This window comes from Sceloporus occidentalis, unplaced genomic scaffold, assembly GCF_023333645.1.
Source record: "Sceloporus occidentalis isolate IW3139 unplaced genomic scaffold, rSceOcc1.0.p SCAF_1, whole genome shotgun sequence".
In the NCBI taxonomy this organism is placed as follows: Eukaryota; Metazoa; Chordata; class Lepidosauria; order Squamata; family Phrynosomatidae; genus Sceloporus; species Sceloporus occidentalis.
Genome location: NW_028316981.1, coordinates 123,356,192 through 123,500,370, shown reverse-complemented (window position 1 = coordinate 123,500,370; position 144,179 = coordinate 123,356,192). Strand labels below are relative to the sequence as shown.

Sequence of the window (144,179 nt, the reverse complement as noted above, 5' to 3'; positions counted from 1 at the left end):
CGTTGTCTGCCTCCTTTAAATCCTACCCAGATAATGTCCATTGGCCTGTGCTCATTTCACTGCAAACTGAGCTTTAATTAAGAGGTAAAAATTTTTAAAGCCACAAATTATTATAGCCTGAGGATGCTCCAGGCCTAGTGATACCAAGCAGATGGTCTGGGGCAAGCAAGAGCCCTTTAATAAAGGGGTGTTTGCAATTCATGAGCATTAATTATGTTCACTCCTCTCATTTTCAAGTGTTATGGTTGTCAGGTCTGGCATTGTGTGGCAAGGAAGCATGATGAATGAGGCAAACCCCTTCTGGTTCAGGACATGGCCTTTGTGAGACAAAAATTAAAAGTATTATGTCCCAGAAGACATGTGATTGGAATGTTTTTGGCTTTGGTTTTCACTGTTCTTTTATTTTAAAAATCTCTTCCAACTATCAGCCTTCCCCATCCTTTCCCTTCTGGCTCCTCCCTTTCTTTTTGTCTTTATTTGTTCTTTTTGAATCCAAATATTATTGAAACCTCTGTCTGTCCTTCCTTATACTTCTATTTAAGCGTTAGGCTTACTATGTTAAAAAGTGACATATAAAAACAAGATAATTAAAATATCCAAATGGGTGAGTGTGATAAAAACAACCACATTTCAAATTGACAATAAGTCATACTGAGTACCATGCTGACACATCAAGACAAGCCATGACATGGTTTACTGAAATCTGGCTTATTGCTGAGGTGCAAACTCAGCTGAGCTGAGAAGCCTTGGTTTGTTAATCACCCACAAACCCCAAGCTGAACCCATGATTTCTTGCTGGCTTACAAATGGCCTTGTTTAAAACATAAATTGAAACATTATTTTCTGGAATGGAGGGTTCTGACAGTTGTAGCCCAACAAGTAACCTTTCCAACTTCCAATTTAAACCTTGACTTGTAAGGATTCCGGATCCTGAAGCTTCTGCTGTTGTATCAACTATGAGTTTGATTAGGAAGCAATGTCATCCTCCTAAGGAGATACTTTAGCAGGGGGGAATCTGGAATTACACTGAGAGGGGAATTATACAGCCCTCCAAATGTTGTTGAACTGCAATTCCTAGCATTCCTCAGTGCTGGTTATGCTGGCTAGGGCTGCTAGGAGCTGCAGTTTGACAAACTTGCAGAGCTGAACAATTTTTACCACTGAATTACCATAAGGACTTGTTGTGGAGGCCAATAGAGCTTAGGTTTGTACTATTTAAGAGACTGTGGGGCCGCCCCTAAGAGGTGACTGCAGCTGCCTCTTTCTTTTCTGTATCGGGGCCGTGGCAGCTACATGCCATGGCCCCAGTCTGGCCTTTCCGTGGCTACAGCCGCCAGTGCCACTGCTTTTCGGCACTCCTTTGGCACTGCATCATCTAGATGCAGCACCAGAGGAGCTCTGTGACACCGCCCACCGTGTGGTGGAGCATGCGACATCACACTGGCATGGGGGCAGAGTTGGGGTGTGCATCATGTGGATGCTATGCCCCTGTTCCACCCTGATGCCGGTCTTTGATGCCAGTCTGTACAGCCTCTGTATTTCCCTATACAAACCACCTAGAGCCCTAAGACCTTCTGGAGAAGGCTTTTTCTTGGTCCCACCACCATCCCAGGTTCCTTTGGTGAGGACACAAGAGAGAGCCTTCTCAGTGCCTGCTCCCACCCTCTGGGACTCCCTTCCATGAGAGGCTAGGCTGGCCACCTCCCTGCTGGCCTTTCACCAGCAAGCAAAAACATTTTTATTTCATTAAGCTTTTTAAAATCATGCAGACCTGGTTTTATTGGGGGGGGGGGGGGGGGATTGGTTTAGATTATTTTTTTTAACCTTTGTATGTTTAAAATTTTGTATGTTTAAATATTTTACCTTTTTACTGTTTTAATTAGGCTATTTTAATTGTTTTTTTAATGTTGTTTTAATGTGTTTTTATATTATGAGTAGGGATACCATATCCCGCCGGTAGGTGGGACAAACCCGCTTTTGGCGCTCCAGGCCCGGTCCCAGTCCGGTTTTGCGCCAAAGGCGGGACTGCCCCGCCCACGGCCACCCACCTCCTCCTCCTCCTCCGCCTCCTTCTCTTGTTCTGGCCACGTGCGGCTGCTCATGCAGCCGGTGGGCCCTCAGCCACCGCCTCCTCCTCCTCCTCTGGCCCCGCCTCCACCTCCCGGGCCCAAGGAAGTGCCTAGCGTGGTTGCGTGGAGGCGCGCGAGGTGGAGGAGGCAGTGGGTGGCTGCCTGCCTGCTGCCTTGGCACGCGGGTGGGAGGGGAGTGCGCCAAGCCAGGCAGGCACCTCCGCCTCCGCCCAAGGAAGTGCCCAGCGCAGTTGCGCAGAATCGCGCGAGGCGGAGGCAGAGGAGGAGGCAGAGGTGCCTGCCTGGCTTGGCGCACTCCCCTCCCACCCGCGTGCCAAGGCAGCAGGCAGGCAGCCACCCACCGCCTCCTCCGCGCGACCACGCTAGGCACTTCCTTGGGCCCGGGAGGTGGAGGCAGAGGAGGAGGCTGAGGTGGAGGTGGGTGGCTGCCTGCCTGCTGCCTTGGCGCGCGGGCGGGCAGGGAGCGCGCCAAGCCAGGCAGGCACCTCTGCCTCCTCCTCTGGCTCCGCCTCCAACTGCCGGGGCCAAGCCAAGCACCTAGCGCGGTCACGCGGAGGCACGCGAGGTGGAGGAGGTGGTGGGTGGCTGCCTGCCTGCTGCCATGGCGCGCGGGTGGGGGTTAGCGCGCCAAGGCAGCCACCCACCTCCTCCTCCACTTGGGCCCAGGAGGCAGAGGAGGAGGAGGAGGGAGGGAGGAAGGAAGGAGGAAGGAGGGAGAGAGGAAGGAAGGAGGGAGGAAGGACGAGGAGGAGGAGGAAGAGGATAGTGATGATGATGATGATGATGATGAAATGAGCCAGCTTCTGAGGCACGACCAATGTAAGTTGCTCTGATTTTTACAAACTCATGCGCAGTGAAAAAATACCAAAGTCCCTTGGCCAAGTACACACTTCTGAGAAGTACAGTTGAACTCAAGGGCAAATCACTTCTTGTGAAACCACCTTGACATGTTCAATATGCATAGCTATGTGAATCCATGTTCAGGGTGAAACCCAAAGAGTTTGGTTATACAATAAGCCTCTGAAATATGCAAGAGATTGCCATGTTAAGTAAAACCATGTTCAATGCCCAAATGTGCTGTTTGGAATGGGGGGAGGGGGGTGACCAGAAAGGGAAGTACATTTCTGGCCTCTGTCTAGGAATAATGCCCAAATGCCCTCCATTTTGATCATGCCTAAGAAACATGCATTTATAGTAACATTTTAAAAAAAAAACATTTTTTTCACATGTCCTCCATTTTTAAAAAATGTGTCATTTGTCCCGGTTTGGAGGTCCAGACTTATGGCAACCCTAATTATGAGACGCCTTGGGTCCCTTTCTGGGAGAAAGGCAGGATACACATAAAATAAATAAAATCATATAAATAATACTGAGCTTTATGGCTTCATGAAGGGTAAGAATCCAAGTCTTCCAGGTCTACATCCAATATTGTACCCCCAAACCTGTCTCAAGGTCCTATCAATGGACTGATAAATGCGACTTCTCCTTTGACTTCAGCTGGTATCAGCTCTGTAGTCTCTAATTTGAACAAAAGGCAACCATCATTTGTTTAGTGAGACCTTCTGGTCATTCAGGTTCACATCAGAGCTGTTCCAGTTATAAGGCACAACGAGGGACTGCTTGAAGAAGAAGGGCAAGAATACAGCTGTGAGTGACAAGTGCCAGCCTTCTCTATGTGGAATTGTGTGGGAAGGCTTAGTGTCTTGGCTTTTGCCTCTGGCAATAAAGTATCTTGGACTAAATCTTGATTTATATCCTTCAGGTTCTCTAAGACCAAACACTTAACCAGGACAGACACACTGCAACAACAAGTCGGAATTTAATTTAATGTGGGTTTTGTGGCTTTGTGGCTTTAATAATTTTATCTCTTGTGTAAGGGAATGTGGCTTAAGGAAAGGCCCTAGCTTACTAGGCTATTCATTCTGTATTCTGGGAAATAACTTTATCTGAGTGCTTAAAGAGACACACAGTAACATGTGAAAGACTGGGGTGGGCATTGTGCAGTCTGTGGGCCACATTTGGCTCCTGGCCTCCACATTTGTGACCTTCCACCAGTCCCACAAAATGCCCACCCTATTTTTTTTAAAAAAATAGTATGATTTTTTAGCAATTTTTGTCCCCAATCCATGCAGAAAGCCCTCTAAACTTATTAAAATATACCCAAATACTCCACAAATGCCACAAGCACCACAGGATCCTGTATTAACCACTAGCTAGCCTTTTGGTCTGACCTGGTACCTAGCCAATCCTGTGTCCTCACCTTTAAAGCTTGACTGCTATAAATTCCACTGTTCAGGGGTGTTTTTTGAAACACTGTCATGGGAAGTGTAGAATGAGATTGTGAACTTCCAGAAAAGGAAGGCAAAACTGGTTGGTCCATCCTTGCCAGCAATGCTGGTGGGAAAGAATAAGGGGAGGGTGCTATCTGATAATTTCTGGGTTCCCCATTCTTTTCAATATTCATCTTTTGGATCATCTGTTCACTCTCTCCTTTTTAACCCACCTTCTGCAGCAGAACCCAGGCTAAACAACTGCCCTCCATCCATCTTCTGCAGGCTGTGCTTCTGTGAGTTGCTCAGTGATATATATATATATATACACACACACACACACACACACACACACACACACACACACACGGGCCTCTTTTGTAAATATATATCTCACAAATAACACAGTAGCATGTCTGGGGGCATTACATTTTGAGGGAGGGGGAGGGGGGAATCTATGAAGATATGAACCTAAATTGCTAGAGATCCGTGGCTGACCAGACCTGAAGAAAGTAGCCTGAAGAAAGGGTTAAGCCTTTTCCACTCCCCACCCATCCCAGCAACAACTGAGGCTACTGCCACATTACAAAACTGATGCAGTTTGACATCGCTTTACCTATCATGGCTCAATGCTATAGAATCCTGGGATTTGTAATTTGTTGTGGCACCTGAGCTCTCTGGGAGAGAAGGCTGAATATCTCACAAAACTGCACATCTCAGAATTCCACAGCATTGAACCATGGCAGTTAATACGCCATCAAACTGTGTTAATTCTGCAGCGAGGCAGCAGCTTGCCTCTCTGCTTTCCACCACTGTAAATATTAGCTTCCTTGCTAATCTTGTTAAAAGGGAGCATGCTACCACCTTGTTCAGTTACAGTCATTTTCAGAAACATGCTGCCCCATCCGCTCAATTCCCTTCCATTTTCCATTCAGCCCCACCCCCCTGCCTTTTCCATTCCCAGTTGATCTCGTCCTACACAAAGGCCCAAAGAATAGCTGACCCACTGGGGAAATGTAACCTTCTGAGCATTAATGATCCACTGCTGAGCTTTTCTTCCTGAAACCCACAGCCTGCCCCCACCTGCCTCTGTGCTGCTAAGGGTCAGGTGCAGCTCCAGGCTTGTCCCAGACAGACAGGGACACCAGCGCTGGAGGCGTGGGTCATGGCAGGAGTAGGCAGGGAGGGGACGAGGGGAGTTGTCTCTCATTAAAGGGGAGGAAGGGCACACAAACACACCAAAAAGATTAGACCCAGGAAAGTAATTCATTATCTGGATTCATTCTGCATACTATTAAAGACTCCCTTTGCTCTGGCAGGGGAATAGGTGACTGGGGGGCACTGGGGTGCCAGGGCAGATGGGATCACATCCAAATCACCCCCCAGGTGGTTCGCACTGCATTAGTGGCAGCCACAAAAGCCAGGGAAAGAGGTGGCGGACTCCTGAAAGACCCAGGCCTAGGCCACAGCAGGAGGCTGTGAAGTCCATCCATATCACAGACACTAATTTAGTTTAATTTACTTCAAAGGCCCCCTTGAATGCTGAGGGGAACAGGTCAGTTTCTCTCTCTCTCTCTCTCTCTCTCTCTCTCTCTCTCTCTCTCTCTCTGGCAATGGCCAGAGGGAAGGGGAGGGAAAGAAGCCCTTCTCCTCAACCCTGAAAAGCCCAGCATCCCATTCAAAGGAGAAAATAAAAACCATTGGGAGAAAAACCCAGATAGCAACAACACTGCCATCACTATAAGGACAGTACAAAATTCATACCAAATTAGTGCCAACATGGAATCAATTTTTGAAAGCATTTATAGAACTCAGGATGAATGATACTTAAAGAAGGCTGTCTGCCTGAAATAGGGTATTGCCTATCAGAAGCAAATATGATCTGTGATGTATTTCATTTGCAGCGTGTTGTTGTATGCCTTCAAGTCATTCCCAATTTATACCATAAATTCCCAATTTATGGTAATCCTAAGGCTTTTGGGTTTTTTATCATGTTCTTTTTTCTTGGCAAGATTGGTTCAGAGGTGGTCCTGTCTTCCAACAGTAATATGACATTGTGAATTATAATTATTTGTAATTATGCTGCTGATACATAATCCTAAAATACCTTACAATCCAGCCCATCTTTGTGGTCTCCTATGCCTCTAAAGAACACGGAATGATCTCTTATATTGAATCTGACCAGTAACCTATCTAGTTTAGCATTGTCCATCCCAGTGAAGGGGAATTGGTCACCTTTCAAATGTTGGTATGCAAATCCCATTATCCTTCATCACTGGTTCTGTTGGTTAGGATTGGGAGACACTGTAGTCTAGCAATATCTGGAGGATCATACATTTTCTACTCTTTGATTACACTGATGAATAGCAGCTTTCCAAGGCTTCAGACAGAAGCCTCCCTATTCCAGCCTTACCCAGATATGGAGATTGAATCTGGGACCTTTTGCAAGCAAAGCACATGCTTTACCGTTCTGAGCTGTAATCCATTCTCACAAGAAGTAGTCAGCTAATTCCTAAATGGCAGGTTGAAAACATTTTCACTCCATAAACTGCCACATCTTAGGTCAGAGTTGTTGTCTCTGAGATATACTCTCTCTGACATAGTAAGGGAATCAAGGGTGCACTTTTTGGATTGCACTCTATTCTATAGGTTCCTACAAAAGGCTATTGCCCTCCAAATGATTGCTTTGTGTTTTTCCTACAGCTGTACCAGCCCAATATGTATTTCCGTGCTTCCTTTGTAAAAGAAAAAAATATTTAAAATTATATCTTCTGACAGTCCTTTAAGATACTCAGAATCAAGACAGTGGTGTGGATGTGGCAAAATAATTATATTCCTAGGTTGCAGTACACAAACACAGTGCACAACTGTGGTGTGCAATGTTGCTGTATGCACAACTCTGTTTCCACCACTGTCAGCAGAATGCACTCATTACACTACGGTGAATAATTTGCCTGACAGGCATAGGGCAACATACACATATGTATATCATTAGCAGGTTACCAGCCCTAAAAAAGGAAACTTGTCACAACCTGGGCTTTTTGTATTGGTTCAGCACCTAGAAACACATTGAATTCACTTTATCAAAAGGCCATGAGCCATTTCCTCCTCCACCACCTTTTAAAACATTGCCCAAACATGCTGTTTTGATGAGAAGGCCGAGGAAGCAAATATGTTAAGTTACCAGAGTGTGAGCAGCCTTGAGTGGGGATAATACGTTTTGGGGTGGTCTGAAATCCTTTTAAGCTTCCTAAGATTCTCTCCATTTTAACCCTGTTTTTAAAGACGAAAACTCTCTTTTGATGGATGAAGCTGTGAAAATGAGTGAATTTCAGAGGTTGCTGGGGGGGGGGGGGGGGGGACAGTGGATGACAGGCCAGGGTCTCTGACCAGTTTTCTGTAGATATTATTTCCTACTTTTGTGGAAATTGAGTCATCTTTAGGTGCAAGGCTTGTCTTCTTTCTTCCACCTGGCTTCTGCTCATTCCTATTCCTGCAAGACTGAAATCAGGTCTTTGCTGATAGGAAGGTTTTTGAGCTGGGGGGAGGGAAGGAAAGGGAAAGGGCAAATGCAGCCATAGACAGCAAGAGACATTGATGAATGTAAAATGGGAAGCAGAGATCAAAGCCAAGAGGGTTGTATGACCTCCTGCTGGTGGGATGTAACAACTAAAGCAGCATGGACCAGCCCTATGAAAGAGCAACCGGGCTTAGATCTTTGCTGCTGTTAGTTCTGATGGTTGGATGGACAGCTCTTTGGCCCAGAGGCTTGAACATATGGTCCCACTGTGCATATATGATCTGTGCCTCTCTGTATTTGTTTTTCTTCCAGTTAGTGTAAGATCACAAAAAAAGTATGGGATGCACTCAAGGGCATGAGAGTACCACTACATTTTATCATCCTGATGAGAAATCTGTACCAAGGACACTACTGTAAGCACTGAATTTGGAGAAACAGAGTGGTTCCGAACTGGTAAAGGGGTCAGGCAAGGCTGCACACTATCACTCTATCTGTTCAATTTCTATGCTGAAAACATCATAAGAAAAGCAGTTAGACTCAGAAGAAGGAGGAGTGAAGATAAGAGGAAGGAACATCAACAACCTAAGATATGTAGATGACACAATAATACTGGCAGAAGACATCACAGACCTGAAGCAGTTACTGAGGAAGGTCAAAGATGAAAGTGCAAAGGCAAGATTAATGCTGAACATAAAGAAAACAAAAATAATGACCACAGAATAAATACATAAATTCAATCTAGACTATGAGGACATTGAAATAGTCAAAGAATTCCCATACATTGGCTCAAACATCAACCAAAGTGGAGACTTTGGTGGGGCCAATTTCTCCCCCAGATTCCACCCTCCATGAGCCACACTCCACCACTGCAAGCCTAATAACCCCACTTTCCTCTTCCATCCCTCTCAAAATGGTGATCTGATGTGTCATTTTAGGCCATGACTGTCAGGATTTGAAGGGTTAAAACACAGCACACAGGGAAATGCTTGATGTGTGCGTGTGTGTGTTTGGCCATGAGCATTCAGCACAGTGGCAAGGCTGATCATCCACAGCTGATGCTCATTGGGCCAAGGACACTTCAATGTCCAAGTGCATGTAGCCATGGATGATGAAACATGTCTAGATTGCAGAGGAGACACATGGCATGGCTACACACCTGAACTCACTGGGTTTGGGAGACCACATGGTCTGGAGTCTATATAAACCCAGGGGTTGCAAGGGTGTGGTGTGGGTTTGAAGTTGGAGTTTGGATTGGTATGTTGTGGAGTTTGAGAGATCTAGTTTTGTATAATAGCACTGTGAATAAAGAGTACTTTGGGGACTTTTGTTTCTCTGGTGGTTTATCAGAAGAAGCTACAGCATTGGTTTGCTGTGTGTCCCTGGAGGTTCCTGCATTGCTGCAGTTCCTGGAAGACATCCAGTTGCTGTCATCCCATTTGGACTCTGGGAGCCATGCTTCGGCTTCTGGAAATTTGCCAGCTCTGCTCCAAGGGTCTGATTTAACCCCAGGACTCGTTTGAGTTGCTGACAAGGGTTGTTGGACCCCAGCAGTTGCGCTGACAATGACTGGATGCTATCCTCCTAGAATCTTCTGAGGACTTTCTGCTTGAAGGAGACTCAACATCACAGTCTTAAAGGAGTAACGAAAGATGGAACTCTAGAAAATGTGGACAAAAATGTTTTGTTCTTGCAGGATAAGAATTTTTTTCACATTTTAAAGAAATTTTAACATTTTGGGATATTTAAAACAAAACTCTCGTGAAGGGTTTTGTCTGTGCATGCAAAATACAGCATTTCTGCACAAAATTGCAGAATATACAATATACAATTTTTGTGCAAAATTGAATTTTGGGCCAAAACCACCAACAATGGAACTTACCATTTACCTACAAACTTTTTTCACTCTTTTACAGAATGAAAAATTGCTAGGCAGTTGACTTTTTTTTTTCCACTTTCACTTTTTACTTTTCCCCACACATTTCTCTCTCCTTTCTTATGTCCTATCATAGATCAGATAGCTCCCAAATCATACATAGCATATCTTGCATTGATCCTCCATATAGCTGTTTTGCGATCCCATTCAGGTCAAGCTAAACAACACTATTTTTACCTTTCCCTTGTACAGTACCTCTTGTGCTGTTGTCAATTTTCCCTGGCAATAAATACCAGTAAAAGTGGCATGATAAAATTTTATTCCACATGAAACAACAAGGGCAAAGAAAAAATCCTGCTTAAATAAAGTGATTTTAAAATAGCAACTTTGCATCGTCGTAGCTTATTTTATTTTGCCTAATAAAAGCTTGGATAAGTTTGGACCAAATGTATCATACACAATGTAGAGACTGTTGACCTGGAGCACTTGACTATTCTGGTTTTGTTTGTGTGATTAATTATGCATGGCTAACCAACTTTGTAGCTTTGCTAATTGTGTGTAATAAATCCTGTGTAATGCTGCTTGGGCAGCAAAAAAACCATGACAAGGTATGTTAGCTTAGGATGGAGTATAGAATTAGCCATTGCTAAATGTTTTTCAGAAACAAGGAGAAAAGAAGAGGAGGAGGAAGGAGGAGGGGGACCCTCGTCCCAACTATGAAAGAGAAAAAGGTGGGAGCCTGGGGCCCAGTATGAGGAGGAGGAGGAAGGAATCATAGAATCATAGAATCGTAGAGTTGGAAGAGACCACAAGGGCCATCCAGTCCAACCCCCTGCCATGCAGGAACTCTCAATCAAAGCATCCCCGACAGATGGCCATCCAGCCTCTGCTTAAAGACCTCCAAAGAAGGAGTCTCCACTACACTCCGAGGGAGTGTGTTCCACTGTCGAACAGCCCTTACTGTCAGGAAGTTCCTCCTAATGTTGAGGTGGAATCTCTTTTCCTGCAGCTTGCATCCATTACTCCGGGTCCTAGTCTCTAGAGCTACAGAAAACAAGCTTGCTCCCTCCTCAATATGACATCACTTCAAATATTTAAACAGGGCTATCATGTCACCTCTAACCCTTCTTTTTTCCAGGCTAAACATCCCCAGCTCCTTAAGTCGTTCCTCATAGGGCATGGTTTCCAGACCCTTCACCATTTTAGTCACCCTCCTTTGGACACATTCCAGTTTCCCAATGTCCTTTTTGAATTGTGGTGCTCAGAACTGGACACAATATTCCAGGTGGGGCCTGACCAAAGCAGAATATAGTGGCACTGTTACTTCTCTTGATCTAGACACTATACTTTTATTGATGCAGCCTAAAATTGCATTGGCCTTTTTAGCTGCTGCATCACACTGTTGACTCATGTTCAACTTGTAGTCTACTTGGACTCCTAGATCCCTTTCACATGTAGTCTCGTTCAGCCAGGAAGAGGGGGATGAAGGCTCTGGCCGGGGGAGGAAAAGATGGGTGCCTGGGGCCCAGCATGAGGAGGAGGAGGAGGGGAGGAGACTTTTTTTTAAAAAAAAATCAATATTAATCGCAAAATCGGAAGGTTTAGCAGTTACTTGCCTTTGCAAGTAGCTACTTTGCCAATCTATCAACTTTCCGATTAATTTTATTTATTTATTTATTTTAAAAAAGGGACCCAAAATGGCGGCACTGGGGGTGTGTGACATCTCTGGGGATGGATTGCACACACCCCTCTGCCCTTTGTCCCTCCCCTCTGAAAGAATTGATTCCATTCTGGCGTTCCACTTATTGGACACACATTGGAATTAATTCTTCAGGGGAAAAAACCAAAATAACTGCTACCAACCCCCAACACCCCCCCCCCCCCAATTTTTTGCATTTGCTCCACATTATCCCCACTAGAATCGATCCAATGAGGATTGAAATCAATTTACAGTGGGAACTAGGAGCATATAGCTCAAATCAGTATTCGGAGCTTTTGGTAGTGAGAATGACCTACTAGAGACAGGTTATATATCAACCTACTAGAGACAGGTTATGCTCAAAACTTGTCATACAAGAGGACATATTTTCCTGTTTGGAAATTAAGGCAGAATTCTTAGCTAAGGGGGCTATATCCAGAACAAAGTGAAATGAGATGATTATTCTTTCTCATTTACTTGGGAAGACAGGAAAAGGGACATTTCATCTAGCCTTCTTGTTTCTAGCCAGAAGGTGGATGTAAAGTAGAGTGTGAGTCCTGGCACCATAACAAGTGGGAAGGAAGGATGAAGTAAATATACATTATCTTCCCTTCAGGAGAGTATTTGCAAGTTGCAGCAACACATTATGGTTAGCAAATTGTAGCAAGTTCCTATTCTATTAGCTTATTGGGAGATTTACAGGTAAATGCCTGTACTGCAGCCATTCACTCGAAACCACAAGGTTGCGAGTTCAAGACCAGCAAAAGGGCCCAAGCTCGACTCAGGCTTGCATCCTTCCGAGGTCGCTAAAATGAGTACCCAGACTGTTGGGGGCAAATTAGCTTACTTGCTAATTAGCTTACTTGCTGTTCACCGCTATGATCTTTGGAATAGCGGTATATAAATAAAACAAGTTAGTTTAGTTAGTTATTTACCTTCAGCCCTTTCCTCTTGCCTGGAGGTGAAACCCAACAAAACACTTCTCTCCTGTCTGGAGATGGCTCACAAAAAATGGAGATGCAGGGTAAGGTTATGGCATCTGGCAACCCTATTCAAAAAGGGGAGTGGGTTTCCTGAACCCACAATTTTATGGTTAGCTTCCCCCGCCATTTAGTTATGCCTGATGTCAAGAAAAGAAATAGGGAGGAAGGATACCATTCCTTATTGATTTATGTTGATCTTTTTTCATTACAAAACTTGCTGTTAATGGGTTTAGCAGTGTTCAGTGTGTGAAATTTTGAAGATGAGACATTAACAGAAAACATCCTCATCTGTCTACCTCATTTAGGCATAAGGAACACTGAATCAAAGGCCATGGAACCATAAGATTATGGGATCTTTGAAGAATCGCATGGATTTTATGTAGCAGCTACAGGACCAGATTATCAATGGTTCACATGGTGCCATTGCTCCAAGCCCCTCACTTGAGGTCTAGGGACTTCTTTTCCATCTCAAATTAGGACAATAGATTCCAGAATAATGGAATATACTGATGGATAAAGTCCAAATGTGATTACAATATGATAAAACAAGCACTATATAAATAAAGCATAATAATAATAATAATAATAATAATAATAATAATAATAATAATCAAGATGGTGATTATGTTCATTCCTTGAACTGTACTGAATGTGAAAGGGATCCGATTCGCAGAGGATCCATTCTGGCACAAACACACCCAAATCCGCTGCGTATGCACCTTAATCATATGAACCATTTTGTCTCTCCCTGCTTGCTGTCCATGAAAGAACAAGACCACAGACTCCATGTTAGTGAATGTGGAGGGAATAGTGACAAGGACTGCTTAGTAACAGACATCTACATTGATAAATTTTTAAAAACCTAACAGGTATTGTGGGCGGGGCATTAACTCCCTGAGACATGGCCTTGGCACACATGTGACTAATTGGGTCTTCTATTGTAAAACAAAAACAAAAACACAGCAGTCATAGTTAAATGCTTCAAACTTTACTTTAACTCAAACTTTTACAAGTTTTCCTCAATATCCAGCCCAACACCCGGTCCTCAGTTGCGCCATTGAAGACACTCATATACAACTCCCCATCAGTTCAGTTACTTCACTGGTCTTTGGGTTCTTTTCCCACACAGCTTCCCACCATGCACTTTTCCAGTCACTCCAACTCAGCCTTCTCTTCCAATTTCGGCCTGGGTCGCTGTTCCCACTGGTCACTTCAGGGGTCCCACCACTTTCCATCTAGGGTTTCCGGCAACTGTCTCTGCCAATTCCCTTCCTCCAGATATCAGAAGTCTCCCTCTCTCCTAGGGTCCAGCAGGGTTACTTCGGTGTGGGGCCCTACCCTCAACAGACTATGTTTTCCTTGTAGGTAACTGGACAGCCTACCCGTCCTGGGCTCCTGATGACTTGGCTTCTCCCTGCCGCGACCGCCTCCACGCGCCCTCATCTTCCTTGTTCACCACCTCTCCTCTCATCCACCTGTCCCTCATCTTTTATATCCCGCACCTGGGTCGGAAGCCCTCTTCCTCTGGTCTCCTCTGGGTCCTCTCATCCCTCACTTCCCTGCTCTGCCCGACCAACCCTCACTTCCTCCTCCTCTGCCTGGCTACAGGTATACAGAAGGATACATTTAATATGTGCAGAAATCTAAAAGTATAAAGAAGTTTGTTTACTCTTGAATAACCTGTAAGTAATTTCATTAGGTGTTGTGTGCTTGAAGTCATTTTTGACTTATGGTGACCCTAAGGCTACGCTACCATTGGCCTTTCTTGGCAATATTTCTTCAGAGGATGTTTACCATTGCCTTCCCCTGAGGCTGATAGCATGTGGTTTCATAGCCAAGCTGGGAATGTCTTATGGTTTCAGTTTTAAAAATGTATTCCTATTAGTTGGTGTATGCGTGTGTATGTGTGTGTTTATCATTGTAGGTGTTAGTTACTATGCAGCCCCTGTGAATGAAAAAGAAAGGATACTACTATACTGATTGAACATAATGATCTGAAGGAGACTATCAGGTCAAAACGTCCAGTTCAAGATCCCAGGAATGGATGTTGTCATTATCTTGTTTCATTTACTGTAGCATATTATAATCACATTACATATTCAGTTATTCTGGAATCTGTTGTCCTAATTTGTCTTTGCATACCACATTGTGTTTTGCATGCCTCTTTTGAAACACCCAATTGGTCATTTTGAGGTTTCATAAATAGTCTTGAATATTGCACAAATACATTTTGCTGTCTCTTTATAGTTTCATAGTACCATTCAAGTTTATTGTGTTCTGACTGTAGAAGGATGAGTGCTGGAGTTTTCCCTGATTGTTGCTTCTTTTTCTACTCGAGCTACTTCCTCAGTTTCCTGATGTTTCGCCTATCCTCAGATGATGTTTTCTCCTATCCTCAACTCCTATCCTCTGCATGTTTCTCCTATCTTTGTGTGTTATTTGAGAAACTGAAGAAAAATGCATGTGAAGTTGTTAGTCTGAACACACAAGGATGAAAATGGGTTCACATATGGCAATTTTCATACTCCCTTGAGTTTTGTTCATACACGTGCACAAAGGGGGCCTAATTTTGGAACAACTCCAGAGCTCCAACCACTTTGACCCAGCCTTGAGCATCAATAAAAGTTTGAAGGAAGAAAAATGAAAAGGTGAGGCTGTATACAGGTGACCAATGCCATGTACTGTGCCTAGAATTATGCCTACAAATCATGTGTTTGAATTGCAAAGTGGCCATTACCAAACACTACTAAAACAAAAGCCCCTTTAAGATGGGTCCTGCATTGGTGTACTCTATGTTAGAAATGGGGAACCTTTGGATCTCTGGATGTTTTTGGGTTTTAACTCTCAGAAATCTCAGCTAGCATGGGTAACAGCAAAGCATAGTGGCAGTTGTCCAAAATATCCAAAGGACCAGAGGTTTCCCTGTGTATTGAGGAGGCAGTGGGGATTCACATGCTGTCCTACCCTGATGATGTAGCTGCCTGTGCATAGGCTATCAATGTGCCTGGAAGCAAGTGTTATGCACTTGCATTCCCAATTGCACTGGGGATTATCAAACACATACAACCATCTATGGTAGGCTTTCCCAGTGGCATTCCTACTAGAGTCACCCCAGTGTACTAACTCATGCTGTCACCCTCAAGCTGCCTGGACACCCCCAGCCAGAACAATGGTCCCTCAGGAGTAGTGAGAAAGAGAGGCCAGCCTTCTTGCCGCTGACAGGGAGGTAGACTGAGGCACCTGAAGGGACCATCCATGACCCAGACCATTCTGGTCTACTTGCCTTGCTTGAAACTCCAAAGGGGTCCAGGCACCATTTGGTGACGAAAGAGTCCTCCAGGGGTTCACCATGCCATGCTGACAGCATCCCAGCTGTCTTCTTTGCAGCCTCCAGTCAGATGGTCCAGGTCCTTCCCAGGACTTTCTATCTCTGGGAGAGGTACAGCAGTTCACACTGAAAGGCAATCCCTTCGCACAAGTGCACCAGGAGAAACCCCTTCTGAGGTGTCACCCGGTGTGGTCCACATCCCCTGCACTCCCTATGGATATCATGCTGAATGCACAGGAGCTTGGAGAGCATCGCCAGCAGGGGCATGTGATGTTACATCATGCTTTGAATGTGGAACCCTTCACACATAGAGTGGGTGTGAGAAAAGAGAAGAGAAGTTTCATTGGGTGACCTTGGTCCAGTCACAGCCTTTCAACCAACTTACTTCACCATTTGGGGGGGGGGGGGGGAGAAAAAGGATAAGTGGGGAGACAGAGAGAGATAGTTACCCCCATATACTTCTACTCTGAGCTCCCTGGAGGAAGGGAAAGCAGGATTAAAATACAACAGATGAACATTATAATGTTCTTCCTCAAGGACACTGGCTTATATGTAATGGACATTAAATTTAAGATATTGACATGCTAAGAGACACCTCTGGCTTCCAACGGAAGATATGTGTAGGGATATCATATCCCAGCGGCCCCCAGGACAATCCCGCTTTTGGGGGCTCCCTGCCCGCCCCGGCCCGGTTCCCCCCCCAATCCCGGCCTTTGTCCTGGCCTCTGGGCCGGGCCTGCTCAGGCGGCCATTGCCGCAGCTGCTAATGCGGCTGGCCGCCCACCCACCTCTTCCTCGTCTTCCTGGGCAGCGCCGCCCTCCTCTTCCTGGGCAGCGCCACCTTCCTCCTCCTCACCAGTGCTGCTGCCACCGCCGCTGCACCACCCGAGGTGGGGCTTTTCTGCCCATGCGTGGGGCTAGAACGGAGGAGCTCATCCCCTTTGGCCAGCCAGCCATTGGCCAGCTGGCCAAAGGGGACGGGCTCCTCTTTCTTTGCGTGCGCCCCCCGGGCCACAGCATGGGCCAGCGGCAGCGCGCGCACATGCCCCACTTGCACGCCCGCGCATGGGGCGTCCCAAGGAGCCTTTGTGCGGAGGAGGAGGAGGAGGAGGAGGAGGAGGAGGAGGTGGAAAGGTGAGTCAGTGGCCATTTCAGGTCTGCCTTGGGGTTTTTTAATTAATTTTTAAAAATATAAAATACTTATTTTTTGTTTATTTCATTAATTTTTATTATTGCTTGTTTTTTATTTTATTTCATTAATTTTTATTATTGCTTGTTTTTTATTTTATTTCATTAATTTTTATTATTAAATATATGCAAGTGCATTTTCTGTGTATTTATGGTGCTTTGAATGCTAACAAGTCTGCCTTTCTTGGACAATTATAGTGATGATGATGGGGTGGTGGTGGTGATATTGATATCAGCAAGCCTCTGAGGCACAGCCAATGTAAATTGCTGTGATTTTTACAAACTCATGCGCAGTGAAGAAAAACCACAGTCCCTTGACCAAGTACACACTTCTGAGAAGTACAGTTGAACTCAAGGGCAAATCACTTCTTGTGAAACCACCTTGACATGTTCAATATGCGTAGCTATGTGAATCCATGTTCAGTGTGAAACCCAAAGAGTTTGGTTATGCAATAAGCCTCTGAAATATGCAAGAGATTGCCATGTTAAGTAAAGCCATGTTCAATGCCGAAATGTGCTGTTTGGAATGGGGGAGGGGGATTGGCCAGAAAGGGAAGTACATTTCTGCCATCTGTCTAGGAATAATGCCAAAATGTCCTCCATTTTGATCATGCCTAAAAAACATGCATTTATATTAACATTTTTTAAAAATCCTCAAATTTTTTGTGTGTCCTCCATTTTTAAAATGTGTCCTACATTTGAAAACGTTGCCCTACATTTGTCACGGTTTGGAGGTCCTGACTTATGGCAACCCTAGATATGTGTGATGTGCTAGGTCATTCCATATGTCTTATTTCAGACATTATTTGCTTATAGTGTCCCTAAGGAAGATTGTTATGAAAATAACATGTAACAATACATTACGTCTTTGAGCACAAGTCTAAGATTCCAGCTAGGATGGTGTTACTGTGGTTTTAGTACTGTCTTTCTTTCTGTTTGCTGGAGGTAAGGATAAATAGGGTTCCCTCTTACTGATATTTTCTGTTTTTCTAATAAAATGTCCACAAGCTGTTAGAACAACCCTGCTTTTAAAACAACACTCAGTTCTTCTACTCTAAATTGAAATAGTGTGTGTGGGTGGGTGTGATTAGATTATTTAAAAGGGAGTTAAAGAATAACATTTATACATCCACAATACTGTAATTGCTGTTATACAAAATGCGTTTCAAGAGGAATGCAAATGCATCGATTTGTACCTACTGTAGAAATCATGAATTTGTTCTACACTAGCATGCTGTTTTATTGTTACAAATTAGCTATCTCCTGCCTTTTCTCCAAGGAGCTCAAGGAACATGCATGACTCCCTCCCTCTCCACTTTATTCTCAAAAGAACCCCGATAGATGCTCATTTCAGGTGTCTTTGTGCAAAGAGATACATGGAGCTCTGTGCCTCCTACTGTGTGTTTATATATGTTGCCTGTCAACTCCATTAATTTTATAGGATTTTCTTAGGCAAGGAATACTCAGAGGATTTTTTTCCAGTTCCTTCCTCTGAAACATAACCTATAGTCCCTGGTATGTGCTGGGAGTCTCCTGTCCAAGTGCTAACCAGGGCTGACCCTGCTTAGCTTTCCAAAAGGGATATTGTATCTTTAGGGCATTTAGGCCAGATTAAAACACTGAGCTGACATCTCAATCCACATCTCTATATGCTGCTCCCCACTCCAATTGGGATGCTAAACAGTATGGAAAGAGAAGCTTTCATTATATCCCTGAACCCTGACTGGGGCTAAAAGTGGGATTCCATTGCATACTTCCAATGTTGGAAGATGATGGGTGCCCAGGAAAATGTCCTCACATCAAGGGATGGGTCTGTGATGAAGGGAGAAGTTCCCACAGCACTAATTCTGGGCCAAATTGGAAACCAAATTGGAATGCGGGCTGCATTCAGGCTAAAGGCTAGACATTCCCCTCCACTAGCTTACAACTACTCCTGAACTCTGGATGCACTGTTGGAAGAAACAGGCCTATAGATGGCTCATCATTGAAGTTTTGCTGTCATTTCTTTAACAGCAACAAAATGCATGGTCAAGAGTGCCCCCTATTGGAAACAATGTCTTTTTTGGCAATTCAAAAAACTTCAGAACCAGTCCTATGATAAGTGCAATGCTTCTCAATCTGAACCTTTGTGGATGTGTGAAACTAAATCATTCCACCCGCTAGGCAAGTAAGCACATCTTGAATCTAGGAATAAATGAAAGTTTAAAAATCATTCATCCACTGCCTTCTGCAGGCCTTTGACATGCCAACAGGTGAAAGAGAAAGATGTTTTCTTAAAATAGTTTGCAAAAGAGTTTGTTTCTGAATGTAGGAAGGAGTATTGTAGAAAGCTTCTTCAGTGCATATGGCATCATAAATGTCAGTAGTTCTTGATGCAATCTTCATTACTGAGATCTTTCCCAAAAGAGAGTTTGCTTCTGTCTGTATAGCTGTGTATAGTTGTGGCTGTTTTTCTCTCCAGCTGTTATATTAAGCAATTTTGTTCTGATTTACCATATTTTCTGGCGTATAAGATGACTGGGCATATAAGACGACCCCCAACTTGCATGCAGGCAGTGCCCTGGCCTACTATAGGCTTAATTAAGGGGGTCTGGCACCCACATGCACCGGCTTGAGGGAGCCTCTGTGGAAGCCTGGAAGGAGGGTGACAGAAGTGGCAGTAGGGCCTCCCACAGTCCGGCCCAAAAGAGCACTTGATGCCACTGAAGAAGCCGCTGGAGCGGAGCATCCCGGGCGGTGGCGGCGAGGCATAAGGAGCCGGCTCTTTCCCTCGGCCTGACCACCCCTTTCCCACCGGACCGGCTCTGGAGCCGCTTCTCCACCACCTTTTCCGCCTTCCAGCTCCCAAAACCAGTCCCCCCATTCCCTCACCTCAGCTGTAATGGCAGCGAGAGCCTGGCTGCAGTGCCTGCTGGGATAGGAACCCGCAAGTATCCCCCCTTCCAGAGATGGAAAGGTGGCTACGCCATTCGCCTGTCTCTGTGGAGGCCAGCGAACACTTAACCCAGCATATAAAGTAGGGCTAAAAGGTTGTCTTATACGCCGGAAAATATGGTAGCAGTCAAAGAATTGTGCTGAGATCCTAGTGACTCTATGGGTTCAAAATACATTTTAATTATATTTTAATTATATTTGTTTAACAGCTATATCTACTTCATTATATCTTTGTGCACTGCCAAGACCCATTCTAATGCCAGAGCACATCCACCAGGAAATGAAGTCTATTCCTCTAAGATTGTTACGTTTTGTGGAAAGACAAGTCTACATGTAATAATGGCAGAACTATGTCTTCACTCTTGGAGATGCTGCTCCTGTTGCAATGGTAATGCCAAAGAAAAAAGAATGATTTCCTTCTGCTGAGGTAAGGAAACTTTGGCCCTCCAAATATTTTATGGCCTTCCAGTCCCACAACCCCTTACCAATGACCATAATGAGAGATGCAAATGAAAACATCTGGAGGGCCAAATACTTTCCCCCTGTGATCTACTGCTGGCTGATGCCACAACAGCCATTGACAACCTGTGAAGAACTGTGCCTCTTTAGAGAGATTAAATATATTTGTGTCTAGGTCCTCTAACTGTGCATCTACAATGTAGAAATGATGCAGTTTGACACGACTTTACTATGGCTCCATCCTACAGAATCCTGGGATTTGTAGCTTTGTGAGACACCGGCCCTCTTTGGCAGAGAAAGCTAAACACCTTGTAAAACTACAAATCCCAGGATTCCATACGATGGAGCTACAGCATTTAAACTGGTCTCAAACTGCATTATTTCTATATTGTAGATGCACCCTAAGACATACAAGGCAAATGATACCATCCTACCTGTCCCCACAATGCTCCTTCTTTGTTTTTCCACAGAGCATGTCTACGAAACTAATACCTTCCAGACATTGCTGGATTGCAGTTCCCATCAGTCAACCTGCCAAATGATGTATAATAAGAGTAGTAGTTGTTCAGCATCTGAAAGTTGAAGGTTCCCCACTCCACTTAAACAGTTTGTATGCAGAAATATACTTGGAATTGTGCCAGATCCACCGGATCCTCATCCAGTCTGCCCAACACCAGCCTGTTCCTGGCCTGCATTGTCCAAACAGTGTAGCATTCAAATAGTGGTCTATGTGGACAGTCCCTCACTCCCATCACCATCACAGACCTGTCTGATGAGGACATGAGACAGAGCCTTCTTGGTGACTGCTCCCAAGTTGTGCAATTTGCTTCCATTGCAGGCTAGCCTGGCCCCCTCTCTGCTCTCTTTTCATTGGCAGGCAAATTCATTTCTATTCTAACAGGTATTTAATGATTAAACTGGTTGCAGGAAGTCATTTCAGGGAGTGCAGGTTGTGCTGTATTTTTAACTTTATTGTTGTGTTGTTTTTAAATTATATTTTTATTCAATTACTTTTTTGGTTGTATTTAACTTATTTTTAAATTATGAGATGTTTAGCTTTTTCTTGCATTAACATGATTGTAAGCCACCTTGGGTTCTATATTGCATGAAAGGCAGAATAATACTAAAGTAAGTAAATAGAACAAGAAGTAAATGAATAGGCTAGATCCTTCATCAGTGTTTTCCTCAACCCATACAGTTCTGTGTTCTTCCCCTCCTCGCCTGGGGGTTGTCAAGCCTCAGGTAGGGCTGCTGCTGTGGCTTACTAGAGATAAAGAGAGACAATTCAGAACATGAAGTAGCAACTGGACTCCATTCAGTGGCAAGGAGTAGCTAGGCTAGAGATGAGGAACACTGTTGTTATTGTGTGCCTTCAACTAATTTTTCATTTATGGTGACCTTAACACGACGACCCTCTTATAGGGTTTTCCTGGCAACTTTGATTCAGGAGAAGTTTGCCATTGCTTTCCTGTGAGGCTGAGAGAGTGTGACCAGCCTCCCAACACAGTGGATTCCCATGGTCTCCCAGAGAGTTCAACCTTGGTCTCCCAGAGTCCTAGTCCAACACTCAGATCACTACATCACATTCCAGATGTTGTTGGACTGCAGCTCCTACAATCCTTCCTCGCTGGCTCTGCTGTTGAGAGCTGACAGGAGTTGCAGTCCACCAATAAATATTGGTGGGCCATGTGTTCCCCATCCGCACTCTAGGTATATAACACTGCTGCCATCCAATCAGTCTGCATGTTTCAGTATCAATCAGTATGTTTTAGATGGCAATGGGCAGATGAGTTTGCACAACAGAATTTCTGTTAAAAACTTGGGAGCTATGAAAGTCCTTAAAATCAGCTATTACTAGACCAGTTTTACATGGAACAGATGAAGGTTTTGCCGTTTGGGTGCTCAACCTCACTACAGGGGAATTTGTTGGTGGTATGTGCCTTCAAGTCATTTTCAATTTATGACAACCCTAAGACAACCCTGTTATAAAGGTTTTGGTTTTTTTTTGGGGGGGGGGGGGAGATTTGTTCGGAGAAAGTTTGCCATTGCCTTCTCCTGAGGCTGAGAAAGTGACTTGCCCAAGTTCATCCAGTGGGTTTCATGGCCAAGTGGGGAATCAAAACCTGGTCTCCAGTCGTAGTCTAGCTCTCAAACCATTATGCGACTCTGGCGCACTGTGAGGCAATTGAAAGTGGTAACTCTGACTTCATTTCAAACCAGTTCATAAAGTCATCATCCCTTCCAGCATCTGAGGAGATTAGCAGTTGTAGAAAGTTTTGAAAAATCACTTAAGAAAGTTCCTAAGAAACAAGTCTTTCCTACAATGTTATTTTAAAGGCAGAAATGATTTTTAGCCTTTCCCTTTCAAACTACAACAGGAAAGCTGTGTGTACTGTATTTATTCAGGATATTTACAAACCACTTTTCAAAATGGAAACTTTCTCAAGAACAATTGTGAGCTTTGACCACAAGAGGGCAGACATCCACCATCTTTCTCATTGCTTTCCATAACAAAACTAGAGTCACTAGCCAGCTCAGTTCCAGTATAAAATTCACTTTTGCTGAGTGGTTGCTGCTGTTGTGTGCCTTCAAGTCATTTCTGGCTTATGGCAACCCTAAAGTGAACCTATCATGGGATTTTCTTGGCAAGATTTATTCAGAGAGGGTTGCTTTGCCTTCCTTCGAAGTTGAGTGTGACTTGTCTAAGGTCACTCAGTTGTTTTCCATGGTTTAGCAGGGATTCAAACCTTGGTCTCCAGAGGCATAGTCCAACACTCAAACCACTACACCACTCTGGCACTCTGTGGTACTAGACACCATTTTCTTCAGTGCAGAAATGTGTAATCCTGTTGAGTTCATGGAAATACAGCACAACATGTTTTTGAAAAGCTTTATATTAAGGCCCTAATAATAAAGGGATTTCTGCAAAATATGCAATATTGCATTTTTCAGGTCATGTAGTTCTGTATAAAGGACAGAAATCTGAAGAGTGAAAGTTTCTGCAAGATATTCAACATCTTTATCAATGACTTGGAGGACAGAATTGGGAGCATACTTATGAAATTTGCAGATGACACCAAATTAGAAGGAGTAGCTAATACCCCAGAGGACAGGATCAAAATTCAAAGCGACCTGAATAGACTAGAAAGCTGGGCCAAAGCCGACAAAATGAACTTCAACAGGAAGAAATGTAAGGTGGAAAATTTTCCACTTAGGGTAGAAAAGTGAAATGCACAGATATAGGATGGGGGACACCTGGCTGAAAGAAACGATGTGTGAAAGGGATCTAGGTTTCCAAGTAGACCACAAGTTGAACATGAGTCAACAGTGCAATGCGGCAACTAAAAAGGCCAATGCGATTTTAGGTTGCATCAATAAAAGAATAGGGTCTAGATCAAGGGATGTAATAGTGCCACTATATTCTGCTTTGGTCAGGCCCCCCCTGGAATACTATGTCCAGGTCTGGGCACCACAATTCAAAAAGGATGTGGAGAAGGCAGGCAGAAGCCAGGCAGAGTCAGACACGCATCCTAGACTTTAGGAGAGCGGATTTCAGTACATTTAGAGAAGTATTGAGGGCGATTCCATGGTCAGAAATACTAAAAGATAAAGGAGTTCAGGACGGATGGGAGTTTCTCAAAAGGGAGATACTGAAGGCACAATTTCAAACAGTTCCAGTGAGAAAGAAAAACGGGAGGTGTCTCAAGAAACCAGGATGGATGACTAAGGAACTTTCAACCGAGCTAAGTTTGAAACGGAACATGTATAAGAAATGGAAAAAGGGGGAAATCACGAAAAAGGAATTCAAAGAAATAGAAGGCATGTGTAGGGGTAAAGTCAGAAAAGCTAAAGCACAGAATGAACTCAGGCTTGCTAGAGAGGTTAAGAACAATAAAAAGGGCTTTTTTGGATATGTCCGCAGCAAGAGGAAGAAGAAGGAAACGGTAGGGCCACTGCGTGGAGAAGATGGCAAAATGCTAACAGGAGATAGAGAAAAGGCAGAATTACTCAACACCTTCTTTGCCTCAGTCTTCTCAGAAAAGGCAAAGGGTGCTCAACCTGAGGATAATGGAGCAGAGGACAGAATAGGGGAATTTCAGCACAGAATAAGTAAAGAGATAGTAGAGGAACACCTTGTTAATCTAAATGAATTTAAGTCTCCGGGACCAGATGAACTCCATCCAAGGGTATTAAAAGAACTGGCAAAAGTAATATCGGAGCCATTGGCAATCATCTTTGAAAACTCCTGGAGAACAGGAGAGATCCCAGCAGACTGGAGGAGGGCAAACGTTGTCCCCATCTTCAAAAAGGGGAAAAAAGAGGATCCCAACAATTATCATCCAGTTAGTCTGACATCAATACCAGGAAAGATTCTGGAGCAGATCATTAAACAGAGAGTCTGTGAACATCTAGAAGGCAATGCCATAATCACAAAAAGTCAACATGGGTTTCAGAGAAACAAGTCATGCCAGACAAATCTAATCTCTTTCTTTGATAAAATTACCAGCTTGGTAGATGAAGGGAATGCTGTGGATATAGTATATCTTGATTTCAGTAAGGCCTTTGACAAGGTTTCCCATGACATTCTTGCAAACAAGCTTGTAAAATGTGGGCTAGACAAAGGAACTGTTAAATGGATCTGTAATTGGTTGACCGGCCGAACCCAAAGGGTGCTCAACAATGGCTCCTTTTCATCCTGGAGAGAAGTGACCAGTAGGGTCCCACAGGGCTCTGTCCTGGGCCCAGTGCTATTCAACATCTTTATCAATGACCTGGATGACAGAATTGGGAGCATACTTATCAAATTTGCAGATGACACCAAATTAGGGGGAATAGCTAATACCCCAGAGGACAGGATCAAGATTCAAAATGACCTGAATAGACTAGAAAGCTGGGCCAAAGCTAACAAAATGAAATTCAACACAGAGAAATGTAAGGTATTGCACTTAGGGCGGAAAAATAAAATGCACAGATATAGGATGGGTGACACCTGGCTGAATGAAACTACGTGTGAAAGGGATCTAGGAGTCCAAGTAGACCACAAGTTGAACATGAGTGTACAGTGTGATGCGGCAGCTAAAAAGGCCAATGCTATTTTAGGCTGCATCAATAGAAGTATAGTGTCTAGATCAAGAGAAGTAATAGTGCCACTGTATTCTGCTTTGGTCAGGCCCCACCTAGAATATTGTGTCCAGTTCTGGGCGCCACAATTCAGAAAGGACATTGAGAAACTGGAGCGTGTCCAAAGGAGGGCGACAAAAATGGTGAAGGGTCTGGAAACCATGCCCTATGAGGAACGACTTAGGGAGCTGGGGATGTTTAGCCTGGAGAAAAGAAGGTTAAGAGGTGATATGATAGCCCTGTTTAAATATTTGAAAGGATGTCATATTGAGGAGGGAGCAAGCTTGTTTTCTGCTGCTCCAGAGAACAGGACCCGGAACAATGGATGCAAGCTACAGGAAAAGAGATTCCACCTGAACATTAGGAGGAACTTCCTGACAGTAAGGGCTGTTCGGCAGTGGAATGCACTTCCTCGGAAGGTGATAGAGTCTCCTTCCTTGGAGGTCTTTAAACAGAGGCTGGATGGCCATCTGTCAGGGATGCTTTGATCTGGATTTCCTGCATGGCAGGGGGTTGGACTGGATGGCCCTAGTGGTCTCTTCCAACTCTACGATTCTATGATTCTATGATTAACTGGAGTGTGTCCAAAGGAGGGCAACTAAAATGGTGAAGGGCCTGGAAACCATGTCCTATGAGGAACGACTCAGGGAGCTGAGGATGTTTAGCCTGGAGAAGAGAAGGTTAAGAGGTGATATGATAGCCCTGTTTAAATACTGGAAGGGATGTCATATTGAAGAGGGAGCTAATTTGTTTTCTGATGCTCCAGAGAGTAGGATCCGGAGCAATGGATGCAAGCTCCAGGAAAAGAGATTCCACCTCAACATTAGTAGGAACTTCCTGACACTAAGGGCTGTTCGACAGTGGAACACATTTCCTCGGAGTGTAATGGAGTCTCCTTCCTTGAAGGTCTTTAAACAGAGGCTAGATTGCCATCTGTTGGGGATGCTTTGACTGAGATTTCCTGCATCGCAGGGGGCTGGGACTGGACAGCCCTTGTGGTCTCTTCCAACTCTACAATTCTATGATTCTGTTCTATGATTCTATATTTTCTGTACTCTCTGGCAGTCCAACATTATCAACATGATTCCTACCTCTGTCATAGGGGCTCCCACTGTTGGCATTCCACTGCAAGCAGTAGGATAAAACATGCATTCCCACAGATGTTAAATCGCAACTGCCAGCATTCCTCACCACTGACTATGCTATGTTAGCTGGGTGTGCTAGATGTTGCAGTCAAACAGCATTTGGAAGTCCCCGCATTCCTCATCAGTGCTGTAAGAGAAGTACAGGGACAAATCACACAGCCCAGTGAACAGAAAGGTTCAGGGACAAATCACAGAGCCCATCTGTTGCTTGGGTCTGCCATCACAACCCTGCTCCCCTCCTATATGCATTTTCCTCTACAGTACTTGTGACAGCTACGTGGAAGCGCTTGCATGTTGCACAGGTAAACTGATCCACCTTGTGTCACCCCAGCCTATAATGTGCATTCCATGTTTGCACCAAACATTTAAAACGTGTATCATTCACAACCCGTGTATAACTACAGCATTGCTAACCTGCAGCTGAATGATCCTCATAGTATATGCCTATTCATGCTTTACAAACAGAAGTATCTTTTGCAAAAATGCCGGCAACCAACAAAAACACTATTATAGTTTACTTGCAGACTGGAATTTGTAAATACTTTTTACACTGCAAGAGGGTGTGAGTTTAGATAATCTAGTGTATGTATTTGAAGCACATGTTTAGGGTAGCCATGCAACAAAATATAACAAAATCCACAAAACAGCGATACTTTTATTAGGGCAATTAAAATGTACAAAATACAAAGCTTCACCAGTTTCTTCATCAGGCAAAAATGTTTAAAATCATATAGAAGAAAAAATGGTGATGTTAAGAGTAATAGACCTATATTTCGTCTCAGCTGTGACTTCTGTTATCAGATAAGATGGTCTGGAGGAATATCAGTGGAAGCAGACCATGCCACTTCTTGGCCATGTGATCTTAAACATCTAAATCAGACAGATTGTGATGGAAACTGTTCAGGATTTTAGAGTGTTGTCACTTGGAAAAAAGCCATGATCTTAAAAGAGTGTGTGAAGGAAAAAAGAGGCACATAAAAATACTCCCTTATGTGGCAGACAATAAAAGATTGGCTTGAAAACAGTATTTCTCCAATATATTTTCCTCTGCTTCATAGGATAGAAGACCTACCAGAGCTGATTTCTACTTTCCAGTGCTCCAGTTCAAACAAGTGGCTACCATCCCCTCAGTTGTCCTGTGCGATATTGAACACATACCTTCTGTCCTAATAATACTAAACACAGCTGCTCAGAGCATGAAGTTAATCAGTGTTAATTATTGTGCAAATGACAGAAAATGCTGCTGGCCAGAGCTAGGACATGCTGGGCTAGCACACAAATTGTAACAGGTTCAGATATTCAGTTGCCAGTTTTGCCACAGCAGAATATGAGAGAATTGAGGCTGGGCATGCTGGCATTTTGGCAGGATAATATTCTTTCCAGGTTGAGCTATTCCTCAGTGGTTCCAAACTAAAACACAAGACAATACATGAAGTGAATGGCATTTCATTCAGAAAGTCAGACCCCGGTTGCCTTACTCACTAGGGTGGAGGTGCCAAAATCAAGACAAAGTAATGACAGATTCTCATGTCCTGTGAATGGGAATTGAATAAACATTGGTGGACCCAGGTTACTTCATTAGAAGCATCAGACAACACATGGCTACCCTGATGTGGAATACAAACTTTGGCCTCTAGCCAGTGCTTCCAAAGGAGAGCCCTGGTAGCACAGTGGTTAAATGTCTGTACTTAGAGTTGTCATAATTTGATACCACCAAACCGGGACAAAACGTAGCAAAAATGTATGACAAAATGTAGGGTAAAATGTAGGACAAAGTTTGCCTGACAATGTAGGACATCCAAGAAAAATGGAGGACACACCCAACTAAAAGCCAAAAGCATTAATTATTTAAAAAATATATTTTAAAAAATATATAAATCCTTATTTACAAAAAAAAAGCTATCAAAATGGAGATTTTGACATTCTTCTTAAACAGAAGGTACACAACAACAAACATAATACATCTCCAGAAGTAGAATTCAAAGATATTGAGATCGTACTGATCGTGTGAGACTAATGCATCTGAGGAAGCGGACTTTAGTCTAAGAAAGCTCATGCTGCCAACTTCTTTCTCCTTCCTGTGGCGGCTCCGCGCACCTCCGCTGCTGCTGGAGGAGACCTTGCCATGGCAGCCTCCTTCTTTAGGGCCCAGCTGGCCGGCTAAGCCCCTCGTAGCTCCCCAGCCACCAGAGAAGGCCGTTGCAGTGGCAGCGATCTTCACTGGGGTCTAGCTGGACGGTTAGGCCCCTTGCGGTTCTCCTGCCGCTGGAGAAGTCCGTTGCCACAGCAGCAGTCTTCTCTGAGGCCTAGCCAGCTGGCTAGACCCCTAGTGGCTCTCCTTCTGCTGGAGAAGGCCATTGCCCCAGCAGCAGTCTTTTTGAGGGCCTAGCCAGCTGGCTAGGCCCCTCGCAGCTCTCCCACTGCCAGAGAAGGCTGTTGCCACGGTAGTGGTCTTCTCTGGGGCCTCGCCAGCCAGCTAGGCCCCTCGCAGATCCCCAGCCGCCAAAGGCCGTTGCCATGGCAGTGGTCTTCTGTTGAGTCTAGCCGGCCGGCTAGGCCCCTCACAGCTCCTCAGCTGCCAAAGAAGGTGATTGCCATGGCAGCGGCCTCATTTTGGGGGGCCTAGCCGGCTGGCTAAAAACTCACAACTATTCAGCCACCGGAGAAGGCCATTATCATGGCAGTGGCCTCCTTTTTTGGGCCTAACCAGCCGGCTAGGCCTCCCGCTGCCACAGTAAAAACATGGCAAACAGCGGCGGAGGCCCCAACCTTCCCCCACACAGCCCAGATCCTCCTCCTCTGGGCCACTGCCCCTTGTGAGCAGTTGGAGAGGCTTCAGCAGGTGAGCTTTCAGCTCCTCCTGTGGCCAAGCCTAGAGGAGGAGGAGCTGCGGGCCTGAGGCAGAGGCAGGTGGGAGCTTGAGCCGGGGGGGGGGTGCGCCGCCCCAGGACATCTTGGCAAAACTGGGACGGGACAATCCCAAGGCCCCAAAACCAGGATTGTCCCAGGTAAAAGCAGGATATGTCAACTCTACCTATACTGCAGCCACTCACTCACAAATCATAAGGTTGTGAGTTCCATACCAGCCATGGGCTCAGGATCGACTCAGCCTGCACCCTTCCGAGGTTGCTAAAATGAGTACACCCAGCTTGTTGGCGGCAATTAGCTTACACACTGTAAACCGTTTAGGGAGTGCTTAAGTGCACAGATAAGGGGTATAGAAATGTACTTGCTATTGCAAAGCCAAGAGACAACCATCATCTGAAAGGCAGTGATTTGAAAGGTAGTGGGGCTTTCTTGCCGGCTGCTACTAGACATGCTGCACCTAAATGCAAACAAACACACACCTGGTTCCTTATACCTGTTCTACACACATGCTTGCATGTGGCCACTAAGAAAAAAGTTACGACAGAAGGCCAAAGCATTGGAGTTATTCTGAATTTTATTTTGTTGCTTCTTAGTCCACACAGTTGGTATAAAATCAGAAAAAGCAAAGCAAAATAATCATATAATAATGTCTGGAGTCTTAGCATCAGAAGGCCCCGCTTACACATCTAATATGCGGCTGCCAGTACGTTTCATTGCCAGACACACTTCTGGAAGCACAGAAAAGGGTTACAGAAGAGTAGAGGGGTAGGGTAGAATCCTATAAGGGTCTAGAAGGCTTACTTCCCTCCTGTTCATGAGAAGGGGTGGTTGGGATAGGGTAGAGAGAAATACCTTGGTTATAAATGCTTTATTAAAAAAATAATAGTAATAATAATATTGATAGCAACTTTCCTAAGTACAAAAGCAGTTATAGGCTGTATATATTACACAGTATTATTCATCATTCCTATTCCTTGGTTTATTTCAACATTATTATCTGACTTTCCAGTGAGTAAAGGTTAAATGGCTTAGCAATACAAGGAATGGTAGGTAAACAGATAGCACCATTTCACAGATTTGGTATTCAATTTCATGGAGGGACATGGGAGAGGGACTAGAAGTGGGGGAGGCGGGCAGGAAAGTGTAGGTCAAATGCTTAGAAGGCATCATTCATTTTTTCCACTTTAGCTTATTTTCAAGGAAAGTAGGGAGGACTACTTTTATAGAGGTCATTGGCTACCATTCCCAAACTGGCAGGACTGGAAGATGAATACTTGGCCATTTACATAAAAGCAATTAAACAAGCATACCCCCATCCCACATAGGTGTTTCTCCCTTAGCATCAGTGCTTGCCATGTCCATTTTTAAAAAATATGCAAACACTGACATGATTCATTCAGCCTATGAAAATGAGGTCAACAGCTTCCAGGTATTGCCTTTCCAGAGAGACTGGTAGCATTCATATCTGGCCCCTCCTCTAAGGAACACAAAGGGGATTTACACAGGGGATGGGTGGGACCATTATCCAGCTTCAAGAGGCACCGATGGGACTGCACTTCACATACACCACCCTGTCTTGGTCATCATCCCAAGAGAATTGGAAGCTTTATACTTTTTCCTTACATTTTGGTAGACTTCCTTCTCCTTTTCAAAATTTTGTCTCCATCATTGGGCTGAGCTAATTAATGGTAGTATACCAAGGTACTGGCTAAAATCAGTGCAACGAGTGGCACACCGTTTCTATTCCAAGGGTGCCACCCATGATTATGGACATCTGTATTTGGCTTAGGGGTTCATAATGGAAAGCTCTACAGGCAGGATCAGCTTCCATGGCAGAAGAAATGTATCTGGGGGGTGGTGGAACCCAGCACCCTAATTATACTGTTAGGCATTAAAAGAGTTCTTAGGCACTTTCTTTAGGCTTTAAACATGGCAGCAGGTCAACAAACAAAAGCAAACAGTACTATGTACATATATGTAAAAAGTGTTATAAATAGGTTTTTTAAAACCATAGATACTATATACATCTTCAATAAACACAGTAACCCTTCTTTCAGTTTGGTTTCTTTCTTTCCTTCCTTCCTTCCTTCCTCACTGGGTTTTGGGCATGTGTATATGTGGGGGTGGGTAGGTGTATGGGTGGTTGAATGGATGGATTTGTTGAGTTTGGTGTGGTGTTTTTTTTTTTTTCCTCTTTTGGTTAACATCCTTCTTGTTTTTCCTTCCACTTCCTATCTTGTCAGTGCCCCCTTGTCCCAATTGCCGCTGGTTTCAGTGGCTTCAACTTGACACTTCATTCACGCTTCCTCAAGATGACATAGATCACCCCACTAATGACAGCTAGTGGGAAGGCCACCCAAGAAAGGAAGTAAGTGAAGCCATAGGAGGTGTTCTCTAGGTGGGGATGCCATTCTGGATGTCTCACTGTGTAGATGGCAGCGCCACTCATCACACAAAGGCCTGAGAAGTGGAAGAGACAGTGAAAGTAAGCCACAATAATAATAATCATCATTATCATCACCACCACCACCCACTACTGAAAATTCTAACCAAGAAGTGCCACTTCTAAAACACTCCCACCTCACTGCTAGGCACATATCCCAGGAAGCTGCTATCAATTTAACAACCAGTTTTAAGCAGAACTTAGAAAATGTTTTGTTATGTTTGGACAACAGTTCCCAGAATCTCCCTTAACTAACATAGCAAATCATTATGCTGGCTGGGGAGTTATTATTCTGGCTGGGACATTTTAGATTTGTAATGGAAAAAAGAGGACCTGAATGCTCCTTGCATTTCTGTAGCATGAGGTCTTGGGTTCAAAAAGTCAACCAAGTAGAGGGCAAAATTTCCATCAAAGCCAACTGAGTCCATCTTTCCCAGAAACTTAATTTGCGGTGTCACTTCCAGTTCTGCACACTGAGCTGTTAGCTTTCACTCTAAAAATTCTTCTCAAATGGGAGGAAAATAGCCATCAGTTTGTATTAAGATAGAAGAATTTACATTGTCCATCAAAAGAGGAAGCTGGATAAGCACTCTCTTCATTACTGATGCACACTAAGATAGTAACATTTCAGCACGGAATCCAATTTGTCTGGAACCCTGCTCTATAATTTTTGCAAAATAATAATTAAAGCAAAGTCTGTATTCTCCCTTTTATTTCTATCTGTTCCCTGCATCCCCCCCCCCCCACCCTCAATCCTGCACTCCACTGTGTCCTAAAGCTCTGAGATCAAAGTATGAACAGGTCAAACCACCACCCCCTCCCCGCATTAATGCCACTAAGTTCAGCTTTCTTTCAGTATCGCTCCATCAGCAATACCAGTTTCTAAAACTATACCCACATGCACACACACACACACACACACACACACACACACACGAAAAGCCCAACATCAGGGACTGCCAGGATTACACAATGACTCTTCTATTCACTGCCCAGAACAAGGCTATTTCGTTGATCCCAGCATATTCCACAACCTGCTCAAATGCGCCACCAGAGTAGTCTCTGTTCCAAATCCCTGCGACGTGCCTCAGGACCACCTACACCTAACCACAGTGATATTTGAGCTGTTCTTTCCTCCTGACACTGCTGCCTTTGTTTGCTGAAAAGTGCAGGAGTGGGAATGTGTTGAATTCATCAAGCTGCTGATGCAGCTCTCATTCTCTGGGCCATGGAGAGGACACCCACGGCAACAGCAGGATCCCAAAAGTAACTGCAAGCCAAAGCAACTGTCTCTTGATTTGGGTGGGAATTGGCAGTGGCGGGGGGGGGGGGGGCAGACAGAGAAGAGTGGTCATGCCATACATCACCTACAGTCACTAGATAGGAGAACATGGATAGTATATGTGAAGATGGCTGGACAGAAGCTGAGAGACTGGTACCATTTCCTTTCTACTTACAGTTCCAGAAATGTTTTTGTAAGCCTCAATATGAGGGGATGGGCGGGGGGGAATAACAGGTTAGGATAGGAATTAATACTGATTCCTCTTGTATTCCATGTTTTGTAAAAAGAAGAAGAAAAACAAAGCAAGTGCCAAGCATAAATTACTTGCTGCACTTCACAAAAGAGTAGCTCCATAATAGCAACAGGCCACCAGGCTTGACTTCAAGCCCACACCATTAGCTGACATCCACTTCCTGTATGTGCATTGCTAGTTAAAGAGGATGCTGCAAAACTGGGAGTGTTATGACACACACATTGATTGGTTCCCATCTGAATGAGACCACTAAGCCACCTTAACTCCAGTGCTCTGGCTTTCATTGATGTCCTTCATGGAAGTCTGATAGCTCTGTGATAGACTTGGGTTCTGACTCTGCATGTATGGAAGCAACTAGAAAAGGAGCTGACCGAGACAGGAGAGTGTGCCTGGGAAAGTGTTGTTGTTGTTGTTATATCTCCCAGAATCTTTTAATCAAGGGCCATCTTGGCTGGAGGGCTCTGGGCATTGGCATCAAAAAGGTAACCTTTTCAGGCTTTGGGATGATTCAGCATGAATCTAAGGCATATAATTGACTGAAATGACACAAGGCTTCCTCATTATTTGCATGTTTCAAGATTTCCAACTCATTTCTTGCATATGTCTCATGCTTTCCTCTGTGGGTTTCGAGAACACAAGGAAAATTAATGTGATAAAAAGATGGCATGCCATAGTGGAGGGAAACATGCTGATTTCAGCCTAATTTTAAATAAAACCATTAGAGAACTGAAACAAGCTTCAAAGACATACCTGGCTATGTGTCAACAGAACAGATTATATATGCACAATTCATACTGAAACATAATCTAATAACATCTTATTTTAAGATTGAACCTTATGGTGCCAATCATCCATCAAAAAATAACCTTGTGTTGATGCTACTTTTTTTCATGACAAATGTAAGATGGAATTGTTATTTATTTTAAAAATACACACTCATGTAAATAAATGCTCAAAATTAGGGTGTGCTGTTTTCATTTTGAGATTTAGCTACCCATCAGCTATTTATCTACTGAGGAATAAATAGATCTGGCCCTCCAGATGCTGTTGGATGAAAAATTCTCCCATTCATAGCTAATGTAGTAAATGTTAAGGATTATGGGAGTTGCAACCCAACAACATATGGAGAACCATAAATTGCCCACCCCAACTGGGGGCCGGGGAGGAGAGGGGGAGAGATGCAGATTGTAAATGATAGAAGCAATTATAGGTAGACAAATGTAGATACAGATATAAACAATCCCACTCTTCCAGAGCAGTTTAAACTGAATTCTCAGTCCATCTCCCATCCAGGGCCAGATCAAACTTTCTTGAGCTATTTTAATCCATAAGGAACAGGTACCATCAGCCTATTACAGTGCATTTGGTTTTAAGTGGATTTTCCTGCTAATGGGAAACATCTTCACCAGAGAGAGGGAGGGAGGGAGAGAGGGAGAGGAGGGAGGGAGGAGAAAGAAGACCAATAATTTCCAGAGACATCCTGTTTCTGTCAGTGTTGTGGGCAGATGAGATGCAACAACAACAACACTCTTTATACCACATCTCTTCTTGGCTGGGGCCAACCAGAGTCACACAGGACAAAAGGTTGCGTTGGGACAGGGAGTGTCTTCCAAAGAAAGATGACCAATGGCTTCAGATGTTGCTGTCTCAGTGACTCCTGCAAAGGTAGGTACCTACAGGCTCCAACTAGCAGAAAAAGATATTCCATTTGCTCACACACACACACGCACACCCATCTCCTTCTGCCAAGGACATTTCTCACTGGCAAGGCATGAACAAGGGCCATCCTTATGCTGGCTTCTGAATCTCCACTGCTTTTAGCAATCATGTTCAAGGTATGGATCCATATCCACAAAAGCCCCAGGAATGTGATGAGGAAATGCAACGTTGACTTTTTCAAAAAGGAAACCTTCACACACACACATATCCACACACCACCTCCAGGAATGCATACTGATTTGAGCAAGAGCCAAACCACTCTGGAAGCTCTTAAACAGAGTCTCTTCTTATTAGGAGTTGGGGCAGGAAAGACTCACCAATGGCTAGGCTGGTGGGCAGTGACAGGTAAGAAGAAGGCGCTAAAGACACAAGGACTATTCAGGAGTCACTGGAAGTTCCCTTCACAGATACAACAGGGAAGAGTTGTGGATTGGCCAATGAATGGTGGTTGATGGTGCTCCAGTCCTGAGAGAAGGTTTGACCAGTCACTGGTAAGTGCACCACAGGCAGAGGCCAAATTATGAGCCCAGCTGCTTTTGGAGGATATGTTCCAGTACCCTAATGCCAAACTGCTTGGGGACAGTCCACCAAGCTGGTGAAAGACAAGAGGATATGCCTGATTCTGCCAGATCCACAGGGCCCTTTCTTCTCCAAGCATGCCACAGTCTCAATTGCCATCTACTACAGGTGGACAATTCAGGTCTTTGGAATACTTCCCTCAATATTTATTTGCTGCGAAGTAAATTAAACATTTCCCTTGCTAAATTCTGTGGTCCAGATCTCTGGTCTGCTGCAGCCATAGCCGGATTTCCCTCCGGTATTCTGATCAATACTGATATAAGAAGCCAGGGCTGATGATGATAATTTGTCTGCCAGATCTGGAAGACAAATTAGAATTCAGTTGGGGGGCGGAGTTGGTTTAGCAGGGGAAGCTTCACCTGCTAAATTGCTGTATACCAGGCAGCAAATGGTGTGGATACACAACAGGAGGTTCTATGGGAAGTTGTGTGTGTGTGTGTATGTGTGTGACAGAGACTTTTGATTAACAGCAACAATATTAATTCAGGGTGGCCCACTGGATTTGTATTTGCTGCTTCAATTCTGCCCATCGCAGTGTATGCATACCTCAGAGTTTGGACAGGTTTTTTTTTTTTTAATTCGTTATATTATTTGTCATCTTTCTGTTGCTCTTCTTTTTAAAAACCCTTATGGTCAGTAAGAAAAACAGCACAAAAACAAAACAAAACAAAAAATCAACTCAAGATGCCTGTGAAAATTTCTTTTTAAAGTAGCTAGAAAACTAGAAAAAGTAACTAGACAATAACTAGGACATGTTATGTGTTGCACAAAAAATCCTCAAACTCACTATCCCAACTCATTATCTTATTCCTGAAATATAACAATAACTATGTAACCAGTTGCAGACAATCAGACTTCTGATTACAGTAGTTACTTCTAAGCCTCATGTATTTATTTATTTGTGTATATATATACATAGCATCTAGGAATCCCAAAGTTCAGCATAGCTCTGAAGTATTAGGATTCACCTCAGTTCAAAGTGTTTATTCCAAAGGAAATGTCTGGGACAGGTAGCCATTCTTTAAATCTTTTGTGCTAAAGTGGGAGCTAGCAAGCAGGCTTCTTCTAGAACTTTTCACACAAACTGCTTCCTGGCCCCAGAAGTGGGTATTTGACAGACAACCTGGCTTCTTGAGCTCAAAGCAAGAATATTAATTTGTTCTGACCAGCACCACCCTGTTCCAGCAGCAAAAACATTCAAATGAAACTTTCAAGAATGTTAGCATTTGTGAGAATAATCCATGCCTATTACCCTGGTGAGAAGTGAAACAGCAGCCCTATACAGTTACCTGAGGGTAATCCCCCCAGAGCTAGTGGGATTTTCTTCTAAGTGGACCCACATAAGAGTGTACTGTTAGACAAGACTCAGCAGGGCTGTCCAGAATTAGAGTTACTGCATTTTAAGAGCTCTGTAAAAAGGGCTTGGTTTAAAATCTTTGTCCATTTAAATGGTAAGCACATTGCCATTATGCTTTTGTCCTACATTTCATCATTAGCCCTTACTCCATCTTGGAAGATCTCCCTCTGCAGTGTTCCAAGATGTACATTTCCACTCTCCTTTACTTACCAGCAAGGATCTGGAAAATGCCAGTAAGGTAGAACCGCCCACCCTTGGTGAGAGTGAACAGCTGGCAGAAAAACAGGAACAGAGACAAAACACTGAAGATAATGGCAAGAACCATCATAGCTTGGACAGACTGCAGCCATTCTGGAAAGAAAAACACAGCAAAAATGACCATTAAGTATTGAGCAGAAACCACATTTCTATATATATATTATATGCATTGTGGAGTATAGAACTGATTGTCATTTTCTTCTGAAAATGATCTGGCAAAGCAGTCCCCAACCAAAAATGGTTTGATATGAGTGGCCCAACTTCCTTCAGCTGTTTGGTATTGAATTTACAGGAGATACCTGCATTATCATAATGGTCTGTGTTACTAACAGTCAGGCACATAAGATGGATAAACTGGGAGTAGCCTCGTTTAAGCATTTTAGTTACAGGCACATGTATTTGTCCTGAAATTCCAAAAAGTTATTTCTGGATTACACCCAATTGAGAGATTCTGAGAGCTGAAATCTGCCCCACCAAAAAAAGCAACTTTCCAAGTTCCACTTCCTCCCTAATGAAGTAACCAGACATTTCCACTGATAGCATCCACAGATGTTGGTATCCACAGGGGGTCCTGTATCCAGACTCCAGCGGATAGCAAGGGCCCACTGTGTAAGTGCCATTTTTGAAAGAGGAAACCAGGCTTTGTGAAAATTTGCATAATCTCCATCAAACTCTTACTGATAACCACAGAATGTTCTTAACCACAGGAAAAATAGAGAAAATATAGCAGAGAGAGAACTGCTTACTAGCTTGAGGGTCTGAATGAAACTGAAATGAGAGAGTGTGAGGGCAAACAAAATGAAGGATTTCTCTTTATACACCACACAATATTGGGTTTGACACAAGGCAATGACAGGCATCAACTTGAACAGTTTTAAAAGGGGACTTGACAAATTTATGTAGGGTAAAAATTTCAGCTCATGTTTATATATTACCTCAAGCATTGGAAGCAGTATGTCTCTTAATTGCTGGGGCATACAAGCAGGACAATGCTACAGTGTCTGTGACCTTTCTATAGCCACCTAGTCAGCAACTGTGGCAACAGAATGCTGAACTACATAGGCCTTTAGTCTGATCCATCACAAATTCTTCTTATATTCTCTTAGAACCAGTAACGATGCCACTGCTAATTATAAACCCACTAGCAATGCCAGAGCTTGATATTTTGCATGTTAAACATTGATGTGGTAGCAGCTCACACACAAAAAATGAAACTAATTGATGCCCAACTATTGAACCTCCAGGTATTTAGGACTTAACCCCCCAGGCAGCTTGATCAACAGTTAGGAATTCTGGGAGCTGAAATCCAAAACACCTGGAGGACCAAAGTTAAGCAATCACTGCACTAGAGCAGCCTTCTCCTGGCATCTGGCACCTGCTTGAGAAAAAAGTTCTCCATGTGGACAACAATTTTATTAATATCCATATTTCTTTTCAGACTCAAATGTTTCCGAACTGAGCGATTGGTAAGGATCTCAAGTTGGAATCCTTCTGGTGCCCAGTGACCATGCTGGCTGGGAGATTTGGGGAGCTGTATTCCTAAAAGAATACTTTCCCAACCTGGTTAGATGAAAAGACATGTCTACCACAAGTCCTACTGTTCAACATGCTGGCAGATGTGGCAGAAGACAAGTGTAGATGTGGCCTCTGGCTATCCAATAAGTAAGAAATGTGGTTATCTGTCAGCTTCACTTTGATACCCCTGAACTAAGAGAAAGACCAATAATATATGTTGCGTCTCCCTTATCTGAAATGCTTGAGACCAGAAGGCGTTGGAGTTTGGATTCTTTTGGAATTTTATACAATATTTTATAGAATTTATGGAATTTTATACAATATTTTTAAATAATTTTGTGCATGAATCAAGGTTTATGTACAATGAACTATCAGAAAGCAAAAGTGTCACTGTCTCAGCAATCTATGAAAAAAGTTTTTGTTTTGGGAGTATTTTGGATTTTGGCATTCTGGGTAAGGAAGATTCAACCTGTAATATAAAAATATGAGGTAACTGAAGATTGAAAATGACAATTTAGTCAGGGAAATCCAAGCTATAATTTGTATAAATACACGGCTTTATGTTGTTTTACTGTTTGCTTTTTAAATTACTAAATTGTTCCATATGTTTCAATATGTATTAAAAAATTGACTTGTATTTAAAACCAAGCAAATTTATTTTATTGTAAACACCTAGAAAACTTATAACAAAGGGCATAATATACATATTTGAACAAATAAACAAAAGCCAAGTCCATCCCTTAAAAGCTAATTGACCAACCCATCAAAATATAATGCAAGAGCCCTCAAAAATGTCTTAAAAACACTTCCTTACATCTACTACCTTATCCAAAAGATTTCCACTGCTAATCCATCAGTACGGCTTAAAATGCAAAATGATACACCCATCCCATAAAATGAATAACGGCACTCTCACTGTGAATTTTCAGCACTACTGGAATCTGTACTCCAGCAAAGAAGTAAGGGGGAGTATGGCATTCATACAAGGAAATTATAAAATGGAGAGAGGCAATCAACAGGAGGAACACCATCTGAAAGGCCAGAGTATTTTAAATGAAGCAGCTGGGCAGAAGAAGTAACTTTTCACATGCTTATCCATGTAGATGCCCATGGCACCAGTACTACCATCACCACCACAGCATTTTACCAACAAGCAATGTATTTGCTGAGACAAAAATGGCAGTTTCCAAGAAAATGATGCTTTAGTTGGTCTGCTGTGATGGGTGAAGTGATCTCTTGCATAATGAGCTGGATCCAAACCTAAGCTGTATCCGCACTGCAGAAATAATCCAATTTGGCAACACTTTAACTGCCTTGGCTCAGTGCTATGAAATTCTGAGAATTGTAATTTGTTGTGGCATTAGAGCTCTCTGACAGAGAAGGCTAAATATTTCATCAAACTACAAATCCCAGAATTCCACAGCATTGAGCCATGTCAGTTAAAGGGATGTGATACTCTGGTTTCTCTTCAGATCGTATAAGGATTACAAACTGGATTGTTTCTGCAGTGAGGATGCAGCCTTAGTTATGCTTAGGGAAGACTCACTGGAATCAGTCTGACTTAAGTCAATCATGGTTCCATTTAGTCCCACTGTATTCAATGGTTCTACTTGAAGCATCTATGGATCTGTCCTGATGCCACAATGTGATGACAGGGTGTCTTGGGGGGGGGGGGGGGGGAATGGCCAGTGGGGAAAGAACAGTTCCTAAGGAGCACACACTACCATTGAGACTGGCTGCAAGAATCTGAACTAGCCAGATATTCTAAGCAATACCCTTGTTCCTATTTTGAACCTTAGGAGATCCACTTGACCACAGCTGTCAGGAGACTCATGATATGAGCTCAGTGAAAGCCATCCTTGATGTCTGAGTCAGCGGCTGAGCTATCTGCATGCCTTGTGGATGGCTAAGTGCCCTTGGAAAACAGACACAACAGTGAACACGCAAAATACCACAATAGCATTGCTTCAATGTAGAAATTTTTAAACAATTGGTATGGCACAGTTCACTCTTGCTGGTGGAAAAGGTTACAATGGAATTAACCTAATGAAATGGGTTAGCTCTACCTATTTATGTCTACAAGAAAACTAGTGGACCACCCAAGGAGACCACTTGATCTGCACACAAAGACATTTTTTCATTCACTACGACAATGAAGTTACTATAACTGTTACATTCAGCTACTGAACTATATCCCAGAGATGCTTAAAACTTGGAAACTAGTAATGAGACCTTCAAGGGGAGCTCTGATGAAGGCTCCATCAGAGAGTCTCAGCTTTGTTTCATTCATCGCTCTCCTCAGGGAAGGAAAGGGACCCTGAATGAGTTTACTGTTGTATAAACAAATGGGCCTTGGCTGCAGATGTATGTTGTACATTCTCTACCACCTGATTGCTCTCCTTATGATACCCAAGGCTTGCTCTCATTCTCTTTGACTAAATATTACATTACATTTCTATAGCGTTATTATTCAATTTTAACTGCTATGGCTGCCTCCTGTAAAATTATGGGATTTGTAGTTTTGTGAGTCCCAAGAGCTCTCTGCCTGAGAATTCTAAATGCCTCTCCCAAACTGCAAATCCCAGGATTCCACAAGAGGCAGCCATAGCAGTTAAAGTGAAATAACAGGACTATAACAGTGTAGTGTGATACCGTAACATGCCTCCCCCCATGTCCAGCGCTGCTCTTATTAAACATAGCACAGAAGATTTGGAGAACAGCAGAATGCAATCGGAATACACTGCTTTATCTAACATTGCACAATAGGTTTTTTTTAACTGTTTAAGATAACACACCATTTTTCTAAGCCGAAAATTAAGACCTTCTAAGTAGGGAGTTTACTGCACAACTTTTTCTCCTGATCCAGGTATGGGCTGAAACCATTTAAAAATGGATTTTATGGCACGCCACTGTGCGCAGCTCTGAGACATCCCGTACCCAATCTGGACTTCTCCTGTACTTTGCAAAGAATAGAAAAATCCCATTCTTTTCAAAGTACAGGAGAAGTCCAGATCATGTATGGGATCCCTCCTGCCTGGGCACAGAGGCATGAGATAAAATCCATTTTTAAACAGTTTCAGCCCGTGCCTGGCTCGGGAGCAAATAACATTGAAAATCCACAACACAGTGATGCCCTTATTCAGCAAACCAAAATGCACAAAATATGTAAAGCAAGCTTTTGAAGTTCCACTGGCTTCATCATCAGGCAAAGATGTTAAAAAAAAAATCATACCAGAGAAAAAAATGACAGTGTTAGTCACAGGCCTGCATTTTCTCAGTGTGTTACTGTTTTGTTCTGTGGAAGTATATCTATGCAAGCAGGCCACTCCTCATTCTGGCCATGTGGGAACAAAGCATCGCAAAGTCCAGGAGGTAAAATTTGAATTCCATTAGCAATATAAAAAAGTTACTTCTGAGATTCAAAAAGTCTCCATCCTTTGTGAGGTCACAGGTCCCTTGGTTAGGCAGAGAACACTGAATCTCCTAAGAGAAGCCTCCTTACTTTTGCATTAGAAAAACTGTAGGTGCTGTTTTGGTGAAACATGCTAAATTTACTCCTAATTTAAAAATAAATAAATAAATAAATAAATAAATAAATAAATAAATAAATAAATAAATGTTTTACCTTTGTTGTAAATAGAAACTCCAAATAGTAAAGTCTTTGTAAAATTTTAAATCATCTGAAATTTTCTAATTTTAATTTTCTGTAGCCAAGCTAGATATGAATCTTCGTTTCTCTTCAGCCTAATCATTCCAAGGACTATATTCTCCTTATTTTCTTTCCAGCCAGGGATTACAGCCCTAATCTGGTCGTACATTTTGCAAAAAAGCAAAGAGCTACAGTTATTCCAGCGTCCTAACTGGAATAGCAGCAGGACACATATCAATCTACATCTTGTGTCTCTACTAGAAATTCAGTTGAATTGTCTATAAGGGACTATCAAAGTGGGACAGTGTGTACTGAAAGCAACAGAAACCAATTCAACACATCTCTAATAACAAAATGCAGTTCAGTTTTCTAGCATTGTGCCTTTTTCTAACATCAGACTATAGACATGTAAGAGCTTAAGTGCCTTTAAGCACATTTCAAATATGAAAGTTGTATTTGATATTTTTGACACATACACGGTTATTTCAGTATTTGTGGTAAAACAGACACTGTACTAGCTGCTCCCACTTATGGCATTTGGGGGGCAGAATGCTATAACTGAATTTCTCCAATGGAATCCCAAGTCTCCCAACAGAGTTTCTCTTTAGTAAACAGGAAATGTTTTCTTTTACTCCAACACTAGACAGGTGTCATTAAAGCATAATAATAATAATAATAATAATAATAATAATAATAAGTAATGATAGTTTATCAGAGTGGGCTGTGAACAGGTAGCCCAACACAAATATACAGAAATCACTTTTCGATCAAGTTAATCCCATACAAGGCAAGGGCAGGCTCTGCTTGAATGAAGCAACAGTGTGAGTGGGTCAGGTTACATAGAGTTTTCCCTTACAGATCTCTCTCACACAATCACCAGTTGCATGGGAAAGGCCTATGTGATCTATCACACCTACAAGGCTGCAAATGAAGCTAACAGCAGAGAAGCTGAGAATTTTTTAAAGAAAAAAACCCTAGATTTTATCACTACTCAGCAACACACACAAAAATTGACACTTTTTTCCAGTGGTTCAAGTACAGTGAGTCCTTAGTATCTGTTAGGGTTTGGTTACAGGAGCCCCTGCAGATAACAAATTCTGTGGATGCTCAAGTCCCATTAAATTCAATGGTATAGTATAATAGTGTCTTTTATATAAAATTGCAAAATCAAGATTTGCTTTTGGAACTTTTTTTTAAAATCTATTTTAAAGCCATGGATGGTTGAATCTGTGGATGAGGAATTTTCTGAGATTACAGATTCTGCATCCACAGATCCAAATATCCACAGCTTGAAAATATTTTTAAAGTATTTAAAATAAAAACTCCAAAAAACAAACCTTGGCATTGCCATTTTATACTAGGGACACTATTCTACTATGCCACTGTCTATAATGGGACTTGAGTAGCCACTGATTTTAGTATCCATGGGGGTGGGTGCAGTCCTGGAACCAAACCACTACAGATACGAAGAGCCCACTGTACTATGAGGGCTGGGGGTGCATCTGCACTGCAGAAATAATGCAGTTTGAAACCACCTGCCATGGCTCAATGCTATGAAATTCTGCAATTTGTAGTTTGTTGTAGACCCAGAGCTCTCTGACAGAGGGGCTAAATATCTAATCAAACTACAAATCCCAGAATTCCATAGCACTGAGCCATGGCAGTTCAAGTGGTATCAAACTGCATTATTTATGCAGTGTAGATGAAGTCTTAGTGGGGATTTTAAATACCTTCTTATTTCAGGGAATTCTTAGAATGAGAGACAGACAGAGAAATGAACTTCGTGTGTTCCTGCAGAAGTGTTCCTTCATCACAGTCTGAGCTTTTAAGAATGCAGCCCCAGGCAGATACAAGATGTTAAAGTGTCACTAATGTAAGCAGCTAACAAATGAAGTGTTACCTCTAGAATGCCGGCTGTCAGGACAGGAGTACAGCAGCAGAACTTTATAAATGGCTTGGGCCCAGGGTACTTGGAGGACCGCCTCTCCCCATATAATCCGCCCCGCACACTCAGAACATCTGGGACAAACCTGTTGGAGGTCCCTAGGTCTAACCTTGTACGGACCTCTCAGAGGGCTTTTGCCATCGCTGCCCCTTCACCTTGGAATAAGCTCCCCGCAGAGCTTCGCTCCGCCACCTCACTAGCTATCTTCAAGAAAAATCTGAAGACGTATTTATTTCGGTTGGCCTTCCCGCCTTAGTTAGATTGTTTATTTCCCTGCCCCTTATTTTTCCCCTTTTGACCCCAGTTTGCTGTAAATTAACTCTTCTTTTCTTTGCCCTTGACATGCGTATTTTATTGATCTCCTGTTCCTGTTTTTTGTAGTAATGTTTTTAACTTTTATATTTGAATTTTCTTTTTCTATTGTACTGTTTTTAAATTTTGTAAGCCGCCCTGATCATATCTATGGAAGGGCGGGGTAGAAATAAATTTATTATTATTATTATTATTATTATTATTATTATTATTATTATTATATGCAGTCCCAATTAGTTTAACAGAAGTTCTCCAAGCAGTAAGGAGAATCATGGTGGGGAGCATGCATAGCCTCCTAAGTGAATACCGTATTTTCCAGTGTATAAGATGACTTTTTACCCCTGTCTTATACGCCGGGTTCTGACCACAGAGACAGGTGAATGGTGTAGCCACCTCTCTGTCTCCGAGGTCCTTGCGGTTCCTATCCCAGCAGGCACCATGGCCAGGCTCTCTCTCGCCGCCATTGCTGGAAAAGGCGGTGGAGAAGGGGCTCCAGAGCCGGTCGGGCCGAGGGAAAGAGCCGGCCTCTTATGCCTCGCCGCTGTCGCCCCCTGGGATACTCCGCTCCTCCAGCGGCTTCCGCAGTGTGTCAGAAGTCCGCCGCGGAAGCCGCTAGAGCCGCAGAAGCCACTGGAGGAGCGGAGTATCCTGAGCGGCAGTGAGGTATAAGGGGCCAGCTCTTTCCCTCGGCCTGACCAGGTCCGGAGCCGCTTCTCTGCCGCCTTTTCCAGCAATGGTGGCGAGAGAGAGCCCGGCCGCGGTATCCACCTTCCAGGCCTCCAGAGGGCCCCTCAAGCCAGTGCGTGTGGGTGCGAGACCCCCTTAATTCAGCCTATAGGAGGCCAGGGACGCTGCCTGCATGCGACTTGGGGGTCGTCTTATACGCCCAGTCGCCTTATATGCCGGAAAATACACTTTACATGTTAAGGAAAATGCAACATGGGATATACAGTGAAAGAAATAAAACATGTATGTGAGAGTCAGGATGACTCAGCAAAAGCAATTAGAAGCCACACAGGTGTAAAAGGTAATGTATTTAGCAAGTCCTAAATGCCAAGGACAGAAATGCAAAGTGGATAATTGAACACACTTGAGAATTGTTAAAGTGGACAAGGTGAAATGATGAAATCATTAATTATGGGATGAACCAAGAGAACCAATGAAAATTGATGTACACGCCCACTGGGTGGATACTGACAAGAGTGGGTGGTGTTTTCCAATGACTATAATAATTGCTATGAATCCCAATGTATTTTGTGGGTAGTAGTGTATAGTAGTGAGGAATATTGGAGTTGTGTTGGATAGTTTTGGAGCTGTATATAGTAGAATAAAGTAGATCTTTTATATAAGACTACTGAGTTGTCTGGTGTCTTGAGTGAAGATACAAGAGCCAGCTGGATCCTGAAGAAGTGTGAAGACTTCTGTGGAAGCAAGAGTGAGAAGGCTTGGAGAGTTTGTCAGGGTCTTCAGCCTATTCTCTGTAACTCTGCTGCTTTAGAGCAAAGCTTTAACCACTGACCAAAACTGGTCAGCGCCGGTGCGTAACAAGGTGGTGAGTTCGAGCCAGAGGTGAAGAGCTACAACTCCCATCATCCTTGACATTACATGCATTAGGTCTTCACTGTATTCCATACTACAACCTTCCCCAATCTGATTTTTTTCAGCTTCAGCACCCAGAATACCTGACTTTTAACGATGCTGACTGGGGCTGATGGGAACTGAACATCCAGAGAACAGATTTCATCAGACGGTGAAGCTTTGTAAAGAAGAACTCAGAACCAGCAATACTGGCCTAGATGGACCAGTGATCATGTTCCATATAATGTAACTGGACATCTGAAAAAAAAACTTTACAAAGCCAATTTACAATAAAGGAGATTTGAATGATAGCTAAAATTGTGTCCATTATAAATCCCATCTGTATTAAGAAACAGTGAACATGCCATTGCCTGAACTGAACCAGTCGTTACAAAAAGGGGAGAGCACAGAGCTTGGCAAAGTTACTTTTTTGGACTAGAATCCACCCAAAACCCCAGCTGTCATGTCAAACCCAGCACAGGAAATAAAAACTACACCCATGCTACCACAGTTAACACAAAACCCTGAAAAGTGTGCCAAACCATGTTGTGAATGATAAGCTGAAATAATTTTTTCTCCAAATACTGAGAGGCAGAAAGGACTGCCAGAGCAAAAGAACTGACCTTAAAATATATGTGACATGTTGATAAGATAAAAGGAAATATAACAAGGGAGTAATAGGTGGAAAGAATGTAGTACTGCTTAAATGGGTGCCAACGTCAGACAGTTCGGTTAACAATTGAAATAATGCTACATGTAGAATGAAAATAAGTAATAAAACTGGCATAAACTGCTTTTAGCAGCATAAACATAGGCTTTGGAGAAGGGCAGGAAGTATTCCTCAACTAAAAAAATAATTACAAATACACACAGTGGATCGGATCTGTATATTTGCCAATGGAGTGAGCAGAAGAGTTGTTCAACCGCTCCCTTTCTTTGCCATCCCCTGGAATCTCTTCCCACGATCCCCCATAAGAAAGCTAGAGGATCATACTGTAAGTGCTAAGGTCCTGTGATAAAGTGTCTAAACATAGAAAGTATTGAAAAAAGCATAGAAAAACTGGACTGATTTTCTGTGATCTTCTCCTTCCTATTTTGCTGCCCTATACCACATCCATCCCGCTCCACAGAGTCCTTCAGCCCACATGGGGGAACATTTCTGGCATGTGGTAGCTCTCAGCCTTTGCTCTCCTTATATCTTGTGTGCACTCAATGCAGTAAATGGCTCCAGGATCTATTCTACATCAAAATGAAAAAAGAAAGACTACAGCACAACTCCCAGCCTTACTGTGGAAGCATGAAACTATTGATAACAGCGAACCCTACTGAAATGAATGACTTCCAGCAGACATTGACATAGATGAGTCGTGCTGGAGGACTTAGACATTCCTAGAGAAAAACCTCTCTAGACATTTCTAGGTCCTGAAGTTGACTCGATGGTCAACTTCTGCTGGAAGCATACCATGGAATCACAATGGAGGACCTAGAACATGCCAAGAGAAAACATGCTTTTTCAGTTGTAAGTGAAATCATTGGTGCTGGTCCCACGAATATGGTGTCACACTGTAGTAAGTTTTTCTGACCAAATCTAAAATTTGTATAACAAGAGTGGGAAACTGAGAGCCAGTATGATACAGTGGATTGAGTGTTGAGCTCAGACTGCAGGAGACCAGAGTTCGAATTCCACTGGATGACTTTGGGCAAGTGCCATACTCTCAGCCTTAGAGGAAGACAATGGTAAACCTCCTCTGAAGAAATCTTGCCCAGAAAAATACCAGGATCAAGATGCCATAAATCTGAGTCAAACTCAGGGCACACAATGCCAACAACAACAACAGGTGGGAATGGTGTCATCCTCAAGGATGATGCTGTTAAATTACACATAATTTCTCACAACTGGCTGTGATTCCCAGGACTGCTGGGAACTGCTGTTCAAAAACATCTGTAAACATTGCATGATTTCCACCAAACAGGATTAAACAGAACTGTTTTTAATCAATCTTTTAGCAAAACTAATAGCTCACACCTCTAGACATCTTTCCCCCATTCACTCAGTACACTCATTATAAATGAGCAGTCTACACTGTGCTTCCCAAAGGAGGAACTAGTAAAATACTTTTTCTTCTCATACTCATGTTTTTCTTTAAAGAAGTCTCTTTAATGCCTGACTAACAAGATAAGTTCCTACACATGGGGATAATTCTGATGAGTAATTCCCAGGAGGGATGTAAATGGAAATTCACAGTATGAATCACTCATATTCTTGATATGTCTCCCAACTTTGAGGGTGACCTGTTCAAGATCATGGGGCAATCAATAAAAATCATACGTGTAAATTCTTCATACTGGATTGTCATATCTTTACTTAATAAACCAGGATTTTTATGAGTCCCATGCAACTGTAGAAAAGGGTTTTCAAGATAGGTCCTCCATGAAGATGGCTGGGTCCCATTTCGATGAGGAATAAAACAAGCCAGAAAACTACACATGATCAGAGTTTCCCATTCTGTGCACTGGCAGTGTAATGAATGGCTACCAAAGTAGTCAGGATGCAGAAGTCTTTTTAAATTTTGAAGTTGTGCTCTGCCTTGTTTGGAAGAATTAATCATAATTCTTAACTGTCATGGGGTAGAATGCTAGAATTAACTACTGCTGCCTGGCTTCTTAATCCATGTGAAAAGAGAAGTGAAACAGCAGCAAAGGAATTAAATCAGGAACTGATCATCTAGATGTCCCTGGGTCCCCATATGTGACTATAACTAAGGGAACGGATTTATAATTGAAATAATACTTATCAATCTCCCATTTACCCTGCCTCCACTTCTCTATCCTGACTCTATCGTCTCTCCTATGCATGCTGAATGAAAATTGTGATCCTTCTGGAACCTATACTCTGGAAAATCAGTCTATGGGCGTTATCACACGGGAGGAATGTCTCCCAATTTCGAGAGAAAAGAAAGTGGGGCCAATCAGTAAATGAACGCAAGTACATGGATGGTTATCACACCACAGAAGAACACAGTGCCCATCCTAAAGCCAAAGCAGTGCAAATGCAAAAGAAATTATCATATGAGTACGTACCCATCATAGTCTAGAATTTGAATTAGCATCCCTGCACATGCACAGTAAGGGCAGAATCTAATCGTGACCTTTTTACACTTCCGGTGGGGCTTGCTTCCATTTTTGCCTTGTTTCACATTATTTGTTCATTCACTACCCTTTATTTCACATTATTTAGGCAATTCACCAATTCAAAACCAGTCCAAAGTAACCTTGTACTTGGTTTGAGCATTGGACTATGACTCTAGAAGGCAGGGATGGAATCCCACTGGGTGACCTGGTGCAAGTCACACTCTCTCAGCCTCCTCAGAAAATGGCAATGCCAAACCCCATCTGAATAAACCTGCCAAGAAAACCCTGTGACAGGGGTGTCCTAGGGTGGCCTTAAGTTGGAAACGACTTGAACACAACAACATTGGACAAGTCACACTCTCTCAGCCTCGGAGGGTGGTCATGGCAAACCTCCTCTGAATAAGCCTTCCCAGTGAACCAGGAGGGTTGGAGAGGAAAGAAGGGCTTGTCACCACGAAGGGACCCCATGAAACTCAGCTCCTGAGGGACCCCCAGGACCCTAATCCGGCCAGGCTCCTCCTTGCACCCCGAAGGCTCAGCATCCCAAAACCTGGGGGGTGAGATCCCTGGTTCTGCTCGCTGGAGTTCCTGTGACACAATTAGCCATATATGGTCTTTGGTATCCCTAGCAATGTCAGAGGGAATCTCTTTCTCTCAGCCAGCCCCCCCCCCCCCCCGCCTTTCAAGCACCTCTGGACAGAATGGAGTAGGGAGTAGGAGGTATGCTCAGTGTTCTGTGCTTCCTCCAAAAAGAGCTCCTCAGCATTCTGTACTTCCTCCAAAAAGAGCCCCACCCCCCAGGCAGCACACTACTTATCTCCTGTGTACTTCACTCTTCCAGCCCCTTTGCTCCCAGAGGGAGGAGCCAGGGAGCACAGGAGAGAAAAATGCAGCCAGGAAAGGAGCTTGGGAATTGAAGTCTGATTCGAAGGCAATGCAAGGGCGAACAAGACATGCATTCTATACCTGGCAAATTCTAATTGAATGCAACTTTGGAGTGGAACAGGATTTGTAAATTCTCTGTTTCCTCGAATTTACCCATCTCTTGGTTAACTCTGGATTGGATTAAAATTGACTTATCATTGCCTTCAATTATTTGATAACCTCTCACGAAAAAACATAAACCCCCATGATTGCACCTGGGATCACACTGCATTAACCTTCCAATTTTCTCTGTGTGATAACATCCTATTATGTCAAGTCACAGAAATCAGAAAAGTCTTTCTTGGTAACTAATCTGACTCAGTGCAACAAATGGTACCCTACAGGTACTCTTACACACTGCAGCAACTGGCTGTGGTTTACATGTGGGTGGGTCAGTTCATAATGCACCAAAAGAAAGCAAAAATAAACAGTAACCACAACAGCCAATAAAGAGCTTTCTGCAATATGGAGGAATAAGTCTACCCTCTCCAGATCACTGCTAGCCAAATGACTTGTGCTGCCCAGTCACATGGTGACTGTATGCCTCCCCCCACCCAAGGTTTTACCATTCTGGTAAAGGATCTTAAAGCATTTCTACAAATCCCACACAAGTTGAGTTCCCGAAACTTTTTCCATGGGTGGCTGAAATGGTGGCACTTTTGCTTACTGATGGTTCAATATACACAATCTTTGTTTCATGCACAAAATTATTTTTTAAATTATATATAAAATTATCTTCATGCTATGTGTGTAAGGTGTATATGATATGAAACATAAATGAATTTTGCACTTCTGTTTAAGTTCCATCTCGAAGATCTCTCATTAGGTATGTGTATGCAAACACAGGCATTCCAAAGTCCAATAAATACATAAATCTGAATTCCAAAACACTTCTGGTTTCAAGCATTTCAGATAAGGGAGACTCATCCTGTGTAACACACTGTAGGATTAAATTTAAAGGATGTATCTAGGTTGACAGAATGTTGTGTTGTTTTTTGAAAACACTGTTTTAGTGAATCTGTACTGGGAAAAGTTTATTTTTAACCTAACCAAGGTACAACTTATACAGACTGATACAAACTGAGGAGAGATGCAGTTGATTTCACACTATACTACTGAAATGTTATGTGGACTAAATAGCATTTTACCACTTACATACCAAGAACCTCTAGTTTTATAAAGGTGCTATCATGCTCACATAATAACATTAATAGCCTGTTCTCTACCTTGAACTTCCCATCTTATGCACGTCTGATTCTAGTAGCTTATCAGGCAGAAGTAATGCAAAACCTCTGTTATCTAAACATGCTAAGAGAATAGGTGTAGACGGTACTTTTTTGATCTACATTTTAACATGGCTTATTAGATTTATATTGCTATCCTGAGTTCTAAGCCAAAAAAAGGCATGGCTTTTGATGTGGGGCGGGGGGAGAAGCAGCATGTGAAATAAGTGTTCTGTCTTCTCATTCCATGTGCTATAATACAATACCAATTTATCTAGCAGATTTCATATTTATCCTTTAACGTCAAACATACTTACTACCTACTGGCAATTCACAGACCAAAATTCATCATGAGGATAGGAGCTGTAAAGCTCTAATAAAACTTTTCTAATTAAAAAAAAATGTCAAGAATGCACTCTGGATGCCCTTCTTCATTTCCTGTGCTGCATATCATCAAGTATCAGCAAAAATCTCTACAAGATTTCAAGCAGATTGCAGCTGGATGGGATCTATCATGCTGCTGTTAAAGGAACAAGGTGTGTGTGTGGGGGGGGGGGGTTACAAGAAAGGCATAGCAATGCAACATTATGGGTGCTGCCAATCTGATGCCTTCCAAGCACCTCATTCAGCATGTCTAACAGTATCATGGAATGAGTGTTGTGACCTAAAATCATCTTCAGAGTACTCATTGACAGGGTTTCTATGGCACACATAATTTCTCTGCTGGAGAGCCCTAGCACTGTAATTCAGGGAAGTATCATAGAGCCCTCAAGTAGAGAATTCTGGGTACCTTACCAAATGGCAAATCTCTGTATCCTGGGATTTTCACAATATGGCAGTTAAAGTGCTATTGAACTGCTATAACTGTGCAGTGCAGAAACATCCCAAAAATATCACATAAATTGACCCTCACCCAGAGAGTTTTTTTTTTAAAAAATTAACAACTGTATGCTTGAATCTGACCTTATTAAACATTCCAGCATATTCTGTGGTATAAACTTACTCCATGTCTACTGCACAGGCAGAATCCACAATACCCAAAGCCAGAAAAAGAGATGCCCATGTGAGATGCAACACTTGTTCTGAATAGCTGCCAGTCCTCTTTCTTTGCAAAAAATAAAAAATAAATAAAACCAACACAAATGCAAAACATTTGTTGTGAGAATTTTTATCTCAACCCCTTTTTGTCTGTAAAAAATAAATATGTACTTGACAGGAGGCTGAAATTTACAAGGGAATGGCCAAGATCCAGTATTAGAGCCACGGTGAATAACATTATCATGACAGAGCTATATCACTGACACAATACACAACTATGCTACTGAACTGCCTTGAATCCCATTGTGGAAGAAAGGCAGGGTATAAATCCTTGGGAGTAAATAAATAAATAAACTGCAATGATGCACATCAGGACTCCACACAAGACTTCCAGTTACACAGTGGGAGCTCCCATTGTACAATGGCAGATGCTAAAGACAATGGGGTGTTGCACAATGTTCATGCTTGTGCAATGATCCCAATGGTGTAGCTATATCTCCCTCCCCTCCTAAGAATATGAATGTTGCACAACAACTCAGTTCAACTTCATATGATCTTGAGTCAGTTTACAACGACATAAAGTCCCAACATGGATGCCAGCCTTTATTTATAATTGTTTGTACAACAATGTCATAACATTTTCCTTGGTAGGTCTGGATCCATGTGAATTCTGCAATGAAATGTGTTGCTGCAAAACGAAATGTCGCAGCTGCTTGGATGAAACTCAGCTGTGGAAACCACTACTTCATGGAAGTACATGTGGAAGCCATAAAAAGACATCTGTAAACGAGGTCATGAAACAGTGTTCCCACATGGGTTCTCTTTAAACCATCCTTTTGTGGTCTTCTTTGCCCCAGGAAAAAAGTAAAATTCATGCAGGCCCTTTAAATAACTCCACCAGCCTGGGCCTTTTGCTTTTGAACAAACGGTTCTTTAGTTCTGGATAGTTCAGCTTGTTTGTGTTTCCTGTTGTATTTCTGCTTCTCTTTTTGCTATTTAAGTTATTATTTTAATGTTTATTTCTCATAAGCCATCTCAAGAACTTCTATGTTATAAGAACAGCAAACAAATATCATAAATAAAATAATTGAGGAAATATGGCTGCCATGTTTTGGCAACAACAACAAAAGGTCCAGAAAACCCTGCTTCTCTGGGAACATGAAGAAAAATTCAAAAATCCCTCAGAGTACACACATAAAGAGCTCTAGTGAATTATGCCAAGGAACTCTGCTTCCTCCATTGGCCAACCAGATTCCTTTGAGAAAAACACAATAGGACATGAAGGTCATAAACAGCAACACCATGTCTGGTATAAACTGCTGACCACTGCTAAGTATTCCTTGCCTAAAGAAAACCTATGAAATTCATGCGGTCAACAGGTGACTTGAAGGCACATATACACACAGATACCTGTACCAAACTTCATGGCTTGCAGCTACTGACACCTGGATTTCCCCCAATCTGTAACCTTTTAAAAAATTTCTAAACTAGACTATTATTCTGTCTTTGTGCAGGAGATTCCATAATCTGATTGTGCATTATGTGAAGATGTATTTCCTCTGGTTTGTTTGCATTAAGACTGCTCTCTCTTATCCCCACCATCTTCCCTGTAGAATATCTGCCTGCTAGCCAAACATTACGGTAAATAGCATAATGGAAGGCTGGAGCTGGAACTCCAATATTTGAATCTGAACCTTAATTATGATTATTTCCTGCATCCTCTGCTTCTGTCCCAAGAAAGATGTTATGCTTTTAAATTAAAAGTGTTTTAAATTAAAAGCCTAATGTCTTTGCGGGGGAAGGGGAATTCAGCACATAATCCTAATTCAAGTTCAAATCAATACACCAGAGTTTCAACTCCAGTCTACTACCATTTAGTCATATTGGCATTTACAAGTAATTAGAAACAAATAGACAACCATAAGAGAAATGTCTGATAGTGCAGATGTGCACATGCTTATACATAAACATATTCAGACTACTGATAAATTTATCAATACTGCATAATACTGTATCCCCTATTGGGAGATACAAGGAAGCTCTGCAGTGGCTTGTACATGAATACAATGAGTTTATTACCAAGAGAAATTGTGAACAGATAAGAATAAACTATTGGTTTTTTCCCAAGTGAATTTCCAACTCCTGTCAGGAATTAAAAATCCTGTGTTTTTAATAGCAGCAGGAGTGTCAGATCTGCAAGCAAAGGTTATGCAGAACTCCTAGCACTGAATTGTCAAGGAAGATTTACCAGTAACTGCTTATTCTCCCTATTGTGCAGCTGGTAAAGATACATTAGCCCTCGGCCCTCTTCCCCACTAATAAGTCTTGCACAGAGCTTGAATTAGTGTTGTAACTTCTTTTTCTGTCCTATCTCCTAGACTTCTAACACAGTCTGACCCATGGAAAATTACTGAGTGAAGCTTTTCTGCCACTGATCTCCCTGCCAGGAAATGTCTTACACTCTGCATTAGGGTTGGGAATCCATCTGCCCTTCCAGATGATGCCAGACTCCAAGTCCCAGCAACCTAGCCAGCAGACCCAGTGGAAAGGAATGCTGGGAGTTGCAGTACAATAATATCTAGAAGACCCCAGGTTGTCCAGTCTTGACTTAAAAAAACAATGAGAAAAGGTAACAACTCATTCTCTAGGGCATTTCTGAGACCTCTGGCTCATACCTTTCTCAATTAAATACATGCATCTTAGAACATCAAAAATATCAAGTTGGGGAAGGGGGAGAGGAGGGATACAGTTCAGCCTCCAGCAAAGCCATTTGAAGAATGTTATCTAGTCCTCATCAAGAGCTTGTAATTCCATGGGGTCTCTGGCATCCTTCCACTGGTTCTTCCATGGTGTTGCTTCCAAGGAGAATCTGACCAATAATCTTTTGATGCACAAGTGGGATTCAGTCCCGAATTCCAGAGATAAGTCTGCATGAGGAATGTCTGGCAGGACAAACCAAAGTATGAGAACTGTGTTTGTACTTGTAATTGTGGCATTCTGATCAGTTAATTGAGGAGTGATTCTAACTGGTAAGAATGCACTCAGTCCAAACAAATATGTTCCAGACTTGAGGACTAAGGGAGGAAGGCATCTCACCCTTATTGTGCCATTTCCTGATGCCACAGTATATGACCAATATCTGGAATGGAAGGCTACAAATTCCCCTAAACCATCCCTGTTTACCATAATCAAGAACCCCTAAGAGTGCTAAATTAGTAAAGGGCAGAATTATTTTCAAGGCAGGCATGGCCAGACCTCAGGCTTGTAAGACCTGACTTTGTGTTTTTTCACTAAGGCCCACCAACCTGAATCATGTGCAAGATACTGGCTTGGAGGGCAGAGCCAAATACAAAGTGGCATGTCATGAGGCAGACCAGTTGCCTACTTGCATGACATGAGGCAAATGCTGGGATGAACTGCACAGACACCCACCTTTTGTAGTACAGGGAGGCTGATTCAGGGAGGAGAGCCCTTTTGTTGTTTTGTGAAACAAGTGGGAGTTGGAAACCATTGCAGATCAACTGTAGGTCATGAAGCTATGTATAAGTCCTATGCTGTCAACCAATCAGTGTCTGATGATATTTAATGTTATAACAAGACATTAGCAGCACAGTTCTAAGTGCTGGTTTGAAATATAAAGTCCTAAAAGGTTTGAAAGCCAGTGTAGTGTAGTAGTTTGAGCGTTTGACCAAGACTTAGAAACCAGGGTTCAAATGCTGGTTCTCCATGTCAACTCATTGGGTGACTTTGGGCAAGTTGCATTCTCTCAACCTCAGAGAATGGCAATGGCAACCCCCCTCTGAAGAAACTTGCCAAGAAAATGCCATATTTGCCTCTGAAGAAACTTGTCAAGAAAATGCCATGATAGGGTTGCCATAATTAGGAGATGACTTGAAAGCACAAAGCAACAGCTTTGAGATGGAACTTTCTTCCTATACAGCCTGTTCATCCAAGTAAATACAACTACGAATTCATACCTGTATTGAAGAAGACCTACATCCAGCTAGGTTCCATGAGCGTTCAACCCTAGATCTGCACCGAAATCCAAACAACATTCTCCTTACAATACTGAAGATGCTTGGTGATGGTGGTGGTAGAGCTGCTGCTGCTGCTGCTTTGTACCTTCAAGTTGATTCCAATGTATGGCAACCTTAAGGTAAACCTGTCATGGAGATTTTTTTGCAAGATTTGTTCAGAGGGATCTTGCCATTGCATTCCTCTGAGGCTGAGAGAGTGTGACTTCTCCAAGGTCACCCAGTGGGTTTCCATAGCACAGCAGGGATTCACATCTTGGTCTCCCAGGATTCTAGTTCAACTTTCAAACCGCTCTGGCTCTCTGTACTTTGTTGATTCAAATAATGAAGGTTCACAGGCTTGCTAACTCCATGAGAAAAGCTCAAAAGAGCCTAAAATCTATTCCCACACACACAAAAAACCTGTTTTTATTTAAGTCTATTCAAGGTGTATATATTTTACAGGGAACCTTGACAAATTGCTGGAATGTATGCCTGGCTTTTGTCAAACTGAAGGCAGAGTATTTATTTCAAACATGCATTTGTCTCTTTCATACATTCAGATTTCGACACATGTTTACATAGTACAAAAACTTAACAAATTAAGCGTTAAGTGGCACTAAGCATTTGGTGTCTAGGAGTTTAAGCAAAATTTAACCCATTATATTTCAACCGACGTTTCTGAATATGTTGTTACCTATTGTCTGACCTTGCAATAAAAACTGAAAGAAACATTCTAATGAAAGAAGTTTATTTATTTGATTTATATTCCTCCTTTCTCCCAATGTGGGACTGAATGTTAGAGGAAGGAGATCTGTTATTTGCAATCAATCCAATTAAAATGAGCTGGTTTTTCATATAGTTTGAAATCTTGAGAAGACTGGAACTTTTGTATTTTCTGTAAGGTTCTCCCCTTCATGGGAACATTAGAAATGAGCTTCTTACGACCTGAGAACATCCAGAATTAAGACTGCTCAGAGCTTGGAGAAATTACTTTTTAGACTACAATTCCTCAAATCTCCCTGACTGTAGACCTGCTGGGCTAGGGAAGTCGAGGAGTCATTATCCAAAAAACTACCCTTGGTTGGCAGGGCTGGCCCTGTACAGGAATCCATTTCAATGGGCAAATTCACCAGGATTAAGTTTGTCTATTTTCATTAGCAACCACCACCCAAAATCCTTGTTAGTCCCTATTAGAATAGAGCCACTGAATCAATGAAATTTGTCTGACTTACTAATTTTCATTTGGTCCACCTAACTCAGTACTGTTTCAAACAATACATTTCCCTGTCCTGTCAGACATGCCAGAGACAAGCCAGTCTGTTTAAAAAACATGTTTACTATGACTCAGCTACAGCCAGCATGGGGTAGTGATTTGGGTGTTGGACTAGGACCCTGGAGACCAAGAATCAAATCTATGCTCAGCCATGGAAACTCACTAGGTGATCTTGGGCAAGTCACAATCCCTTAGCCTGAGAGGAAGGCAATGGCAACCGCCCCCCCCCCCCCCGCCCACACACACACCCCAACAAATCTAGCCACAAAAACCTCATGGTAAGTCCACTTTAGGATAACAGTAAGTTGGAAATGACTTGAACCACCTCCACTGAGCTACACTTCTTGCAAAAAAAGCCCTAAATCAAGCTGGAACATAACTAACATGGGTATATAGGAAAGTTATAAAGGGTTCTTGTCATGCAGTCTAACATATTGAGAGAAATTTGTTTACTCAAATTCAAGTCCTACTGTATTCCATTGAGCTTTCTTCCCAGTAAGGTCAGCCTTGAAAAGTGTTTGGCAGTAGATTTCTATAGCCTATTTCTAAAGATGGCAGCCATTTCTTGTCACAAGTAGTTTGGATTGCTGCAGGCTTGCTGAGTGGTGGCAATGCAAAAAGACATGTTAGGTCCTGGATTTTCTTTGCCAAACCTTTTTTTTAATCACTAGTTCCGAAAATATGTCTGAACTCTCCAGTGAACTGCAACATGCTCTTCTGCAGATGTCATCACTAAGCTCCTAGCACTTCAGTATCTCCCTGCATCCCCATTATGATGCTGTTGATGTTTGAGATTTCATTTTATTTTTACATGGACAAAGCCTATGAATGAAAAGCACCATTAAGGAACATTAACTACCTATGGGAGTCAGAAGCAAAAGAGGCAACATAACTGAGGAAGAGATATTAATGCATTCTTACAACTCATGCCAATGTTGCAGTTGGCTGGTGAAATACCAACCACTTCCCAGTAGTGGCTCTTAAAACTTAAAACAGTTCCCAATTTACAGCAGCTTCTTGGAAAGGAGCAGAATCAATTGTCCTTAGAAATACAGCAAATCAATTGTCCTTAGAAATGCAGCCAGCCTTGCATTAGGATCTTGCCTTAGTTTTGACAGCATCAGTTCTTTATTCGCTTACACTGAACAGGAGTCACTGAAAGGCAGAAGCATTTCCATAGAATTTACTGTATTGTACCCTATTCTGTAGTCAGTGTCAGCCCTGCAGCACTGTGTGTCCTGAATCATATCCAACCATTTGAGGCTCTTCTGCACTTTAACCCAGGCCCATCTGGAGGTCTCTACAGCTTCAGGTCTGCAGAGGGGTGCTACTTCACAATGGAGTAGTACCCTAGTGCAGATGTGGTCCTACATTCAATACCCTATGGCAGGGATGGACAACTCCCACAAGCAATAGCCTGCACCACCAATGATTATGGGAGCTGCAGTGCAAAAACAAACAGAAGCCCACTGTGGTGCACTCCTGGCCTAGGACTTAGCAGGTTCATGATTTATGTTAAGTGGCATAAGATCATTTTGCAATACAGTGGGCCTTTGGTATCCAATGGGGTTTGGTTCCAGGATATCCCATGGATACCAAAATCCGTGGATGCTCAAGTCCCATTAAATACAATGGCATAGTAAAATGGTGTCCCTTATATAAAACACCAAAATCAAGATTTGCTTTTTGGACTTTATATATAATTTAAAAATATTATCAAGCTGTTGATGGTTCAATCCATGGATAAGGAATCTGTGGATAGGGATGTACTAGAATGCTTAGGGTTGAGTACAGGGTAAAGGGTTACAATGTCTAATTGCAGCCTATTCACTTACAGAGCATGAACAGAAAACATGTCGTAGTTTAAGACTTACAATACTGTGGCTTTTATTAAAATCCCAATGCTTAGTGTATTTTCTATGTTCACTGTATGATAAGTTTGATGGTGGCAGTAAGAAGTGCCACTATATGAGAGTCAGGATTCTGAAGTATGAAAAAAAAAAGAGGCAACTAAAATAAAGCCCACTTTTGCTGGGTGGACTTCTAAGTTCTCATATTAAAATTCCACAAATGGTGACCTCAAGTGCTTATACTACATCTGATTCAAATCAGAAGGCAGTCATTCTAGATTTAGTGGCACTGTTGTGCTAAACAAAAGTTAACATCTTCCACATCAGGAAAATGAAATCATGTAAATTAGGCTGTAATATTACACCCACTTTCCTGGGGGATACACCGTATTTAACAGAGGGCAACTTGCTTTCAAATAGGCATGTTGATGATCAAGTCATTAGCCCTGTAATCTCTTCAACCTAAAAAATGCATTTTTAAAAATTAAATGTTTAGTGCTGAACAGATTGCCCATTTCTTCCAGAGAGAATGTTCCACTAGCAAAAATATCATATATGAACAGGGCTGAATTAATCATTACACACATTACACACAAGTGAGGCTGGAATTCAAGGTGTGATGCAGTTTTGGGGAGCATCCTAACATGTGCTTCTTTTGTTCCTTGCACTTATTCCATTTGGACTACAATTATATACATTTAGCCTACAAGGCTTGCAACCCCACTGAACCCATGACCTATTTCCATGTAGTCCATTAGAAGGAGACAGTAAGGTGGAGGAGGCAGCAGCAGTATGCACAAGCCTTTTAAACAGTTTCAGATAATACTGAAACATATCTGTATCTTAAAAACTAAATAGCAAATTAAAAATTAGAAAGCAATATTTGAACTGTGGCAAGCAGACAATCCAATCAGCAATGCAAATCATACACCCACAAATAAAATGGCATTGATTTATTAGCTGAACAAACAGAACAGATACTCACACTGTGCTTAAAAGCTAACAACAAGAGTGTGCACCAGATCTCAATGGTGCGGAGTCTGGGATGCAACACAGACACAAAAAACATGTTCACTTCAGAAACTTATCAGGTAACTTCTGCAGCTAAGAGCACCTGATGGAGCCACAAGAATCAGAACACACAGCTTCTGCACAGGCTCTCCACAGCTCAAAAGTAAAACACTCATTGTCAGTGTAAAAATGGGTGATATACAACTAGGAATACTGATGCATTTTACAAATACGAAGAGCAGAATCCTATAACCAAAACTAAGCTCATAAAATTACATTTTTCATCTATACCTTCTAGAATCCTTCATGTGGCCATGCTGGCTGGGGCATTCAGAGAGTGGTATGCAGAAAGCAACTTTTCCTAGCTCTGATGAAAAATGATCTCACAGGAAGGATAGAGAAGCTGAAAAGAAGGAAAGTCTGGGTGGGCTGCCTTCAATGTATGAAATCTGGCAGATGTAAAGGCATGATTTATAGGCCAGGAAGAGGTGAGGACCTCTAATACATTTCTTAACATTTCTTTCTGCTTCAGTCCAGCTCTATCTGTAAAGAAGTTACTTATCCAGAACAAAATAACTAAATATTCCATGGCAGTTTTCTTCTGAGATAAGGTACGTACTTTTTCTATAAATTTTTGAAGTGTAGACTTTATATGTTTCACTGCTAAAAGCAACCATTCCTCAACCTTTTCCTGCTGTGCAAACAGGCTCTGCCATTCACAAGGATGGTCATTAAAAAGACTATCTATTATTTGAAACACAAGCACAGCAAAATTCTTCAACGCATGAGTGACTAAGAAATGGCTTGCCTACCCCAGCATTTACAGCCAGTATCTAAACTAATGCCATCAAATGCTGATTAAGGGTAGGGTTGCCATCATGGAGGACCTCCAAACCGGGACAAATGTAGGACCAGGTTTGAAAATGTAGGACTTTTTTTTTTTTTAATTTCCTGGCTAGGAAATTAAAAAAAAAGTCCTACATTTTCAAACCCTGTCCTCCTCCTCCCGGCTTCGGAGGACGCCTAGGCTCTCTCCCAAGTCGGGAGGAGGAACAGGGGCCGCTTGGAATCGCGCCGCGGTTCCAGTGGCCTCTTCCTCCTCCCGGCTTCGGAGGACGCCTAGGCCGCCTCCCAGGCCGGGAAGGGGCGCGGGGAAGCTTGGCACCGTGGCGATCGCCACGGTGCCAGGCTTCCTCCTCCTCCTCCCGGCCTGGGAGGGCTCCTAGGCCGGCTCCCAGGCCGAGAAGGGCGGGGGGAAGCCTGGCATCGCGGCGATCGCCACGGTGCCAGGCTTCCTCCTCCTCCTCCCGGCCTGGGAGGGCTCCTAGGCCGGCTCCCAGGCCGAGAAGGGCGGGGGGAAGCCTGGCATCGCGGCGATCGCCGAGGTGCCAGGCTTCCTCCTCCTCCTCCCGGCCTGGGAGGGCTCCTAGGCCGGCTCCCAGGCCGAGAAGGGCGGGGGGAAGCCTGGCATCGCGGCGATCGCCACGGTGCCAGGCTTCCTCCTCCTCCTCCCGGCCTGGGAGGGCTCCTAGGCCGGCTCCCAGGCCGAGAAGGGCGGGGGGAAGCCTGGCATCGCGGCGATCGCCACGGTGCCAGGCTTCCTCCTCCTCCTCCCGGCCTGGGAGGGCTCCTAGGCCGGCTCCCAGGCCGAGAAGGGCGGGGGGAAGCCTGGCATCGCGGCGATCGCCACGGTGCCAGGCTTCCTCCTCCTCCTCCCGGCCTGGGAGGGCTCCTAGGCCGGCTCCCAGGCCGAGAAGGGCGGGGGGAAGCCTGGCATCGCGGCGATCGCCACGGTGCCAGGCTTCCTCCTCCTCCTCCCGGCCTGGGAGGGCTCCTAGGCCGGCTCCCAGGCCGAGAAGGGCGGGGGGAAGCCTGGCATCGCGGCGATCGCCACGGTGCCAGGCTTCCTCCTCCTCCTCCCGCCCTGGGAGGGCTCCTAGGCCGGCTCCCAGGCCGAGAAGGGCGGGGGGAAGCCTGGCATCGCGGCGATCGCCGAGGTGCCAGGCTTCCTCCTCCTCCTCCCGGCCTGGGAGGGCTCCTAGGCCGGCTCCCAGGCCGAGAAGGGCGGGGGGAAGCCTGGCATCGCGGCGATCGCCACGGTGCCAGGCTTCCTCCTCCTCCTCCCGGCCTGGGAGGGCTCCTAGGCCGGCTCCCAGGCCGAGAAGGGCGGGGGGGAAGCCTGGCATCGCGGCGATCGCCACGGTGCCAGGCTTCCTCCTCCTCCTCCCGCCCTGGGAGGGCTCCTAGGCCGGCTCCCAGGCCGAGAAGGGCGGGGGGAAGCCTGGCATCGCGGCGATCGCCACGGTGCCAGGCTTCCTCCTCCTCCTCCCGCCCTGGGAGGGCTCCTAGGCCGGCTCCCAGGCCGAGAAGGGCGGGGGGAAGCCTGGCATCGCGGCGATCGCCACGGTGCCAGGCTTCCTCCTCCTCCTCCCGCCCTGGGAGGGCTCCTAGGCCGGCTCCCAGGCCGAGAAGGGCGGGGGGGAAGCCTGGCATCGCGGCGATCGCCGAGGTGCCAGGCTTCCTCCTCCTCCTCCCGCCCTGGGAGGGAGTCTAGGCCGGCTCCCAGGCCGGGAAAGAGGCGGAGGCTGCTCCTCATCGCGGCGATCGCCGCAGTGGGAAGCGGCCTGCTCCTCCTCCCGGCCTGGGAAGAAGCCTCGGCCGGCTCCCAGGCCGGGAAGGAGGCGGGGGCCGCCCCTCATCGCGGCGATCGCCGCGGTGGGAAGCGGCCTCCTCCTCCTCCCTGGCCTCGTGGAGGCCTTGAGGACCCCGCGGCCGGAGCTCCGACCGCGGAGCCGCCTCTAAGGCCTCGCTGGGGCCCGGGAGGGAGCGTCTCCGCGGCTGGAGCTCCAACCGCGGAGAGCCTTCCCAGGCCTCAGCAAGGCCTTGGAGCCGCCGCGGGGCCTGAGGTGGCCGCGGTGGGCGGGGCCGTCCCGGTTTGGGCGCCAAACCGGGCCGGGACCGGGACAGCACCGCCCAAACCGGGATTGTCCCGCCCCCCGGCGGGATATGGCAACCCTAATTAAGGGCATAAATACCAACATGTAAATCTGCTGTATTGTTATGCTCCTCATATGCAAGCCCTTGCATACTGAGCTGATACCACTAGGGGCCAGCAGAGAGTCACAAGAGAGCATTGTTTGCACACACCCATTTTGCAGCTGACTTTCCTCTTCCTTGAATTGGGGAGCCAGGGACTTTGCAGCACTCCCTATTGCTGAAATTTACAGCAGAACCTGCCTCACATGGGGCACTCATGATTCAATTAGTGAACAATTAACTAATTGGGCTATGTTGGAACCCAAAATCTTACCAGTAACAAATAGATTTAATTTATTCCGTTTATCCGTTATCTTGAATTCTTTCATAAACCAGTCTCAGGATTTTTTAAAAAAATTATAGTACATAATTAGTCAAGCAATCTTTATTTACTGTCAATAGACCCGGCGAGATATGCTATTACTTAAAATCATATAAAATAGAAAAGTTACATATAACTTAAAGCCATATAAAATAGAAAGGTTACATAAAAGATACTATAATTTACATTAAATTAAATTATCAGATTGGGTTACAACACAGGAGATTATTACTGATTATATAAATTATAGATCTAGAATACGATGCCATTAATTGATCATTTTTTGATTGATCTAATTTTTAATGGCTAGAGACAGTGTAAAAGTAGCTACCATATACTATACTATAGTGTAAAAGTAGCTACCATATATACTCAACTATAGGCCTCCTCATGTACAAGTTGAAGACAGGTTTGGGGGCCAAAATTATGGATTTTGATATGTCCCATACTGCAATGGAAAGAGTAGAGGGGGTCAGTGCGTCTTTTAGGTTCCCCTGGAATGAATTAAGCCTTCACCTTTTACAACTCTGCCCAGAGAAAAGAATGGTTCCTTTTTAAACAAGAATTAATGTACAATACTTAAACTGACCTGTGGATAAATCAACCTAGGTTTTTAGGGTCAAATTTTTTACTACAATTTCTAGATTTATACATGAGTATATACAATATCTGCTGGACACCTCCATACTTTGATTCTCCATCTCTGGAGCCAAAGACTCTATAAAGGCAGGATACACTAGAAAAATGTTTCTAGCTATGCTTTATACAGATAATACAAAGTACTTTTACACAGACAATGAACCAAGAGGAGAATTGAGATACACATGTATATACATGAATTAAAAAGGTAATCAGCTGTGGCCCCAAATTGTCCTAGGTAACAGCCTTGCCCCACTATCCAAGACTGGTTCCTACCTGTCATCTTGGATGGAGCATCAACTAGTTCCAAGGGACTTAATGCACTGCAATACCCCAAGTCCTGTTATGACCACAGATGGAACCCCCTTCCCACTCCACGTCCAAAAAGCTAATTGAACTTTCTGACTAATCTTTATTTTACACTAGCAGTGAAACAGCATCCTTTAAGACAGTCAGCAGCAAAAGCTAACTTTGGGAACACACAACAGAAATTGCACCCCACAGCAATCTCCTCCAATTCCTTGCTGTCACCTCTTAGTATTTGCCACCTGAAGTGTCCACCTTCACTCTGTCTTGTGGCTGGGCAAACGTCTCTCCCACACATATGCCATTGTGACTGAACCCCAATTGCAAAGCCACTTCCAGTCTTACTCTGGGAGAAAAACAGGCTATACAGTAAATAGAAATGATCAAGAATAGTTTCTGGGCTTTAGTTTATAACTGATGCTGAATGGGAAATCCCACCAATTTTGTCACAAGGCTTCCTTTATTGTACAAGGGCAGGGTATTCTTCCCAGAGCGTGCAGTAAGCCCATGCCACCAGAAACTACCCTATACTAGTGGTGTCACTAGCTGCCATGTTACCTGGTGCAGAGGATATATTCATCCCTCCTGCACCGAAGGGGGAGGAGAGACCAACCAGGTGTCACCCATCCTCTGGGGTCTCATCCAATGCAGTTGACACCCCTCACCATACCCCCCCATGATGCCACTGCCCTATGCCACAGGATGTTTACTCTAAAATGTAACTAGAAAAGAGAAAGATGACCCACCACTGCATGACTGCAAATCTACCTCTTTCAAAGATACAAGGCTGCTATTTTTAATCCACCACCAAGCTTAGTCCTCTTTTGGAACAGACCCATAGGCATTTAGACCAAGGTGAAGTGACAATAGCAGCTTTGCAATGAAATCTTAATGGGTTAATTCATTCATTCATTCATTCATTCATTCATTCATTCAACCATAAACATTCCTATCAAATTTAGTTTATGAAGATTTCTTTCCTAACGTACTGTGTCTTCCGTTTCCACTACACCAGAAAGAAGCAATTATTTAATAGTTTCAAATGCATTCACTTCCAAAAATGGAAACATTCAACCTTTCGACAACTCATTAACTTTAAAAATGTTACAAAAAGTATTCTGTGTATGAAAATGCAATGTCTGATTGCTGGCTCATCCCAACATATTTTGGTGTAATTCAAGATCTTTTACTATGCTGAGGACAGACTAACTGAGGATCAAATCACACACAATTTCAGCTACAAGAATGAATTTCCACTAAGGAGGGCTATTTTGTCTTGAAGTACAGCTATAAGAAGCTTCAAAGGATATTGGCACTGTGAAAGGCAGGGCATTTATCTCTTACTCAGAGATAATTTCTCACATTAAAAGAACCTCCTCCAAATCATTTTTCACTTTCTTAGAGATAAAATAAGCTCTTTCCATGGGGCAAAACATGGCTCAGAGAGGGCAGTCTTAAGAAGGCAGTACACTGAGGTTGACTCAAGGACCTTTTGCTGCCTCAGGTGAAGGACCAGATATCCTCCAGACTACTAGAGTGGCATCTGAATCTTACACATTACAATGGTTGATGGTACAGCATCCTCCACTACTGCTGACTACAACAAACTAGCTCAGGGGATGGGGTTTTGCAGGGCAAGCTGCTTTTGGAATCAGTGGAAGATGGGGCTTCTATGTCAGTGAGGCAGTGAATCTACCCTGGGTTCTTGTCTGAACCAAAGGTGCTGAATCTTATCCCCAAGATATGTTTAGCACCTTGGACAGCCCCTTTTAATGTTCCAACTAAAACACTGCCCCACTGACATGGCAGTCACCACTGCCTTGGAACACACATCTGCCTTGGAACTGTTCCCTTCTCACCACTGAGCCCCACGTCCACCTCACTCTGACAAATGGTAGCGCCGATACATCCCATATGAACCTTTGGTGCCGTACAGACCGCCCCAAAAGGGCAGCCTGTAGCTGCTCCTTTTTCTGCTGGATTGGGACACCTCACCAGCAGCCCTGCAGCCCCAACCCGGCATTTTTCCAGGCCAAAGAGAAGCGGCAAAATGCTGCTTTTCTTTGGCCTGAAAAAGGGGTGTCCTTTGGGCTTCATGCCCCCGGACACCACCGACCCTACAGAGGAGAAAGAGGTGGCCGCCGTAGCCCCTTTCTCCTCTGCATCGCTGGTGCAGACATTTGGTTGCCGCACCAACAATGTGAAGGCCCAAAAGGAGCTCTATTTTGGAGCTCCTTTCTGTGCCTCCGCTAGGCTGCCGTAAGCAGCCTGGGGTGGCACGGAGACGGAACACACATGCTGCTCCATTTGGATGCAGCGCGTGTGATGTCATCATCACGCACCCTGTGTGGACGGCGCCGCATAACGATGGCGCCGTCCACATATATTAGGGCTAGGGAGTGTGCGGCTAGTATCGCCGGGAGCACAGCACATTTGGGCAGTGTGTACTGCACCTTTGGTGCTTTGGATAAAACAAGAAAATGTTACAGAGCCACCCCATCAAATCAACACCTCAGGAGAAATACTATATTCATGTGAATGGGCATTACACCTAGTCTGACCTTCTCAAAGTCTGCAAAGAGCATCCTGAATCATTCATTACCTGAAGCCTCTCTGGAGCTTCCACTGTAGTCTAAAGCAGTTTGATACCACTTTAACTGCCATAGCTCAGTCCTGTGGAATTCTGGGATTTGTAATTCTGTGAGATATTTAGCCTTCTCTATCTGAGAGCTCTGTTGCTACAACAAACTACAAATCTCAGGATTTCACAGGATGAAGCCACAATAGTTAAAGCAGTGTCAAACTGCATTATTTCTGCACTGCAGATTAGACCTATGTCTTTTTCTTGACACTGTAAACAGCCAGCTGAAGAAAAAGTTCTATGACACTTGAAAACTAACTCAGTACTTTTCTACCTTTACAACATAATCATGTATGTACTGACTTAGAATTTAATCCCTACTATGTCCCCTGTATTTAGTACAGTTGTGCAGCCCTATTTGGTCATAATGAGACTCTAAGCCACAGTTGTTTGGATCTCCAACTTTCACCAGTTGACCACTGTCATTACCTGCAGCAGTTTACTTCCTGTTCATTCTTTAAACCAGAACTTGCCAACTTTTGTTCATTATGTAAGGGGCATGTATGTTATATCACTGGTTTCTTAATTGCACTAAATATACTTCCAAATTCTTAAACATTGAATTGATTTATTTTCAAGACATTAATTTCACATTGAATGTTTTGGTGGATTTTTGAAAATATGAATAATCATAAGGGCACAGAGCCTTCAATTCTAGTTTCAGTACTACCTTTGAATATATCTGAAGGGCATAAAACAGTGGGCCACATCATCCATGCAACATACCAAAGGAAATGCCTTAGGGCTTAAATCTCATTGTGACTCAACATGAGGTTATTCAGTGAAGGTGCTAGTTTTGACAGGTGGGATTCCATTTTCAGTGTAGTTATGATGGAGAAAGGAATGTTATAATCAAGTGAAAACCTTAGAGACATTACAGTATCTTAGAAATATGAGCAAGCAGAGGTGACAATGCCTATGATATCAATGTGTGCTTGGTTTTATTTCTTTAACACCCCCAAGGCACTAACTAAACTTAGCAGAAAGGTGGATGACAGCTGACAATAGGTTTATTACAGTGATGTGCCATGTACTTTAAGTATGCTCTTGTTATCTACTGATAATAGTTTGTAAGGGTGTAGGAAGGCCACTCGCACACAACTGTTTTGCTCCCTTGATCCAGTTTGTGGCCCCAGATATGGCTTAGCTCCCCTCCTTATGACCATAGACACCCCCTCACCCACCCCCAAAATCTGTGTCTTCTTTGGTACACCCTAGAAACAAAACAGAAGGACTCCCTCTGAAACATTTTCTCCATGAATAACCAAGAGATTCATCTAAGCCAGTTACCACAGCTACCAAAAAATGTAAGAACATTGATTTGGGTGGGGCACATGACTGTTGACAGAAGAACTACCTGAAGTCAGTGAGCATTTGTAAAGAGCAAATTGAAAATACTTTGGTTTGGGTCATTCCTTGGATGTTTTTGTTTCTTCCTCCTTTCATGGGCAATACATTATTTTCAGCTATAAGCCTGTCTCATCTAGATGTAAGATTCTAACTTACAGCTATGCTTTCACCTTGCACTATGCAATTTTAAGTTATACAAGTGCTTAACAAGAGTCTTCCTGAATCAGACCAAATGTTTGTCTAGGCCTGTGGTCAGCATTAGCCAGCCAGATACCTTCAGAAAATGTATAGGCAGGTCTTGATGGAGACAGTTATCCCCTGTTGCTTGTCCCAGGCACCTGATATTTGCATGTATACTACCCACAAACTAAAGAATTCCACTCTTAGCCATCATGGCCAAAATAGCAATGAACTCATGTGATCTCATGCCAATCAGTCTGGAAGCAAAATGGGAGAGAAAGCTGAAAGAAACTAGTTCGCAACTGGGGAAATTTTATTTATGTTCAACATGTTTCAGAAAAGCACAGTCTTTTCTTTGAGGGTTAATCTTGCACATTCTAATTCTGAAAACAGACAGGAACAATGTATGAAACAACTTTCTTACACCACTCAAGAAAATAAGAATGCTCGAAAATAAGATAATACTGTCTACACATTCTTCTGTCTATATGCAAGTTATAAATGAAATGTACATTTTAAAATTCAAAAACAAATAAATGGTCTGACAAGGATCTGTACATTTCCAGGAAGGATGTACTACAGAGGCAGACAACAGGGAGAAACAAGAAGCTGTCTAGAGCCCAATAATTTCACATAAATATTTAGTATGGATGATTAGCTGGTTCATTTGTTTTTGACAATATTTCTGTGCTGTCCCATATTGTAAGATCTCTAGGCAGTTTATAATAAAACCATTTGGAACCATTTAAAAGAAAAGAGAATAAAAATATTAAAACAATAAAAATAATTTGAACATCATCTATACATGGTTATTAACCACTGCAAAATTTAACAATTCAAATTAAAACATGCTGTTTAAACAGAATAAATTCTTTAAACTGTTTTAACAGTACAAGTTACATTAAGATGCTCCCTTCTTGAAGTCCACTGAGATATTTCAGAAGGAAACAAAATGGAGGACATATTTTCCCTTTTTTCATTTGCTAGAACCACCTGGCACAACATAGCTATAAAATGATCAGCTAACCCCAAATCTAGCACTCAATCTTGTTTCCCCTTCCCTTATCTTCCTCCTCCCAAAACTACTATCTCACTTCATTGCAAGAGACCTGAACTGCTTCAGCATGTCAACAGGCACTTCAGGGTTCCCATTTCAGTCTAACTGGAGCCTTGAATATGAGCTTCAAGTGAGTGAGGATATGTTGAAACAATTTATGGCATGACCTCTGACATGGCTAACAGGAATCAATAAATTTATCCTCCATCAATTTGTATAGTCCAGCAATCAATACTGGAAGATATCACAGCACTGTGTGGCAAGGGATATTGTAAGTTATACTGGAGGAATCCAAGTTTTAGTGAAGCTTAATAGAAAGTCTACCAAAGCTGGCCCTGTCATTAGGCAAAGTATGCTAAAGAGATGCTGGAATGCAGGGCTGTGTGAATGCCATATGGCTTCTCTGATGACATTAGGTGCAGAAGATGGTGCTGGCACATTACCAGTCCACAAAATTTCTGAACCTAGTACCATTTTTTTTCGAGGCAGCAACATCTTCCTTAACCTATAAATGTTTATCAGGCACTACCTGTAGGCTGTTTTGGAAATCTAACCACATACTTATGTACAAATCTGCTCCATATGGAATCCATCCCCTGCTCAGAATTTTACTTGCTCTTTTTGTACCTTCTCTAGCGTGATGATATTTTAATTAGCTTGACCAAATCCAGTACTGGTGCAAAATGTCACACACTGAATCCAAGGTGCTGTGCATTTGCCCTGCCAACTGGCTTAACCCCTTTCAGGGAATTTTACCAACATGAACTGTTACAAGCTTCTAAAGATGTGGTGGTTACCTCACTATTAACATCTCTTTAATCTTATGAATTAGAGTAAATAAATATAATTTAAAAAGCAAAAGGGGGCACAGGGAAGGCTCTTTCCATTGAGCAAGATTTCCTCTCCTTCCATCGAGAAAACTACTTTATTTCTATCATTTCCTCTCTGTCTTTTGAGCTAACAGTGGCCTTTTATTCCATGGATGCAAAACATATTTAGTAACATTCAATGATAAACTGGCAAACCCTTCTAAAAATACAGAAGAAGACGAAGTTATAGAAACACTCCACATGAAGTAAATATATTGGTACTGTCTTGTCAAAACAAGATGCTGGCAGCACTCTCCAACCTCTAGCCTCCAGATGTTGGTGGCAATAATTAAAACTGTGAGTAAAGGTACACAGGACTGGAACCTTGTGTATATTCTCATTCAGTCTTCTGCAAGACACCATCTGTGATCCATCCTATAGAATATTCTGGCTCAATAAAATCATTTGCCCTTTATAGCACTAGAAATATCTTGACCATGAAGATACTACATTCCTTCTTCTGCTGTCAAGTTTCAAAACACAGTAACCGAGTACAGAATGTCCTAACAGTTTAAAAAAAATTCAAGTGTATGTCAAAGCAGTCAGTGGCTAGAGAGGTAAGGCAGAAGAAGGCAGCTAGAGCACGCCAGATACAAATTCGTGTCTCAAGCAGCATTTCTGAATTAACCACTCCATTCATGTATAATATTTTTCCCATCAGATACAGGAAACGGCCGCTAATAGCAAACCCTATTAAAATAAAGGACTTCTGGTACAAACATTCCATACATAGGGTTGCATTGGAGGACCTAGAGATTCCTAGAGAAGATACTTCTCTAGGCATTTTCCAGGACAACTTTATGGTATATTTCCTTATTTTTTTCAGCTGCTGATAACTGAAACTATGGATACTGTTTCTGTGGATACAGGGCTTGACTTGTACCAAAGGTACCCAAGGTCTTAGACAGATGACATGCAAGCATTTATTTTGACAAGTGGGAAGAGAATATACCATTTAATGCCTTCTAACAGGAAAGCCTCCAGGCCCACACGGTGCAAATCAAGTAACTAGGTCTGCTGCAGGGTCTGGCCAGATGTTGAAAAATGCAAAGGACCTCTGAGCAGTATATGTTTACCAGTGAGAGGAATGCTACAAGGTGCACATATTGACGGGTCAAAGTTGGGGGGTTATTTGCAAGCTATGGAGCCAGCATGATATAGTGCTTTGAATGCTGGACTGGGAGACCAGAGTTCAAATCTCTGCTCAGCCAAAGAAACCCAATGGGTAAGCTTGGGCAAGTCACACTCCTTCAGCTTCAGAGGAAGGAAATGGAAAACATCCTCTGAACAAATCTTGCCCAGAAAACCGTATAAGTTCATCTTAGTGTTGTCATAGGTTTGAAAAGGATTTGAAGGTATTCAGTCATAACAAATGCAAACTATACTTGGAAAGAGTCAGTAGAACTAGTTTTTTTAATCACATCAGTCTCCAGGTATCAAAGTGAAAGAAAGAAGGGTGACAAAAAGGATTTTTCAGGGTATCATGAAAAATAACAAGATAAGACAGAACCGCTGTAATTGGAATTCTCACCATTTGTGGATGATGGGGAGCAATGAAATGAACTTGGGGACCCCAGTGTAGTGCAATTCTGCCAAAGGTCTGTCATGTACCCAGTCCCAATGAGCCATTGCTGAAAGAGAAGGACAGTATTGTGAGAGGAGGGAAGGCCCAGATCCCCACAGAAACTAAGCACCAAGGGAAACTTTTCACTACATAGATCTATTTCTACCTTAGGACAGGTTTTCATGCAAGTGACTTAGTTTCATGATCCATTAAGGCATTAAATGAATCTATCAACAGTTTACAAATACTTAAAATCATAGAGTTGGAAGACATGCTAAGGGCCATCCAATCCAACCCCCTGCCATGCAGGAAATCTCAATCAAGCATCCCCAACAGATGGCCATCCAGCCTCTGTTTAAAGACCTCCAGGGAAGGAGATTCCATCACTCTCCATTGAGGGAGTTTGTTCCACGGTCGAACAGTCCTTACTGTCAGGAAGTTCCTCCTAATGTTGAAGTGGAATTTCTTTTCTTTAAAGAGCTTTCTAAGCATCTATATACATAGATAAGACTCCTTTCCCAAAGGGAGCACACAGTTATGATGCTAACTAATAAAAATTTTGTGCCAAAAATTATAGTTTTACCATTTTATTTGCAACTAAAAAGAAAGAAGAGGTATCTGGGAGAAAAACAACAGAACAGTCTTTGATCAATTACCTAACTGACAATAAAGCTATTTTGACTGCAATCCCCCCCCCCTTCTTTTTCTTAAAAACAAATTAGGCTTATATCTGATCAATCCCTTACTAAGCAAGACACCTTAATTCTGAACTTGTTTAAGATTTCCACTGAAACCAATGAGATTTAATACCAAATCAGCAGGAATAGACTGCAGCCTCAAGAACATTACCTGGAGGCAAGCTCCTATATCTGCACATAATTTCCCCTTCAATCTGAGGAACATTTGGGCCAGTTTCCATGCTACCTAAACCCTGGGAGCAGTCTGGGAGAAGGGAAAACAAGCATGAGAATGCCATTTGTACTTACGCTGACAATTGTAGAAACAAAGAGAAGAACAAGCACTGCAACATGGAGCACAATGATTACCAACAATAACAGGAGCATTTTGGCAGAAGTGTTGGATTGATCTGGAATAAGAAGAAGTGAGAAAGCATCTTTAAGCAAAGGGAGAGTGATTCTGTTACTGGTGCAAGCCCACCCAGTGTGAACACAGACAAGACAACAAGCCTATCCTTCAGAGGTGAACAGTAGAGGGTGCCTCTGAGACAGAATAAACAAAAACCAAATGGTTCAGAGACTAAGGAAAACCACCAAATTATACTGTACCTTCACTTTATAAACGCAAAGAGGATTGAAACCATGTAGGGAAGGGGATGGAAAGGGTTTTTTTGCTTCTTAACTGTTAGATGATCAATTGGATGGGGGAGATTTTGAAGGATTCCTACCAATTTGACAGGTTTGAAAGGGGAAGGTTTGAAATAGACGCAGCCCAGGAAGGTGGGGCATTCTCAGTGCAGAGTTTACGATTTTTCATAAAATGAATGCAAAATCCCATACCTTCCCACTCCCTAAAATACTGCACCTTTCCTTACTTCCCTTCCTGGAATGGGATTTTATTCCTCACCCGCCCAAATTTGGAAAGTTTATGATGTTTCCTGGAATATGGAGGAAACTCAAATGCCATCACATTCCTCAAAGTTTCCATTTGAGGGGGGAGGAGGCTCTCTCTTCTGAAACAAGTAATGAGCAATTTTTAAAACTTTAAAACATTCAGAGGTGTGCTCAAGAAAGGAACTTTGAGTTAAAAGTTAGAAAGACTCAAAGTAGAAAAACAGAGCTGCCAGCTCAGACCAGCCCTCCATGGGACTCAAGGGAGTTGTGAGGCGGGGAGTGGAAACCGTTAGGCCACAAAGCCACCATTCTCCTTCTGTGAATATCATCAACATTTGGAGTCCATTAAACTACCCGCCTCTCCAGCCAGCCGTTATGGCTGAAGAAGAAGACAAATCTCTCCGGACACATACAGAGAAATGTGCACATAAAAAGTGGGGGTAGTGGTCCCTGGAGAGAAAGGAGTTGGTTATAGGGTTGCCATAAGTGGGAAAGGACTTAGAAGATACACAACAATAACAACATTGTTGTGTACCTTCAAGTAGAACCAGTCTGGAGAGTGGCACACAGAAAAGTCACAGAAATTCTGACCCATCGCAAGAGTAGATGTTGCCTTTATAACAAAGTGGGAAAAGGTCCAAGATATATATATAGATAAACCCTCCCAATTTAACCAATAAATAAATAACACTAAATACAATATATTCATATATTTGGGAGCCACGGTTTGAGCTTTGGGCGATGACTCTGGCAACCAGGGTTTGAATCCCTGCTTGGAAAACAAATTCACTAGGTGACCTTAGGCAAGTCACACTCTCTCAGCCTCAGAGGATGGCAATGGCAAACTCCTGGAAGCAACTTGCCAAGAAAACAGGATGCATCTGAGGGAGTAGACTTTAGTCTAAGGAAGCTCATGCCGCCATTTTATTTCAGTGAGTCTCAGAGGTGCTACAAGATCTCTCTATGTACCGATTCCACAGACTAACATGGCTATATATCTTTGAATTCTACTAATACTACTACTAATAATAATAATAATAATATGCATCTGAGGAAGTAGACTTTAGTCTAGGGAAGCTCCTGCTGCCAACTTCTTTCTTTCAGTGAGTCTCAAAGGTGCTGCAAGGTCTCTATGTTCTGATTCTACAGACTGATATGGCTAGCTTTGAATCCTACAAGAGAACAGGGTCGCTGTAAGTCGGAAACGCCTTGAAGGCACGCAACAACTTTCCCCCTTCCTTCCCCACCGCCATTCCCTTCTCCTTTTGTGGCTTGTCTTTTTAGACTGGAAGCCTGAGAGCAGCAGGGAAATGTCTAATTAACCATTTTGTAAGCGCTCTGAGAGCCATTTGTGGCTGAAGAGCATAAGCACTCCAAACAAATAAATAGGGCCTCCAAACTGTGAGGAGGGACGGGGCTCCAGAGGGCGGGAGAGAAGGGGGCGGAGGAGGAGGAGGAGGAGGAAAGAGGGAAAGAGCTACGTGCTGCTACAATGTTTCAAGCCGTTTCTAATTATATCAGCCCCAGCAAAGCCTGGAGTCATCAGTTGCCTTTCCTCCTCGGAGCGAAGCCCCAGCGGAGGACCAAAGACTGGAGAAAGAAAGAGAGAGAGAGAGAGAGAGAGAGAGAAGCGGGGCTCTCGGATTCCTTGTGGCCAGAGTCACCAGGCGTCCTCCATTTCCACCTTCTACTCAGGAGGAATTTTAAACCCCTCCATTTTGGGCAGGGCAGAGCAGCATGCATCTCTAGTTCAATGTTTTGAGCTTTCCTTGGGCCCCGTCTTCTTCCATTTTCCTGGTGCCCTGTCCCTCCTTGACCCCCCCCCCCTTATAGTCTATCTGCTCGGCCTGCTTGGGCTCTCGCCTCAGGCGACCTCCCCCCTTTTCCTGCCCGCACCGCCTCCCAGAAGAGGGTCCCCTTCCCCACCGCCATTCCCTTCCCCTTTAGTGCCCTGTCTTTTTAGATTGCAGCCTGAGGGTAGCTGGGAACCGTCTGAATAACGACCTGCAAGCTGCTGGGATGAGAGCCTTTAGGGCTGAAGAGCGGGGCATAAATACCGTAAATAAATAAACTGCTCAGAGAGAGAGAGAGAGAGAGAGAGAGAGAGAGAGAACAGAGCGCAAGGAGGCGGCGAAGGAGAGCTGCCACAGGGTCTTATACAGCCCCTAAAAGGAAGACATTAAGGGGGGCAAAGGGGGTGTTTTCTCAGAGGTGCCCTAAAGAGGTTTGGAGGGGGGAAGCCCCCAGCAGCTACCCCTAAGAAGAGGGCGCCACTACTCCTAGTTATGGTCCGAGTTCACCCGGACTCAGGGCGACCCTGGGGATGAGGAGCCATCTCCTCCAAGGCTCCCTGTCCTCCACTCAGGTCCTCCAAATCCATGCCCCTGAGCAGCGTCATAGGCCCCCTAGCCACCCAGCACGCGCCCTTCCTCTCTCTCTGCTTCCCTCCACCTCTTCTCCCTTACTGTGGCCCAGACTCTACTTACTGCTCCGCAAAAGGGAAACTTCGCAAAGTCTAGGCAAGACCGGACCCCAAGGAGGACTGCGACTCCAGGCCGGCGAAAAGGGCGGGAACCCCAAAGAAATCGAATAACTAACTAAAAGAAGGGTTCCCCACGCGCGACGCCCCGACTGACGGCGGCCCCGAGCCCAAGCGGGTGGGTCTGGCGCCCAGGCGCCTAGTCTCCAGACTCGCCCCCCCCCCGAGGGAAAGGGCGCTGCAGCTGGAGGAGGAGGGGGCTCTTCTCTGGGGGACTCAGTGGAGGCTGCCGAGCACGAGGAGGGCGGCCCCCTCCCTGAGGGAAAGGCAGGGTGGCCAGGTGAAGCAATGGGGGGCATGGCCCAAGAAAAAAGCGCCAAACGCGCTTCAAATGGAGGACATTTGGGAATTCCTCCGGGGAGGAGGTTGGAATGCAGGGCAGGTCCGGGAAAAGGAGGACCGAGCCCAGCCACCCGGCCCGAGGAGAGAAAAGCGGGAGCACAGAGAGGGGGGGCTTCGTTTCCGACCCGAAGGCGAAGCTGAGGGAGAGAGTGTGGCGGAGTGGTTTGAGTGCTGGACTCTAGACCAGGAATGAGCAAGGCACACCCTCTCAGCCTCCTCAGGGAAGGCAAGGGCAACACTCCTCGGAACAAATCTTGGCAGGAAAACCCCAGGATAGAGTTGTCTTAGAGTCGCCATCAGTCGGACAAGGCGACCCTGCCCTGGGTTTTTTTCTTGGCACGCTGCTTCAGAGGGGGCTTTGCCCTTGGCCTCCTCTGAGGCTGAGAGAGTGTGACTTGCCCAGGGTCACCTAGAGACTGCTCCGTACTGCCAGGGCAAATAGTAAGCCTCGAAAGGAAGAGTACCTCGCCTCCATAAAACACACAGACAGAGACACCCTTGGGTTGAACTCCTCCCGTTAAAGCGGTGTCCTCCTCACTGCAGAAGCAACCCACTTTGATACCGCTTCCACGGCCGTAGCTCCCAAAGAAGAGACCTCGACCCTCCCTCCGCCCTGCAGCCGCTTTTCCCTGGGCGCTGCCAGCTAGACTTTCCATCCCTTTCCTCGCAGTTTGGGCAACTTAAAACACAAACACCGGCTACATCGACACTGGAGAACTATCCCTGTTTGGCCCCGCTTTAAGTATCGTGGCTCAAGGCTATGGAATCCTGGGAGCTGGAGTTTGTTGTGGGGCCCAGAGTGGAGCCAGAAAAGCCTCCAGGGGTGCCGATCTCTTTACCTAGGAGCTGGGAGTCAGTAGCGGGACTTACCAGGTTCAAAGGCGGAGGGATGAGCTGCTGCTGCTGCTGCTGCTGCTGCTGCCGCTGCCTTGGTCCCGGTGCTCCCTAGGCTAGAGATCCAAGAGGAGAGAGAGCCACTTGCTCCAGGGGCTGAATATCCCAAACCCAAGGCCTCCCAAACTCCTCCTCCGGCTCCTCTTCCTCCTCCTCCTCCTCCTCTTCTTCCTCCTCCCTTTTTCGCCTGGACTGGGAGCTCCGCTCTCTGCCGGCCCCGTTTATTATTGGAGCCCCTCCGACGCCGGGCGATGTCAGGGTGGCCTGAGCCAGAGCAGCCGGGGCTATTTAAAGGGCCAGCCCCTGGGTCTATCTTTAGCCCCCTTTGCAGGGGGGGGGGCGGAGGGAGCCCAGGCCGCTTCTTGGAAAGCAAAGCCAGCCATCCGTAGCCCTGGCAGGTCCACTCTTTGACAGCTGTCACTCAGGGAGACTCAAAGACAGGCGTGGCCGGCTGAAACAGGGGGAGCAGGGGTCCTCATTGCGAAGGAGGACAGGGGCTCCCCCAGGATGGAGGGTCTGACCGAATAAAAGCCAAAGGCACTCTTATAGAACTGTACATTCATGCTTCTTAGTCCTGCTCCAAATGGAGGACCTTTTTGGAATTCTCCCTGGACCCAGGTGACCAGACACGTCGTTCTCCTTTTCCAGGACACGTCCTCCCTTTCAGCCTCCTGTGCAGGAGAAAGTCCCAAAGGTCCTCCATTTTGAGCACATGCTCCTTCCCTCCCTGCCATTCCCTTCTCACTTGTTTTATCGTTTTTGGAATTCCTCCTGGACAGAAGGTGGAAAGGCACACAGTGACCAGAGGTCCTCACTGCAAAGGGGGACGAGGCACCCCTAAATGGAGGGTGTGAGCAAATAAAAGCCAAAAGCACTATATAGGTACATCCATGCAATAAGAAGATATGGGCTAGTTGCATACATTTCTAAAAACTTAAAATCTATACAAGTAAACAGACTTTGTAGCTCCCACAGCAAAGATAAAGCCAGAGGGAAGGGAACGACAGGGAGGGAAGAAGTATGTGCTCAAAATGGAGGACCTTCTGGACTTTCTCCTGCACAGGAGGCTGAAATGGAGGACGTGCCCTCGAAAAGGAGGACGTGCCTGATCACCCTGTTTCCAGGAAGAATTCCAAAAGGTCCTCAACAACAAACTCCAACTCCCAGAATTCTATAGCCTTGAGCCAGAAAAAGTGAAAATGGTGCCAAACCGGGTTATTTCTCCAGTGTGGATGCAGCCCAAGCCAAAATAAGGTGGAAATGTGTATGGTTTTACATGGATTTCCATCCCACCCCACAACTTCACTGGTGAGTGAAAAACCATATCTGTAGCCACAGAGTACACACAAAAAGAAAAAGGAAAGACATGGATGCTGAATTTTCTAGTACCAGCCTGGCATAAAAATGCAAATACAGGACCAGAGCTTGGGAAATATACTTTAAAAACAAACAGAGAGAAAAAGAGAGAGAGAGAGAGAGAGAGAGTTTCCAGACTTGTCTGTGGTAGGAGTTGTCCCCAAAGTAGCTTCTCTAAGCACTGCCCATGCATGTCACAGTTCGTTGTGGAGCCTTCTGGTTTTTAGATAGACCCACCCACATGGACAGCACAGGGGGACAAAATCACACATCCACCCTTTCATCAAAGATCCCCCCTCCTCCCAGGCTACCACCAATTCACTTCCATCTACAGAGGTTACTACACTGCATAAATCATATCTGTGTCAATTCCTAGTCATGACACAACACAGAAACATGATCCTTCTTGGATATGATCTGATGCTGGAACTGAAGGATTCCCTGAGGCTTTTGTTTTTGATTTACAGAACACAGGCTTCCAGAAAGCCAAGGAGCCTGTTGCCTCCCTATAATGAAAGTACTGATCAGAGGCAGTATCCGTTCACTTGACCAGCCCAATTTCATGGTTTGAACCACCAACAACTTTGTAAAACCAAAGCTCCCCAGTGAATCTGAGCCAGGACTTGAACCCAGATGATGATGATGATGATTATTATTATTATTATTATTATTATTATTTATATGCCACAATTCCAAAGGATCAAGGCAGTTTACAAAATTACATAAACAAATACATAAAATACATTATAGTCTGTTGTTGTGGTGTACAAAGGATTACAATATCACCTGTACATCTAAAATAGTTGGTTCACTTAATTTCATACCTGAAATATAGCCGGGCTGCGTAGCTCTTTTCTTTCTCTTATAGAAATGATCCCTGACCTGTCCACCCTAGATGTTACTGGACTACAGTTCCCAGAATCCATTTAATCTGGCTGGCATGGCCCCCAGAATGGCCAGGGGGAATCTCAAGCCCCTACCCCAATGGCTTGGCTAGGATGGCTGAACTTTCCCTGCTCCCCAAAATGATCTGACAAAAGATCATTCCAACATAGATTCCTATTGTAGTTCAGCTTCCTTAGACAACATAAGGCACATCAGAAATGTACAAAATCAGATAGCTGCTGAGTCTATCTACTGTCTGGAACTGGCAATCAACCCCTCTTCCCCTCAACCAATGTTCAAGGGACTGGCACCATTTTGTCCCCATTGGATACAACTGCTGCTTTCTTTCCTACAAACTTGCCATGGGCTGGTGGTTGGCGGCTCACCAACTGGCCCTGCTCCACAAACCACCACTATTTTTGAGTAGCATTGTACTCAAGCACAAAAGAGCACACATACAATATGAAGACATCAGTTGCTAAGTCCACCCAGAAATAATGTCTGCCGGCAACCTATTCTGTGCACCAACTTGAGAGTAAGCTACGCCAAACACATTGTGCTTGTAAGTCTTCCTGTTTAAAGGTATTGGGATGTTAATGGGTGGGGAAAGTAACTTGCCCTCCCTCTTCAAGTATGCAAAATTAATAACAACCTGCCTTCCTACCACTTTAAAAACAGTTCTGGTGTGCCAGCAGCTGAGGATTTGGGGAGTTGAAATCCAACAACATCTGTGGTCCCAAAGCTGAAAATCTCTTGCATCATACAAGAAGAGGTGTTTTGCTAAATGCACTTCTTGTACTACTATCACCAGTTTGCGTATTTTTAGTTGTTCTCTGTGCTGATGACACAGAGGATGATACCAGTGAGCCATAGGGGAAATTCTAAAATAATGGTTCCATAGTGAACTGTATGTGTGTAGTGGCTTTTACATTTGCTCCCTGCCTGCTGTTTAATAGTGCTAATGAAATGGACTCCAAGACTGCAGTGTTAGGCATACTTACCTGGGAGCAAACCCCATCCAACCTAGTGAGACTTGCATCTTGGCAAGCATCCATAGAATTAGACTTGATATCACATATTGAGGGTAGGGCAATGAATGAAAGTGGTAAAGTGCCGGTGGTTGACATCTCCTGCTCTCATCCCCCAGAAGCCATCCGTTGTGTTATGTCAATGTCCTCTTTGATTATATGTTTCATTCACTGTATTTGAAAAATTACATTTTGTTAGCCAAATGAAAAGAAATTCAAATGCCAGAAAAAAACAAACTGAACATTCTCAGTGGTGTTGTTTAAGTGAAATGCTATTAAGTAGAGTTTTTTTAGGATATATAGTTGAATCAAATGTTCATCAGGAGAGAAGTAAGATCAGATTTGATTAATGACTCTCAAAGGCTCCTGATAACTTATATGCATTAGTAGAAATTGGAAATGTAATTGAATTAGAAGTTGGTTCTTTCCCCCTCTTTTTCCCAAATCTAGTTGCATGTGTGTGTGTGCGCGCGTACATGCACACTCACATACTTTTCACTTAAAGTATTCCAGAAGTCATACCAGTCATGGGCATTTGCTTTCAAGGGGGAAAAAGCTCAGGCCCTCTTAAAGTCTCTGGTGATCTGCAGATAAAAGTGCAGTTTGTTTCAAATACTGAGTGGGCACTTTGTTCCTTGCACACAATACCCACTTTCTTGGAGCTAGTATGGGATAGAGTCAACGCCTTCTAACTAAGAGCCCAGTGTAGCTGCCTAACCAACAGAGGATGACATCTATGTAGACAAGCAAGGGCGGCCTCTATAATGGAGGCTTAATTGAGATGCACATGGCCACTTATGACCACTGAGCATGTGGATCACTCATGCAGGGCAGCGACACCAGCATTCAGATCTCAGTTCAGATGCCAGTGTTTTACTTTTCACTCAGTGCCCTTGTTTAGGTATTAAAATTATTGCTTGCATGGCAGTTTAGTTAACTCCATGGAATAGGAAACCCTTCTGTGGTATGGTAGCATAGGATCACTTTTGGTGATGCACCATTGCTTTTATTTTAGTTTTGTTTGTTTTGTACTTTTTTTGTTAATCTGTTTTTGAAAAAGAGGTTTTCAAGACTGCAGTTGCACTTCATTGTCCATAGAAAGCAGACCCAAAGTTTTTATCCTGCAATCTAGCCTTCTAGGGTCATTTCAAGTAACTAGGCATAAGAAGGAGGATGTGAACGACACCAATGACAGGTCACTCAACTGTACCTCCAAATCCTAGTAATCATCTTCCATCTTAATTAGATTAAGAACTTCACCAAGAAATGTATTCACAATCAGATACTAAGCAAGCCTTACTGCATAAGATTCTTCATCTGACAGTCTAAAGCAGGATTAGAAATTGTGTTGCCCCTCCAAATGTTGGAGTATAATTCCCAGCATTCTTTACCGTAAACTATTCTGGCTAGAACTGCTGGAACTTGTGGTCCAACAACATCCATTGTAAAAAATTATTATGTCTTGTCACTGAAATTCTGCTCTGCTGCCACTATCACCTCTGAACCATTCAAAATTTCCCCTTTTCCAGACTTTTCATCTTCAGTCTCAAAATCTCCATGCTAAAAGTTGACATACTGCTTTGAGCATGGCGGACGTTTGTCATTCAATGTTTGCATGAAAGATTCATAGATTTTTCTTCTGCAGGAGCAGGAACTTCATGTTGAGCACTTGAAAATCCCACTCTTTTCATTGGCATGGTCCTATTAGTGATCTAAAAAAATCCAAACAAACCAGAAATTAGAGCTATGGTCATGCAAACTGGCAATTTACAAAACAAAACTCTTTCAAACTACAGTGACAAAATTACACTCAGATTTTGGAAAGTGGGTCCTGCTGAGAAATTTTGAGCACCTCCTTGTATAAAGCTGGCACAGCACAGCCAAAGCAAAAGGAACATTGTTTGCAAAATTTCTAACAGAGGACCTGATCTATCTCAGTCCGAGATCAGAGAGAATCTAGAATTACCAAGCCATTCAGCACCCAGGTTATCTGTATTAGTCTATATTTGGCATCTGTGATGCAAGAAGAATTAAAAAAAACTTTCTAAAAATCCACTTCCAGTCTTCTGAAATCATTTGTGTTGCAACAAGTTAGCTTTGGAACACACTGAACATAGCTAGCATTTGAATTCCTTCACCTCCCACTTCAGGCACTCCATGAACCAGGAGGATCTGCTCAGTAATTTGCAGAGTGGGAAATCATACTGGTTACACTGCAGATGTCCTTAATGTAAAATATGTTAAATTGGGCCACATTTCTCCTTCCTTTTTTCATTCATACAAATTATTGATTATGTGAATTGTTTAATGTGCTCCATTTTCTGTGGCCTCAAATGTACGAGGCAGTTCAAAGCCCTCATCTCAGGGCAGACTTATTGGAGATACAATTGAAAGACAGAATAATCTGTGCAATTTTTTAAAAAAATCTTAAATATGTTGTCCTATACCAACTAAAAACCTGTAGTCATCTTTGCTTCAGGATGGTTAAGCTTTGCCCTTAAGCAACAAAATGTGTCAGACATTATTTTTAAAAGATCCAAGTCACTGCTCATTTATATATTGGCAATGCAATCCTGGGCAAATTTACCCAAAAGTAAGTCTTGAGAGCCAGTTTAGTGTAGCAGTTTGAGTGTTTGGCTATGTGTCTGGAGGCCAGGGTTTGATTCCCTGCTTGACCATGAAACCCACTGGGTGACCTTGGACAAGTCACATGCTCTCAGCCTCAGGGGAAGGCAATGGCAAACTTCCTCTGAAAAATCTTGCCAAGAAAACCCCATGAGACTGGGGCAGGAGAGTGTGACTTGGCCTTGGGCATGGTCAAGCCAGGATTCGAACCCTGGTCTCCAGAGTCATACTCTAATGCTAAAACCACTATGACATGCTGACCAAACGTCTTCACAATTGCTCACATCAAGATCCCAATGGCCCAGTACAGATGGGCCACAAGCACCATGTCATCGCCAAAATTAGGGTTGCAGAGCGCACGGCAACAGCACACTCTGCAATCCTAATATGTATGGACAGTGCCATCTTTACGTGGCGCCATCCATATGTGATGCACGTGCATGACGCAAACGTGACATCGCGTCCACACTTCCAGGCACCACACCTGCATCATGAGCATATCACAATGTGTCAATGGCACACTGATGACATCCTGTGCATTGAAAAGAACCTGCGGAGCGGAGGGTACCCGTGCAGTTTGGTTGATGCGAGCTCCCTCCGGAGGGAAAATGGGCGGCTCCAGACCACCCCTTTGCGGTGGTCTGTCCAGCATTGTCCATGTGATAAAATCTCATTATATTCAACAGACCTTGCTCCCTGAAAAATAGTGGGGGGGCGGTTACTTCCATGTCAGTAGGGCAGTGAATTCACTCTGGATTTTAATTCAAACTTTAAAGGAGCTATTCATGATACTGGATCTATTCTGGAACTAGGGTCTGGCATTTTGGATAGCTGAAGGAACTACCCAAGATGCAGAATGGTTTGGACCAAAACCTCAAACAGATTCATCACTCTGCTGCCACAAAGAAGACTGTTTGAACTTTGAATCTTAATGAATACTTGCTTCTCAAAGAAACAGAGACATGAATGATAATGTGAAATATTGGGATCTTGATGTGAGCAGTTGTGAAGATGATTGTTCAGCATGGTGTAGTGGTTTTAGCACTGGATTATGATTCTGGAGACCAGAGTTTGAATACCCGCTTGACCATACCCAAGGTCACACTCTCCCATCCTCAGAGGATGGCAAAGCCAAACTCACTCTGAAGAAACCTATAAAGAAAAACCCCATGATAAGATAATAATAATAATAATAATAATAATAATAATAATTTGTATACCGCCCTCTGGCAAACCAATCCGGGCGGTTAACAACAGTAAAATATAAAATATGACAATTAAAAACACTTTATCCCTCCCCCCTTAAGACAGTATTAAACAGTATAACATATTAAAACACAATATCAATGCATAAAAACAACAATTAAAAACTAAAAACCCTGATATCCCTCTGTTGATCCTCAACCATCACTAAGATGGGGCCACGGGAGGAATGAGGGAATCAGGGAACCTGGGCCGGGATGGTTAATCTGGAAAGGCCTGTCGGAAGATCAATTTTGGGTCGCCATAAGTCAGACCGACTTGAAGCACACAACAACCGTTACATACCGGGGGGGGGGGGGGGGAGGCATTTACTACATTTTCTGTTCTGCAAAAACAGTTCCAGGTTAGCCCCTTTGTTCTATTACTGCCAAATATAGTTTAGAAAGTGTGAACTAGGCAAAACACAATTGCAGGGTCAGAGCAGCCTAAGGCTAAGGAAGATTCTTCTGGCATGATCTTCTAGATTAGGAAGTGAGTAGGAAGCACATACGTGAGTTCCCATCCTGCCAGTAATCCTGTCTCCGAAAGGGTTTTGTCTCATTCTTGGAAAGAAAAGTGGTCCAAGCAGACTTGAGGCCCCTGGACATATTTATTGAACATGTGGTTTCCATTATAGCTCCAGAGATTTTTTTTTTAAATGTGCTGCTTCCAAGTATTTTTAATCATGTGAACAAGCCACAAGGAAAACTATTATGCCTGCCTTCTGTAAAGAGAATGTATAAGGGGCATAACCTAGTTGGATTTTTCTTGTGAAATAGAAGGAAAGAGATTTTGCTACATATGTAAAAAGAATCTGTTTCTTTATAGCTTCTTTATTTCTTTGCTGAGGTAGACTTCTGGAGATTCTCATCTCTGTCACTCACACACAGTTGTGTCTTGGCACTGACACAAAATGCCAATCCTAAACAAGCTTACTGGGCAGTAAACCCCATTTGGACTTACTTTGGAGTTTATTAGAGTAAAACAGAGATTTTCTGCAGATATGTTCTCTGTTGTACCGAAGTGCAGAAGGAGAATTAGGAGAATATCACACAGGAGGCTATGGGTTTTGCAAAGATTTCTGTTACAGCATTTTTAAGAGAAGCTTCCTAACAGTTGAAGTTGTTTGACTGTGGATCAAATGGCTTCAGACAGTGGTAGGTTCTTCTTCAGTGGAGGTATTTAAGCAGAAGTTGCATACCTACTATCTGCCAGGGATCCTGCACTTACAAAAATGGATAAGCAATCAAATCAAGGTGTCATTTCTCAAACGATTTCCCCCCTTGCATATCCTCAATATAGAGTCAGGTCCAAAATGTTATAATGCTTCCTTCAAATCTAATTATCCACTTAATTTACAGGCATACTCATAATGCATCTACACAGGACATTAGGGGGTGAGGTGAAAGCCTGAACATCTGCTTCCATCAAAAATGCACGGAAGCTGAGCTTGTACAGATCCTTTAAATGATCCACCTAAACCACAAAGTGATGCAGCAGATAGGGTAGCACAAGCCAGGCAAGAAATGTTCTCATGGAGGTCTCAGATTATTCACACTGTCCTTTATCATGATATGTACTCCATGGAGACCAATTCACTTAATATTTTCCTTGTTTATGGCAGAAGTTCTGGTCATCTTTTGGCACATACTAAGATGGAGAAAATACAATGTGATATGAGTGTTTGTTTGCTGATACTGTGCCATAGCATTTCCCGGGATTATTAACTCGGTTATTCCACAGATATGCCTCTTTATCCTGGGAATTGCCATCAGCTGCTGTATGATCATTCACTATACACATTTTTCTATTGTGAAACCCTGTGTCTCAGGAAAGCATAGAACAGATAGAAAGTCACATTACTGTGTGACTAGTATCAGAAACACATTGCAGAAATAATCCAGTTTGAGACCACTTTAACTGCTCTGGCTCAGTGCTAGGGAATCCTGGGAGTTGTAGTTTATTATGGCTCTCTGACAGAGAAGGCTAAACGTCTCACAAACACTACAGTTCCCAGAATTCCCCAGTACTGAGCCAGGGCAGTTAAAGCAGGCTCAAAGTGGATTATTTCTGCAGTGTGCTTTGGACCTTTGTTCCCAAATCTCAGGGCTTCAACCCTCTTTTTTGCTCTGCAGGCAAGGGGAAGGAATATCAGAGTGAGAGAACTGTCTTGTTGAAATGCATGTATTTTTTTTTCTTCAGTTGTTAGCTTTGCTGTTTCTTCTTAGAACATGACAGTATGAGGTGTCAGTATTTGTAATATCACTTGGGCATACCCTCCAACTTTTCATAGATGACAACTGGAACATGTGTGGCCAAACAACATCAGAGTTCGGTTAAGATGGCAGTACTTAGGATTTGCAGTTTAGGGAGGGGCACTGAGCCAGAGAGCTCAAGTGCCTCCTCCAGCTACAAACTCAGGATTCTAGAGGATGCAGACCAGGTATTTGGCCACCCTAGGTGAGAAATATTTTGGCACCTCCCGTCACCCCTCATAATTATTTTCTCTTGTTGATTTCCACTGTTTCATTTGTTAAAGCTAAACATGACATAAACTTTGGTGCCAATCTCTCGTCATAGTATTGAGAATTAGTCAAAAAGCCAATTAGGTTTTTACAGGTTAAAGACTTTTTTATTCTGCTTGTATTGTCTCTGTAGCCTAATTTATTGCCTTTTATAGAACAACATTTTTTTCCTGATTTCTGATTACGTAATGATAAAAGACATAGGATACAGGGCGGCTGTGCACCCTCCTATTTCCTAAGATAATGTAATAATAAATAGAGTACTCACCTAAACAACTAAAACTTCCTCTTTACTTAGTTTAAAACTTGTCATATGAATGCAACACAGTATTAAACGTACAAGGCAAACATTCAAAATCAAACATAAATAGTGAAACACTATTGCATGATCACTACCAAAAATGCAAAACACAAAAACAGACTAGTTTGTTTGTTGTAAACAGTAAACTCAAGACGACTGGCGACTGGCGTTCCATGTTGTGGCACCAAGGGTAAGGCAGGTGGGCGGCGAGAGGAGAGGGGGCTGTTGACCTTGAGGTTACATTCAAGGCCCATGCAGAAGGTGGATGATGTAACCATGTGACCATGCCACAGACACAAGGGGGCACACATTTATATTTTGGCCATCATATAAAGAAACCGTCATATGGTAGCCTTCTTTTACGTTGCTTGCTGTAATGAGTTTTCACTTTAATATTGTTTAGTTATGCAAAAAGTTATACAAAGAAGCCACCAAGCCGCCCCTAAATTTTGCCACCCTAGGCGGCTACCTAGTTCACCTATATGGATGAGCCTGCCCTGATGCAGACATAGCAGTTAAAGTGGAATCATAGCACTTTAACTGTGTAGTGTAAAGGGGTTCTCAGTTTGCAGCAACTGAAGTAAACTGAAGACAAAGGGGAGGAGGAAAGGGAAACTGGGACATTTTAAAACAGCTAAAAAATGAGACAGCAGAGGATTAAGCAGGGTTGTTCCTGCCAAATGGGGACAGTTGAAGGGCATGCTAGGACTCATCAAAGCTTCCCAAGTCTCAAGGTTTGGCCCCAAATCTCCAGCCTAGGATAGACCTTAGCTGGCAAATCTGTGTGTGACACTATGTTCTGCTTGTGTTTAAGTACCACATTGTAGAATGAGGCATATGAAGAGTTCCTATGTAAAAGACCTCTTGTAAGCCTTCACAGTGTGCAGGATGAGCCCATCTAGAAGATTGACCCATAAGACTGGGCTTTTGTGGCTTCAGTGGAAAAAGTTTTAACTTAACTGCCTTGTTCTGCCATTAGAATCTTTGGAATGGTTTCCCCATTTCCTCTGTTGAGGATGAAAACCATACAATGCAGGGAAGGGGGTGAGTGGAATGCGCTTGAGGAAGGGGAGGAGGGGAAGTCAGAAGTCAAGACTGAGGTCAGAAAGCATGGAATTCATAAACGGCTTGGATGAAAGGAGTGTAGGAATGGAGATTGAGAGACTACAGAAGTAGTATTTGTTTAGATAGCTGGACAGGCAGGAATGTATATACAGCTATGTGCATTTTCAAATGCAAAATACAAATGCTGATAAGGCTATGCTTTAGATTATTTCTAAACTCCATTTGGGAACAGGCCCAGGATCAGTGTAAGTCCTTTATCCAAACTGGCATGGTCTCTGAGAGACTGGAAAATTGCTTTTTAAAAGTAATTGGTTACATGTGTAGTGTTAAGCTCCCACCCCCCAAGTAGCTATTTCCTCTTGGTGTTACATTGTAAAAGTAACAGATTTTGTTGTTGTTGTTGTTGTTGTTGTTGTTGTTGTTGTGTGTCATTTCTGACTTAAGGCAACCATAAAGCAACCCTATCTTGGGATTTTCTTGGCACGTTTCTTCAGAGGGGGTTTGCCATTAGGATGCTCTGAGACTAAGAGAGTGTGAGAATGTAAACCCACTAAGAGCTCAAAGGGTCACTCAGTAGGTAGGCATGCCCAAGTGCTCACTATTGTTGCAGTTTTGTTTTTTTAAAAAAAATTAATGCTACAAGTTGCTGGTCTGTGGTACAAAATTTAGTCTTCTCCCATCCATCTGTCACCTCGAAACCCACAAATGAGAATAAGACATGAGTGCAAGACACGGCATGGGCCATCACCCCAACCACATGATCTTCCTCCTCCACTATTTAGTAAGGCCAAACTCCTGTGGCGTATGCATAAAGAAATAGTTAATGTTATACAGTACTGCAAAGACAGTCCCACTCCTCATTAAGTCACAATCATAATGTACTATACATTCTTGCTAGTTAACTACTTGAAAAGGAGCTAAATGCAAGTAATTCATTATTGTGTAACAAATTCTTTCCAAGGTCAGATTCCATTGGAGCAGCAAAAATTAATTATTGGCCCAGCCCTGAGATCAACATATACTTTGTGTATTTGGTGTTGATTAACATAATCTGCACATTTATTACCAGTGAGGATGTCAAATTGTGACTAGTGAACATATTTTATGTATTTATTTAAAATACTGAAAACATTGATTCATCTTAAATAGTAATGTTCATTTTATTTTATGTTACAGCTTTGAAAAACAAGAAATGTGAGAGGCTATGGCTATTGTGGCCTTGTTATGCAGTTGCTGGAAGAAAACTGGAGCTTTAATAATAGGGCAACAAAGTAATATGAACATGTAGGCTGGGATTCCCAAAATACTACTTAAGGATATTCTGTGCTCTTCAACGCTAAAGATGTCCTCTTAAAATTAAGAGATCTTGGGAATATCATTTCCTCCTTTCATAAGCACCAGCTTTACCAAGAAGGAAAAAGAAACTCCTGCCCTTGCCAAAGAAAGCTCCATGTACTTGCTCAGCATTCAAAAATTTCCAAGGCTTGGTTGAAACCCCACTTTGATCTCACTCATTTTGAACTCCATCCCTTCCTTGAGCAATTCCAGGCCTTTAAGGGCCAGTCTTTGTCTTGGATTCTAGCATTCCTCCTCTCTGATCATTCTTTCCAAGCATGCTGCTTATGTTGGTGAGCTTACTGGAGCAGTCATGTCCTTTGGGAAGAGATGGTTTGGAAGCATGAGCAGTAAGTACACTAGCTCTAGAGACATAGAGTTTGGGGTGACTGCCTAATCTCATGAAGCCAGGTTGAGGCCCGGGCTAAGGCTTGATCCTAATCCTAGGGGCTCGGATGATTTCCAGCACTCCTGTCTCTGGTACTACTGGTCTGGCAGGCCCTGTTGGCAACCTTTTGTCCAAATCAGAGCAGAATCTGGGTTATGGCTTATGATGCAGTTCTTGTTATATTGCTTTGATCTCATGGCTGACCAGTTCAAAAGTGATTAAAATCTATTTATTTTTATTCCTCGGTAAAACAAACAAACAAACAACAAACTGAGTTGTTAATATTAGGGGAGATCTTTGCCCCTTCTTCACTTTCTCTAAAGTTTTTGATATTCTGTTTGAATTTTCCAAGCAGTATAAATTTGTTCTCAGTGAACAGGGAGTTTTGTGCAGTGTGGAAGAATATGGAAATATACTGTGGCAAGATTATCTATTGTTGGTATGAAAGTGGGTTGGCTATTTTGGTAACAGCTGGGATAATGAAGGTGATAATGAGTCAAAATAATTTCTGTGGTGGGTAGTCTTGCTATACATAGATTTGGTGGGCTGCTTAAGAAACGAGGGTTGCTACAGCGGGAGTGGGATGGCTTCAGCCTTACATGATCTTTTAGAAACAATACCACAGACCACCTGTGTCCACATCTGTGTTTTGTGTTTTCAAAACAAAAGTTCTGAGTATTTCCCAGTAATTCAGACACACCTCCCTTTGAGTGTACATGCTGGCATAGTATGTTCTTTGCTAGTTCAACTCAGTCCACTATTCTCTAGAGAACTCCCAGCATCAGAAGCTATCCCATTCCCAGCTTCTCACAAGAATAAATGGTCCACCAGAAAGTGGCTGGTGATCTTCCAGAGAACCATGGTCTACCATCTGCTAATGTCTATGGTTTAGAATAATGTCATTGCAGCTTTTGAATTCAGCAAAGTCACTTTGTATGCTAAGGAGTTATTACACTTTTTATATTTTATACATTGACAGGCCACTGAAGAAGCCGTAGGTCGAAACGCATCTGGCCTTTTGGTTTTTTATTATTAGTATTGTTTATAATTGCCAAAAGAAAAAAAAAATAGAGGGGGATTTTCGTCACCCTTTCTGTGGTTTTATTGGCTTTTCACCAGGGTTTAGTTTCTCTGGTTTTGTATTTTTAATACTCTATTCACCCTTAGCATTTTTAGATCTTCCAGTGGGGTGATTTTACCCTTTTAGACATTACATTGTTGTTGTTGGGTTTTTTTGCTCCAGGGTGCTGTTATTCCCTTATAGTTTTTGCTAGAACCCTTTTGTTGTTTTGTTTAGAATAATGGTTCCCAGAATCCCACAATCCCGGTGACCCTCAGCTCTCAGAAGTGCCAAAAAGTATGGCCAATATTGAGGGTTTCTGTGAGTTATAGGCAAATAACACTTGTGGATTCAAGACTGGGAAGAACTGCTTGAAAGACATGTTAGTTTGTAATGTTGGACTGCCAATAGAAACAGATGTTGATAACAACTAAAGAAATCCTGGGCTGTGGTGTCAGAAGATGAATCACATCTATACGGATTACAATCCCTCAAGTATTCCACTATTTCAGATGAAAAATAAATAAGTCATTATTAGCTTTGGGCTGGTCAGGCATCAGATAAAATGTGATAATCATTTCACCTTTTCTTCTTGGTACATCCTGGCACTTAGTTGTGGAAGGAGGGAGGGAGCCAATAACATTTCTCTCTCTATAGAATGCCAACTATTATTTAAGAATTTTCTGCTTGGCGAACAAATCTTGCCAAGAAAATCCTGTGATAGGGTTGCCTTAGGGTCACCATAAGCAGGAAATGAATTGAAGGCACACAACAAGTATAGCAAATATAGAGAAATTCAGCTATTACTTTATGTCTAGCTAGAATCATACCACATTTCTTCTTCCTAGGTTTTCTTCAGAATATTTGAAACAGCTTACTAGGAGACATGAAAATGGGTTCATATAAACTGTCCTGGATTCTAGATATATTTTTCTCTGATTCTAGCTTTTATGGATTTTCCAATTCTCTTAGGTAAGTATATCAGTGCCTTGTCTAAAGTTATTAATCTATGGATTTGTGTCTGGTCTGTTACAAGCTATTCCTCTTACCCAGTATAATAAGTCTACCCCAATGTAAAGTTTAATCACTGTTCTCAAGAATTCCACCATGATTATACTGATAGTCAAGTTCTGATCTGGTTAATTGCTATGGCATATCTACTTGGCACTTGGCAGTCAATGATTTTTGCAGGCTGATTGTCTCTGGCAAGGTATTCTGTAAAGGCAGGCTATGTTCTATCAATTCTTTTTTATCATTATCATCTTCAGGAAGCACCTGTATCTGGGAACTTTTATTACACAGTAGTGTATTTTTTATCCTTATAGGTAACAATTATACAGCATTGAATTGTAGTGATAAAAACTTTCATTTTTATTTGGGATTGATCTGCTTTTGAATCCATACCTCATCTTTTAAGACTTGCTTGGTTTTTTTTCCCATTTCAGGGCTTTGAATTTCCATGTTTTGGTACTTTCTTTTATTGATACTGAGGCAGATGGAATAATATATCATTGCATCAGATAGGCTTCAGCACTGTTAGGATAACCTGTCCAATCACCAGAGGTCCTTATGTTGTCTGTTTTGGATTCGTACTGTATGTGTACAACTTAGTGCAATTAGATGCAAGAACTTTCTACCAATGCAGTAGGCATAACATTTATCAAGAGTTTACAGGTTTATCTAGGAAGGTTTGAAGTCATCATTGTCATCATAACAAGTTGGTGGCTGATAACTTCCATGTCAGTGGGACAGTGAATCTGCTCTGGATTTTACTCTGACCCTTAAGGAATCTATCCAAGGGACTGAACCCTATCAGCAAAATATATTCAGAACCTTAGATAACTAAGTTCAACTCACAGTGTAACCATTACTTCACTGACATGGAAGCTAGCAGTGTTAACTGTGACTCCTGGGCCATACATACAACAACAACAAATGCCAGTTGGGAGAGAAGGCTAGAAAGACAGTACAAAGCAATGGTCAAAAGGGTGGATGTGATTCAAATCTCCACTCAGATATGAAGTTCATTAGATGTCTTTCAGCCAGCCTAAATTATCTCTCAGGATTGCTGCAAGAATAAAAGGGCAGAGGAAGAGGGAACACTGTATACTGCTTATGATTCTGAGAGGAAAGGTATATCACAAATGCCATTAATCATAATTAAAGTTAAAACTGTAAATTAATAATAGTATATTTAAAGGTTTTATCAATTTAAAATAAGAGAAACTGAAGCAGGGTAACTTAAACAGAAAATAACCCTGCTTACTTTAAAAACAACAACAGAATCCAAAATCTGTGCTGTTTATTTTTATTTAATACCAAAGAAAACCAGCATTCAAAAACAGATACACAATGCTAATGGTTACAGGAAGGGACTTCAGCAACTAAAGGCAAAAAATAATAGAACAATTTATATGGAACAGCAGACAGCAGTCTCTTGGGAACTTTTGGATATTTGTACAACCAATAAACTACCACAAAAAAGAACTTAATGTAACTCCTTACAAGAATGGATCTGGTGATTTTCCACTGGAAAGAAGCCTTGAAATCCAAGTCCTTGAAGAGAAGCGTGTGTGCAAGTGAGTGTATTTTGAGGGGAGAAAGCCCTGTACTCCAGCAGGTAACCCCAGAAGAGAGGAGGTGAGAGGGATTCCTGGAATGTCATAGAAGATAATAAGAAAGGCAAGTAAGCAGGCATTTAAATTTGAGGAAGAATTAAGAAAGAAAATTTGTTGGGTAATGAGGAGAAAGGGAATAGAGAAGAAAGTATATGCTGTTCGGGAGGGGGAGGGGGATAAATATTTCTAGTCCCTGTGGGCGATGCATGAGAGTTCATAAAAAAGGGTTGTGTCTATGTAGCCTTCACTTCTTAACAGTACACTAAGGCAAACACCTTCTGAAAAAGCTTAAGCAACAACAACAATGGTGGAGGATTTTTTGGGGCAGGGTTGGACAATTTAAATCAACTAGATTTCTGTGAGGACTTCTTGTTATTATTCAAGTTGACCCCAATTTATGATGACCTTATCCTTGGGATTTCTTACCAAGATTTGCCATTGCTTCTTCTGAGAGATTTGTCCAAGCTCACCCAGCGGCTCCATGACTGAGTGAGGATCTGAAATATGAGACCCATTCACAATATGCAGTTATAGCACTGTTATTCCACTTGAACTCGTATGGCTGTCTCCTATGGAATCCTTCTGGGATTTGTAGTTTGGTCAGAGGCACCAGAGGAACTCCCTGTCTGAAGATTGTAAAGGCCCTGCCCTCCACTGCAATTCCCAGCATCCCATAGAATGTTGCCTTAGGGGGGATACAGACGGGTGGCTCTGTGCCACCTGTCTTTGCCACTTGTGGTGCCTCACCAGCTGCACAGCAGAGCACCAATGCACTCCCTAAAAAGGAGCCTCTCTAGGCAGCTTCTTTTTAGGGGCGTCACAATGGTGCTTGCGTGCTATGACATTGCCACTTCTGGAGAGCACCGTTTGGGTGCTCGGACGCCCATGAATCATTGTCGTGTGCCCTGTGTGGACAGGGATGTGGCAATTTGGTACATGGGTGCTGAAAGTAGGGCTGGGCACATGCAGACACCTAGCCCTACCAAGCCCTAATTATGGCCTCAGGCCAGCGCAAAGCACCAGTCTGTACAGAGCCTTTGTTAAGTTTGCCACCTTAGTTAAAGTAGAATCATCACACTAAAACTCTGTAGTGTGAATGGCCCCCTGATATCCGAAATTCTTAGCCCAACACTCAAACCACTACAGCAGGAGTGGGCAACGTGTGGCCCATGGGCTGCATGTGGCCTGCAAGACCCTACATAGAAGTTTCTCAGGCCCCCCACTTTAAAAAAAAACAGGCTAATTTTCTGATGATTTTGTGCCCCCAAATCATCCAAAATAATCTAAAACCACATTTAAAAATTTTGAGTCTTCACCACATGTATCTCCAAGCATGGGACAAAAAAAAAAAAAAAAAAAAAAAAGAAAAGAAAAAGAAAAACAAAAAGAAAAGAAAGAGAGAAAAAGAAAGTGCTCTCATGATGAATTTTGTCACGCTCATAAAGGAGAGTACAGTCTTTCAAATCACAAAGTTGTGTACACCTTTGTAGACACTATTGTACCCCAAAACAGGTCAGCAGCCAATGAAACTATTGTAGCAAAGGAGTTACATGTGCCCTGTAACTGGACGCAGTCTGATCTCATCATTCTGAACCCACTAAAGTTGCCAGACCCTCTCCAAAGATAGCCCCACATAGAGCACATTATGGTGGTTCAAAAAAATGTAATGCATGTGTCTCCACAGTCAGTCAGATCAGAACATGGGCAGCAAAGCACACGATTGATCACTGATGAAATCTGAGTGCACATGTTCAGGGCTAAATCCTACCCAGTCTGAAGACTGGAGATTTCATGGGCACTTTTGTCTTTTCTGGCTGAAGCTTCTGTTTGTTTATGCTCATCCAGTATGTTGCCAAAATTCTTTATTCAGATTGCAATGAACAATATGCCAGAATGACAGGCAAAGTATATATCAGTAGGAAGGGTGGGGATATGGAACAAGGATGAAAGGGAATTTCCATAAACTAATTATATCAACCTGGCCAGCTGCTGAATATGTTTGCTGTCCTAGTGGCAATGAAAACAGCCTGGTAATTCCAGGAATTGTGACCAAAAGGAGAACAGGAAAGGTTCAGGAAAATAATTTTGCTTTGAGAGGGAATACCCAAGGTTTGGGAAAATTGAGTTAGGTATAACAAAGTAAGTATGAGTCAACTACCCAGCATTTCTTGGAGTTATTTGTGGATTAATCAAAAGTGAGAGGAATAGTGATCAAATGAATAAGTATATCATTACTGAGATTGTGGCAAATCACATCTATTGCTGGATCCTAATTGAGTCAAGAGAATATAGGTTCATAAATCCAATGGTTATTCTCAGATAAAGTACACTGGTGCCTCGGGTTATGAAATTAATTCGTTCCGCCATTCCTTTCGTAACCCGAAAATTTCGTAACCCGAAAACCCGAAAATATACAGTAGCTGCACTTTGCAGCATTTGAATTTCGCGCCGAAATGAATTTCGTAACCCGAAAAATATTTCGTAACCCGAAACAGTTTTTGCCAATCCAACTTTTTCGTATCCCGGAAATTTCGTAACCCGATCATTTCGTATCCCGAGGCACCAGTGTAGATCCATTGAGTCAACAAAACATATAGAAGGGTTGAATCACCACCTCATCAATGATTCAACATGTCTGCTTAGATTTCAGCCCTAATATTCTCACACGCTTTCTACCAGCACTTGAAAAACATACCTTTTTGGACTGTAATATCCAGAACTCCTCAGCCAGGCTAACCAGGTTGTAGAGTTATGTTGTACCCCTGCCACTGTTAGTATATGGATTTTTTTCACAACAACTCATGCATGTTAACCAATAAAGTAAAAACCATAAAAAGAAAAAAAAACTGAAAACAATTAAAATTGAATATTAAACTCCAAATGATTAATATTTGACTATGTATATACGTACAGACATGTGCACTTCTAGCACTTCAATCTAAGGTGGAGTTTTGGAATTCTGTGTGGGAAAGGGGTGGGATGATCTGTTTTTTATTTGTACTTGAAAATATGTAAAACCCTCAAAAAAGAGTAAATAAAAAAGAGGAAGACATTATGTAGATGAGTAAACATGCTTTAGATGGGAACATAAGGAAACAACATGGGTTGTAGGAAGAAACACTTCCCTTCCCTTTTCCTGTATGGATTTTATCCAGTGTGCTGTTACACCCAAACTACTTCTACAAATAATGAGAAATTTATTCTGGTCAGGGTAACATCTTGGTCAATATGGAGCCTCAGCAACAAGGGTTTAGGAAACCCTTGTTCAGATTTTACTACTATTGTCTTTGATGGTAAGGAATTTGTCTTTTTTTCTTTTCTTTTCTTTTTAGCTAACTGCTAAAGATTCATAAAGGCAGGAAATTCATGACAGACACCCAATGTCTACTTTGGGTAAGGTGGGAACTGATAAGGAAGATGCTATTTGTTCCCTGTCAAACTGTCACACATGGTGAGAAGCTGTGGGATGGACAAGACAGGATTGTTTCCTCCAAATGCTTCAGCCATTATAGAAAAAGTTGAAATGATAGCTTGGTCAGAATGTGATCTTAGAAAGAATGTGAAATGCCCTAAGGAATATGGGAATTTTATATGGGCTGAGACATCTGCTGGAGAAAAGAGACAGGAAATATTTGGTGGAAAGTGTATGAGAGTATTGCAAAAGGAGTGAAAGTGACTCAGAGAGACATAGAGTACAAATTGTTTAAACAGGTGTGAGAAAAAAGCACTGCCATTTTGAAAACTTTGAACAGGCTAAAAATTCAGCCTGAAAACAGTTGGAGCATCTTGATTCTAGCTGAAGTGTCTTCACATTTGAAGGATGTCACCCATGCCAGAGAAACACAGACACCAATTAGATTTGTATCCTGACACAAATCAGGTTAAAAATACAAATGCAGAACAATTAAAAGCACAATTTCAACTGATCAGTAAGCAAAATCATGCTCCCATATCCCATAATAAAAGGACTCCTCTTCAGCAATTGGTCGGTAGGCAAAGGCTTGCTTGAAGAAAACAGTATTGCCTTCAGGGAGAAGGCCAGCAAGTAGGAAACTAATTTAGGGACATTTACAGCCTGGGAGCCACCACTGAGAAGTCCATCTCTTGTATCCATACCATACATGCCTTTGATGGGACAAAGAAGGACCTCTCCCAAAAGCCCCCAAAACTCAGAACAGGCCCATATGGGAGAAACAAATAAGCTTATCGCTCAGCATTTTAAACCAGCTCCAGCCTCCCAGGATGGAGTTGGGACAAGGGATGGAGGCGGGGATTATTGCTCACTAAATCACCACTGAATCACCAGCTGCCATCAGCACAGGTCCCAACCGGGTCTTAGTCGCGTTCCCCCAGTACTTTTTAGAAGCCGGAAAGCTTTCCGATTTCTAAAAAGTGCTGGTGGAGTGTGGCTGGGACCCAGGCTGATGCTGGCTGGCAATTCAGTGGTGATTTAGTGAGCAATAATCCCTGGCTCCAGCCCGCGTCCCAGCTCCAGCCCGGGAGGCTGGAACCAGTTTAAAATGCTCAGTGTTAAGCTTCATAGTTAGTACTTGATAACTACAGTTGTTTATTTGAGTTTGCATATTAAAAGCTGCATTATATTAGGATGCTGCCTTATACTGAGTCAGCTCATTGGGCAGTTTGTTTAGTATTTTTTCTGTAGTGACTTGATCTGACTTTTTAGATTTTTCCTGAGGATTTTTTCCCCTAAACCCACCTGGAATTGGTCCTGAGGCTTTCTACATGTAAAGTCTGACTATCATTGATTTATGGGGGGCCCTCCCTAAGATGTGTTTATCAGGAGCTGGCATCTGATCATTAATTTAGAATGTAAGGGAGAGCAATACGTCAAATGCAGTGTTTTATTCCCACTGTATTGACTGTTGGTGGATTTTGTAGAGCCATGTATCTTTGAAAATCTAATATTTGGTTGAGCTGGTGATGAAAAACCTACATTTAAAAAACGAATATGGTGTTATCTGAAAAGGAAAATTGAAATCACCAGCAATCCTAAATTAGCTCCTTAGGTAAACTTTGTGAGGCCTCTGAATAAAAAGCTGACTTTTGCCATCAGTTCAGGTTTACAACTGCTCAGATCAGGCTGCTGTTTTACACAGAGAGAGGGAGGAGGGTTCCTCAGCATATGAAAGACAGTGATATTTAGGGATTTCTGTATGTTTCAAATAGCCAGTTGTTAAACATATCCCACAGAAATGAAATCTTTCTTAATTCTGATTGTCCATATGCTTCACCCTTTCTTGCAGAACAGAAAACTATGGTGATGGTCTCACATGAAAGGCATTGTAGTCCTTACAGCAAGCCCAAGATCACATTTTGCTGCCTGCAGTACAGCAACCAATATTAAGCCCTTACCTGTGTAGTCAAAATGTAGTGTAGTCAAATCCAGGCAAGTTGCGGGTAAATGGGACAGAAAATCCCACAAGCATCTTTTCCTCCCTCCTTAATAGTAAAAATACCATCATTATACATTAAATAAATAACCACTTTTTGTCCTTTCATGATACCCAAATTTGTTGCTTACGTTGATGGCCTCACTTGGCCTGCTGATCCATGCTAAGCTGCGAACCTTTGTTCCAAAGTAGTAACAACCTCTGAAATTCCTGAGGTATGGAAACTTCATTCAAAATAACTCTGACTAAAAGAAACAAATACCAGTACTGGCATATAGAGCTGAGCTACCAGTGAAGTTAAAAGTCAAAATGAGTTCAGCATATCTTTCTATTTATTTCTAGAAGGTAAGATATTTTAGAAGGTGTTGGGGGTGGGAGTGGGGAGCCACAAGTGGTAGGAGGAACATAATCCAAAGAAGCACCAGTGCTTTGGAATAGACAAGCTGCTGTTTTCTTGTTCACAAAGTTTCATGCCGTCTTAAAGAGAATCTGCCTTCAGTACACACAATCCCCACAATTACATATAAAATAGAAGTAGTTTATTTTTAGTCAGGAGCCCCAACTGCTTGTGTAAAAAGTTGTTAAGAATAATGACTTCCTGTTTGGACCTGCTCTCCTGATAGGATCTTCTGCCAAGATACAAAGTTTGTGGGACAAGAGGATCTTGCCAAGGGTAGTGTTCCACAGCTTGTCAGAGGAACAACAAGAAACAATCAACAACAGAGATCTCCTTATAGGCCAGACAACTAGATAAACACTTGTGGCAGCTGCTACTCCCATTGAAAGAAAAACTACCTGAGATTTCAGCCAAGTGGGACAACAGAAGCTTCTGTATGGGAATACATTTACTCAGTGGACCTAGGCTGGTGAAATCACACCATCATGGGTCCCAATTCCTCTCTATCTATTTGACATGTATGTAGTTGAGGCCCAAATGTAGAGCTCTGTACATGGAGGTTTAATAATGTAGAGCTCAATACAAACTTTTCTTTGCCCGTACTTTGGCTGGACATGGAGGTCTGTGCTATGTGCTTTCAAGGTATTTCTGACTTATGGTGACCCTAAAGTGAACCTATCAAGGGGTTTTCCTGGCAAGATTTGTTCACCCTGTTGGTTTCTATGGATTCAGACCCTGGTCTCTCAGAGCATTCTCAAACTGCCACACCATGCTGGTTTATATAGACAGGTGCTGTATAAGTATTACATCTGGTGTACATATATAGGAAGAGGTAAACCTAGGTATGCCTAGTTGGCACTAATGGGTGGATATAGGCCAGTTCATTCATTCACACACATATATAGGATAACTTTTCCAGACCCCTACAGTCATGACATTCTAGTACAAAAAAAGTAAAATTTTGATCAGGACAAATGAGAATAACAAATCAATGCATGTGTTCTTTCTAACACAGCTGAGCACCTTTTGGTATTCCAGATGTTACTCAACTACAGTTCTTACCAACACCAGAAAGCATAGCTAATGTTGACAGATTATGGAAGTTGCAGTGTAGCAATATCTGGGGGACCACAAATTTACCTACCTGTACCATGGTTCTAGATGCTCAAGTCAGAAGACACAAACTGAGCTATGTAAAGATGCAAGATGAATGTGGGGATACCAATCCTCTGTTTCCAGACTCATACAACTGGTGGCCTTTAAGTAAACTTTTGAGGCTGCTGGCACATTTAGTCCTTATGCTGTTTGAAAATTCAGAGTGAGCAATTAGTGGAGGGAGGGGGAATCATACCAGAACTTATTTGCTTTTAGTACAGTCTGCTCACCTCCATTCCCCTCCCCACCCATGTTGCCTTTTCCATTCCAAATGTACAGGCTCCAGAATGTGTAATCTGTAACCACAAGAAGAGATGGAAGAAGAATATCCATGCCTTAACATAGATTGTTGGTGGAGATAATTTGGACTGTTCCATATACAACCCAGTTTCCAGCTACCCATCTTTGTAGCCTCAAAGTTCCTGGATTCCAGCTCTTCTTCTTCCACAGCCTTAGATATGACAAGCTTCTTTTCCCTCAGATAATAGAGGTTTTGGTGACTAATTGCAATGTATCTGCCAAATTGCAGTTGGCACATAGAATTTTCATGTTTTAAAAAATCCAACTATTTTTCACTTTGCCAGAGTCCTCATAGATCTCCAGTTTAAGAACAGGGAGGACAGAGATCCTACTGTAGGGTTTCTAGGAATAACACCTACAGGACATACCAGAGTGGACTATTTTATGTTTAAAATAATTTAGAAGGTTAAGCATCTTCATTTTGGTTAGCAATATTGTTGGAGCTGGAGGTTGGTGATGCCGGAGAAGATAGTGGAGGCAGATAACTGGGTTCAGAAAAAGGAAGCAGTGTTAACACTCAGCATTGGCAGCCACATAAAGGTGGTTGTAACTGAAGCCTTGACAGCAGGTGTTTTGCTGAACAGTGTTGCTCACCTGAATAAATGCTAAAAGACAAAAAACAAAAAAACCCTGCACCAGACATTTGGCTGCCTGAACCCCTCTGCTTACTCAAATTCTGCCTAGTTAATGTGAAGTTTACCTTGATGCCACCACAGATGCTGGTGAAATATCAGGAATTACCTCTTCTACACAGCCCAAAAAAACCCACAAAACACTATGGATGCCAGGTATGAAAATCTTCAACCTCACAATCTGGAAGACTGTTTCTCCTTCTATGTTTTAATGGTTCCTGCCTAGTGGAGTGATGAGAAGGGAGCAACTCACATGAGGATGTCTCTGCCTCCATCGCTGGAAAAAGGCAGGGTACAAATAAATACCTTTGGATTGTCTTTTCACTGTAAACAAGATGTGGGCCATAAATAGATACCCCATCAAATATGGGAGAGTCCTCTGTAAACAGGGCACATGGCCATCACTGGCACTTCCATGGCTGACCTGCTTCAGATTGTACTTTATATAGAAGCTAGATGAATCTCTTATAGAGGGTTTAGCTATGGAGGCCAAGTAAGAGTAACCCCCCCCCCCCCCCAAATATTAATTCTGCCTCTTCAAATGAAATTTCCTTTAGTCCCCAAATTTCTAGCACTGCAGGAACAAAACTTCAGCTGACCTGTTTCAAAATACAGTTAAGGCATCCAAAGATAAGGGTAGGGCAAAGTTACCAAGGGAATACAAACCACAAATATAAGAGTTCAAAGTGTGAATGATTTCCAATTTCTCACTCTCTGGAATGCTAGAAATCTAAAGACTAAAGGGAAATTTCATTGGGGGGAAGAGAGAATGCCCTCATCATGCCATCCCTGTAGCTGCACCCCTGCAGATTGGCACCCTGTAGAGTAGCCTCTGCAAAGACGTGTTGTACTCCTCCTCCATCATTTTTGAGACAGCTGAAGGCCTTCTTTTCAGCAAAACATTGATTTTCAATATTTCTTCTTCACCCTTGTTTTCCTCACTGTCCTAATGCTACTGCTGTTTATTACAACAATTTTTTTGATGTGCTGATTTATCTATTTTACTGTTTTTCATTGGTTTTATTTTTTTACTTTGTATGTCACCATGACATTTAAAGTATAACAATCTTTTAAATAAGCAAATGCCCTTTAAAAATAAACTAAAAAAAAATCCAGTGAAATATCAAAAAGTGTGTAAATTTTTTGCTCTAATCTATTTTGGCCAAGGAGTGATCACACTGGATCTTAGCTGTGCTCATGACACCACTCTTCAGATATGTAATGGGGAATGATACACTAATCATAGACCAATTTGGGAATCTTGGGGAATTGCTGACAATTATATGGCTTTCTAATTACAGAGGGTGGTTTTATAAGTGGAAGCCTTCGTGTTTCAAATTTATCTGTCCAAACTCACTGAAATAACTTTGGCTGTGCTCTTGATGCAAGTTGTTCTTGCAGGTCTTCATAGCAAGGGCTTATTTAAAGGCTGGCTAGTTTGTTACATCTTCAGCTCTCTTCTGAGGTGCCTCATTGTTTATACCAACATACAGAGAGGGAAATGTTTCCATGAGAAATCACGTTGACGTTTTGCTAAATTTACCTTGGTGACTCTGTTGATGAGCCAGTGAGTATAATCAACAGACTCTGAACATCAAAGTACACGATCACTTCTTACTGTGTTGTAGTATACATACAAACATACCATAAAAATATGTAATAAAATATAAAGCAATTAATGTATTTCTCAAAGTGAGGAAGAAAATTATATAGAAAAAAAAGCCTGATCACTTAATATTTCCAGGTCTAATTTGTACTGCAGAAATAATGGAGTTTGACACCTCTTTAACTGTCATGGCTCAATGCTACGGAATTCTTGGATTTGTAGTTTTGTGAGATATTTAGTCTTCTCTTTCCCATAGTTCTATACTATTGAGCCATGGCAGTTAAAGTGGTGGCAAACTACATTAATTCTGCAGTGCAGATTAGACCCTAAACTCTTTTGCGCCATTTCCTATTCATTAGGCTTAATGCAATAGAAGTCTCTCCAGTTGTGAGGCTTAAAATTACAAAGTAGGGAGGGGGGAAATAAATTATTACTCTAAAAATCCAGTCCAGGGACTGGGCTTACACACATACCACTATGATAGGAAAGTGTTAGAATCAGTCATCTGCTTTGGCCAAAGGAAAAGACGGCAAGATGCAATCTGTCTTCCTCACTGCCCATGAACAAGTAGCTCATGCTATGCAGCCAGCGTGCAAGGTACTGTTCTAAGGCATACTTATCTGTGAGTAATTCTAATTCAAGAATGAGGAAAATAAAGCCTTCCAGATGTTGATGGACTGCAACTCCCAGCATTCCTCATCATTGGCTATGCTGACAAGGAATGGTGGGAGTTGCAGTTCACAAACAGCTGGAAGGCTTTAGTTTGCCAGCACCTGGCCTAACTGAGATCAATGAAATCTACTTCAAAGTAAACATTCAAAGGATTGACCAACTGGTTGCCCAAAACAAACTTACGTGTTAGCAGATCCCATAAAGGCAAATCCCATTCAGCTAGAAGAGAAGGGAAGCACACCAAACATCAAACTAAGCACACCAAACAGAAGATCAGATAATTCATGTGCACAGCATTCTTTAATAAATGAAAATATAGCCATATCACAAGATAATTCATGTGCACAGCATTCTTTAATAAATGAAAATATAGACATATCACCAAAAATAAAACTTCATAAAAGTGCAACAGAGCAAACCTCCCTAGACACACTTTTTATTATTTAAGTAGTTCCTAAATTCCCTCAGATGTCTTCGCAGTCAGCTCCTTCCTATGTGTACCCCACCAGCCGCAGTGTGTTGGGAAAGGTCTTCCGCATCCCCATGCATTTCTCCTGGTCAATGAAGAGTGAATTTGCTTTGACAGCAAGGTCATGCTCCAGGTTGGCTTTGTTATGAACCAGAGCCTGGAGGATATCTTCTGCATCTCTCAGCCTCTGCTGAAGCCCCTGGATTGTGTCATCAATTTCATACACTTCGTTAACAAGGCTGGCAGAACACAGCAAGAAAGGATGTTAGTACATTCAGGTCAGCAAACAGTCTTTTTACTGTAACTTGTCTTCTGTATCTCAGTGGCACCACAAAATACTGTTTGGTGAATTATCATAGCTGATACTATATTATAATAAACATTGTCATTTCATTTCCCACTGACCTCACTGTTTATGCCAACCCACTCATCTGTATATATAGCTGCAGCTCAATGCATCTGACCAGGCAATTCTAATCCACAAAAGTTTATGACAAATTATAACAAATGACAATGTGTTAGTTGTTAAGGTACCACAAGACTCTGTTGCTTTTATTAAAGACAAAGCAAACACCTGTGAATGCTATGGATACCAATGATCTTTCTCAGGCTGATGTTCATCAGGCTAGCTTTCCATAAGAAAACTAGCATGATAATTTAGTTCTTTTAGTACAGCAGAAAGAATGCAGTTTCCCCCTGAAACTAATGAGACAAAATTTGTAGACTGAATTATGGAAAAATGACAGTGCGACAGGCAGCACCATTAGGGGAAAGGGAAAAGAAGAAGAATGGAAAGTTGTGGTTTCCTGTTCACATTTTAGTATTCTGGTTTGTCAGTTTCTTTTTTATGAGCTTCACATTCCTCTGTCAACTACTGTGAGTAGGCAAAAGCCAGCACAATCCACATATTAAAGAGTAAGTGAAAGGTGAATGAATGCAGCCAAAGTACCAAGCTGAAGCCCATTTGCTGGATCTCAGTGAACTAAGTTGAATGTAAATCCTACAGTGTCAAACCTGGATTTATTTGTTGTCAGCACTAAGAATTCAAAGGAAATGTGGAAAAAAAACCATTATTTGCTGTTGTGACAGAAGATGAAGCCAATTTTCCTACAGAGGTAAATCTTCACTTATTTGTTATCCCTTTTAGGTGAGATTACAAGAGTTCTTGTGCATTTTGCAATTGATTGATGCATTTTGAAGCTTTTTGTGAAAATTTCACAACGTGGATTTTTTACACAAAATATAGTTGCATGTTTAAAAAACCTATTTTTTTGCTATTGCTGTTGATGAGGGGGACAGACGATGGTAATTTCTCTTTCCTACAGGGGTAAAAAAAACTTATAACAGTTTTTTCCCCCAACTTAGTGTCTCAGTCAAAACTCCATTTCTTCCTGAGAACAAGAAAGTTTGTGAATATTCTTCACATTCCTAAATTTTCCTATAGTTTATTCACCAATCCCACCCACTCAGAATTTCAGAGTTTCCTAATAAAAAGTTTCACCCCTTATTTATGGATTAGCACCAGACTTACAATACTATTCTAACTGAAAAGATCTGATAGCTATATGGGCTTACAATCAGACAGAAGCTTCTTTTGCAAGCAGAAATGTCCATCTGCTGGCAAATACTACTTCTGATGGGCTGATTTCAGAAACCTGATTTCAGATTAAAGGCTTTATTTTGCAGGGAGAGGACTGCTGAAAAGCAGGAAAGCACACACTTGACATGCAGAAAGGTACTATATTCATTCCTGGTGTCTCCAGTTGAAAAATCAGGTAGCAGGTAATAGAAGAAAATACTGTCTAGAGCTGCTTCCTATCGGAATTGACAATACTAGTGCAGATAGATAGATTAATCCAATACAAGGCAAATTCCAAAGTTCTTTTCCCCAAAGTATTCAAGGGCATAGATACTTATAAAAAATAAAATGCACAACATTGCATGCCCCCCACAATGCCACCTTGAAATATGACAACTAACCATCTGGTTTCCCTTACCGTAACTGGGCAGAGTCCCGGCAGAGTTCTACATTGGGTCTCCGTATACGTTCATCTAGGCGAGTTTGGGCCACCTTCAAGGCACACCCTTTCCCCCTGATGGCTTTCTGAATTGCTTCTATGGTCATCTCTGTCTCAAAGATTTCTTGCAATGTCTGAAGTTTGGAGAGAATAAGAGAGTAAGCATCTGCACTGTAGAATTAATGCAATTTGACATTTCTTTAACTACCACAGCTCAATACTATGGTATTTGTAGTTTTGTAAGATAATTAGCCTTCTCTGTCAGAGAGCTGTGGTGCAACAAGAAGCTACAAATCCCAGGATTCCATAGGATGGAGCCATGGCAGTTAAAGCGGTGTCAGACTGCATTAATTTTCACAGTATGACAGCAGCCTCAACTTGCAGTAAGCTGAAGACAAAAGGGGGAAGTGAAAGGGAGAGAGAGAGCGAAGCTAGGACTTTTTCAAAGTATCAGAAAAAATGGGACAACGAAGTATTAACTGGGACTATGTCTGCCAAATTAGAACAATTGGAGAGCATGCTATACCAGTGAAATAGTTCTGAATGGTTTGCAACTACAGCTCAAGAACAGGTCCAGAACAGCCCTCAAGAAGTGAGTGACTTTGCTTCCATTATTCCTCATATTTATTTTGCTTCACACCCTACTCATGGTAAGCACTGTCCAATAAGCCAAACCAATGACAGCAAAGACCTAAGAGTTCTATATCCATGACACGTCTCAGAAAATTTGGTGAGCTGTAGGAAGCATAAGAGTGTGGGCTGGGAGGTTTCACGGTCCAGTCTCTCAACAAGGCCTAACTACACCTTCTGCTATACCATGGTACTGAATCAGAGCCTGGAGTATTACTTTCTGGACTCACTCTGACTGTTCCCAGAATATCCCAACCAGGATGAGTTTATATTCTGTCTAAAAGAAAAATTACAAAGAGCAAAGTGAGAGCTTGAATAATTTTCTTTTTTGGACAACATCCCCCCAAATCCCTCAAAAAGCATGGATTCTTATAGGAAAAGATGTAAAGCTGATTACAGTTAGGTACAGCATATGAAGGCCTTTGAACATTTTGAACCTCCCTTCTAATAAGTAAAACTAGTAGGTTATAAAGCCAACAGGGTGTGTGTGTGTAAAATACTACTGTATGCTCATATACACTATGAGAAATGTCTGTTGAATAGCAAAAATTAAACTATTAAAAAGAAAACAGTGCAATCTCATGCATGTCTGCTCAGAAGCAAGTTACACTCAGTGCAATGAGTTGTTCCCAGACTGCACCATAAAGGCTGCAAATCCATAAAACAGCACAAATTATAAATCACTTGTTGTTGTTGTTGTTGTTGTTGTTGTATGCTTTCAAGTCATTTCTGACTTGTGGTGACCCTAAGGTGAACCTATCACAGAGTTTTCTTAGCAGACTTTGTTCAGAATGGGCTGGTCTTTGCCCTCCTCTGAGACTGAGAGAGTGTGACTTGCCCAAGGTCACCCAGTGGGTTTCCATTGCTGTGTAGGGATTTGACCTCTGGTTTCCCAGTGTCCTAGTCCAACACTCACACCAGGCTACCCTGCATTTACTCACATAAATCACTCGGCATGTGTTCAAATAGCCTTGCAAAATAAACTGCAGTCATCCTGATAAAACGGTTTAAAAGTTGGGGTTTTGTCCCCACCCCCACTAACAACACAAAATGTTAATTTACTCTTCAGCCATGTGCACAATATGTGCTGTTGAATGGGGAGAATGCCTCGTGAGGTATTGTGTAAGTGGTATTTAAGTTATGATGCTTTCTTTAATGCTGGGTTTACAAACTCATAGATTTGTAAGAAACGAAAGGTTTGTGTATATATGTGTGTGTGTGTGTGTGTGTGTTCAAGTCCCCTGCCAACTTATGGTGATCCCATAGATTTCATAGGGTTTTCTCAGATAAAGAATCTGCAAAGGTGATTTTGCCAGTTCCTTCCTCTGACATATAGCCTACAGCACCTGGTTGTCAGTCTTCTATCCAAGTACTACTCACAGCTGACCCTGATTAACTTCAATATCCGACAGGATCTGGTGCCTTCAGGGTATTTAGGTTCAGTATCTAGCCTGACGCTCAAAGGTAGGACCACCCACCCTTACTAACCCATCCTCCAGGGGCTCTATTGCCAATCTAAAGCAAGTACATTGCGGAGCTTCACACAACTCCTGCAACAGAGCCACATCCTGCAAGGAGAAAGCAGTTAACCCCAATCAGGGAGCTGAGCAATTGGTTCCACCTTAGCCAGAAGAGTCTGAATCTTGTTTTTGGCATCAGCTGTTTCTGAAATGCGGTTGGTAAAGGCGACGTTTGCTTTGTTAAATTGGTTCCACATCTCATTGGCAGTCACCACGAGCACCGTCTCAATATCAGTCCTGAGTTTGGCGGTGGCAAACCGCTCACTCTGAGAACGGAGAATGTTATCATCCGTAAACTTGGCCCAGGATTCTGGCACAGAAATCCTGGGAAAGCACAAGAAGAGACAAACAATGGAGTCTGTACATAGTTTGCGTAGATCCTTATGGAACAAAATAGAGGGAATACTAGTATATTGCACAATTAGGAGTTGCATATGTACTCATTTGGGACAGGCCAGACAGCTTTTGTGCACATTTTTCTGAATGTTAATCTTGAAGAATCTTCCTAGGTTATATATAGAGATTATGGTGAGAGAAAGAAAGGGTAGGAGGGAGGGAGCATTTTTCAATACAAGATAAGTAAATAAAACAGCAGCTAGAAATTTTGGGATTATTTTCAAGTCAGTCAAAATGTAATATCATTCACACACTATCTCTGCTTTAAAAAATGGTGGGGATTCTCAGTTCACATTGTGCAGTGAAAATCGTCTATGCATAAATCATGCATCTCTATTTTTTTAAAAGAAAAAAAAAGAAGGAAGGAAATATGCAGCCATGCAACTGTGTTCTGTTTTTGTAATCTACATACAGAATTCAGTGAAATAAAAGTCTGAGTGATGGAATATAAAACAGGAATGAAAGCATGGCCTAAGCAGAGGCATAACTCAAACTTCCCATGTCCATGCAGATGTATTCTGGCTACTTATAAATGAGCAGGAACAAGCTCTTCATAATGATGAGTTGTTCCACATTATTGCTCCAGCTTTCCATATGTAGGTGAACTTTAAGCTTTATGGGCACTGTCTGCTGTCACAAATGGAATAGACTGTTGCTTTTATAAAAGCTCAGGCAACAAACAACTGTTTATTTATGATTTCCATATATGCATCCATGATTATTACTCATTGAATGAAGCATCAGGTGATCATTTGCATATGTAAAAGAGCCATCAGAGATTAATTACTATGTTATCTGATGCCTGTAGAAAACTGAAAGTATTTTTCTATAGATACATTTCTGCCAAATTCCTCATTTTAAAAACATATGTTTCTTCCCCGCTTCCTCTGCCCATGGTGGCAGTGTCAAATTCAGCCATCTCAGAACCAGCAGCAAGGACCACAGAATTAGGCCAGCAGTGGTGGTGATGTTTGTACACAGGATACATGTGGCCTGTATGTGGCCTTTTCCTAAGATGAATGGGAAAAAAAAATTGAAATTTCAGCCTTATGTCATCTGAGCCACTGATGTAGTGTTGCAGAAACCTGTATACAAGGGCTTCCCTAACAAGCCCAAGGGAATGATCCTTCTGATCCATTATTTCATTATCATTAGCATGACCTATTGCAGAAGATCTGCACTCCTTTGCTCTAAGGGATCTTGTGCACATGGCAACTCACGTAGCATCTACTCGCTCCACGCCCCGATAATAGCTGATGCCCTCAGATGTGTTCCTCAGATGGTGACATTTTTCATCGATTCGGTGAGCTGTTTGCTTGTCACTCAGGTCTTTCTCCAGCTCATGCTGGGCTGCCCTATCAGCTCTATAGAAAGAGAGAGAGTTAAAAGGTGAGGTGGAATTATGACTTCTGCATACACCTACAAGTAGTTACGAAACAACTGACCATCCTTTGACCCCTTATCAGTATTTTTGTATATAATCTTCATTGCAACAGATGAATGTTCAGCTGTTAGAAACATAATTCCTTATTTCACATTTATAGCTTTTCATATAATATAATTGCAGTCTTATATTTCTTTATTTTGTTCCATTTTATTTGTACCCTGTACCCAGCTAATAATTGTGCTATAAATACACAGTCAAGATCTCAAATATTTAAAATAAATATTACTGCCTGGCTTACAGCTGGAACTCTAAACTGAGTTTATAGCCTGTGCCAATTCCTGCTCCCAGAAGTAGTCTGGAACCAATGGGAAATTCCACTTCTTGCAACACACAGTTTGTCTGCATGTTAAACTGAAGTTAGTTGGGTCAGATGCTGACAAGCTGCCTCCACCCCTCAAGTTTGTCTCAAAATATGATGGAGAACATATTTGAAAATTGATATCCTTCTAAACTTTTTTTCACCTAGAAGATCTTGACATTGGATACAGTAGTGCTATCTCCAAGCTGTTTTGGAAGACATGGACTACCTTAATTCATTTCTGTCTTTAGGCTTGGTTTTTGTACTTAATGGTTTGAAGGCCCTGATGGATGACCTCTTTTAAGAACAAGACAGTATGTGTGTGACTGTTGATTTTCCTAGGTCTCTCAGTAGTTTATGATACCATTGACCATGGTCTCTTCTTGGACCCTGGAACAAGGTGGTTTTACTGCTATCTGCAGAGTTGTTTTTAGAAGATAGACTGGAGGGTTTCTGCTTGACTCCACAACATTTCTTTCTGAGGCCTCACAAAATTTCATCTTAACCCCTACTCCGTTTAATAACTGTATGAAGACACCGGGTAAGAACTCCAGGGGACTTGTCGGGAGAGGCCATCAATATACTGATGCAATATAATTGTTCCTTATCATCTGAATTAGAAGAGGTCATGCAAGTGCTGAACCAGTGTCTGACATGTTGTCAGGAAGGTTTACTCCAAATTGTCTATGAGAAATGTTTCAAGACCATAAAAAGAGGGACAGTGGAAGATAAGAACAAAAATATACCCATCTGGGTACTTAGAATCATAGAATCATAGAGTTGGAAGAGACCACAAGGGCCATCCAGTCCAACCCCCTGCCATTCAGGAAATCCAAATCAAAGCATCCCCAACAGATGGCCATCCAGCCTCGGCTTAAAGACCTCTAAGGAAGGAGACTCCACTACACTCCGAGGGAGTTTGTTCCACTGTCGAACAGCCCTTACTGTCAGGATGTTCCTCCTAATGTTGAGGTGGAATTTATTTTCCTGGAGCTTGCAGCCATTGTTCCGGGTCCTAGCCTCTGGAACAGCAGAAAACAAGCTTGCTCCCTCCTCAATATGACATCCCTTCAAATCATCAAAGGGCTATCATATCATCTCTTAATCTTCTTTTCTCCAGGCTAAACATCCCCAGCTCCCTAAGTCATTCCTCACAGGGCATGGTTTCCAGACCCTTCACCATTTTAGTCACCCTCCTTTGGATACGCTCCAGTTTCTCAACATCCTTTTTAAATCGTGGTGCCCAGAACTGGACACAATATTCCAGGTGGGGCCTGACTTGAAACATTCATGTATTACAGGGGAATTTTGATCAGCTTCTTAAGTAGGACGAATTTCTCCAAGGTCCCTGAGAATTAACTTCTGGGGTATTCTAACATTTATCTAAGGGGCTGTACAGACCGGCAGTAGGCACTGGCACTGGGGTGGCGTGGAGGCGTGGTGTTTCACATGCTGCATGCCAAATGGAGCAATGAAAAGTTCTGCCACTGCAGCAACAATATTTTGCCACTTATTTTTGGTCTGAAAGAATGCTGGATCGGAGCTGTGGTGTGTGGTTGCCCTGGCCCTGATCCGGTGCTCAAAGAGGTGGCAGCAAGCCGCTCCCTTCAGGGTGGTCTACTTCGCCCCTATGTCTTTTATCAAGTATTCTAATCAGATACATTTGTATCACTCAGTGACAGTTGGTTTCTTTCTGGTCTTGCTGAACAAGAAAACCAAAGAGGTTTTTGGACACATTTCTTCCATTTAAGCTGCACTATGGGAAATACTGATGAGGTGCCCACATCAGAATTTATTATTAAAGTCCATTTGAGGAATGTAGAGATGAAATATTTCCTTACGCAAGCTGGGCCATTATTTTGTCGAAGTATCTTCTCATTCTCTCTTGGCACGAGTGGATGACATCAACCTCCTGGTCAAGTCATTAAAGCAAAAATAAATAAATAAATAAAACAAGAAGAACCTTGTTAACATTTTTCTTGACTAATGAAAGTAACATGAGTTACATTATTTGAAAGAAACAAACAATGCCCACTTCCCATGACCTCTTTAAGCACTTACTCTCCCACTATCCCTGTTTGTCATGGACAGTCTTGGTTAATCTTCTGTTATGCCACTTTTTCAAATGCTTCTAAAATGTCCCAGTCTCTCTCTCTCTCTCCTTCTTCCACTTTCTCCCTATGTCTTCAGCTTATTTCAATTATGGCAAAGTGAGTTCAAAGTGAAAAAATACAGTTGGTCCTCTGTTTTTGCGGGGGATCTGTTCTGGACCCCCCCCCCCCAATATGAAAGTGGTGGCTTGTGCATATTCAAGCCCCATAGGCTTCAATGGAGCAATGGAGCAGCAAACATGCTGCAACCTTTCCTAGCTTGTGGCTTCTTCCTAATTCATAACTCTCACCACCTTGACCACCCTCTGATGCTGATTGGCCACGTGTGCCCTGGTTTTCATTTATGAAATGTTGGAGAGTTGTGTAAGCATTGTAACTCCAAATGCAACCCAGGTGCTCCGTCTATGTCATCCTGGGTCGGGAATCCAAATGCTATTGCGCTTCAGGTCCCAGCACTCCTAACCAGTATAGCCAGCACTTAAGAGTGTTGGGAGTCGCAATCAACCCCTGGAAGGCTACAACCCCTGGAAGTCCTCTTTCATGACTGTTTGGCAAAAACTGGCTGAGAGTTTCTTTTGATTGTTTGGTAGGAAATTGGAAGTGAGACACAGCAAGATTTCATCCTTTGGAATTCCCTTCCTCATGACATCCATACAAAACACCACCTGCAAACTTCTGATATGAAGCCTGCGCTACAGAGGGAGAAAATCCAGAATCATTAAAGTTGTTTAAACTGGGACAGTTGGAACGTATGTATGTACTTGTTATAAATTGCTTTATGCAATTTGCCATCAAATATGGAATATTAGCTTTCCAGGTAACTGCATTTTCCCCTGGCCCATAGTGTGCCCATTTAATTGACAGGCATGGCTGCATTGCCTGCTGAGAATTCTCACCCCCATCAGTCAAAGCCATGCTGTTTGGTTTCTAAGGGCAGGATTTTTTGCAGCAGACTTGGGAGAGGCATTTCCTCTGAGGTCTGATCTCACGTAGTATACACTGGGACCTGCAGCATTGCTTGGCCTTATCACTAGATCAGAACTCTCCTAATCATTATTCCAAAGTTTTAGGTTGTCATCCATGACTCAACTGCCAGTTATTGTGTTGGGGAAAAAAAAATCTATCTGTGGGTAGAAATGACATTACGTTTACAGGATTTTCACTTCCCAGTTTGCTAGAATGCCATCATTATACCACATACTTTTCCTCATCGCTACATGCTTTCCCCCATCACAACCTTATTGTGTTAGACATTTTGGGTATTGGGACAGGCCCGTTTCTGGGGCTCCATAAGGTGGTCTCCTCAACGGCCCTTGAGGATGGGGATTCTTCTTGTCTCAGAACTAATATGCCATTCTTGCTCCCTGTTGATGAGAGGGAGCCATATATTGGTACACACCATAGTGGGCTTCCAGATTGCATTACTATATCGGTGTTCTTCAGTAAGTGCAGCAGGCTGACCACTTGGTAACTGAATCTTTGCTCTATGCTGTGCCAAATTCTGTAAACTGTAACCAATAAAAACTATGACCACATTATCCCATCACTCGTTGTGTGTGCTTGGGATCTCTTTCGCCACCCACTGACCCCTCTGTTCCTTTCACCACTTTAAATAAACTTTTAAATAAAAACTCTCATTGAATGCTAATATGTAAGGAGACGGTCAATTTGTGATTTTTATTCATCAAAGTAGACCTGGTTCTAAAAACAGGACTCAGCTAAGTGGCTCTTTTCCTTCCTCATTCATTTGTCATGGCTTATTTCCTGACTACACACACACACACACACACACACACACACACCTGGTAAGATTTAAGCAAGGTGGGAGCGATCTAACAAAAGGTGATATTGGATGCAAACCAGGTTGCAGATCCATGGTTGATCTATGCTAATTTGGGGTGGACAATTTGGCCCATGTGCTGCTGCTTCTACCATCCACTTGTCAACCAGTCATCCTCACCAACTAGAATCATAGAATCATAGAATAGTAGAGTTGGAAGAGACCACAAGGGCCATCCAGTCCAACCCCCTGCCATGCAGGAACTCTCAATCAAAGCATCCCTGACAGATGGCCATCCAGCCTCTGCTTAAAGACCTCCAAGGAGGGAGACTCCACCACTCTCTAAGGGAGTGTGTTCCACTTTGTGTTTCCTCTTTGTTTTCTCAAAACCTTTTTAATGCCTGAAGCTATTCTGATGCCCACATGCCTTTACCACTGGAAAAATGAAGCTCTCTAGGACTGAATGTTTCCATGTGGCACTCCTGGTTGGAAAACACCTTGTTTTCTTTGGATGAAAGTAGGTCTCAGATAGCTTCTGGCATCCAGCTTAATTGGATGTCACTTGCCTTCATGAGCTATTAAGCACTTTGGAAGAAATTACAGTAAACCTGGCCCAACACATTACTATAGCAGAGAGAACAGGATTTGTTGTCTGGAATAAAGTGGCAAAAGCAAGCAAAGGCTTAGAAACATGGCCTGATCAGTAGATTTATTACTCACTTCAATAAGAAACTGACTGGAGTTTTAAAATGACATTGTGCAAAAAGTCTGCATTGGCCATGTGCCATTCTTACCAATAAGTGTTGCAATAGGTGAACATCATACAGAACATCTGGATTATCACTACTATAGTAGAGGTAAACTGGCCATGAACTATATTTAGAACTCTGATTCAGTACTGTTCAGCAGGACCTAATCCCGTGTATATTTCAGGGGCTCAAAACATAAAGGTCGGTATCCTGTTAATCAGTTACTATGGCCTAAGTAGGTTAGACATAAGACTTTGTAGGTGCTTAATTTTTGCAATTGTGGCACTGTTGCTATGACCAGAGATGACCCTGAAACCCACCTTAAAAGTCAGTGGGGTGCTGCATGATGGCATGACCATCCCCCTTCTGTCAACAACTGACATTGCAGAGAGCAGAAGTAGGGACCCCTGTGTCAACCTGTCACAACTTGCTGGTGGGAAAGCGCTGGTCATATCATCCTGCAGCAGCAGTAAAATCTTCCCTTGCTCCAGATAGGTGACTGGAGCGATGTCTGTGCAGGCCAGAATACACCGGAAGCAGCTGGAGTATTCTGACTCCGAAGCTACTCCAATGTCCCCTTGTTACCTCAGCAGTCCAGAGCAATGTTGGGTGACTGTTTACACATGGGTCCCACTGTACCACCCATTGCCAGTGCCACTGGGTTAGGCTGCTCCCCCTGAGGCCAAAAAACAAGGCACCCAGCATTAGTCACGTGACTCGATGCCTTTTTCGGACTTCAGAGCGAGTGACTCATGCTGGTGGTGGTGCAGGTGGCCGGCACAGTGGAACACACTATAATCACTCTGGATCCAGGATTCTGGATCTTCTGGGAACGAAATGGGACTTTATTTAATCTGTGTTAAGCAAGGTATATTGTGGGTTAGTCACACCAGAATTGAAGATTGGTCCCTGGCTTTTAAAGTGGGTTTCAGGGGTTGGAGGGGAGTTAAAAGATAGCTATCCCATCGTGGCTGTATGTTTGATGCATTATTTCATAGAATAATAGAGTTGGAAGAAACCTTAAAACCATCCAGTCTGACCCCCCTTCTGCCATACAGTAACACACAATCAAAGCAATCCCTGACAGATGGCCATCCAGCCTCTGTTTAAAACTTCTGAAGGAGGAGACTCCACCACTCTTTGAGGGAGAGTGTTCCACTTCAAACAGGTCTTATTATCAGGAAGTTCCTCCTAAAGTTGAAGTGGAATTTCTTTTCCTGTAACTTGCATCCATTGCACCGTGTCCTATTCTCTAGAGCAGCAGAAAACAAGCTTGCTCCACCCCTTCAAATATTTAAGGAAGGCTATCAGATTGTCTCTTAACTTTTTCTTCTCCAGGTTAACTATACTCAGCTCCCTAAGCTAATTCTAAAAAGGCATGGTTTCCAGACTGTCACCATTTTGTTCATGCTCTTCTGGACATGCTCCAACTTGTCAACATCTTTTGTGTATTGTGGTGCCCAGAACTGATGGAAACTCTGATAGAAGGTGAGGCTTGATTAAAGCAGAAGAGAGTGGCACTATTACTTCCCTTGATCTAGAATTTCAGCCAAACCTCAAATTTATTAGTCCAGATCAGAACTTTGATAGAAGGTGAGGCTTGACCAAAGCAGAATAGAGTGATACTATTATTTCCCTTAATCTAGAAATTCAGCCAAACCTCAAATTTATTAGTCCAGATCAGAACTTTTAAAGGATTTTTGTGGGGAGGAGGGCTATAAATCCAGAACCCCCCAGCCAGCAGGGCCAGAGGCTATGCTGGCTAGGGGATTCTGGGGACTGCAGTGCCAAAAAAATTACTTTCCTAAGCCAGATGGGGAAAGTTTCAGTCATCACATATACGGAAGATTTTTATGCATGAGTTGATAGTGCATAGAGTAAAGGGAACTAGTGCTGGGCTGCCAAAGAAGTAAACACTTGAGAGAAGAAAGCACAAACAAGGTAGGACTACAAGGCAGGATGTACAAGGATGTACAAAGGAAGACAAGGCCAGGAAGGCACGTCCGAGAATGCACCAAGAGATGTAAAATTATTGTTGGGATACTTCCTGCCTCCTGCAATTCCAGTGAGGTTCCCAAATGCTGTTCAGAAGTTACAGGAAGACCAGGAGTTACTGGACATGCAGTGAGCAGCCAGTACTCTGAACACAGTTATTTCTTGAGGGTTTTTAAAAAATTCTATTTCCAGACCAAACTGTTTCCTTCCCAAATCACATGCAACAACAAGTATTAGAGGAATAAATGGGCGTTTTTCATATATTGCCTGTAATAGGATGTAGTATTTCTTTATAGGTTTACTTAATTCTGATTTTCTTATAATCCCTCTGTCCACCCACTTGCTGCCTCCCCAGTGGATGAAATCATCAGTGTGCATTGATTTAAAAGTAATTCTTTGTAACCAGCAAAAGGAGGCCATGGACATTCTTTATTTTTTTTTAATATAAAAGGCTGTTTCCTTTGTGTCTGCTTCCCACCGTGTAAAGAAGCATTTATGCCAGGGCAGTGGAGTGTGGTGTTACTGGACTTCAAGAACTGATCAGAGTTATTGGATGTCATCAGCCCTAGTCAGCATAGCCAACAGTAGAGGATGATGGGAGTTGCAGTCCAAGATCAGGAAGACTTACAGTCTGGATAGCTGATATATGTGATGTGTGCTAAAATGCCTCCCCATCGTCATGACCACATTTTCTATTAATATCAGAAAAGATGAGGAGAGGAACATCATGCATCTTGAGGGAGAGGGAGGCAGGCGAGCTCCAAGAGGCCTGCCTGGAAGAAGACACGCCCTCCCTTCATCCACCATCTTGAGGGAGAGGGAGGCAGGCTAGCTCCAAGAAGCCAAGTCCTCCCTCCAGTCCATCTGCCTTGGTCCAGGCCTCAGAGGGAGAGATGAACTGCTGGACCTAATCCCCTTCCCCACCACCATTCCCTTCTCCTTTTGTGTCATGTCTTTTTAGATTGTAAGCCTGAGGGCAGGGAACCATCTAATTAAAAGATTGTATGTACAGCGCTGTGTAAATTTACAGCGCTTTATAAATAAAGGTTAATAATAATAATAATAATGCAGAATGCTTCCATTTTAGCCTCCCTGAGAGCACTTCGCTTGGTTGAAGGTTAGGATACAACCAAACAGCCAAATCAGAGCTTAAGATGGACTCAGAGCACCTATATCATTATACTGTATCACTAGCCAGTCCTGGAGTTAAACAACTTCATAAACAAAATCACAAAATGACATTTTATTTTGCTTTCATTTGCTTTTGTTATATTTTGCTGCATGGCTAACACAGCTACCCTGGAAATACCATTTTCCTCTATTCATGGTATTGCATGAACTTACCGTCATTAGTTGTTTTTCTACATCATCATGCACAAGATCGATGCCCATCCTCTTCTCTCGGTGAAGTAAGCATTCCTGGGCTACCTATTTAACATTAGATAAAACTCTGATAAAAGTTACTTTTTTATCATTATTATTTAAAGTAGCATGTTATGTAACTGTTGAATATGTTCCATGGTGTTAACATACCTCCCATACTGAAATATTCTTATGTCAATACACTTTAGAGTGGGTAATACTATCTGTTGTGCTCTCTATCTACCTACTACGCCATTTGGCAGTGCTGCCCTTTTGGAAATTACAAGGCACCAAATTCCATCTGATCTTGGAAGCTAAGCAGATGGGAGACCACCAAGAAATACCAGGTGTTTGTAGACTATATTTCAGAAGAAGGAACTGGCAAAACCACCTCTGAGTATTTCTTGCCTAAGAAAACCCTAGGAAATTCATGGAGTTGCCTTAAGTCAACAGGTGATTGAAGCCACACGCACACATGGGTGGGCAAAGTGGGACCACATATGGCCCCAGGACCATTTTATGGGCCCTACACACTCCTGTTTTTTTAAAAAATGGGAAGATACAGCTGGGGTACAGTCCTCCAAGATCTTCTGGGGTGCCACTGCATCTTACTAACCCCCAAGATTTGCCCACCCCTGGGGTTAAGGATGAACAATGATTTTTTGCTCAGCTCCTTTTGCTGCTTATTCTACTAATTCCTGTTGCTTGCTGCAGAATAACATTAAGTGCTGTTAATGGTTTAAATGCTGCTTTATGGCTTGTATCTACATTCATCCTACTGATATTTTTTGTCATGGCTCAGAGAGAAGGCTCAATAAACTAGAACTGATTTTCTTCTCAGTTTGGAGTCAAATACAGTGAGATACAGTATTCATTTGATTCCTGCTGAAATTGCAGTGTTTACAGAGCCAAGATGAAATGATTTGCAGCTGAAGTTAAAATGGGAGTACAGTACAATACTGGGGTTTGAAAAGATAGTCCTTTTAAAGCCAGGCACAGCCTTGGTGTGTTTGGCAGTAATTTGCTATGATGGATTTCATATACTGAAGATCTGGATAATTGCCCAGTAACCTCCAGTGAGCTCATAGGAAACCTAATAAGAGAATGGAATGGCTGAATCACAGCAGGGGTTAGTGTATATCAGTGGAATTGACCTCATTTACCTGAAGTTGCCCTTCCGTTTCAACCAGGGCTCTTTCTAGTCGTTTCTTCATATCTGCAAGAGCATTTGTTTCTCCAATCATTTCATCTATTTCATGGTTGATCTCTGATTTCCAAAACACTATGTCATTGACACGTTGTCCCAGATTTTTGGTGGATTCGTTTTGGGTTTTCCTGGTCTGCTGGTCTTTGTCTTGAATCATCCGGGAAGTGTCCACCCTCAGCCTCTCAGCATTGTTCCGGGATGACTCTGACTCCTTGTAGTTAGTCAGATTAGACCTATACCAGTCATCAGGAGTGTATCTAGTAAAGAGGGCTGTTCTGTTGGAGACAAAGGGGAGTGCACAGCTTGGGGTGAGCCCCTGAGAACTCTTGGAAAAGGGGGCCAAGGTTGGTGTGATGGCTGCAACTTTGTAGTAGGTGCTTGGTCTCCAAGGAAGACTCAAGCTGTGAGTCAGAGCATAGTGAGGGAATCGGTTCTTGTAACTCGAGGCCATGGTGCTGATGGCTGGCAGGAAATTTGCGGTTGGTCTAGGATGGGCGTAGGTTGCTGTCAAGGTAGAGCCTACCAGCTCCATGATTGCAGATGTCTATCCAGTCAAGGTTCTTGTGTCAAAGGAAAGCAGGGAGGATGATGCAATGGAAGAAGTCCTACTTACAAATAAGAGAACCAATGAGTTTTGAAGCCTGAGGAGAAATAGCAAGGGAAAGGAAGCTTACTTCCAAAGACACAAATTGGATGCCATTAAAAGATTAAAAAATCTATTGTAATTTACAGTGTAATATCTTACACATCCCTACTCAGATGTCCCACTGATTTCAACAAAGCTTACTGCAAGATACATGAGTATAGCTCAAATGTAGTAGTAACATCACCACCACCACATTGGAATTGTCTATTTTTGACAACCACATGTCTTGAGATGTCATTGCTTAACCAATACAGCATTTAATATCCAGATATTCATAAAAGGTTGCTTTTTAATAGAGTATAACTCACTTATACCTTGTGTTATTAAGACTGTACTTCAAAATATTAACTGAAGCATATGATAATTCTCTATAGAAACAATTGCTTGCATGAACAGTGTGATCATATGCTTTGTTTTATTGAGTGGCAATGTCAAATGTATGGCCTTTTGACCACATATTATCCCAAATCCTTTCATGACTATCAGGTTCCTCAACACCCCCCCCCCCCACAAACACACACACAAGCCCTTGGACCTCCAGGGTTTGGTTGGGGTTTTTTAATCCTGCATAAAGCATCCTAAGATGATCTGAAATGCTGACAAAACACAGCACAGTACAGCCTCCCTGAAACCACAGGGGAAAATAAAACAGCTGAAAATCAACTGAAAGTTGGCACTTTTGTAGTAGATTTTCAGCCACTGTTTGGCTAAAAATGTGGTTATGTAGCCCAAACAGGGCTAAAACTTGCCCACCCCCTTTATAGAGCTTTATAGAACATAGTTCTCTGCCTGAAGGATATCCAGTCTCAGAAGCCTAAGTTAGATGAGTCATTGGGGCCTTGGGGCCTACAAAGGAGCCTGAGGATCACAGAGGCCACAGTTCTCTCAACTATGCCTACCAACTTCTTTCTTTCAGTTATGTTCAAAAGTTTATGTTGGCACCAGAGCTCTCTGACAGAGAAGGCTAAATGTCTCACAAAACTATAGTTCCTAGACTTTCCTAGCACTGAGCCAGGGTAGTTAAAGCCATCTCAAACTGAATTATTTCTGCAGTGTGTTTTGTACCATTTTCTCAAAGATGCTATAAGATCTCTTTCCATACTATTTAAATCCTGGTAATCCTTTCTAAATGTGCGCCCTGTGCCTACACGTGCAAATTACCATCCACACTTCTCATGCAAATCTGTACCCTTTTTTGCCCTCTTTGGATACATTAGTTTCTCTCTCTCTCTCAGAGTATCAACTAATTAGAGCAGTTTGATACCACTTTAACTGCCATGTCTCCATCCTAAATCTTGGGATTTGTAGTTTTGTGAGGGATTTATTGTTGCTAGAGAATGAACTCTAGAGAATTCTAAGTTTTTCCTAAATTATAAATTCCTGGATTCCATTGGAAAGTGGTAGAAAAATTGGGATTAAACTGCTATAATTATGCAGTTTATGGTATTTATGCAAGATTCTCTTTCTCTCTCTCTTTCCTTCACTGCTATGTATATGTGTCTGCCATATATGTAAGTTCCTAGTTCCATCTGGGAGGCTGCTACTGGAAGCAGAATGCTACAGTACACAGGTGTTTTTCAAATCCTGCAGGGCATGTTTTACTGTCTTAAATCCCAGCAATGTATGGCCACTCAATATGTTTACTTATACTCAGTGAAAATTCCTATGGGGCAAAAAAAAAAAAAGAAAAAGAAAAAAGAAGAAGAAGAAGAAGAAGAAGAAGAAAAAGAAAAAGAAAAAGAAAAAGAAAAAGAAAAAGAAAAAGAAAAAATCAACAGTGGACTCACAAAACATTGCACTGACCTTGAGCCACTCATATTCCAGAATCATAGTGAAGCACATGTGGAGTTGTTTAGGCAGTGTAAGAAGTGAGACATTTGGCTTTTTATCACAAGAAAAACCCAATGCAGAAGATACAGTATTTCTGAGTGCTCGGCCTGTGCACCTAGAGGAAAAATCCTCTATAAACACATAGAAATCATGTGATTTCTAGACACATATAAATCAGAGGTCATCTAACAAATGGTGATGACACAGGAGAGGAAAATCAATAAAGCATAGCCCAGTCAACTGTCATGCTGATTATATGGGAAAAGGCACATTTCATTTCAACTTGCCAACAGATGTCACCGGTATTCAACAAAGATGACTTAGAAGGAAAGATCACCCAAGGCCAACTGTTTGACAGTGTTTTCTCTTAAACATAATAACATTTTTGAACTTATCTTAAATGCCTCCCTTGAAATGTCAACTGCACAGAGAGATTATTGGTTCAAGTAACCACAAGCTGACTTGCAATCCATTGTCCTTTTCAGTTGGCTAAGTGTATGTTAGAAACCTAATATTTATGGCAATCTAAAGTAAATATCCATGCATACATAATATACAGTCTGGCAACAACACAGAAGAGTGCATTGTGCGTAGAAAAACCTTTACACTAGTTGCCAGAGTAGATCACCTGTAAAACAGAACTACCTGGTTGTATTAGACAGAGACAGAAAAGACAGTGGATATGAGCACTTCACCTGTTCTCCAGGATCATAGAGAACAGAACTATTGAGTCCCCAAAACATAAGCAGCTGGTGGGCTTCCATGTCAGTAAATTAGTGAATCCACACTGGATTTTACTCCAAACTTTAAAGGAGCTTTCTCAAGTGCTGGGTCCAATTCTTGAAAGAAGTTCAGCACCTTTATACTTCAGACTAAAACCCAGAGTGGTCTAATCACTCCACTGACATGACACAGCCACCATTGGCCAAAATGTCCATATGTTCCTTATTGCTGGCTTAAATGGTATTTACTTTGTTGTAATAGTGTTATGTTATACTAATTGTTATTTTAATTATGCCTTGGGGATGCTGCATCTCTCTTAGCAATGTTCAAGCCTAACCACTTCTCCATTCAGACTATAATAGGATGATGGTTTTTTCTGCTTCCTACCTGGTCTTAAATTCCCTCCCAGGGAATAAGACAGAAGCAGAGGAGCCCAATGCCAACATGGGAAGGTTCTCTGTGGTCCCCCTCCACTCCTGCTGAGCTGGATGGGACCCTTTGAGACCACCTTAATCCCAAAAACAACTTGCTGCCACCACCCAATGATTAACCTGTTACACCCCAGCAATGCATTGGGACATTGCTGGGACTTCTACCGGTAAGTGACAATCAGAAAAGCACTAGCCAAGCTAAGGCTGTGAAAAGGGATGAAGAAAGAGGCAGAGTTTATTATTGAGGAAATGAACATTAAAGAGTAAGATATGGAGAGCAACTGGCCCTCCAAGCACAGACTTAAAGATAAATTACAAAATAATGATCATTTCAGCCCAACCTGTATCTTCTTACTAAGAAAAAGGCTAAAAGCCGATACCTTGCATCTATTCAGCTTCTTACTCTCAACGGTCTCTGTCCAGCAACTGTCTAGAATCTTCTTTTCTAGCTGTCCTCTAACTGTTTGGTTGCCTTCACCCTGTGATGTCATCACTCCTCATATCTTACAGTTCCCCCTCCCACAGTAAACTGCCATTTATCACACACAGCTTTTTTAAAAAATATATTATTAAAATAGCTTTATTATTGCAAACCAGCTTTATTAGTGCAAACCATATAACAATACACATACAATACATACAAATTTTCATACATACATACCCTTCACTCCATATATGCATACAAAACTCCAATAATTCTAATTACAGAATAGAGAATTGAAAAATATGTCAATCAACTACCTTTCCTTCTTCCTTACCTCCTACTTACTTAACCTTTCCCAACACTTTTCATTTTCATCTCTTTACCTCCTTCTTCTTCCCTCTCCTTTCTTCTATCCTTCCCTTACTATCTTAATCCTCCTATCTCTTTGACTTCTTCCCTAAATCTAACCTTCACCTACATACACAAACCCTCTTCACTTACTTAATCCTTCACTCTCTTCTTATTATCTAATATTCCCTTTCCACTCATACTTTCCAGTCTTCATTCTCCATCTTATATTGTTACTTCTTCTATTCTTATATTACTCATACTTTCAATCTTACTCATTCATTCTGACTTCCTTCCTACCAGTTTCTGTCACTTTACTGTTTAAGTCAGACTTTCTTAGGCGTGTTACAGACCGCCCCTTTGAGGCGGCCTGTACCCGCCCCTTTCCCTGGGGTATCGGGGCCTCAGCGGTTAGAACGGCAGCCGCTGAGGCCCTGATCCGCCGCTTGGCCCTTTTCTCCTTTGCGTCGCTGGGCGCAGCCGTGTGAAGGCTGCGCCCAGCGGCGCAAACCAGGAAGGAGCTCCGAAACGGAGCTCCTTCCTGCTCCGCGCAAAGGGCGCACTAAGCGCCCTGGCTCGGAGCGATGATGTCACGTCCGCACCGCCCCGTATAGAGGCGGCGCGGTCGTGACGTCATCATGCCGGCCCCCATGTAGATGGGGTGCCGCCATTTTGTATGGACTCAGTCTGTACTAGGGTCGGGGGGTGCGGAAGCACCGCACCTTCCTAACCCTAATACGGACTGACTCCGTACTAAAAGGCCCGTCTGTAACGGGCCTTATATTCAGTATTTTCCTAGGGGTTTCCTATCTACCTTTCTGTTTATTACAAACTCATTACTGCCATTCTCCCTCATTTTATTTCTAGAAATTCAATTACTTTACTCCATTCCTCACTAAATTGTTCCTTGGGTCTATTTCTTAACGCTTGTGTCAATTTGTCCATTTCCATCCCATCATATAATTTCATTAGCCATTCTTCCTTTGTTGGACTGTCTTCACATTTCCATTTTTGTGCATAACAAATGTGTGCCAAAGTTACCATATACAGTGGTGCCTCGGGTTACGAAATTAATTCGTTCCGCTGTCAATTTCGTAACCCGAAAGGCTTTCGCAAGCCGAATCCCCATAGGCGCTAATGGGGAAAAGCCGCGATTTGGTGTGAAATCGCGCAGAAAAGCACCAAAAGTTTTTTCGTAACCCGAAAAAACTTTCTTAACCCGGAAAATTTTTTTTAAATTATTTTTTTTCGTATCCTGAAAATTTCGTAACCTGGGTATTTCGTATCCCGAGGTACCACTGTAGTATATATTTTTTTCATTTACACCCTCTATTTCATTTCCAAATATTCCTAATAAATAAAATTCTGATTTTAATGGTATTTTTTTCTTAAGGATTTCTCCAATTTGTTCATTTAACATATACCAGAAGTTTTTTGCCCATTTGCATGTCCACCAACAATGACAGAAAGTATCAATTTCTTTTTTATATTTCCAACATAAATTGGATTTTGATTTGTATATTTTTGCAAGTTTGCTTAGTGAGAAGTCCCACTGATAAAACATTTTATAAAAATTTTCTCATATACTCTGAGAGACTGTGAATTTGTTATTATCTTTCCATACTTTTTCCCATTGGGACATTTGGATAGTGTGTCCAATATTCTTAGCCCATTTAATCATTTGTTCCTTGACACTTTCATCTTCCATTTCCTATTTTAAAAGGACCCCGTATAATTTCCCAATTAGTTTATTTTCTTTTCCTACTAAAATTTTCCCTAAATCAGATTTACTTTCTTCTAATTCAAATCAGAATGCTTTATAATCTGTTACATATCTTTCAAAAATTTGTCTATATGTGAACCAATTTATGCTCCATCCCTCTATACTCAGATTCTCTCTTGCTTTTAATTCTGTCTTGCCATTCCCTTTTTCTAAGATATCCATGTATCTATACCATTTTGTTTCTCTGACCATTTCTTTTCTATGCTTCATGGGGGGATATCCAACCCTCTCTTTTGGGTATTTTTCTTCTTTTATATTTATTCCACACTCTAATCAGGGCTTTCCTTATGAGGTGATTTCCAAAGGTTTTATTTTTCTTATCTTTCTCATAAGCTAAATATGCATGCCATCCATACATTAATCCATCTCCCTCCAACTCAAGCAGGCTATCATTTTTTAAGGTAACCCATTCTTTTGTCCATAACAGACAACATGACTCAAAATATAATTTTAAATTTGGTAGATTGAGACCCCCTCTTTCGCGCGAATCCTGTAGTATTTTTAGCTTAATTCTTGGTTTTCTTCCTTGCCAAATAAAATGAGAGAGGTGTTTATTCCATTCTTTAAATATTTTGTCCAATGTTATAATTGGTATCATTTGGAATAAGAAAAGAATCTTTGGCAAAATGGTCATTTTAATGGTAGCTATCCTTCCCATTAAGGACAAATTCAGCTTATTCCAGTTAATCATGTCCTTCTTTATTTTACTCCATATGTTTTTGTAGTTATTTTCAAATAAACATTCTGATTTTTTGGTAATTTGTATTCCCAAATATTTAATTTTTTTCTCAATTTTTACACCTGATTTTATTTCTAATTGCTTTTCTCCTTTTTCTTTTATAGTTTTGGTCACAATAGCTGATTTGTTCTTATTAATTTTACACCCCGTTACAGAACCATTTTTTTCTCATTTCCCCAGAACTCCCTCTATAATCTCCATTGGGTCTTCCATTATAATTATTGCATCATCCGCAAAAGCTCTGATTTTGTGGTTATGTTTTTTAATCGTAGTGCCTCTTAAACTAGGGTCTGTTTTTATGTCTTTTATGAGTAGTTCCATGATTAATAAAAATAAGAGGGGGGAAGTGGACATCCTTGTCTTGTTCCTCTCTGAATCCTGATGAAATTTGTCTTCTCTCCATTAATTCTTACTTGGGCCTTTTAATTCTGATAAATCTTACTCATCCAATTTATGAAATTATTCCCCACATTAATTTTCTTTAATTTTTCCAGTAAAACCAACCATTTTACCGAGTCAAACGCTTTTTTTAAGTCCAAAAAGACAAGACCCAACTTGTTGTCACAGTGTTGTTCATAATACTGTAAAATATCAATTACAATCCTTGTATTCTCCCTCATGTGACAATTGGGTAAGAATCCCCTTTGTTCCTCATCAATTAAGTTCTCTAAACTTAGCCAAAAGTTTAGCCAAAATTATCGAGAAAATTTTATAATTGTTATTAAGTAATGAAATTGGGTGGTAATTTGATGGTTCTAACACATCCTTTCCTTCTTTTGGTATCAAAATAATTTCTGCTTCCCTCAATGAATCTGGTATGTTTCCTATTAATGCATCATTCATAACTAATTGTAATGGATGCCCCAGTTCCTCTTTAAACGTCTTGTAAAAGATGTCTGTTACTCCATCATTACCTGGCGCTTTCGCCAATTTACATTTGCCTATTGCATCCCAAATTTCAGTCCTGGTTATTGGTTGATTCAATTGCATTTTTTGTTCTTCAGATAAGCTATTCATTTCTAGTTTATCTAGTTATTCCCTGACATCTTTTTTCTTAGGTATCTGCTCTGCATATAATTTTTGATAAAAATCCATGAATATCTCTTTTATGTCATTTTGTTGGGTATATATTCTATCTCCACTTTTTATTCTGTTAATCAGTTTTCTCTCTTTATCTTTTCTTAGCTTATATGCAAGCTACTTAACTGTTTTGTTTGCTTGCTCGAAAAATTTTTGTTTTGCCATTTTTTGTTTTTTGTCCAGTTCTGTTGTGGCTTCTAATTCTAATTGCTTTTGCAGAGTTTTGCTCTCTCTTTGAATTTTTTTACATGCGGGGTATTTTTTAAGTTCCTCTTCCTTGTTTTTCAGCTGATTATTCAGCAAAGTTAACTTCTGCTTCCTTTGTCTTTGTGATATAATGTCCAGCTGCGTAAGAAACCCTCTAATAGTAGCCTTCCTTGCATACCAAACTGTTGCTATGTTGACTTCCTTGTTCATATTTTCTTTAAAAAAAACCAACTGGATCATTTTTCCCTTTCTCTATTATCTCTTTGTCCTTTAACAATTCTTCATTTAAGTACCAGTTATTTTTCTTATATGGTTCCCGCAAGGTTAATACTATAGGGTTGTGGTCAGAAATTTCTCTGTTTAAAGTTACAATTTCTTTCACTTCTTTGGCCAATTACTTTTTTGCCGCTTCCCCGAGGCCTGGAAAAGCAATGGATCGGGGCCTCTGGGGCTGCCACTGTGGCTGCTGAGGCCCCGATCCGTCAGGGAAAGGGGCAGGTGCAGGCTGCCCCAAAGGGGCGGGTGCAGGCTGTCCCAAAGGGGCAGTCTGTATCCCGCCAGAATTAGATATTTATTTGGTCTGAACCTTAAAATGTGCAAATGTTAGCTATGGTTTGTTCAAACAAATGGTTTGAAGTTGGCAAATTTTTTAAAAAGACATGCTGTGATTCATCACAGCATATCTGATTCAGATGATATGACAAGATGCTGTTGACCTACATCCAAAATGAGTGCGCCCTAACAGCTCCCTGTGGCTGGGGTGTAGTGGAGGGGGAGAAGAGAAGGAAAGTGTATGAGCATGAGACCTACTGTAGCCTCATTCTCATCATGCCAAACAAAAGAGGGGGGATGTTGAAACATATTATTTGACTACAACTCCCATCATCCCTGACCATTGGACATGACGGTGGCACTGATGAAGTCCAAGAATATCTGGAGGGCCACAGGTAGCCCACAGTGTTTCTAAATCATAGTTCAGCGTGACATTTGAAAGAGGGCAATGTGTGAAGCCTCAGTAAACTCTGTTGTTTCAGAAGATGAATGTTATTTTAATTTTCCCCACATTCTCAACAGTCCCCAGAGCTTAGAAAAGTTGTTATTGTTGTTGTTAATTTTATTTGCATGCTGCCTTTCTCCTAAATTGGACCCAAAGTGGCTCACAAAAGATACTTTAAAAACTGTGCAGTTTTAAGAACAAAATTAAAAACATCACATTAATGTAGCCAGTTAAAATATAAAACCATAAAACCATTAAAACATATAGACTCAAACACTCTAATAAGAAGCCTCCCTGGGTGCAACTCCTCTGGCCTGCAAGGCAGTTGACCAGGCAGGCCCAGCTCCACCAGGGCTAGCCTGAAGAAGAAGAGCCGTCCCTCCAGTCCATCTGCATTGGTCCAGGCCTCAGAGGGAGAGAAGAATGCTGGACCTGATCCCCTCCCCCCTCTCACCGTTCCCTTCTCCTTTTGTCTCATGTCTTTTTAGATTGTAAGCCTGAGGGCAGGGAACCGTCTATTATTCCCCTCTGTTGTAAGCCGCCCGGATTCCCAGTGATTGGGTGGCATATAAATAAATCCTATTATTATTATTATTATTATTATTATTATTATTATTATTACATATGAAAAGCCTACTTTTCCATGCAATTTCCCTAATTCTTATACTGTCAGGGAAATGCTGAGAGTTGAAGTCCCCAAATGTAATTACCCAAGCTCTGAAAAGAAATGCAGCTCCCTGGAAGCTTTTCCAAAAAGGCTGACTGCTGCATAGTGGTGAGACTCTTGTGATATATGAAAGGTTGCTTTTTTGGAATGGTCATACTAGTTGGGGAATTCTAGAGCTGAAGTCCAAAAGTTCCCTTTCCAAGTTTTGGGTGTCTTGAACGTACATTAGAAACTGCACAATCAAGAATACTCTTATTTCTGCATTTATGAAAAACAGATATTTTAACTGGGAAGTATGGTATTATTGATTACATCAGTGGTAGCTGATAGGTTCCATACCAGTCCAATGATTATTCTGGATTTTAGCCCAAACTTACTAAAACATACTCAATTCTTTCTCTCCATTGTCAAAGGCTTGTCTGGTGAGGAATTGGGAGACAGTCTTCTGAATGGCTGCTCCCAGGCTATGAAATTCTCTCCCACAGTTTGTGTGGCTCTCCTTTCACCAGCAAGCAAAGGTCTGAACTGGTATTTATTTGTTTATTTATTGGTTTTTAATTGGTTTTATTTAAATATGGTTGGCTAAGTGGTTGCAGTGAGTATTTTTACAGTGTGTGTTTGTATGTGAGTGTGTGCATGCTGTCTTTTCATCTTTAATGTTATTTTTTTTTAATTTTTGTACACATTTTAAAATTAATGGCATTTAATACAATGTCATGTTTAACTTGTTTTAATAATCAGGTTTTTAGCTTCATCTAAAGATCATATATCAGGAGAAAAGCAGAAAACAAAGAAACAAGGGAACCATCCATGGTGCTGAATCCTGTTACCAAGATGGGTTCATCACCTTGGACAGCTGCTTTCTGGTTTGGACTAAAACTCAGGACAGATTCACTGCAGCACTGCTATGGAAGCTACCAGCAGCCAGTGAGTAACACAACAGCAAGACACAGAATGTTCTTTCATTTGTTCTTGAAACTCAATAGTCAGAAACCTATCTAACAAGCCTCCCACTGTAAATTATGAAAGGGAAAAAAAGTTGAAGTGGGGAATATTGTCCACCACATTAAGGAAATTCATTTTCATAAAAACATCTCTCTTTTATATATCCAAGTGCTTATCTGTCTGTAATACTTATCCCCACTGTTGTTGCTCCTGCTGTTGTTGTGTACCTTCAAGTCATTTCCAATTTATAGTACCCCTAAGGTGAACATACCATGGAGTTTTCTTGGCAAGTTTAATCATAAGGGGTTTGTCATTGCCATCCTCTGAGGCTGAGAGATTATGACTTGCCCAGGGTTACCTAGTGGGTTTCCATTGTTCACACCCTGGTCTCCAAAGTCATAGTCCAACATTGAAACCATTATGCCCTCTTCCAAAAGATCTATTCCAGAAGTCCAGAAGAAAGATCAAATAACTGCAGCCTAAATCTATAAAGTAAACACCTGCCCTTAACTCACACAAGATTGATCATCATGTTTTTATTGTGCTTTTACCGAATGGTGGTTTTTAGAGAGGTTTGCAGATCCTTCCCCACACCCACATTTTCAGGCAACCTACTATATTCTGTCCATATTTACATTCAGGGCATATTAAAGACCTGTAAATGGAAGATTATGGGGGAAGAGTTGTACTGGTGATTACACAGCATCCTATCAATTCAGTTCTTTTTATTTTTTTCTCTTCTTCCTTTCTTTTTGGGGAAAGTTGGATATACATTTAATAAATAAATATGCCACTATCAAATGATACTGCCTCCTCAGTAATTTAACTTCTCTGTATTTAGCTATGAATTTGGAAATGATATTTCCACATGCTCAGTGGGATGTAAATATTTATTTCATCCTTACAAGTGAGGGCAAATAATTTCTGCAGTTTTCTCTGTGCTGCAAATGAAACTAGTATTTCTGCACAGTTCAACTCCAGACATCACATCTCCTGAAGTGTTTTGGTAGATTATTCTGCGCAGAATGTCATGTGGTTTTTTGTTGGGTTTTTTTGCACAAAAACCTCTGTTTTCCAATAATCGTTATTTTTTGTGCAAGATTGCTCGGAATCTTTTTTAAAAACACAAAACCCAGTAATCTTGCACATGAAAACCACATAGATATCTGGAAGTATTGGGGGAGGGGGGTTGCACAAAAATTATGTGTTGCAAATAATCATGCAAACAATCTGGCCAAAATAATCTCCTGAAATACTTTGGGATGTGCAAATATCAGGTGAAAACTGGGCAAAATTCCCAACCACTCTGTTTTCTTCCTGCGTGTCCTGAGGAAGCCCATTTTTGAGCCAGGAAACAAACAACAGCAAATATTCTTTGTATTCTTATTCTCTAGTGTCCCCTGTCCAAAAGGTAAGAAATCTCATTTCCATTTTCTTTTCCACGAAGGTCTTCCCACTACATCACCCTCCATTCCTGCTATAATTTTCCAGCTATTTCACATTTACAGTTTATTATCAAGTGACACATTTTGAATCAGTGCAATGGGTTGGGGGGTTTTTTGGGGGGGAGAGATGAAGCTTCAGGAATAGATTCTCCTGCTTCTTGTCCTACACTTAGCACCCTTTTGCCTCTTTTCCCACAGGCTGCAGAGATAACCCCTTCTTTTCTTTGAAGAAGCCACCATTTGAGAGAGGACAGTTGTTCATCATCTGTAGTCTCACTGATTGTCACCTGACTTCTTATGAAACTTATGCTATGGGGACAGTGAGGCAAAGTGCCTGCCCAGATAGTTGGTGTGTTCTGCAAAGCTGGTGGGTCCTTGGCAGACCTCTGCTCCACTCCTGTCGGGAGAGGCCTCCTCAGTAGCCCCTGTGGCTGGAACTTACCTTCTTCAGGTTGGTGTTGAGAAAAAGAAGGGGAGGGGTTGGAAGGAGGCTCCTGTCTCCACAGGTTGCTGAGCGCCCAATGCCCAGAGGGAACATCTTCTACTTCTTTTCTCCCACATAAGGCTTCTATCCCACCCTCACCCTTTGTGACATACATCCTTCCAATATGTGCTATTGGTCAAAATGAGTGTGGAAGGGAAAGGAGGGAGGGAGAAAGAGGAGGAGGAGGAGGAGGGAGCGTTGTTAAGGACTCACTAGCTGCTTAGTAACTCTATTCCCTCACTGCTGAAAGGAGAGAGGGAGAGAGAGTAGGGAGAGAAAAGTTCTTCCCTTAACCTGCAGCTGTGGGCACACAGAAGTGAGATGTTGGAAGGTGAGAAGCTTGCCTCCTGGTATCACATCCACAATGAACAACCACGTTCTAAGCAACTGTCATCATGCTATAAGAAATCTCATACTCTTAAAGGTGGCACAAGGTTCTTAGTTCTTTTAGCTGTAACAGACTAAAACAACTACCCCTTCAGAGAAGACATGCCCTGCCAACAAGTGTGTGCTCCATGCCCACTGTGATTTCCAAATGATAGAAAATGGGGCAGATAGCAAGAGTCAAAGAATGCTTCAATACAAAGGTCTCCTGCCAGCTAAAGGCATTGTGTCTTTCGACTAAAGGCATTGTCCCTTTGTTTCTTCCTGAATGGACCTTTTGTGGAAAGGAGAAAGAGGGAGAAAGTGGAGGGTTACACAAGGAGGACCACAACATCTAGTGTGTGTGTGTCTTCAAGTCACCTGTGGATTTCTGAAGACCCTATGAATTTCATAGGCTTTTCTTAGGATAGGCCTCCTGTAAAATTCCAGGTTAGTGACTGGGCAACCCCATGGAAAAAAACTTGTCTGGGAACCACTGCATTGTGAGTGATGTAAAGATACCATCATTTCTATTATTGTGCCACAATATACATTTCACTTCCAATTTACAGGAAAACAATGGTACAAAACATTTGCAGGCAAAGTCTAGCCAATATATGGAACTCACACTTGAATATCGTTGGTTTCCACATGTGCCTTGAGGTTTTTCATAGGACTCCTCTGAATTTGTTCTGTTTTGAATTTATGGAACTTTTATACAGTGGGTTTGCCAGGTCTGAGGGGGCCTGATTCTGGAGACCCTTTGGGGGAATCTCTGGTTACACTTCCTCCATCCTGACAATGAGTGTCTCAATCAGCTCACTTCTTTAAAAAGGGGGAAAAGGAAAAGGAAAACTGATATGTTTATTTCTTGTCCTCTACTTGCTAAGTTGTTAAGCATAATAAACAAATGAATAAATAAATAATTTGTCTTTGTGTGTTTTAGTTGTTTTACATTTTTAACTTAGTATGCTTTTAATGATTTTATATTTTTAAACTGTTATATTAATGTAATATTTTAAATTGCATTTTAAAAACTGTACTTTTCCAAAAGCATCTTTTGTGAGCTACCTTGAGTCCAATTTAGGTGAAAGGCAGCATATGAAATAAATAAATAAATAAATAAATAAGTAAGTAAGTAAGTAAGTAAGTGCTGGAGGGAGAATAAAAGGTCCTCTGGTCTTGCTTTTAGTAAAATAAAAAAAATTAGCCTTGTTGGATCCTTTTTGTATGGTGATGGTTTCCATCCTGTTATTGGGTCACCCGCATACACAAGAACACATTTATTTATTTATTTATTTATTTTTCCTGGTAAGCATGCCAGCTACTTTAGGGCAAACATCCAGACCCCTACACCTGCTGTCACTATTTCTTCCCACAGAGAAATGAAAAGAGCCAGTGCATCTGTATAAAGGTTTGCACTCCAGTAGACAACAATCTGTCTGTCTGTCTGTCTAACAATCCATCCATCCATGAAAAGGCATTAAGGTGACTGCAGCAGAAGGGTGCTATGGTTTGGTGGAGGAGGGGTCTCCACAGCTGTGCCCAGAGATCCAGATATGTGGCAACACTGGTTGTATCTTTTAACTCTTTGTCTAATAACAAAGCGTAACACGGCAGATTTTTTTTTTTTTTAGATTGTAAGCCTGAGGGCAGGGATCCGTCCAATTAAAAAGATTGTATGTACAGCGCTGTGTAAATTTACAGTGCTTTATGAATAAAGGTTAATAATAATAATAATAATAATAATAATAATAATAATAATAATAATAATAATTCTATGCTGGGCTTCTGAGGCTGCACAATGCAGCAGGACAGCACTGGAACCATTGGGGCTGCATACCAATAGCTGGTTAGTGACTGGAGGAGATGCATCAGACATCATCCAGCTGCAGTTGGGCAGCTGCAAGAAAAGACAGCAGCCATTCTCCCAGACTGCCAACATAATGCATATAGCTTAAAAGCTGCAGGTCCAGGAGGGTGATACCTTTTTCTTTGTCTCAGCAGCCAAACTACAACTGGATAGTACCTGGATACTTCCACATTCACTCAGCCACTAACTGATAACACCAAATTGTGGGAGAGAGGAGCATTGCACAAGGAGACACTGGATACCTCCTCTTACAACACCCATTAAAGTACATTTGTTCATGTAAGTGGGGGCTATGTCCAAGTATTTGTTCATTTCATTTTTGTGACACCAAAAGGATTCCAGCCTTTGTCTTGAGAGTCCATGTTTGGCTTTTATAGCAAGATATACTTTTCTAATGAAATAAACACATATTTTTGTCACTTCCTTCATTTCCCCTGCTGTTGCCTTTGACTTCTTTCCCTTCTGGTGACTCTTGATTAAGTAAACCCATTTATATCTATCCAATGTACTTCCTTTGAAATTTACAGTTGCACATTTTTCCATATGTTTTATAAACTAAGATTATTTTTGTAAGCTGCTTTAGTATATGTGAAAGTGGACAAACAGAGCACACAAAGGCAGACAAAATAACACTGTTAATACTTAAGGATAGATTTCATTCGAGGAACAGAATTACTGAATCATAAATTCACTTTTTAACTTTCCAACCATACACATGTTTACTCCAAAGTAAGTCCCATCACGTTCAATGAGGCTTGTGTGTGTGTGTGCGTGTGTGTGTGTGTGCCTTCAAGCCACCTTTTGATTTAAAGCAATGCCATGAATTTGATAAGGGTTTCCGAGACAAGGAATACTAAGAAATGGTTGTGCCAGTTCGTCCCTCTGAAATATAGCCTACAGCATGTGGTATTCATTGGCAGTCTCCCATTTGAGTACTAAACAAAGTTGACCCTGCTTCTTTTCCACGATCAGGTGGGATCTGGTGCCTTTAGAGTATTTAGGCAAACTTCTGCATTAGTAATTTTATTTAGATTGCAGCCTAACTGTATCCAAATGCCACCCCAAACCCAAACATGTTACATGGCTTTGGAAGTTCCTCATAAGAGATGAACAAATGGGTTTGTATTTGAGGTTCCTGTCACTTCCAGAAAGGCAAAGATAAAACAGAAAATAAACAAATCAAAACATGAACATCACCCAAGAACTGCAGTTAATTTTGTAACTATGCCAAAACTTTGCAGGCAACATACTATGTTTGCCACTGTTTTGATTGCAGTATACAAACAGGCTGAGGCAATCAATGGCATTTTGATCTCCTGCTGGTGCTACTGTGCAGAAATCTTTAGAGAGTGTGCACAGTTCCCTGTTTCAGCACTACTCTATTATTAATAATGAGCTTCAGGGTTTTTATTTATTTATGTTATTCAGGGATGAAATCAAAGCTAACTTCCAGGGACGAGTCAGACGTGCAGCCCCATTGCAGAGAGAATGTCCTACACTTGGCTTTTGACTGGCAAATCGGTAGGACTCTAAGAGTTCACCGGGTTTACTTAGCTCGAGTGAGGATTTATTGAGAGGTTATAAAATTCCTGGTCTCTTAAACATATACTTTAGGTACATTTGTTCTTCAGTAGGAGGAAAAGTCAGTTTATATTCATAGAATGGGACTCTGGAGGTGAAAAACAAGGGGGCTTTATAAAGTGGATCAGTGACTCCTAGGTTCTCCATGCATTTCAAAATGGTAGATAACAGCCACTCTACATGCCCACACACAGCAGTGGTACACTCTCTTCATGCATGATAGGATATGCATTTGTGGCTTTATAATGCCTTTTTCTGATAAACCACTTCCCTCATTTTATCCCTATTTTAACTTTTGTTGTTTGGAGATAGGGTAGATGTTGTTCGTACATGCACATAGGTAATAGGATGCATTGTTTTTCACTGTCACTTTTATGTAATGCAAAATCAGAGTTTGGAAGAGGTGAGGTTTTTTTTATTGGACACTGACTTGCTCACACAATCCCCCAGCCAGCATGGCCATTGGATGTAATCAGGGAACATGTTGAATTTCAGACTCAAAGCTTTGTAGGATCCATGCTGAATCAACCGAAACCCCCATGTTGTCCAGCATCCTGTTTCTCACAGTAGCTAATCAGATGCCACTGGGAGTCCTTTCAGGTGAGCATGAAGGCAATAGCATCCTCCCACTGGTGCAATCATGATCCTGAAGACAGTGCATAGTTGTCTGCCTTGGATCCTGAAGATATCTCCTCATCATGAGTAGCCATCACCATCCTCAGGCAAATGGCTATAGAGAAAGGACTGTGATAGGGTGATGGAATCCACACGTTACACAAGAAAATAACGAAATCCTAAATATGTTGTGGTGATAATTTGGATTGAACTGTTTTTCTGAGGGTTTAACCTCTCTAACATCAGGTAAAGCAACTTAATTTCATTTAATATGCATTCCCTGTTTGGGTGCCTGAACATGTCTCCACACCCGAGAATACAAAAACTTTTCCAAGAGATGTTGTGGGGCAGCCATGTTGACCATTACAAAAGATCCAAGTTCCATCCTGTGGTAATACTTTTACTGGGCCAAACAAAAGACAATTGATCATAAACCATAACTGTTTCTTATTCGCAATCACTACTTAGTCACAGTTTTGAATCTATTGCCACATTTGTAGTCCCCCCCCCTTCCACATTTACTGGGCATCAGATGCATGGGGAGAAAGAGGGCCATCCTGCTGACAATCACAGCATGGTTGAATGAAGTTTCTATCAGGTTTCAGTGGAGGAGGGAATCAGGACAGGAGAAGTTACATTTTAATTAATTGGTGAAGTATGAGCTGGTGCAGGATTCTGGCCATACAATGGATTACACTAGCTCTCAATATTTCACATGGTTCTTCATCAAGCAGGGATGGTTGGTGGGTGAGGGAAATTCATTGGGGAAACAAAGTGACTGTATTTTGGTCCTGCTGTTTATTTTCTGAATGACATGTTATAGGAAAAGTACACAGACAAAAAGTGAGCCCCCCTATGTGGTCATAAGCTGATTCGGAACAAAGGCAATATGGAAGCAATAAAGTAGGGCTTTGTCATTTGAAGTCACAAAACACCCTCCTCAGAGAACTGTACAATTAGTTTGAAACCAAGGACTGCTATGGTGGAAGAGCACATTCAGTTTCCTTGGGAAAGACACTGCATTCTCAGGTATGGAGATAACTTTAGGAGATGGAACAAGCAAAGTCTATCAATTTAGGCTGAATTAGTTTACTTTTCTTAGGGTATGAGGTGCTTCTGACAGCTACACCCTTCTGTCTTAGTGGCCAGATGCTTCATATTGGGTAACAGCGAGTGCAGCTCTCAGAGAGGGTGTGCTTTGCAACTTCAAAAGGAGAATCCAAATTTAATTGCCTCTGTTTTATTGACTGCTCCCAGCTAGTTTACAGCCATGTAAGGACAAGTAATTATTGTAGTTTTCTACCTGCTTTAGGAGAAAATTAATATTTCTTTGCCGTATCCTCTCCGTGTTTGATCATCCCAAGTTGTTCTGCAAATGAATTATCCTGAAAAGAAAAGCATGCCTCTTGTTTTCTTCCATATGTTTTTTGCACAACAGGAGACTTCCACAAAAATACCACCTGATGTTCTCTACAGAATAATTCCTCTGCAATACTTTGAAATGTTGACACGTGAAAATTTCACACAATTCTCACTGGTCTATTATTATTCCTGATGGGGTTTCCGAAGAGGTCCCATGGACCACTAAATACACACATACACACACATTGCTCAATGGAGGGACACCAGTTAGAACATCCTCAGTAACTTGCTATCAACCACATTACTGCACTAATACTGCTCTTGAGGAGCCCTGGTGGCGCAGTGGTTAAATGCCTGTACTGCAGCCATTCACTCACAAACCATAAGGTTGTGAGTTCAGTACCAGCAAAAGGGCTCAAGCTCGACTCCAGCTTGCATCCTTCCAAGGAGGTCACTAAAATGAGTACCCAGATTGTTGGGGGCAATTAGCTTACACTTTATAAACTTCTTAGGGAGTGCTCAAGTGCACTGATAAGCGGTATAGAAATGTACTTGCTATTGCTATTGCACTACCCTCTTATAGCACTGTGATTCCACTTTAACTGCTTTGGCTGCCTCCTATTGCATTTTGGGATTTGCAGTTCAGTGAGGCCTCAGAGCTCTCTGGGTGAGAATTCTAAATGCTCTTCCATAAAGTACAAATCCCAGAATGCCACAGGAGGCAGCCAAAGCAATTAAAGTGGAATAGCAGTGCTATAAGAGGGTAGTGCAGTAATCTAGCTAGTCTCTTTTTAAGATTCCAGAGAAAGAGACCAAACCATCCATATGAAATTGGTTCCATTGCTGAACTGCTCTTGCTTGTCAAGAAGTTTCTTCTAAAGTTAAATTGAAATCTATCCTCCTGTAACTTAAAGTCATTAGACTTGTCCTACCCTCTGAGGCAGCAGAGAACAAACCTGTCCCCTCATCTCTGTGACAGCCTTTGAGCTATTTAAAGAGTGCAATCATGTCACCCCACAGTCTTCTCTTCACCAAGCTGAACATGTCCAACTCTTTCAACTGCTCCTCATATGCTTGATCTTCATACCTCTTATCATCTTTGTTGCCCTTCTCTGAATCTGCTCCAACTTGTCTACATCCTTAAAATGAGGTGCCCAGAACTGAATGCAGTACCTCAGATGAGGCTTGATTAGCACAGAATATAGTGGACTATTACTTTCCTTGACTTGGAAAGTATGGTTCTGTTAATGCAGACTATAGTTTGCTTTCTTTGCTGCAGCATCACATTGCTAGGCCATGTTCAACATATTACAGCAAACACACTTTTCAATCTGGAAATGAATAATTACGAATATTCTTTGCCAGCCTACCTCTGTCCTTCTTCCTTCTTTGCATGATATTCAAGAAAAGAAATTATTTTTAAACCCATATCCCGGACCTCTCAAAAAGCCTTGCTTCTCCTGTTAATGGTCAATTCCATTAACCTGAATAGTTTTCATTTCCCCAAACAGATCTTACTGTCCTTCAATGATTCATCCTCAGTCAAGAGAAATGATTTGGCTATTACTTGCACAGATATTTGCACGTTTTTTGAGCTACAGTTTCATGGTCTGTTAACCATTTAGCAGAGAGCTGCTGTGCCTCACAACAGGATTTTGATCCGTAGGGAGAGGCGGGAAATAGAAATAAATTTTATTATTATTATTATTATTATTATTATTATTATTATTATTTCTCCCCAGTATACTTCACTTGATCTGCACTGAATGAAAGTAGCCAGGACCATCCCAAACTATCTTGCTCTCAAAAGTGAAGAACAAGATGGTGCCCCCAAATTTTACAGAGATAACCTGATGAGACTGGAAGTTAAAACACATCTCTGCTTCCAAGACTTTACTACCATTTGCAAGTATCTTCCAGCTGAGGTGACCACCTCAGTCTTCCTAAGACAAGGGCCAGCCCAATACGGCTAGAAAAATCTTATACAGATAGTTTTTTGATAGGGATCAATCTACTAGTGTCTAATGTCTAATCTGAGCCTCTGGTCCTGGAGCCTTTTCCAGTTCAGTTTGTGGGATCCATATGTGTGTATACATGTGTGTGCCTTCAAGTCACCTGTTGACTTATGACAACCCCATGAATTTCACTGGGGTTTCTTTGGCAAGGAATACACAGAGCTGATTTTGGCAGTTCCTTCCTCTGAAATAGAGCCTACAGCACCTGTTATAGCTCCCTTTTATTCACAGCTCTTCAGTTCAGCTTCCCTTTCCCACACTATTCTCCAGAGTCTCCTTTCTCTGGGATGGCAGCACAACAGCAACTCTTGCTGTGTTGTATCTGAATGCTGAAATAATCATCATTATCAAACATTAATTAGCAGCTGGACTGAGACCAGTAAACTGCTCTGTTTCATCCTGAGAGCAGAAACCATCCAGGCAGCAGCAGAAGACGAAGCAAATACCTTTGCTTTACTGTTGGACTTGAGTTCAGTGTCACAAAGAAATCCACTATAGGTCTGGCCATATGAGCCATCAAAGTTTACGTTCAGTCAGAGCTGTAGCCACACCAGAAGATTCAGGAAGGCTTTTAAAAAAGTCTTAGTGCTTGGCATGTGTCTTTGTTAAGCTGCTGAAGTGCTCGTGTCATCTGTTCTACTTCTTCTCAGGTTTCTAAGGAGGAGAAGACATCTTGGCTTTGTTCAAAGGAGTAGGGGGTAAGAGTATCTTTCTGTTTCTATGGCTAGTTGTCTGGTTGACAGTAGAACTATAATACTTTTCTATCTCAGTGCACTTGGCATTGTTCCCAAGCATGTGTATACAGGACCACAGCAGGCTTAAGCTGAGACTGAAGTGAATGCTGGGAAAGTAAAAAGCCCCATTGGCATGGTCATGTTCAATTACTGTTCCTTGCTTTTCCACATGGAGCCATAATCACAGAGGCAGGTAGCAGAGTGTGGATTCAGTGTGTCATGTATGTAGTGTGAGTCCTCTTGAATACCATGGTGATTGAAGAACTTGCCTGTTTCCCTTCAGAGCAGATACTCTGGGTTTGCTTATATAAGTAAGGGACCACCCCTTTGGAGTGGCATCCTGCTGCCCTTTCAGTGCCGGCTTGGAGCTGCAGCAACTGCATGCCATGGCCCCGACCCAGCACTAAAAGGAATGGCAAAATGCTGTTCCTTTTAGCACCAGAAAAAAGGTTCCCTTGCTGCCACCACAGCTTTTCAGCACTTCTTTGGCGCAGCACATTTAAACACTGTGCCAAAGACACACCATAAATCCCCTGCTGTGCAGTTGGGTGTACAGGGTAACGTCAGCGTCAGGGCGGCACCAGAGTGTGCAGCATGCAGATGTGATGTCCTCACACTGCCCCCATGCCAGTGTATAAAGCTGGTCTGTTTAGCCCCTAAGAAAGCTAATCTTTATTAAAAGAAACATGGGCGTGTTACACACCGCCATAAGGGACATCCTAAGGAAAAAGGGGCGTCTCTTCCAGATGCCCCTACTCCTATTACGGACAGAATCCATAACAAATGGCGGCAGCAGTTCCACACAGCCGCCACCATATTGACGTAGCGGACACTCTGCATCCGCACGTCGCACCCTGGAAGTGACGCCGCGAGTGCACGACTAGTGCCTTGCGCGTCTCTTCCGGGGAGCAAGAAGGAGCGCGATTTTCGCGCTCCTTCTTTGCTGTGTCCGGGAACCGTGCCGTTTGGCTGCTGCGGTTCCCGGACGCAGCAACCAGCGGCGGCAGCAGACCACCACATTTCGGCGGCCTGTAACCCACCATGGAGATGTAAAAAGGTAGGATAGAACTAATTCCAACTAGCCATCTAGGCAAAAGAGACAGAAACCCAGTCTTATGCTGCACTGTTTAAAACAAAGCCAAGAGACCTTCTCCTCCTTTGAAGTCCAAAAAGAAGTAGAAGAGATGACATCAGCATCCCAACAAGAAGCAGTCTAGCAAGAAACTAGCAGTCTAGATAGCAAGGTCAACTTAGGTTGAGTAGACAAAGGACAGTTTATTAACCTAAGGTCTAAGTTTCTGTCTACTCTTTACTTGTGAATCTTGAATGTATCTTGAATGTATTATCAGATCCTCTTTAAATTTAGATTTAATTTGATAATACATAAACCATTGAACCTTGATTCCTCTGCATTCTAGTTCTTGCCTGGATTTAATTTCTATCTCCCCTCTTGTTGTTCTCTTGATTAGATCCTTATATCTTATCCAGCTTTGTGCTTTTTCCCATCTGCCAAATAACGCCTCCTGTGTTGAGACCCAGTAAGGTATCTTGAAATAAAACATAGATCTTATTGTTTTCCAAATTCTCAGCAGGGGCTTCCTGATAACGTGATTAACAAAATCCTTATTAAGTCTTTACGGTACCAAAGGTACCCGTGCCAACCATATCTCAGATTTGAAGACTCAATATTTAACAAATTGTTATTTTCTAACCTCACCCAGTCCTGCAACCAAAGTAACCCTGCTGCCCAAAAATACAGTTTCATGTTTGGAAGAGCAGAGCCCCCCTTTTCCTTTCTTTTCCGTAGTATCTGAGCTTTTATCCTTGCCCTTCCACCTTTCCACAAGAATTTGCTAATCTCCTTTTCCCATGTCAGAATTATCTTATCATTGTTAATTATAGGCAGGTTTAAGAAGAGATACATTATCCCGGGGAGCACATTCATTTTGATGGTATTTATTCTTCCTAACAGCGACAGGTCCAATTTATTCCATCTCTGCATATCCCTTGAGATCTGTCTCCATACCACTTTATAATTATTTTCAAATAACTCTATATTTTTATTCGACAACCATATACCCAAGTACTTTGCCTTTTTTTTAACTTCAATTCCTGATTTTATTGTCAATTTTTCTTCATCTACTGTTCTCATGTTCTTA

At 42.3% G+C, this 144,179-nt stretch overlaps 2 protein-coding genes across 3 annotated transcripts; both read right to left on the bottom strand.

Annotated features, from left to right (window-relative positions):
• Positions 1-30,034: 30,034 nt before the first annotated feature.
• PMP22 (peripheral myelin protein 22) lies at positions 30,035-78,204 on the bottom strand. Of its 2 annotated transcripts, none has more exons than XM_089534218.1 (5): positions 78,122-78,204; positions 73,786-73,886; positions 72,767-72,866; positions 37,322-37,462; positions 30,035-31,938 (listed from the first exon to the last, which is right to left on the bottom strand). In XM_089534218.1, exons 2-5 carry the CDS (start codon positions 73,861-73,863, stop codon positions 31,772-31,774), a joined length of 486 nt encoding a protein of 161 aa, XP_089390344.1. In that variant the 5' UTR covers positions 73,864-73,886; positions 78,122-78,204; the 3' UTR covers positions 30,035-31,771. The 2 variants fall into 2 exon arrangements, with proteins under 2 accessions (XP_089390344.1, XP_089390354.1); XM_089534228.1 differs by lacking the exon at positions 78,122-78,204 and adding an exon at positions 76,857-76,921.
• Positions 78,205-105,027: 26,823 nt separating this feature from the next.
• Positions 105,028-124,785, bottom strand: LOC149322081 (tektin-3-like). The gene is made up of 8 exons (XM_089507514.1): positions 124,739-124,785; positions 120,685-121,369; positions 119,504-119,587; positions 113,366-113,436; positions 111,000-111,143; positions 109,485-109,707; positions 107,213-107,367; positions 105,028-105,454 (listed from the first exon to the last, which is right to left on the bottom strand). Exons 2-8 carry the CDS (start codon positions 121,258-121,260, stop codon positions 105,238-105,240), a joined length of 1,470 nt encoding a protein of 489 aa, XP_089363640.1. The 5' UTR covers positions 121,261-121,369; positions 124,739-124,785; the 3' UTR covers positions 105,028-105,237.
• Positions 124,786-144,179: the final 19,394 nt, after the last annotated feature.

Coding starts and splice junctions, on each gene's coding strand:
- PMP22 (XM_089534218.1), bottom strand. CDS start 73,863: ATGCTCCTGTTATTGTTGGTAATCATTGTGCTCCATGTTGCAGTGCTT. Junction 37,463..72,766: donor CTCCCCATCATCCACAAATG/GTGAGAATTCCA, acceptor TTTTCTTTCCAG/AATGGCTGCAGTCTGTCCAA. Junction 31,939..37,321: donor CATTTTCCAGATCCTTGCTG/GTAAGTAAAGGA, acceptor TCCACTTCTCAG/GCCTTTGTGTGATGAGTGGC.
- LOC149322081 (XM_089507514.1), bottom strand. CDS start 121,260: ATGGAGCTGGTAGGCTCTACCTTGACAGCAACCTACGCCCATCCTAGA. Junction 109,708..110,999: donor GTGGAGCGAGTAGATGCTAC/GTGAGTTGCCAT, acceptor GTGCTTTCCCAG/GATTTCTGTGCCAGAATCCT. Junction 105,455..107,212: donor CGGGACTCTGCCCAGTTACG/GTAAGGGAAACC, acceptor GTGTTCTGCCAG/CCTTGTTAACGAAGTGTATG.